Source organism: Ammospiza nelsoni, chromosome Z (genome assembly GCF_027579445.1).
Source record: "Ammospiza nelsoni isolate bAmmNel1 chromosome Z, bAmmNel1.pri, whole genome shotgun sequence".
Classification (NCBI taxonomy): Eukaryota; Metazoa; Chordata; class Aves; order Passeriformes; family Passerellidae; genus Ammospiza; species Ammospiza nelsoni.
In genome coordinates, this window is record NC_080669.1 from 35,602,405 (window position 1) to 35,722,095 (window position 119,691).

At 38.0% G+C, this 119,691-nt stretch overlaps 1 protein-coding gene across 1 annotated transcript; it reads left to right on the plus strand.

The window, feature by feature from the left end:
• The first annotated feature begins 4,669 nt into the window (after window positions 1-4,669).
• On the plus strand, window positions 4,670-117,614 carry PIP5K1B (phosphatidylinositol-4-phosphate 5-kinase type 1 beta). The gene is made up of 20 exons (XM_059491873.1): window positions 4,670-4,902; window positions 8,723-8,857; window positions 9,360-9,455; window positions 40,324-40,405; window positions 41,103-41,171; window positions 52,785-52,915; window positions 62,836-62,953; window positions 66,407-66,559; window positions 68,390-68,689; window positions 76,887-77,098; window positions 78,733-78,816; window positions 78,929-78,977; window positions 79,442-79,526; window positions 83,792-83,947; window positions 84,694-84,838; window positions 91,689-91,806; window positions 106,642-106,724; window positions 108,105-108,225; window positions 111,604-111,701; window positions 114,480-117,614. Exons 5-20 carry the CDS (start codon window positions 41,103-41,105, stop codon window positions 114,631-114,633), a joined length of 2,076 nt encoding a protein of 691 aa, XP_059347856.1. The 5' UTR covers window positions 4,670-4,902; window positions 8,723-8,857; window positions 9,360-9,455; window positions 40,324-40,405; the 3' UTR covers window positions 114,634-117,614.
• The last annotated feature ends 2,077 nt before the right edge of the window (window positions 117,615-119,691 follow it).

The window sequence follows — 119,691 nt, forward strand, 5'->3', positions numbered from 1 at the left end:
ATCAAATAAGGTGTGTTCTCTTAAAAGCGTTATGGACCATTTTAAAAGGCTTTGTGCCCTGCTTTGTTTTCAGCAAACAAAAAAATGCAGGCTTAGTGCTGACATTCTGATATGACATATAGTATGCAATAATATAAATTTGCAATTTCTAGACAGAAAGGAGAAAATGTCCTTGGATTTTCCTTGTCCTTGGAAATGTCCAGACAAATATAAGAAACTAATACTATTAATCCCCTCTAAAGTGTATCCTTAATGAGCATGCTCAACATTATTTTAATATATATAATTTTATTGTATTCATAAGCTGATCAAATCAGTTTCAGAAGGGGAAAACTATATGGTTCTGGTTTTTAATATATCTTGCTTGTTTGTGGTGAGAGAGAAACACAGTAAAGAAAATTGCTTATTTTAATTAAGAGAAGAAATAGAAGTCTTTATAGTTTGTTACATTTATAGGGAAAAATAATCTCACCAAATTAACACATTACTTTCTGTCTTGAAACAGCATGCCTAGTTTTACTTCCTGCATAAGTCATATTCTGGAGAGAGACTTTTGAAGCAAAAGGTTTCATTACCCACTGCTACTCAGAAGACTCTAAGCAGCAGCTCTTACTGCATTTGCAGATTTCTAGAAATTGTTTCTGAATTTTATTTTTTTTAAGTCTGAAAAAAGTAGATTTTCCTAAGTGCAATTTTATAACTTTCCTTCAAACATTGGTTCATGCTTACCAGACATGTAAAATCAAAGGAAACTAAAAATGACATTACTAATGTGGGCCTAAAATATTATCTGTGTGTATGCTGGACTCTGTACTCTGAACTTCCGCAGTTAGTAGCTCAGATCAGCACTGGTTCAAGGATGGTAAGACAAAAAAATTACTTGGATTATCTGATCTCACTGCTCTGGTGGAGATAACTAGAACTTTAGTATCCTGCAGTGACTGAGCACTCTGTACTGCCATCCTTATGCAAAAGTTTTGACAAAGTGAAGATGTAAGAAAAATCTTAAATATTCTGCATTGGCAAAATGATCCAGCTGCAACTACTGATGGTTTTATCAAAATTCATCCAGTGGAGCTGTGCACCTCTGGCTCTCCTGGTAGCATAAACTTGTTCTGGCTTAGGCATGACATACAATTATACTTCTCCCTACACCAACAAGAATGTAAGTTGTAAAGTAAAAACTAATCAGCATAAAACTAATTCCTATGAATTGTCTGAAAGAGACTCAACCAGAAAAACATGTTTATACCAGATCATCACTCTGCCACAGCGTTTTTGATTTAGAACTATGAGTCTTAAAACTGACTTCAGTATATTGTTAATATGTCTTCAATCACACTTATATAAAAGTAAATAATAGTAGTTTTCCCATCTCAGATATTTTGTGAATAAATACATTGGTATGGAATGTCATAAATGTCCTCTATATAAACATCATCATCAATCCCATTGAACAGTGATTATACAAAGAAGAAAAATGTGTTTGACTATCCCTGAAGCTCCAGATTTTCTGCAGTTACCTCACTACTTTGTATGCTTTAAGCAGCATTACATGGAATTCGGTACGGAATTTTGTCTGGGGAAGGGATAATGTTCTTTACAGTAGTTACATTTGTGCTGGAAACAAGTGTTGATAACTCAGGGATGTTTTTGTTACCATGGAGCAGCATTTAGACAGCAAAAGACCTTTATTGCTCCTCAAGGGACCCCACCAACAGGGTGCACAAGAAGCTAGGAGGGGGACACAGTTGGGACCACTGACCCAAGAGAATTAAAAATATACCATGGTGTCACACTTGGCTTATAAAGCTGGGGGAAGAAGGGCGAAGGACCTGGGATATTGGGTGTGATGGTGTTTGTCTTCCCAAATCAATGTTACACCTGACTAAGCCCTGCTTTTCTGGGATGGTTTAACACTTGTCTGCCTATGGGAAATGAGTGCATTTCTTGTCTTGCTTTGCTTCCATGCATGGCTTTTGCTTTACCTATTAAACTGTCCTTATCTCACCTCAAAGTGTTCTTACTTTTACTTTTCTGATTCTGTCCCCCCTCCTACCCCAAGGGACAGTGAGTGAGTTGCACTTGGTTGCCAGCTGGACATAAACCATGATGAGGGCAATCTACTAAAATGATAATTGTAGAAAATTAGATTGTAACAACTGTTGTATTCATATTTCTCAGGTCCCATACTGTACCAAGCTGTTCTTCTCTTTGTGTGTCTTCTCAGCAGCTTGTCCTGGGCTCTTGACCCACCCCTATTTATTCCAGTTACCTTCACAAGCTACAGCTGCTGCCCAGCTAAGGACTTTGCAGCTGTAGCTCGTTTGGAGTAACTCGGACCCACACAGATCTTACAATATATAGATCTTAACAGGGACTCTCTCCATAACAATACATATATTCAGGCCCCCACAAACAAGCAATCTAGTACCACAACTAGCAGCAACTCCTGCCCCATCTGTCTCATATTTGTACACCTGCATGTAGCTGGCAGACCTCAGAGCACTCTGAGGAAACCCTGGGAGTGTGAGAAGAAAAACATGGTAAATGAGATACATAACTTGTCATTTGCTGAGAGTTTACTTATATCATATAGCACCATTAGAGAGTATATGCAGGCATGGAAAAAAAAGTTTGGGTACTTGTTTGGTTCAGCACAAAGAAGAAAGAAGAAACTTTCTCTTGCTTTAGGATGCTTTTTCAAAAGTAGAGTAGTCAGGGGTTCTGCTCACTCTTGGAACAGGGCCTGGGACTTGGTATTCCCTGTTCGTCATATATAACCAGCGTCACCACTATCTGCAGTTCTTAAAACTTCCTCTGCAAGAGTTCTGTAAGACAGTTTAATCCTGCCCACTGAAGTGAAATATAATATGTATAATATGAAGCAGTTCACTTTAAAAATCTGAAAGGAAATTTTGAGAAGACCTGATAGTATTAGATTATTCTCATCTTCCATTTTTTTATTTGAAACTAGTTAAACCTGCAGATTCTGAATACATTAAACAAAATGCCAACCACTCTAAAGATTCAGAGCTGAGCCAGATGGCACATCTGACTGCAGTGTATATGAGCCACTGTACTCCTACTGCTGTGAAAAGCACAAACTGAAGCATCAGTGGATGAAGCTAGTTTACCAGGAATCTCTCTTGCGGCTCTGACCTAGGGCAGCCACAGCCTCTAAGTGGTGCGGCTATTGCACATAGGTTTGGGTAAACATGTGACAAAGTTGTTTTACAAATATCATGGAAGATAAAAACCGGAGTGAAGTAAGGACCTTAAACAAAATGGAAGAAAAATAAAAGCAGAACATTGAAATGCTATGTTATTTCTTCTTTTAACACACACCAGCACACAATAGTTCCTTCTGCACTTGGAATTCAATGTGCATGAGTCAGCCTGTCCGATATCAGCAATTACGGCTATAAATGCAGAGCTATTATGCACTCATGTTGTGTAGCTTGGGAGTAGTCTATTCTACCAGGAACAAAAAGGTCTTGAGCAGCTTACGGTTCTTAACTATTCTCAAGCAGCAGTCAACTGTGCAGTCTTGCTTCACACAGCAGCAATTCAGCTCCAGCACTATGCTCCCTGAGAAGGGCCCAGAGCCCTGTAGGAGTGACATTTTCTTGCATGCAGCAGTGTTGCAGATGAAGCCCCAGTAACCTCCCATTTTCATCAGCAGGAAATCTTTGCACATTTTTTCTCACAGCTTTCTTTCCACAGTCATTCATTTACACTGATTTATATCCTTCCTCACTGTCCTCCTCCTCAATTCTTCCCCCTCAATTTTTTCCTGAGGCCTGAAAAACTTAACATGGAAAGTACATGTTGGGGGAATTAATAATCTGTAATTTTTGCCTTCTCAGCATGGATAGGAATGACCAGGTGGATGATGCCAGTGGTCCTCATCAGGCTGCATGTCTGCTAGTGGCTGGCCCAGAAAGCAGTTTTATATGAGAAACAGAATTCGCAGCTCAAATGTGACAAATGAGGAGAAATAAAATGAGAGGCAAGGAGGGTGACCTGCTCCTCTGATCCTGACCTCTGGTCCAGGCCGAAAGGCTCAGCCCTGAACAGGGGTTGAGAACAGGGGCGAAGACATGCTGAGAAAGCTGGAGCAGCTCAGCCTGCAGAAGAGAAGGTTGCATGGAGATCCCATAGCAACCTTCCAGTATTTGAAGGGGGCCTTCAGGGAAGCTGAACCCTTGGTCATGAAGAGAGAGCTAAGACGAAGACTAATGGGTACAAATTGAAAGAGAGGAAATTTAGTCGGGGAGAAATTTCTTAGTGTGAGCAGTGGAGCTAGAGCCCCCGGTCACAAAGGCGCCAACAGGTGCCGTCACTCTCGGCGCAGCACCGCGGCCTCGCACGGCCTCAGAGCGGCGCGCAGCCCTCACAGCGCCTCCAGACGCGTCTCCCGCGGACCTGGGACCACCGAGGCCAGCTGCTCACCCGGGCCGTGCCGCACGGAGCTCCCAGAGCGCCCTCATCTGCAGGGCGAGGGGAAGCGGCCGAGGCCCGGGCGGGGAGGCCTGGCCGGACGCCCACCGAGCGGTCCCGCCGCCGGGCCCCGGCACGGGCGGGAGGGAGGAGCTGCTGGCGGGAGGAGCCGTGCCGCGGCACCGCCTCCCGCCGTCATCTGCGCTGGAGGTGAGCGAGCGCGGCAGTGCCGGCCGGCAGCGCCGGGGGCGGCAGTTCGGTCCCCTCTCCGGCCTCGGGGCGCTCGGCGGGGCGCCGGCGGCGAGGGGCCGCCCCGCAGGAGCGGTGCCGGTGCCGGTCCGGCCGCGCGCAGCGCGGAGCTTGCTCTGCCCTGCCCTGCCCCGCCCTGCCCCGCCGTGTGTCCCCGGCTGCGGACGGGCGGGCGCGGCGTGCCCGGGGACTGCGGTGCGGGCTCTCCGGGTTAGTCTGATTATGTTTTTATTGCTGTCCAGTTCTGCCTCAGGGAGAAGGGCTGGGGGGGAAGGCGTGCGGCGCGGGGCGGAGGCTGGCGGGGCCCCCGAGCCGGGCTGGGGCAAGTGCTGAGGCGCGCCGGGGGCGGCGGGTCCCTGTCCCCGCCGGGAGCCCCGCCGGCGCCCGGGGCCTGAGGGACTGGCGGAAAGCGTGTCTCGTTCCTGTGCTGTGTACTTATGTGTGTGTCTGTCGGTCTGTCTGTCTTCGTTTCGGGAGGGGGGAGATTGTCTAAACTTCCACGGACTTTTAAGTCTCTTAATTGTGGGGTTGCAGCACTTTAAGAAAAAGGAGCACCCAGCAGCATGGGGGGGAATGGTGGGAGGTGGGTTCCTGCGTGCCTGAGGCGCTGGCCATTTAGGGACTGGACTCTGCTGCAGCTGAACGGGCTTTTCCAGGTGCACGCAGCGATCCCCGTGGAGGTCCGGCTGGCGCTGCAGGGAGAGCGGGGCTGAACTGGGACTCTTTGCCCAAGAGGCTGGTTTTGCCGAATAGAGCCCGATAGCAGGAAAGTCCTTAAATAGTAAACTTACGTGTTAGTACCATAAAGTGTCTTCTGTAAAGTAGCAATCTCTCCAATACCCTGCTTAGGTGATCAGAGGTTTTTGGGTTATCCTCTGCCTCTCTCTTTTCTCTTTAGTGCTGCCTCTTAAAAGCTAAGCTATGGTACATACTATTGCTTTAGGGAAACTTGGTGTTGGTGTTGTTATCTCTCCCTAAGGAAATGTAAATAGACTTGCTTCATATTACTTCTGAAAGGATATTGCTTAAGGTGAAGAAACAGAGAGTTTGTTCCTTTTATTTTGTTAGAGAGTCGTGTATTTATGTAGATGATTTGACGCTAACATTTGGATAATGTAACGTGAAGAGGGCTTAGGTCAATGTTAAAACCACAGAAATTCTTCTTAAAATGAACCTAAGGAGCACTGACAGTTCTGAAATTTATGAATGTGTATTGTAGCACCCACTGGACTTTTTTATGTAGCAATGTAAATTTATAGGATATTTATCTCATGGTTTATTAGTGTGGAGATGCTCATAATGAAGTTCATTAAATTGTGTCTCAAAATTCTTCCATCTTCAAAGTGGAGAATACATGTTCTGATGAATGCCTAATGTAGTTGTTACTCTGACTCTTCCAAAACCTATAATAGTACTTAATTTGTCACCTCTTTCTCCACCCAAATATTTTTTCCTATCCATAATCTATTGGGTTTTTTGCTTACAGCCATTTCAAAACTGATTCAGAAAAACCAAAATTTAACACAATTATTCAAACCTCTTTTGCTTTTAAAGATCAGTGTCTAATATGTAATTTATTGGGAGAAAATAAAACAGGACTGTAAATATGTTCCTCTTAATTATTTTTATTTTACTGCATTACATTCTTTCCTTGATTCTTCCCTTCCTGCAATTAGATAAAACAGGGAGTTGAAAATAATTCTAAGTCTGGGAATCGATCCTTTAGCCATTCAAAGCAGCAGGAAGTTTCTTTCTCCAAATTCATTGGGCGGTAGTTAAAGGGTGTCTTCAGTTATATGTTTGGATATTCTTGATATTGGAAGAATTGAAACCTGTGCCTAAGAATAAGCATTTGGTCACATATTTTACTGTAATAGGGTGTGTTTGTGGAATGGTGTTGATTTCTCTCTTTCTTGTCTAGCTTGTAGGGAGCTAAAGGGTTTTTTCTTTTACTTTTGACACCAGTAGAATGGGCTAGAAACTATAAAAACTGCTTTCTCTCGAGTCATGTAATGTGCTCCATGTGCTGTTGAAAATGTGCTAACTGATTCTTCCAGTCCTGAACATACTGTACCTAATCAGTGTGTTTATATTCTGTGTAACCAAGGCACGTTAGGTGTGTTGGCATTCTTGGCTACTTTAGAGTAGAAACTGGCAACAACCTTTCCTTGGGCAGCTGGTTACAGGGCACTGCCTCCCCCTTTCCCCCCAGCTCACATTTGGTTTAAGGGTAGATAAGGGCTGGCACAGCTTCTATGCCCTTTTCAGCACCCTGCACAATACAATGCTGTGCTAGCAATTGCTGAGAGCCCGCCTAAAGGTTTGTCCTACACAGTGATTGAAGAATGTGTACTTGTTGGTGTTGCAGTGTGATTGCTTTTGTTACAGACCACCTCCTGTGAGGAGGTAACCTGCTTAGTGGATGAGGGAAAGGCTATGGATGTAGGCTGCCTGGACTTTACTGAAGCCTTCGGTGCTGTCTCCCACAGCATTCTCCTGGAGAAGCTGGCTACCCATGGCTTTTCCAGCTGCCCTCTCTGCTGGTTAAAACTACTGGCTTGATGTCCAGGCTCAGGCAGTGGTGTTAAATGGAACTACATCCAGCTGGTGGTTGGTCACAAGAGATGTTTCCCAGAGCTCAGTCAATTTTTAAAGTTTTTATTGGTGATCTGGATGAGAGGATTGAGTATACCCTCAGTAAGTTTGCAGGCAACACCAAGTGGGGCAGGAGTTTTGATCTGCTTGAGGGTAGGAAGGCTCTGCAGAGGGATCTGGACAGACTGGATTGGTGGGCAAGGCAGGGGTATGAGGTTCAATGTGCCATACCAGGTCCTGCACTTGGGTCACAACAGCTCCATTGAGGGCTACAGGCTGGTGCAGAGTGGCTGGAAAGGGGCCCAATGGAAAAGGCCTGGAGATGCTGGTCAACAGCAGCTGAACATGAGCCAGTGTGTGTCTGGGAGGCCAAGAAGGCTCCTGGCATCCTGGCCTGTACCATCAATAGTATGGCCAGCAAGACCGGGGCAGGGATTGTCCCCCTCTACTCAGCACTGGTGAGGCCACACTTCAAATCCTATGCTCAGTTCTGGGCCCCTCACTGCAGGACAGACATTGAGATGCTGGAGGGTGTCTGCAGAAGGGCAACGGAGCTGGGCAAGGGTCTGGAGCACAAGCCCTGTGAGAAGTGGCTGAGGGAGCTGAGGTTGTTCAGTCTGGAGAAAACGAGGATCAGGGGAGTGCAAGGGATGCTGAAAGTAGGGTGTAGCTAAGTAGGGGTCGTTCTATTCTCCCAGTAACAATTGGGAAAGAGGAAAAGGCCGTAAGCTGCACTAAGGAAGGTTTAGATAAGCTATTAGGAAAAATTTCTTCACGGGAAGGGTGGTCAGACGTTGGAGAGGAGTGCCCAGGGGAGTAGCTGAATCCTCATGCCTGGACGCGTTCAAAAGCTGGGTAGACATGGATCAGTGGTGGACCTGGCACAGTCAGGCTAATAGCTGTGACCCTAAGTGTCTTTTCCAACCTAAATGATTCTATGATTCTACTGCTTGTAGTTATGTGATGCCATATTTGAAATTTATGTATTGTAGAAGGTGAAAAGCAAACTTCAATGATCAAGCAAAATAAAATGTGCATTTAGGAGTATATTGATGAGCAGTTGGATATGTGTTTTATTGATTAAAACCCCATATTAGATAATAGCAAGCTTTACACAAGTTAACTGCAATGGAATGCTTTTTCAAGTTGTCTTCCCCGGCCGTAGCAAGTGGGAATTGGGATCATGGTCTTCACATCTTCTTTGCTGGGCATCCTGCCATTTGGTTCTAGGTACAGTTTTGACCATTCCTTCTCTAAGTGTAATTTGTATTTGAATCAGTTTTGTACTGTCATTATTTGCTGTAGTGACACCACTGATACTCTGAATTTTATTTTCTCTAAATTATGTAATTTAGAGAAAATGTAATTTGTCACTGCAGATTCCTGTTGTGGTTATGTGGTCACATGTATTGTCCTATTCTTCACATTTTTACAGTTCCAAAAGACCTTTTCTCCTCATATGTGAGCAAGAAACTTGAAGTCCTCCTTCAGTGAACTGGAAATTCCATTTTTTTACGTTCCTTCTTCATTCTCCAGTAGTGACTGGAAAACCATATCAACCTGTTGCAAGGTACAATTTACAACTATTTATTATTTCCTCCTTTCAGTAAAGCTGGTCTGTTTTATTGTCATCAGTGAAGTAGGAGGAAGTTGCAAGTGTTGCAAGTGCATGGTTTATTTTCACTGCTGTCCAGATGTGCTTGTGTTTTGTACTTTGAAATATGAAATTTTTAAGTAAGAGTAAGCTCACAATAGTTTCTTCAGAGTGTCACAGCTATGATCTGCATCATAATAAAAAAAACTAAGTTACTTGGAAATTTTTTTGTGATGCTGTGCATTTGCATAGTCATAGGATGCTTCTGTCTAGTAAAGCAGGTGCTGGATGATGGCCATTTTATTAACTGTGCTCATTTTTATGCTAGCTGTTTTATCTCAAGATTCATGTATTTTGCAATTGCGTGCCACCTGGCCTATCTCCTGCTTGGTACCCTCTGTTTTTTTATGTGATGCTTGTAACTGCAATATTTTAAATTCTATAGATAGTGATGTACCTTTTAAAATGTCTCTTTAAGATCGGAGAACAGACCCTGGAGCTGAGACACAGAAGCTGAAAGATTCATTCAGTGCTATATAAGAAATGTGTGACTGCAGATCAAGACCCAGTGTTGGTAGGATGATTTTTATTCTCTTCTAAAGGAGACCATTTAGCTGTGAATCATGAAACTTATCCTATGAAAAAAACCGAAACTATCAGGCTTCTGGAATCAGGTTCCACTTGGCACCTTTTATCTTTGTGCAAACTTAGAATTTGGCAGTATTTTGGCAAGGGAAAATATAAATTGAAAAGTCTATCTTGATGTCCTTTTGTGGAGCTTTTAGTTTATGACCACAATTATATTATGCATTATGAACACAAATACAAAATCCTTTGATTGCACAAATACTTAAAATCAATGTCCTTCTACAGTAGAAATCTTGGTGCAATTTGCAGTAGTTGACAGTTATTAAGCCTTGTTAACAGCTTCAGAAACTTAGTTAACTGTGCCACTTGAGCTGAAGAAAACTGCTGCCATTTAAGATTACAGCTTGGTGAGCAGTGCAGTTTAATGAGATGTTGCCTTCAGCACCAAACAAAGCTGACTAAAAATGCTACAACTGTTATGGCAGTTTGCCACTTTTTTGGCTGTGGTTGCACAGCTGTTGATAAGGCTTTGTGATAATATCGGATCACTGAACGGATCTGAATTAAAAATAGCTTTGCAAGAACAAAAGACACTAGTGTGACGGGCAGCTGTCTTTCAACTGGCTCTTTAGCTGGGGCAATTTGCATGTTCTACCTGCACTTGTGGGGCTGTGTGGTGGGGGGTGGGGCAGTGTAAATGGCAGGGGACAGGCCTAGGAGAAGTGGAATTGATAAACTGAGACCTGATAGTTTCTCTTGCTCTTGAGAAGATGATTGAGTGTGTGAAATTGCTGTTAGTGTTCATTTGACTTAGTCAAGAGAGAGGAACTTGTTGCTTGGTTTTAACAGCTTGGTGTGGCCTTGTCCCCAGCCTGAAATCTCACTTTCTGTGCCCGCTGGGCCTCTAGTTGCTGCTACTTTGTAGCAAAATTAGCTATTTTTACTACTCTGTAGCAAAGCCCATGGTCAGATTAGTGCATGCCGAGGGAGTGAATGGACTGGATTCTCCTTGCCCTGTGTGCAGAGATTCCCATTCTTTGCTATCTGGGAAAGTAATTTGCTTTCTTTCTCCTGGTGAGTTTGTCTTCACAAGAAGTTCTTGGCTTGAGTACCAGTGTGAATCAGCTAAATGGCAGAGGATACATCCATGCAGCTAGATGGTGGTTTAACTATAGGGGAGCTACAGGCCAATCATGTGCCTAGCAAAATCAGGGCATAGATCCTCCTGGAAATGTGCTCTGGTGCATAGAAAATAAAGATATGTTTGGTGCCAGCCAACATGGCTTCTCTAAGGGCAAACTGTGCCTGAAAATTTTGATGACTTTCTCTAACAGGGTTATAGAGTTGGTAGTTAGGAGCAGTTGACACCACCTACCTGGACTTATACAAAATATTGGCACTGTTCCTTGTCTCTAAACTGAAAGACATGGGTTTGGCAGGGGGACCACTTGTTGGATAAGGAATTGGCTGGATGATCACACTCAAAGAGTTGGGGTCAAGGCTCAATGTCCAAGTGCAGGGCAGTGGTGAGTGGTGTCCTCGGGGGCTGGTATTGGGAGCAGAGCTGTTTAACAGCTTTGTTGGTGTCAGACACCATGGGATGGAGTGCACCCTCAGCAGCTGTGCTGAAAATGCCAAAGTGTGTGGTGTCAATGTGCTGGAGGGCAGGGATGGCATCCAGTGGGACTGTGACAGGCTTGAGAGTCTTATGTAGATCTCATGTAGGTCCTGCATAGAGGTTGTGGCAATTCCAAGCACAGATACAGGTTGGGAGAAGAATGGATTAAGAGCAGGCATGGGTAGAAGACTTGGGGTTGCTGGTTGATGAGAGGCTGGACATGACTGGGCAATGTGCACGTGCAGCCTGGAGACCCAGCCACATCCTGGGCTGCATCCAGAGCAGCGTGGGCAGCAGGGCAATGGAGGGGGTACTGCCCCTCTGTCTGCTCTGGTGAGACCCCACCTGCAGGGCTGCATCAGCTCTGGTCCCAGCACAGGAAGGACATGGACCTGTCAGAGAGAGTCGTAAGGAGGGCCCTGAAGATGATGTGGAGTAACTGGAACAATTCTCCTGTGAAGACAGGCTGAACAAGCTGGGGATGTTCAGCCTGAAAAAGAGGAGATTCTGGGGAGACCTTAGACCAGCCTTCCAATACCTAAAGGGGGTAAGAGAGTTGGTGAGGGACTCTTGACAAGGTCATTTAGTGATACGACAATGACCAATGGCTTTAAACTGAAAGAGGGTAGGTTTAGATTAGATATTACAAATAAATTCTGTACTTTGAGAGTGATGAGACTCGGGAACAGGATGTTCAGAGAAACAGTGGAAACTTTGTTCCTGAAAGTATTCAAGGCCAGCTTGGATGGGGCATTGAGCAACCTGATCTGGTGGAAGGTATACCTGGTCTGCCTGCGGCTAGTGGGGCTATAGCTTGATAATGTTTAAGAATACTTTCAATCCAAACCATTCTACGGTTCTGCGATTAATTGTTGGAGGGGTGTGCCCATCACTCTCCAGGTCTCAGTGTAGCTATTCCCAACAGCAGCAGCTGGGGGAGCAGGGACATACCAGCAGCAGCAATCTGCTGGTAGTCCCGGGTCTGTACTGAGACTGGCAGCCTGTGCTGGCCTCTGGTCTGTGTCAGCAGCTCTTGCTGACTGGCATGTGTAGAAAAGTTTCCCAGTGCTGGAATGTCATTGCCATTTAGTTACGGAAAATCTTGTGAAGTCTCCTGCCATTAGCCACTGGACCATGAAAGCCAGTAAATATTTGCTCTTGGATTCATTACAAACTGTTGTTTCTTCCTCAAATCTTTTTTTTTTTTCAGTTCATGAAGAGGCATAACTGAATGAGATAGCGGATGTCAAACTGTGGTTTTCTCATTACTAATGGCAGTAATTGGGCCATGGGCTGTATGTCAAATGGCATTTAGTTGGTTTTCTGAAGATTTCTGCTGATCTCTGAGTGATTTGGAGGGAAGTTTGTAATCTGCTGGCTTACAAAATTTGGGAAATGTGGGCTTTTGTTTGTCTTTTTTTTACCCAAGTGAACTCAGTTGCTGGTAAAACATTTTAAACACTTGTGAGCCAGAAAATTTGGAAGAAGCCAGGTTTTTATTTGAGTAGTGTAAAAATCCCTTGCAGCTACCAGTTCTGTCTATCTCCAATTAGAAGATAATTGAAAATATTTATTTTGGGTCAAAAGAACAGTCTTCATGACTATGAGGGTTACCTTCTCTAACCCAAGCTGTAAAGCTGCATTATTAAAAGGGAGTTGAGAAATTTGTGGGGCTCCTGTTAGAGCTATACTGGAAATCTTCAAAGGATGATTGAGCTAAATGGTAAGATTCTGGGATATCCTGGTTACTGCTAAGGTAACTTTCTAGTGTCTGCAGATGCTCTCCCTTTTTATACCTAATTTAAATCTTGGTCTTAATGTGTTGTAAGAGCTTTTTGACAGGAGTAATGCAGTGGCCATCGAGCCCATGGCCATGTTGAGTCTGGCAGGGAGCACTACACAGAATCAAAACTATCTCAGATAAGAACACTGAACTTCATTTTCATTAATGCTGTCTAAGTTTTTTTGATCATTGTGTTACTTAGTTACTTCAGTGTCAAATTTGACGTTCAAAACTCTGTCAAGGGATGAGTCAGCTGTGTTGTAATCCTTTGTCTTTGGTGTCTCCTCCTCTAGGGTTTTACAAATTTGAGAAGACTTGTTACTGATTTGTGTGAATAGACAAATATTTCTGTATGCATAATTCTTACAAAACATTGCTAAGAAAATATATAGTCCTATTCAGCCTTTTCTCTCCAGTATGTTGACTGACCATATTGGGAGAGATTTATCTGAGGATGGAGGGTGAAAATTGCCTTCTAGGCTGTAAGAGAGATTGCCATGCAGTGTAGTCTTTTGGAGTATGAGTCAAGGTAAAGATCACTATACTTTTACTGTCTTCATTGTGCAATGCATTATCAGCAGATCCACACCTGCGGGAGCTGATTGGGATGTCTGTATTTCTTTGTGGTGTGTTTAATGTGAGATTCTTCACTGAGCAGAAGGGATGGTCTGGTGTGGAGATTGCCTCGTACTCAGCTGACCCAGATCCTGGTCACTGGGCTGCAGAGAGATTCAGTTGTGTTTCTATGGTTAAACAAATTGCCTGCAAAGAAGAAGGCTCATGTGTCTTATCTTGCATGAAGGAGCGCACCCTATGACAAAATTGCGTTCACGGCTTCTGCCAAAACTCGTGTCTTTGCTTGAGTTTGAGTGATGTGGAAGTCAGTGTGGTAACTGTATAAGGTACGTGATAGTCTTACATGTCTGCATGAAGGCTGGCACACAGAGTAGCCTTTGAGGGACTGGTACTTTAGCTCTTTACATCTCACTCAACTTTGAGGAAAAGAAACTTTCACATTCCAAGTGGTAATGGAAGCTCCTGAGAGGGAACAGATTTCCACCAAGTTTAGTCACTTTGTTCATGAAAACAAAGGAAGTATTGTGAAGAGCTTTCTGGCTAGAAAACAGTAAATCTTCTCATGGGAGTCCACAGTTTCTGGTTTTGTTTTTAGTACAAACATGATGATGTAACAAAGTCATCTTGTTAAATAATGATACTTGTATGTTTAATGTTATCAGTTTTTGTTTACACTACAAACTTTTTTGCCAGCTATTCATAGATTGCTGTAGGATTCTTAAATACAGCAATGGAAAGAGCATTATTGTTTGTTTCTCAAGGGCAATAGAAATCTGAATTGGAAACTTACTTTGCTTAGAGGCTTTGCTGGTCTTTCCACTAGAAATAGTTTTGAAGTACTGGGGAATGTGGATGAGGAAGAGTCATAGTCTTTCTGATCACATTTTCTGTGATTGTTAGACTTCTGCTGAAATTCATGGTGCTGCTAGCATATAAGCAGATATGGTGCTTCTGAGACTACTTTAATCTTCAGGCCTGTCGTGTGATGATTCTTAGTGCATGCAGAAGGCAGAGGTGGCATTCTTAAAGATGTGTCTTTCTAGGCAGAAGAACACACAAAATGTTACTATATGGGGTGCAAATAATGGATTCTAAGATATTAAAGTACCTAAAATTGAAGCACAAATACCTGTGTAATTTTAAGAGATCATCTAAAATTCTGATATTACTAGACAAAACAATGCAAAATTTTAGTGTTGATAATGAGAAGGAGTTTGAGACCTCTTCAATAAAACAATCCATCCAATCAGAAGATGGTCTTAATTGACCATGTGAATACAAAATTTCTTTTGTATCAATTATGTAGGAACACCTGCTAAAATGTTCACTGTTGAACAAATAAAAAAAAAATTTCAGAGCCAGATCTAAGGAATGAGTAGTATATAACCACAAATATTTAGGTTAAGATGGCTCACATAATGCTTTTCATTCGAAATATATTTCTTATTCAAAGTCTTATGCTTAAGTTTCTGAAGAAAAAAAAATTCCAACAGTAGGAGGAGTGTCCTACTTGTTAGCCTGCAAAGCTTTTAATTAAGTCTTGGAGTGTTATAAACTGTCATCTCTGCGCAGTCCCAAGCTCTCTGTCGGGAGTTATGTAGAACACGGGCAACTAATTTTGACCTGTCCGTGGAGAAATATTTTAATTGTCCGTATATGAAAGAGCAGATTCAGCGTACTGTGGTGTTCTCATGCAAAATAGCCAAGAAGCATATGAGTCTCTAGCAGAACTAGGTGTTTTGTATGGCTGCCCCAGGCCTACATTTAGTGTTTGCAAGGTTGCTTCTCTTTCTCTAGGTTTCTATCATGCCAGAGAACATACTGGGTTTTGTTGTGTGTTGGTGTCTATCTAGGTGTGATTTTTGTTGTGTTTTTCATACATTTATGTTGGAGTCTGAAGTATTACTACTAACAGACAGTCCCCATCTAGGACCGTCTTTGTAATTTGACTGCCTTTCTATAGCAGAGTAGCAAAACTGGAAGCTCTGAGCAGCAGATAAATACTTTGAGTCATCTACAGCACATACAGGCTGCAATGAGGGCAGTGTTTCCTTCATTTTTTCCTTCTTACTTCAACAGACCAGGTTGTTATTATTGTTATAATTATGTGAGCAGAGGCCTTCCTGTTGTGCTGTTATTAACAAAAGTGAGCACACAAAGCTTCGGGATAAAAGAGGAAACGTATTTGAAACTATTTGTCAGAGTTACTGATTCCCAGCTTGAGATCATTGCATTCTGCTAACAGCTGAACTGATCAATTCACTTCCTCTTTTCAGATGCAACCCAGTAAGTCACTAAATTATTGCTTTGCTGATTAGTATTCTGACTTTTCTTTACAGGCTTGTTTCTAAAGGGGAATCTGTGACATGCACTTGTCTGACTCCTAATTTTAATAGATACTCTGCTTGCTATGGGAGGCTGGTAGTATTGTAAGACAAATGCACAGTGCAACACCAAGAAAGGAGATTGCTATCTTTGTGTTTCAGCAATGTACATTAGCAGTATTTTCCTACTATATAAATGATTAAAATTGTTGTTTGAAATGGAAAAAAGAGCCATAATATGCTCGATCTCTGGGAGTTTCAGCATCTAGATTTAGCTGTATTTCTTTGGGATCTGAAGTCTGTCATACTGAAGCCCAAAGAGAATGTGTGTTGTGTGTTACTAACTTCTGAGTTTGTAAGTGTTTTCCTAATTTTTGGTTTGAACCTATCCAGCTTCCATTTTTTATGCTTTATGTCACAGAAGTGACAGAAGCTCTACATGATGGAGGATTGACATATCAAACTGATCATCTGAGAGCAGTACCCTCTTTACCATAGTTTCTCTAGAGGAAATGTTGTATAAGGATTCTGATAGTAATTGAGTTCTGAGGAACTCTTCTTTGAGCTTGCACAAGAAAGATTGCTGTAGTTTAAGTGCACCTGTGATCAAAATGTAACTTTGGTGCAGCCCGAAAGCAGTTGTGCATCATAGGAAAATCCTACCTCATATTTTTTGATGCTTGAATTTATTTACCTGTGATGTAAAAATGATAATTTGTAAACAGATGTGTGACCATATGTGGAGGCCAATTATTAACTAGTAAGCAGCCATGAACATATGTATGATTACTAAGTGCAGTTACCTTCATCACTCATCTTGACTCCTTATACTTTGTGCACATACACTGTACAAACTGTCTGTAATTCAAAATTGTCCTTTGCATCTTACCACTGGTGCCAAAAAGATTTTTGCTTTTTATACATTTTCCATATATTCATAGCTCTGTAGACTACTATTACAAAGTTATATAGGTCCTTAACTAACTGTCCTACCCTTTCACTTAGATTTTAGAACAATAAGCTAATTTTCCTGGAATGTTTAATCTTGCTTCTGTGGTGAACCAATGAGATTATTATTATTTTCTCTATGTATCATAAACACAATATATGTGTGGTTACCAGCTGGGGGAGGTGGAGGGGGCTTAAGTAGGGGCAGAACCAAAAGTGTGGTTAATTAATTAACTGAATTAATATTCCTCTAATGGGATTATTTCTGTTAAGTATGCTAATTTTTTCAAATTTATAAAATTGTCAGGGTCCCGTATTATGTGTGCATTTCACCATATTTGCACTATGAAGGGCGTTCATTTAAGGTAAATGCAAGTTATCATCTTAATATTGTTCGGCTTGTGATTTTAGGTGTCACCACTTGGATCATGGCTCCAATGGTGGAATTCCTCGGTTCCACTTCACTTGGTATGAAGTGACAATCTGTGTCAACAGAAGTTTGAAACCTGATGAAGACCCTTTTGTGTGATCCTACTGTTGGTGTTCCCTTTGTTAGTTTGCTGTTTAGGCTTATTCTCATCCCCTCTCTGTCCCTCTGAGAAGTGTAGGAGCTGAAGTGGTGAGATCTGAATCTAGGTGTTCCTTGGACAAACAAGGGGAGCCCTGCTAGGTGTAGGTGTGTGCCCTGATACAAAGGTTGCAATGGATCTTCTAGCTGGTCATGGCTTTTCCATACGTGCCTGCATTTCTGTTATGTGGGCAAGGACCCCCTCTGGCCCTCGCTATCATTTTACCCGATGGCAGTGTTGCCAGTGCCCTAAATGAGCCTTGTGCACAGTGGTGTGGCAGGTGTGTCCCAGGCACAGCTGGCAGAAGGCAGGCATCACTGCAGCGTTGATGCTGGTGACTGATGCTGAGGAGTTTGGTGTCTGGGGACATGTAATGTAGTACCATAGAGAACTGATGCACATCCATAGTCTATGCCTGGTTTGAATCTATCTTAAACTTAAAAAAGAACTGTGAAAGTCACCTGTGATTGAAGGACTGTCTGATCTCTTTGGTTGTGATGTGACACTGGAAAAACCAGTGTGGCTTTGTATGTTTCATTCTTCTCACATCAGGTTATATTTGAGTAATTAGAAGTTCTCTTTGAACAAAAAAATTACTGGGAAACAAACATATTTTTTATTAAATTATGACAGTGTGAATTGTGGGACAGACTCCCCCATCTGTACTAATTGGGATTGGTAGCTAATTTGCTTCACTTAATTTTTAAAAATAATAGCATATATTGCCAAATCATAATCCAGTTTAGACTGTACATTCCTTTTAAAAGGAAGATGCTCATGTTTTGTTTGGTTTTGTGAGTTTTTTTACCTCACTCTGATAGAGGCTAAAAAATTGAGTGATTTATTTCAGAAATATATAAGCCACAGTAATTAAGAGAAGACATCTTTTAAACTTTTTCCATGCATGCCATTATTGCAGCTCTTACTGGAGCTGAATTTTACCTGTTTATAATTGTATCCCTATGCCAGGCTGATTCTGTGGTCAGAAGGATCTTGGAAGTCCCAAGGATACAGCAGTACCTAGCTGCTTATATTTTTTTCCAAAACTCAGGGGGATTTTCTTGTGGTTGTTTGGGGTTCGAGGAAGAGCTTAAATCTAAAATAATCATATTTAGTTAGTTTTCATCTGAAATTATCTGGTCTATTCAAATATTGTTCGCACATGTATTATTGAACTTTGAGTTGAATTTATGTAGTTAATGAATACGATCTGAAATTTCCTCAGCCTTGATGTTCAGTATATTTCTGACTTAATGTGGTGTAACAGGATAACACCATACTATGGCCAGTATGAAAGCATACAAGTACGTAGTTTGTTTAGTATGGTTAAACTGGAGGTTAAAATGCAAGTGTTAATTTTAGATTAAGTTAGATGTATAATATCAGACTGTGTTAGGAAGTAAATTACAAGTTTTTTGCTTGGCTTTGAATTGTTGGTTTTTTGCGGGGTTTTGTGTTTTTTTTGGCTGTGAGTTTTTTGTTCTATTTTGTTTAGGGGACTTTTGGTTTTTTAATTGGTTAGTTTGTTTGTTTGGGGGCTTTTTGGTGGGTTGTTTTCTGGGGTATTTTTTAATTGGCTGGTTTTCTTTTTCTTTTTTTTTTTCTTGTCACAGTATTACATTAATAGAAGATTGTAGTTTACCTGCAAATAAATGGTGGTATGGACGAAAAGTGTGGTTCATACATGTTGAGTTAAAAAGCAAAAGATGCTTTATTATATTTTTGTTGGAACAAATCTTTGATTATTTAATATATCTTCAAAGCAGAAAGAGTTTAGCTTCAAACTTGAGATATAATTACAGGGATATAAGCTTCTTTCAGGGATTTAACTTGTTCGTCAAAAAGTAAATATTTTCCTCAGTGTTCTCAACACTATAATATTGTGCTAAAGCATCACAAATGACATTAAATCTGCTAGAAATATGTATTTTTATGAAGTACTTTGACAGAGTAAGCAACTAAGTTTAGTAAAAAATTATTCTTAATTTTTGCATTTGCAATAATCTCTAGGTATCCTAGTGACAAATGTCTGGCTGGGATTTAGCAATTGCTTGGATTTAAACTTTGTTTTAGTAGCAGTCACATTAAATGCTTGGAGGTTTGCTTGCAGTGCTCTTAATATTGTTCATCCTTTTATGCAGAGTGCATTTGACACAGTGGGGATTATTGCAATTAAAAGCAGCAAAAGTTTGGCTGAAAAGGCTGGAAGTAAAACGAGTTTGACTTAGGTGTTTTGGCTAATTAAAAGGAACTACAAATGTTGATAAAGGAAGATGGATGTTCAGAGTCTTTCTGTGGGACCTCAGAAATTGACTCTGTGAATTTGTTACTTTCACCATCAGCTGTAAGTGATATTTAGAATGGGTTTTGCAAACTCTGAGAAATACTGTGCAGTATGAATTAACAAAGTGAAAATGACAGTATGTCTTTAATATACTAAAGGCTGGGATTTGCAGGAGGACCCCGAAACTTGGAAGGATCAGGAATAAAATCTTCAGTGGTTTTCTTAAAGCTTTTATGAGGTTTGCTGGACACAGTGTCTTCACCACTAAAATTGAATGTAAATTTTCAAACACAATTTTTACAGAGCACAAAATTCATCTTTGCATTTTTTTAATGAATTGAAGCTAGCTGTTACATGGAAATGAGTAGTTCAGGAAGATGCAGCTGGTTCTTTTAGCCTCAGTTCTGGTTGTGTAGATTTGTTGTATAAGGCACTGGAGGTAAAAGCATTTCATGAAGTGCAATACATATACCTGGGCTATATAAGTTTTTGCTTTTTAAAAGCTTGCACTTAGTTTGTCAATCCTCTGCAACAGGCTGTCCCTTAAAACCTGGGATATGAGGAGAAAACCAAGGCTGTCCTCATAAGACCCACTGAGTTGCTGCATCTCCTTCTGGCAGAAGTGAGGATTCCAAAGGTCCAGCCTTTTCTGTGAGAGACTCTTAAGGACTAAATAAGCAAGTTGTAAGAACAGTACCTTTAAGGGCAAACTGAAGAACAGAAACACAATATAGTGGGTACAGGGAAGGGTAAGATCCCATGGTTGAGGCCCATTTCCACCTATGTGTTTTCTGTGGTTTGTCTCTGTGTTGCAGGAGAGCATGTTGCCTGTCTCTGTGCAGGGTAAGCAAATGCAGGCTGTGAACCTAATTGAGCTGTAGGGTTTCTCAGAGACTCCAGCAGCACACAGAATCAGATTTCACTTGAAAAATATCTGTTATCTACTGGGCCTTGACCATGTATTTCCTGCCATATAGTCTATTAGGTAACTTTTTATTTGTACCTATGAAATATTGGAATATATTCTGTTCCATCATACACGTTCTCTTGACACACAACCCTGTGTGCATGTAAGTGAGAATTAGACCTGGTATTCAGGGAATAATTGGCAAAGCCAGCAGTGATGTTGGGAAGTTACATGTTCATTTGTGATACTTTGATCTGTTCATTTACCTTATCTTCAAGAGCATAAGGTTCTCTGTAGGGAAAGCAAATGTTTTAATGCTCAGACAGTGAATCATCATGCTAGGTGTGTGCAATGGGTATTAAACGTAGAGCAAGTAAAAGAATACTATTTGTTCCAGTTTTAACTTTGTTGCACTGATAGCAGCTAGCAAAGGTGAGTGACAACTATAGCAAAAGCCAACTTTAAAGAAATGTTACTCCTAGGTATCCTGGGAATTGGATGTATGAAATAATCTCAATTGTGTTGTGTTCTGCTGAATTAACACCAAAAATCCTAGTGATATCATCTTTAAAAATCAGTCTACAATGGCAAAATATATCCCTATACATCTGGGTTCACCGGGAAGAGGAATTCTCATTCCTGCTCAGCAGAATTGGATTTATTTGGGTGTGGCCCATGAAACATGGTTCTGTAGCTCCTGTACCTCCTATTGACAAGAAATTTTTTCTTTTCATCTAGCAATGCAACTTAAGAATGCCAGTAATTAACAGAAATTTTGGCTAATCAAAGTCTTACAAAAATGCAATGGGAAGTAGTTTGTATGTTTAGTTGGTATGATAAAGAGACTTGAAAGTCAGGAGTCAGTCAGATCTAACACTGTTGCAGTGCCACACAATAAAATTCTAATTTATTTGAATACAGCATAAAACTAAGTTAAGATAAATTTTTCTTAATGAAAATTCACAAGCTTCCAACGTCAACTCTGCATTGAAGAGGCTGTTACTCATTGATTCATTATTTGTATCATGCCATAATTTAAAAAATACAGTATTAGATTTGCTTTGATATGTTTTGCATTTCAAATATTCTAAGAACATATATGTAAGAATATGCCATTATAATGCATTATTATTATTATTATTGTTTTATAGTGTCCTATTGCTTTTGATACTATTCTTCAGCAAAAATGTGTCCTTTTTAATTGTAAATTATGTGGGAACAAATTCCTTCTCCATTTGACAGTTCTGATGTCATGTTCAGTTGAGAATATTTTTCATTTTAACACTGCATGTTAGCAACAAATTGTATTTTATAAGCTTTATCTCTGTGTGCGTATACATGCCCAGTATATGTATGTGTGCCATCAGTCTAGTGGAAGGTTTTTCTGACCTTGACAGGGAATTAGAAATAGCTGAACATAAAGGTCTCTTCCAACCCAAACAATTCTATGATCATCATAATATAGCTAAAGGGTGTAGTAGGTAACATGTAATTTTTGACAAAATATGTAATATACGTATATACAAATTGTGTACGCATGTATAAAAGCATTCTTTAGCTTACTTATGAAGGGCTTTTCTGAACTCAAGTAAGATTTACATTTTTTGTATTTCCTTTCATTACAATATGCCTGCCTAATGGCTTAAAAATGTGCTTTTACAGAGATGAAAAGCATATGCTGTTTTCAAAAGTCTACTCTGAACAGTGGTATTTTTAAATTCCTGTTTGTTTCTAGTAAAATTGAGGTAATTGACCACCAGTTTGTGAGTACTTAGAGAATAGCTTTTTCTGTATTGAATGATTTGGGGGAGTGGGGGGGAATGGCTGTTAAGGAGGTAATTTCAAGCAATATTTCAATGGAAAATGTGTGAATTAGGGTGAGTTTCCTCTCACCCCAGTTTTATTTAGATCCTGTAAGAACTCTAACATGTCTTGCATGATTCTGTAGTATTGAATGTATAAACTTTACAGGTTGTTTGGCCTATAATTGTCTGTGCTTCAACTACATGAATGATTCTGTCTTTTGTTACTTGTCCCACTGCTACAAGGAAATCTAGATGTTTTTGGTAAGAAGCGTAGTCCTTCCTTGAAGTTGTAAGAAGAAAGCTTCTTGTAAGCAAGTTAAAATACCTAATGCACTTTTTGTGCAACTCAGATATTGAAATTGGAATATACTCTTTCAGTTGCACTGTTGAAGCATTAATAGAGCTTTGCTGTGCAGGCATGAAACCAATAAGCACTCCCTTTTCAGATTTCCTTAGTTATCAAGAGAGGTGGGCAAAGCTGTACTCCAGATCTTTGCAAGCACTGATGGTTAAGCCTGACCACCAAAATAAAAAAAATACTCTTGTCTGTCATGGTGCTTCAAGAAGCATGATCAGGTCCTAAAGCAATTGTAATAAGTGCAGTTAAAACTTCCCCATTAAGTGCACTTGAAATAACCCATTTTCATATGGGATTGTAAGAAACTGGGCTGCTTTTGTGAGTTTTTAAAATATGTCTTCTCTGTGGTTATTGCTGGCCTCTCAAAAAAAATTGTCTAGATAGTACTGTCTTGAGCTATGGCATATTGCAGATACAGCCTCTGGGGCCTTCTCTTGTTTCAAATCCATAATTTCTTAAATCCAGGACTCTGTTTTGAGTCTGTGCTAAACACAGCTTCAAAAACTACTATTTCAAGACAAAATAGTTTTAAAAAAGTTTCATACAAAATAGCTCTAGCTTTCTTTTTCAGGGAATTTCCTTAAATACCATTCAGAGACAAAGTGCCTGTTGTTGGGTTGCACACTGCTGGTAACTCATGCATGTCATTTGACAATAAAAAGTTTTAGCAGTAGAAAGTCTTAGAGGGGAGAGAGAATATCAGGCTGAGGATGGTGGGTGAAAAGCCTTTCATTTTCTAGTCTGTTGCAGAATCACACTTTTCTCCCCTGGCTTTTCTGCACTGCATAAAGGTGCATCAATAACTCACTTGCCTGTACTTTATCTACCAAGGCAATTTTTACTGGAGTGGTCAACTTACCTGTCCTACTTCTTGTGTTTATCTTTGTTTTTTCCTTATTCTCCTGAGATTTGGATAATATACTTGTTTGGGGTGACATTTACAGAGATTTATGTAGCCTGGCTCCTGTGTGAGATGTGAAATACTTTGGGCTTTCACTATTTATCCTCTAAAATGGGAAATGGGAATAAGAGAGGATATATTCTCGTCTTATATATGAGAATAAATACTGTTTTTATTTAAGTAAATGTAAATATATAATAAAATTATATTTTACAAATAATAATGAGGGCTGAATTTTTGCAGACTAAGAGACACTGGACTTGTACTACTTTATTGTGTTCTTAATAAGTAATGCATCAAAATTAAGATGTGCATTTATTAACAAAATGATATGCTATTGTTTCCTTAGGATTAGTTTTACTATTCCTATTCTATGAGATTATTTCTGAAGCTACTGCCATAGAGGTGGGGGGTTTGTGACACAAGTACTTTTGCTTTTTTTTTAAGTTAAAACAAAAAAAACCCAAAAAACAGGACCAGATTCTGCAAGCAGCCAAGTTTCAAAGCAATTTCACTAAGGCCATAGTAATGCAGGAAGTAAGGGAAACACATTTCTTCAGAAACAACTTGCTTCTCTTATTTTTGAACCACTTCTTGTGATACTGAAAGTTGTTCCCAGTGGAAATAACGGTGCATGGTGCCAAGTGATATCAGGAAGCTATATGGGGAGAAGTGTGCAGTGACAAAGTTAGAGTGCAAGAAGGTAGTGGTGAAACTTTCTCATATAGGAGCACACATACTGCAGCATACTGTCAAAATAGCATTGATTTAATGAGCTGCAAAGGCAGCTTTTGGACTTGTATCTCAAATTTAGCACTGATAAAATGGTATGTTCTGCAAAAAGCCTACTTGGAAGGTATTTATGGAAGGTCTTCATGTTGAAAAATATTAATAAATTTCTTTTGACACAGGGTGTTGGCAGGGAGGGAAAATCATGCTGTTTTTTTCCCTATTATTAAATATGTAAAATCCTGGTAAGAATTATATAACAAGCTGCAAAAGGGGAAAAACAAATGTGTTTCAAGTTATCCTGAGAACATTAGTATAGTTAATGGTGAAATGTGGAATCTAGCAGGACTGTAGGGCATTTGAAATCACAAAGATAGTCCAGATATTAAAAAAAAATTGTTTACAAATTACACTGAGGTCACAAAGGAACAAACCTGATGAATGACATATTTGTAGCTAGAAATTGTCATCATGTCCAGGATGAAGCAATGTGAGAAAAATTCAGGCTTCTGTATGGTGTCTCCTCTTCTGTGGGATAAGAAAAAAAGACCTCAGGCAGTGCATGCTGATTGTGGTGCTTCATGTTTATACCGTGTAAAGATGGTGTGAAACTTGAGGTCTGTGCAAAAAACCAATAGTGGACTCCTTCTCTGCTTCAGTAAGGCATACACAGATTAGTTCTGCTAGTGTAGAATGAATATAAGAGTGAGAGAGTGCAAAGCTGTTTCAGTCATAGAAATACTTTCATATAAAATACATTGTTTGTCTACAAATAGCAACTTCTCTCACTGCAGAAGTAGGAGGAAAACAATTTCCCTTTTCAGACTGCTATGAATACATCCAGTGCAAAATATGTAGAAAAATGATCAGAGGTCTGACAGACTGAGAGATGGAATTTTTCAGCCTCCAGGAAGACCTTATTGTGTCTTACAGTACCTAAAAGGGGCCTACAAGAAAGCTGGCAATGGACTTTTGACAAGGCCATGTAGTGACAAGGGCAAGGCTAATGGTCTTAAACTGGGAGAAGATGGATTAGCTATTAGGAAGAAATTCTTTACTATGTGGTAATGGGACGCTGGAACTAGTTGCCCACAGAAGGTCAGGTTGGATGGGGCTCTGAGCAACCTGGCCTACTGAGAGGTGCTATGCCAGTGGAGTTGGAACGACATGATCTTTAAGACCTCCAGCCCAAGCCATTCTATGATCCTATAAACTGCTATACTAAAATTCACACATGAATGCTTTTTGCTGGAATGGTGGCCATGAGATGTAAATAGTGATAGCCTGTGTTTATGTCTCAGGGCCTAAAGTTAAGCTTCTATATGACTTGGAAGAAAAACCTTTGCATACAATATTTGCTGTTTTGTTTAATCTGTGATCTCTTTTTTGTGATATAATTGATAGAGGAAAAGAAAGGGTGCCTGAGCAGTAGGTGCCCATTGTAAAGGCTCTCTGTTTTAAAAATAAAAAAATGTATTGCAGAGGTAGCTTCACTCACTCAAACCTTTTCTCCTTTATTGTGATTGGGCTTCTCATCCCCATGAGGCTAATTTAGGACCCTGGTAACAGAGGTTGGAAAGAAATTGAAACTTATGCCTTTGTCCAATTTGCAAGAACAGTGTAACACAGAACTTTTGCGAAGTGGAGGTTCACATCTTGCTCCTTTGACTGTGTCCCTTAGTTCAGAGGTTCCTTTTGTAACCATCAAATTATCCAAACAGAGGATATGCAAATGTAACTTTTTGCTATAGATCAGTGTACATCTAGACTTCCAGATGTGTCTGTTTTGCTTGGAAAAACACCATTTGGAGGATCATCACAAATGTGAACAGTAATTCAATCTTACTTGCCTGACTGGGTTTTAAAATATGCTTTACCTGCATTTCTGCTAAATATCAATGTATTTGAAATAACCATTCAGGAGGATGTTTCCCAATATTGACAGCATGTACTGCAGTAAAAGCAGGGTTTAATATCTTGCTGAATTTTTCAATATGTGTTGTTGTTTTTGTTTTAGACAAAGCTATGCATAAATTTAATACCTCAGATTGATCCACCTGAAAATATTGCTGTACTTGATATATTCCTCACAGAGATGCATTGAAATATGCCTGTGGATTTTTTGCCTTTTATTTTTTTCCTTAATTAAGGAAAGGGGAAAAAATTGTTTTCTTTGCTCTCTTTCTTACAATAGAACTATCAGCTCTTCATTGACTTTTTAAATGTATTTTCCCCTTCCCCTCAGTACCCTTTTGACCATTCAAATTTAATGGCACTGAAGGCCTGTTTTAGCAGACCAAAGCAGAAATAATTTCCTATGTGCGTGTTTCCGATTAGTGTGTATGTTCCTTCTACTTTGGTTCTCTTGCTATTCATCCACTACAGCTTCCCATTTCTCCTTTCCTCCCAGTTCACTTGTGCACAATGTCTTGTTGGGTGTCCCCCTTCCTTTCTTGCCTTTTTTGCTCTTTATTTTTACTTTGTTTCCCATCCCAACTTGCTCCCTGTACCCATTTGCACCCTTCCTGTCTATTTTATGCATAAAAGTCTTCAAAGTGAAAGAAATAATGCTTTTTAGCTAGATTTAGTTTTCTTCTTGCTCTGAGGACATAAACAGTGCAAAGGAAATGGACAAAGTGAGAGACACTTCCAGGAGCCTTGGCTGATTTCTGAGCAAAGAAGGGTACGCACCCTCACAGGGATGCATGCCATGCAGGTATGAAATGCCCCTGGAGATCCCTCTTCTGTCCCTCCAGCCTCATACACGTCAGTTCTTGGGAGCTATATTTGTTATGCAGAGTTCCTGCTGTGCTACCTGTAACTCAATGGTATGGAAGGAGATCCCTCCAAACCCAAGTTTGTGACCTGCTGGGCCCATTGATGCAAGAGGTTTTTCAGAGGCTGGTGTACAAAAACAGGCACCTACTATAAACTTCTACCAACATTTTTTGATAGAACAAGATATCAAGGATTAGTTATAAAATTATTTTTTCTAATTAGTTATGTTAATTAGAAAACCACATCATCTTTACTATGATTTGGAGAAATTCCTGACAGAAGCATCTACCAAAAAAAATTGTTTGACCAGTGCCTTACTGCTGTAAGGGGAGATGGATTTGCCATCCACTGCTGTGTTAAGTCTGCGTGTTTTCTTTCTGTCATAGCCTGACTTCACCATCACCTAGCACCTCCTCTATTTTCTTGAAAAAAACTGCAAGCTCAGACTTGTATCTCCAAACCAGTACTTTTTACTGAAAACCTTTTGCTTTGAAGGGAGATGTGGATAATGTAGTTTTTTCAGCTTTTATACCAGACTAGTGTTAGTCACTGCATGTTGACAGCAGCTTTTAAAATGTGATTACACCTTCAGACTGGCCTTGTGAGGCATCTTAGTGACTAGCCTTCCTCTCTCACTTTTCTGTGTGCACGCACTGACTCACACACAGACACACAAACACACCAGCCACAGCTGGTAAAACTCAGTAAAGGTTTTTAGCTGATCTAAACCTAAAGGTTTTTTTAAGCTAATGGCTACCTTTTACAAGCATCTGAGTAATGCTGTGCTCTGCAAGAAAATTGTTCATGCCACCATTACCATTTTTGTGACAACCTGCTGCACCTGTTTCTGCAGTGAAGGTGACCATCTGTCTGTTCCCTGGCCATCCTTGCTTCTAGAATGATGATGAAGGGTAAGCAGACAGGCTTGTCTGGCTGGCTCTTGTCTCGCAGTACTCTTGTCCTTTATTTGGCAGTCCTTGGTTGCTAATGCTGGGCTACAACTCATTGCTCTTATAATGCTGCCATAGTGCAAGCAAAACTGAACATCAGTTTATTTCTATAAAGTAAAAGTATAGCCAGCTAGAATGAAATTTTAATGAATATCACTTTTCTTTTACATAGCTAATCATCAGACTCCCTATTTCCAGGAACAAGACAGAAAACAGAAAGGTTCAGGGGCTACACACTGTTAGCAACAACTTGTCAAAGGCAATTTTCTATAAATGCATTTAAAATATGTGCTGTTGAATATACTGATCTTTGTCATCTCAGACTAAAAACCCCCTATCCAGTAGCCAGTAAAATTGTAGGCTGGAAAAGGTATTTAATTTATTTAATCAGATGTTCCAGCAGATTAATGCTGGGTAAGGAATATAATAAAATAGGCTATTGCATTGTACACCTTAAATTGTAAGAACACTCTGTTCCTGGGATAATGTATTGGCTGAATTCTTGGGGTTTTTCCACTTTAGTCTATGGAGTCTTTATAATATTCATAGCCATGTTTCATCTTGTCAGAATCTTGTTCTTTTTCTAGTTAATAATTCATAAAACAGTATACATTGAGCAAAAACTGTGATTAGTTGTGTGGGTTTTTTCTTTCTAAATGCTGAAAGCTGTATTTTTACCTTCTGAAAACTGCAGTGTGGGCTGTTAACTGACTTACAGATAATACTGGGTGCCTTTTCTAACCTACTTATAATGGCGCTTGCAACCCAGTTATAATGATGCAGTGTGCGGTGGAGATATTGTTTCAAAGGGCTTTTGTGTGAAGGAAGGAGATTCTTATTTAAGCCTCTCAAGAATTCAGAGACTTTTTAATTTGTGGGAAAACTCACACTAATTTTCTTGGAAGAGTTCACAGGTTCTGGTGTCAGGTTGTGTATGGGTCTTCTACAAAGCTACCACCCACTGCTTACTCTTGTTGCTGGTGGTAAACTGTCTTCTTTTTTTTTTTTTAAGTCCTCCTCATGTGTACGTGGACACTTTTAAATTGAAAGGGCCAATTTATGTGCAGATGTGTTCTTTACTTACAGTGGTAGCTTAAGATTTTGAATTTTCCTATAATATTTCCAGCTAGGTTATTTAAATCCAGCTAGTTGTTTGCAAAGAAGTTTGAGGGGAGGGAGACTGTGATGGTGCTTCTATATTGTTTGTTAACTTGCATTTTTTTTAATACAAAAATGTTCAAGGTGGTGCAACTATATGTGGAGTATAAACAATTTCAGAAGAATAATAGAGTGTTTCAGAACTGGCAAAAACATCTAGTAATGACTTCATCTTACTTTCTTGCTGCCAAAACTGTTCAGGGACAGGTTTTTCAATTCGGTTTGGCAAGTGAAAGACTATTGGAGACAATTTGTTTATGTCATTTGGCTGGAAATAACTACTTTTAAAGGTTTATTTGAAAACATTTGTATTGCCATTTAAAAATTCTGGACTGTGTCCATGCCTTTAAACAGTTGTATGTGTTTCCTACCACAATATATCTCATGTTACTTGATGTCAGTAGAGTAGATATGCATGTTGATATGGCTTGGATTTGTATATTCCAGTGCAGATATGCTTGTAATTCATCTAAGTGCCAAAGCATTGGGGAAAAAAAGTAGTCATTTGCCCATTCTAATCTGTTCATTCAAGACATGGCTTGGAGAACAATGATGCTTTTACTGGTCTTAAAAATCTGAGAGCCAGACGCAGTTAAGGGATACGGGGTTTTTACCTCGGTATTTTAATAAGGATCCTTATTGGTGCACCACTTCACCAAGGTGGGATGCGCCGCAATGTGCGCACATGACAAATCACGCGTACAATTTATGGACCATACAAATTAGCATATCTAACAAGGGCACCCCAATGGGAGGCCTGGATGAATGGTGTGATATTTCCTCATGCATGGAATTTCACCTGGGATGGGCCAAATCTGATTTACAGGATATGTTCTAGAGAGGACATTGGTTTCCCAAGATAGTGTAGGGTTTTCTGGCCTAAAGGCCTCCTACTATGAGGCCTTTAGGATATTTGGTCTCCTGGCCTATGCTAAATTATCATACTTAAGGAATTACAAATATGCATGCTAAGAGTACTGAGGATACATGAAATTTATGTAAAATGTACACAAAAGAAAAGGCAAAAAAATAATCTTAGCATGGACAGAAATATATGGTTCCTTATAAGGGAAGTAGTAACCTTTACATTTAAGCAGCCACATTTCAGTCAGAGAATGGAATAACTTTATGAAAATTGTCACAGTTCTTTTGGTTCCCACATTGCAGTTCCATCCTGGTGGCTGCAAAATATCTGTCCTGGTTTGATGACAGGAGCTCTGACAAATATCGCTATTTCCTTGCATGCTGAGCAGTTCTTTACTGAATTGGTTTCAGAAATTCATGTTATTGTATTAATCATGTTTTTGGAGTTTTTTTTTTTTTTGTCCTATGTAGCTTCTGAAATGATTTTTTTTCTCCCTTGAAGCTTTCTCTGTGGTTTAAAAAGAAATATGTTAGAGAGCTCCTTTAAACCAAGAAGACTCCAGCTTTTATACTTTATAGGGCATGTCATAAAATGGGATAATACTTTCCTTTTCTATAGCTTTTTGCGTGATTTCAGAAATGTATCTGAGGAACTTCTGCTCTATAGGAAACTGAGAGCTCTTAATTTAATCAAAGGAATTCTAGTGAAATAGGATTTGTTCTCTGTTGAGACTGGTACAAGACAGTTTTTTCAAATCCTTTTCAAGAGTAAAGTAAGCTTTCTATTAAATGCTAACGAAAATTATGTTGTAGCTGTCCATGGGAAGCATCTAGTAATTGCAGTTTTAGCTTTCCTGAAAAAAAGAGTATGTGGGGAGGTTAATTGGTTACAATAGATATTCTTACTCAATAGGGTAACTTAGAGTATCTTTTATCTTGAATTTATACACAACTTTTGAATTTGGTGCTTACATCATTCTTCTATACCCATTCTTGAGTGACCTTATTTTTCATACAAGCTAGACTGAAAAACAAGTTGCTGTATGAATGTACATTTGGGAACCTAATCTTACCCATGCATTTCCATTTTCTCTGAAGCTAATGTTGAACTCAGTTTGGTTGCTGTTGCCTGGCCCATCGAGCACTACTGCTAATGCTTCTTTCCATCTGTCTCTCAGTCTTGTTTCCTGGTATTATCACTAGTGGACTGGTGACTCTGAGCTTATGCAAAATTATGTGAGTGATTGAAACAGCTGAGGCAATTGGTCTCTCCTCCATTGTGGATCAAGGGTCCAACAGTATTCATTACCTTCCTCATTCCCTCCCAAGTTTCTTTTTGATCTTAGGGATGACCATAACAAAGCTGTTGTAATGGGTTCCATTATGGTTGCTATTCTTTGGTAGATTACTTTTTTTGTTAGTTCATTTGTCTAGGTGAGTTGTCCTGGGGCAGGAGTAGCACTGGTGCATAATAATGATGCTACCCAATGCATGTTTGGAAGGCAGGACTGCAGTAGCATCAGCCTGGACCAGCTGAAATTGTTGCAGATATCCCATCTGAGTGATACATAGTGATTCAATGGAAACCAGGAGGAGTCATGGCAGTAACCAGATCTTTTCCTTCCTTCAAGACATTATCAACTACTTTTTAAAAAGTAGCCTAATCTATCAAAAGAATCTCAGATATTACCTGTCATATCCTCCAGGGTAATCTCTTCCAGTCTTCAACTGTCTTTTTGCAGCTGTATGGAATGGCCCTCAATTGGAGACAAAAAGGGGATTTTAAAATACTTGAATTTCTTAGATAGTCTTACTGCTGAACAGTTTAACTTAGCTAGGCATCCATGAACAGCTACATGTGCAAAAGTTATACTCAGAGGTCCTGGGGAAGAAAGCACAGAGAACTTGAAGATCATAATAATCCACACATGCACTGAGTTCAGCGTTTCCATGACACATCCTTCTGCAAACATTGTTGTGAATAATTACATGCTAATATGAAAATAGCCTAAATAATTCCCAGTAGTGCATAATTTATGAGTTACCTGTGTAGAACTGATGCACAAATTATGCCATCTGTTTTAGTGCATGCAAATTATTTAACCACAGCATTTTTGTGTTGTCCACCCAAAACTCTCAATGTTCTTTAAGCAAAGAATTATTATTAACATTTTTGATTCTTGCCTCTGTTGTAAAGTTATGTTTGCATAAAAGTTTTGAGTATGGTTGACCTCCTTTTGAGATGGAAAAAAGTGGATGAGTAAAAAGATAAAGGTTTCAAACTAGAGCAATACAGTTATTGTGAAGCTCTTGTTATTACAAATGTATTTCTTATCAAAGTAACTTGTCCTGTGCTTTTGTGCTTTTTATCTTGCATGTTCAATCTATTTGTTTTATACTTAATCTTCTCCAAGTCCATTTGACCTATTTTTCTTTTCTCAAATGACTATTTCTAGAGTTTCAGATTACTGAAGCTTCTGGGTTGACCAAATTATTTTTATATGTATTCCCCACCCAGCAAGGTGGGATTGTTTGCTTCTCTGTTTGTATCATTCCTTTAGAAATGGACACTTCCGATGATCTCCTTTTTGCCATACATGAGATTTCATTTCCCACGAATCTTACCTGCTGCTTATATGAGTGAAGCAGTTTGTCGTGCTTTCCTTTCAAGAAATCATGACCACAGTGTTGCATGATCCCTGTCACTCTATTTTGCACATACCAAAGACAAATGTAGAAGAATTTTCCCTCTCCTTGTGCTTTTTCCTTATCAACCATTTGTCTCAGTGTGCTGCATTATTATTATTGGACAGGATGCATCACGTGGTGGCTTTATCTCAAAGTGCAGTGTCTGGTATGTGTTAGTAACAGTAGTCCATTGCCATACCAAAACTGCCAAAGTAAAGGAGCAGAACTCTAATTCTAGGCTCTGACAAGTCTTCTACCTGTGCCCTTCACTGTGATACTACCCTAACTTATATTGCATACTGTTGTATATAGCATGCAGATGTTTTCTTCTTTCAGTGGTTTCAAAGACAAACCCTATCTTGACACTTTTATTAATTTGTAATTCCAGATGTCTTTAGAGAAATCTTGCTAGTCTTCTTCTTCTAGTGCTGTTATTGTGCTGTTATTGTAAAAGTGCACATGAAATCAGAATAGTGAAAACATAAGTAGCAATTGGCAAGTCTTCTTTGGCTATGTAAAAATATGCCTTTCTGCTTTGTATGCTTTCAGACTGTTACTAAATAATGAGAAGTTAATGGGGCCATTTCACTTTGCAAAAGGAGGGCCTGTTAACAGTTTCTGCAAGATACACAATTTGACGTCAGTTATGTCAGATCAAATGTTTGTTCTTTCTGATTGCTGATCTGAGCTGCCTGATTTGGAAAAGTCCCAAGGTTATTAAGACATCAACACCATCTAGTACACAGTAGAACATTTGCTCTGTCTTTACAAATGGTGTTTGGCAAGATGTAAGAGATCCTCAGGTGCTTCTGGGGAAAGCAGAAGACACAGTAGTTGACAGAAAATGCTAAGTAGGCTAATAGGGAATAGAGGAGTGAGGTAGATTTAAGGCCCTTGGAATGAAGCCTTGAATTTGGAAATTCATGGAGGAGGAACAAAGTCCAACCTGTCTCTTCTGTGCAGCTTATCTGTCACATGCAGAATTGACAAAATACAGAAGTTAGAAATTAAAATCTATGTGCTTTGTTGCATGAGCACAGTATGCCGTGTTTCCAAGGACTTCTACCCTTTGATTCCTTCAATGAATTTTCAGTTTTATTTGCGTTGTTGTAAAATCATTTCCATCTGAAAGAATGTCAGCAGACTATTTTTGAAATGAAGGATATGATTTGTAGCTACAGTTTGTGAAGCTGCTCTGGTGACCCTGGATATTACAATGGTAGCGTGTTTCACCTTGAAGAACAAGTTATTGCACAAGGACTACTTTAAATGGAAGAGGAAGGGACTCTTCTAGGTTGTCAAATCTTCTGGGTAATCAGATGTATTCTGAGTATTTGATGAAAGTAGTATTTTCTGAAGTTCCACATTTTCATTTTTTTTCCCATCTGAAAGCTAGAGGAGGAAGATAGATGATCTGACATTTCTTGCAGTAAATCAAAACATTGCAATATGAACATATGTTTTTTATAGTATGAATAGTATGATAAGTTACTTTTCAAATCCAGCCAGCAAACTAAGAAAAAAATCCTACTCCTATAATGACATTTTTAAAAGCCAGCCAAGTACTGTGCTGTATTCCTGAAACTGGGGGGAGGAAGGAGGGGAGGGCAACTGTAGAAATCAAACAGTATCAGAATCTTAGCATTGTGCTCAGATTAGTTGCTGAGAGACTAAAAGATCTGTCAGGCACTGAAACGAATGTGTGTTATTAAAGCTAGGTAAATAAAGGTGGTGTGAACAGCTGACATGACTTAGAGTATATGTACAGTCTAAATGGCAGTTTTGTGTTAGTTTTTCCTTGCTGCTTTCACTGTAACATTTGTGGTGGGCTGATGGTACTACAAAGACCAGGAGAAAGAAGAGGTTTTCCCCCCTTTTATTTTATTTGTGAATTTCATCATTTTGTGTATGACTTCTGATTTTCATCTTATTATTTTTGAGGCAAAATAAAAACCAAATCAGATAGACTAATCAGGGCTTTTTTTGTTTTGGTTTGTTTTTGTTGTTTGGTTGGCTTTCCTTGTTAGGCATCACAGGCTACACAGTTTCTGATTTGCTTTTTTTAGCTGTTCTCTGTACTCTGAAATTGTTCATTCTAGCATTAATTAGCAAGAACAGCATTTTCCAATTTTCACAAGTACTATCACAAATTTTACACGGAATATTTTACTTTCAGTCACCCTTAAAACCGCTGTAATCAGTTGTGGGCTGGGAGATCTTGACGAGGTTTCAGACCTAATTGTTTGGGGTTTTTCTTTACTTTTCCCCTCCTTCTTTAAATTCATATGACACTTCTTTTTTTTCCTGCCAGACAGACAGAAAAGATAGATTTTTTTTTTTAAATTACTTCTTTAGTGACATAAATGAATAGTGTTTAAGATGCAGTAAAAAGTTTGCTCTACTTCTTTTGCAGTATTAGACATAAGAGATCTCTCAGTACTTCTGTGAAGAGTGGAAGTCACAGCACTTGACAGTAGAGATTTATTAGGCTGACAGGCATTACAGGGATTGGGTGGATTAAATGCTCTCAGAGTGAAAATCCAATTTTTTTTAGATTTGAGGCTTTTAATGACTTTTAAGTGATTGTTGAGTCCAATGCAACATGTAAACATTTACTTCATTATCAGGATAATGATAATGAAGGATAGCTTAAAAATATGTATGTTATCTTTTACTCCTCAGATGTTTCAGATATGGGAGCATATAAGTTTGATCTTAGATGTCTACGTGTCCTTCTGATACAAAGTGAATCTATTCCACAAACTAGTGTTTGGGATATTATGAAAAAAAAAAAAAAATAGAGAGCTGGATTGTGTGTATATATATTTTTTTTTCTTGTAAATGAGTGGCTATATACATTACCTAAATTTTTATTTGGAGGCTATATAACTGCCTGAGCACTCATGTATGAAAAATGTTCTCTGACATTAAAAGACATAGGGTTTTTGGACAGGGGGTTAACTTGTGATGACTGTTGAGAAAGCTGTCGGATCTTTGATGTGTTGTTCCTTTCACCACCCCGTGCATTAAATTATGCTTCCTTTGACTTCTTTAGATCTGTGTATTGGCACTCTGCCTAGCAGTGCTTGCAGGTTCCTAAATACCACTCTTTATTGTTTGATAAACTAAGAAGGAAGGCAATTAAACCATGAAAATTATAGTGAGCATTATTTTAAAGAGTGGAGAAAATCTTCTTTAAGGAGCTAAAATGCAATAAAACCAATATAAGTCCTACTATTCACCTGAAGCTAACAAGTCATTTGCCTCTTGAGCCTTCTGAAAATAGTGCTGATAGTATGCTGATACCTGTGGATGGATTTTGATGGAAACATGATGTGTGTAGGCAATTCTTATGTATGTCAGAGGATTTTTTGTGTCCCAAATTCCTTAATTTACAAATAATCTAATAAATAATCCTACTGTTCAAGTTCTGCTGGAGAGGGTAGGGAAAAAACGATTGACAGTTTTGAATGACCTAAGTTTGTCAACTAAATTTGACAAGGGTCCAGAGTACCAGCAAGTTTCATGGAATAATAAGCAAGATAAGATGAGATCTAATTTGGAAATCCAGTGCTGTTGTGTATATTGTATTAGTTGGCAGAGAATCCAGACAGGAGGGAGACTTTATAAATGCATCATCTGTAAGAGAAGTTTGTTCAGTATGAAGTATGTTCAGTAAGAAAGTATGAACTCAAATCTTTAGCATCTCAAAGAAGGAGGGGAGTTAGCTTTAATAGTGCCTTTTGATCTTGGAGCTGCCTTCAGGTAGCTCCAAGAATACCATGAATGGTTTTTGGGTGCTGGAGCTTGGGGTAGGGGAAACACAAGAGAACAAGTATGAAAGTAGTAACTTTTCATTAATGAATATGCATTCATGGATTTCTTCCACTATAGAGCATTTTTGGCTTAGAAGACTTGCCTCTTCTGACAAAATTTTGTGTAACCAAGGTCTCCAGCTTCACATCAGAGCTGAAATCTAGCAGTCTATAACTGCTCCCAGTGTGGTTTGGTGGAAGAATGCTGTCTTACAGATCTGCAGGTCCTTTTAGTGAGTTGAAGAACTGACTTTAAATGCTACTCTCACAGCTTCCACGAGGAAAATATGTCTGAACAAATCTCATCAGTAAGAGTTTTGCAATAATGGAATGACTATGATTTTCATACTTGTCTTAGAAGCTGCTGCTTCAAAGTAGTAACAGAAGGTAGACAGGAGTTACAAAGGAATTTGACCTGATGATTCTTTTTAATGGAATTCATTATAAATGCTATTTGTAGGACTAGAAATTCTTGTTGGCATCCTTACATGTTGTACTGACAAACTGCTGTGATCAAGAAAGAATGCAGTCTTGGTGTGTAAAGTCCCACTTACTTAGGACAGATACAATTACTATTCTGATAATCTTTTTTTGTCTGGTTCTGTTAGTACCATTCGTATGAATTTAATGTAAGAGTCTTTGTGCTTTTCTGAGAAGTTTCCTGCCACATTCTGAGGATTTAGTGTCCTCCTGGCAAAAGAGAACTATTCAAGGGTTAAGAAACAGTTAAATAAATAGGTAATCTGACATGCCCAGAATTATGAGAATGAAGTTTCTGGATTGAGTCCAAAATTGTGTATTCCGTCTCAATACATTCACTTGCCAGAAGAAAACCAAAACCAATCCAAAGTGGTCCTGAAAATATATTTGTGTGTTTGAGACTGAAAAATCTGCACTGTATCATCTATTTTATTTGTATATTATTAATTTTAAACATACATAATTGTTTCTTGAATTCTTTAATTTCTAGTATTTTCCCTCTGCCCAATGGATAATTTAAAGTTTCATTTAATCTTGTTTTGCCTTGGCTTTTTTTCCTCCTCATATTTAAAATTAAAGATTAGACCTGTGAGAAGTTATAAATCTGTTTTCTTTTGTGTGAGGTTTCTAACTCACTGCAGAGACCTGACAGCAGTACATCCAGGGATATGTCTGCATTAAAAGCTATGAAGACTATTTCTATTTTAACTATCAGTCAGAACAAGAACATGTAATTACAATTGCAAGAACATGTCATGAAAAGTTACATGGCTTTTATTTGGAGTGTGATTCCTCAACAGCATTTTTTATGAATGCTTTTTAAAAATTATTTGTTTAAGAAAATGGTCTAAATATACTAAGAAATGTATTCTCCAAAAAAACCCAAAAAGTTTTCATGGTAATGGAAGAAAGCAGACCTGATTTTTGCTTGAATGAACTAATACATGGGCCTGTAGGAATCTAGCACTAGCTTTTTTCATGCATGTTGGCTTTCACTGAAGTTGTTGGAAGTTCTAAAGTTAACTTAAATTTGAGCTGAGGGGCCATTTGGATATAAGGTACAAATACCTGCTCATGTAAGCTGGGCTTCAGCAACTCAGGTTGTGTGAAAACAGCTGGTTATTTACAGTCTGGAAAAATGAGTACCTTATGCTGTTAGTAAAAGATAAATTTTGACTATATAAGGAACATGGAATTAAAAATTCAGGAAAATATATCGAAGCTGGGTAGGAAGCTCACATTTGCTGTCTGTCATCTCTGTTCCAAAATGCCAGCTATGTGGTGGGCAGGATGGTGTTGACATTGTGGGCTTCTGGCTGATTAGAGAAATTAAAAAGGTGTCCCTGTAGCTCTAAAGGAAAACGCATATGGCACCTTTCCTCCAGAGTGATGGAAATTGCAGTTTGTGTTAGTTAAGAAGCATGTGGTTCTATGATTCTAGTGTGAGAAACTAAACTGTGAAACGTTATGGTTTTTTTTCCTGAAGCATACATTGAATAGATGTGATTTTTTTCAAAGTCTGCATTTAGGAGTAGGAGGTGTTTGGAGCAGAAGGCTGGAGCTGAAGGCTGTAATCTTGTGTTTCAAGAAGACAGTAGTTTTTGTTGCATGTAAGATTTGTGACCAAAAAGTTGACTCTTCAAGAGTACTGGGGAAAAAAACTTTAAATTCCTTCTGTACTTTAATGTTTCTCTTTCTTTGTTATCAGGTAGGATAGCATCTAAGGAGCTAAAGACAAGATCTTTATAGCCATCTTTCACTCATGGTTTAAGCCCAGCCAGCCACTGAGCCCCACATGCTGGCTCACTCACTACCCCCTGATGGAATCTGGGAGAGAATCAATAGAGTAAAAGTGAGAAAACTCAGGGGCAGAGTTTTTATACTTGGTAGTTACTGAACTTGGTCTCTCGTCTGTTTCCTGTTGTTGTCAGCATTGCAGGGGTATATTTTCACATAAGTGAAGTGTTCTTGAATAATTTGTCTGTGCTGGGAAAAAACCAGGCTTTTCTCCCACATCTAGTATGAGTGCTTTCTTCAGCTAACTTACTGCATGAAAGCTCCCATGTTGCATTTATGTAAGGCTTTTGCCGAATCTGTGTGCTCATAATTTAGGAAGTTTTGTGTGTAGTGGAACATCATATTGTATCAATAGTCTTGGGAGGTATGTGAAGAACAACAGCTTGGGTAGGGATTGGTGTTTTAACCCAGTGATCAGTTATTTAAAAGGTCTTCTACTAGTAATTAAAATGACATTTCTTTTCCTGCAAAAGCTGTTTTAGCAAGTTCTTGATGCCTTTGTATACTGAGAGGGTTGTAAGCATGGCTGAATATTAATATTAAATGTGTGAATATAGGTGAGTGAGGTGAACTACATACTATTTAAAAAGCTATAAAAACTAAGTTGTTGCCTTTAAATAGGAGTTCAGTGCACAGGAGACTGCTAATGCATATCCAGATGAAGGAATTACTCATTAACACACATTACTTAAATGGAGGCTACAATGAAGAGTGCAGTTAGCTGCAGAGGAAAGGACTGGTATGCAACTAAGAGGTGTCTTTTTCTAAGGAGGCATTGTTTTCTTCTCAGAAACTCCAAGTTTCTATTTGTTGTGTCACCCCAACTTTTTCTTTTTTGGCTCAGACGCTTCTCTGAAGAAAAGGACAGGAAAATAGTGACTTTGACTCCTTGTATTAAAAGGTTCCTTGGTAGTGCTAAGTATACCCTTTAGATTAAGGGAAAATTAAAATCAGGGAATGAGGCCCTAGAATACTTTCTTAAATCAATTTTTTATTATGTACAAGATGCTATTTGAACTGCTTAAAGACAAAGTGAGATTTTCTTCTCATTTGAGGTATCATTAGATTTTTTTTAATTTGTAATCTGCAACTTTTCAATGTGCTGTCTTCCAAACCATCACAGCTATTTCTTATAAGTGATTGGAGATTATAAGGCTATAAGATTAATAACACATGTAATTACACAACACTCCAGAGCATGTATGTGTACTGCTCTACATAAATGTTTTATTGTAGAGGTGCTTGTGCCACATGGATGAAATATCTAGGGCAAAAAGGAATTACTCTGTACTGATTCCTTCCTGTGTAATACTGCCAGTTTCTAAGTATATTAACCAAGTTATATTTTTTATGTATACCAAGTTCTAATTATAGTAACCAAGTTATTTGACATGATTCTTAAAAAGCCTCACTTGTAGCTGAATGCTTGCTTGGGCTGAAGAATAGTAATGAAAGGAAATCTACAGCTATTCTGTGAGATGAAAGTTTGTTAAGGCATAATGATGACAGATATTTCTTATAGGCTGCAAGAAACATTACTACCACCAATGAATGGCTTGATCTTCACACTCAGCTCTAGATGACCTGTTCTGTTGTTCACAAGGGTAAGTATAATTCCCCTGTTAAAGTATTGGTAAAATTTGGAATTATTTTAACCCATGTCATTGTGCCTTTTTATTTTGTTTACTTTGGCAAACGCACTCAGAGCGTCTTACCAAGGTGATCTCTATCTTAGTGGTTTATTCTTGGTCTAGAATGGTCTTAGAGCTGTGATAGGATACAATGTCAAATAGTTAGAGCATGATGCTAATAATACCAAGGGTGTAGCTTTGATCCCTATATGGGCAGTTCCCTTAAGGATTGGACTTGGTGAACATTGTGGGTCCCTTCAACTCAGAATATTCTGCAACTCTGTGGTAGTCTATTATTTCCTTGCTACTTTAAAAAGATACAGCATATTGATGCAGCCAAAGACCTTAGACTACTGAGACATGCCACTGAATATCTGAGTCATGAGCTTCATGGTTTTGCCCTTTCAAGAACATCTCATGCAGTAGGCTGAGGAGCAAGACTTCACTGCACACTGATGTGGGGAAAAGAAGCAGAGTCATGTAGAATCAGTCATATGCTGGACATATTGCTGGGCTAGTGCTGTCCTTTTAGTTTGTGTGGAAAATACCCTAGGAATATCTCTGAAAAGTTTGAATTTAGCAAAAATGGATAATAAATTATAGGATTTTTCTGAACAATTAACCTTTGTAAAGCAGATACTGTCTTTGTAACTCAAACTTCTGTTATTAGATGTCGTCTGTTACTGAAAATGGAGACATTATTGCTGGAAAGCCAAATGAAGAGAAAACGTATAAAAAGGTAAATAAAAGCTTCAACCTTTTTATTGTATGTTTTTCCCTTCATGTCAGTAATTCAGACCTGCTGTATGTGAATATATTTCAGAACTTATTAAAACCAAGAACAAATAAAACATGTTCCATGGGGTTTTTGAAATTACTTTATCCCTTCTGTGAAATCATAAAATATTTCTATCCACCACAGAACTGAGTATTTAAAACTTGTTTAGTCCAGCTTTAAAGTATACTATATTGCTAGATTGATAGAAATTCTTTGCTCTTAGCAACAGACACATCTCTGGCCTTAAATGCTGTTGTAAGAAATTTACTAAGTTTCCAAATGCTTTGAGTATTTATGTAATGTGTCTAGACTACAAACCCAAAAAGCAAAGCATCTTTCCAGCACTTTGCCAAGCAGACCACTATTTGTTTGATAAGTATTTTTTTAAAAAGAGGTGTATAAGGGAGGACATATTTAATGTAGGAGCATGCATCAATAGTCCATTTAGATATTGCTGATAGTGGTTTGGGGTTTGTTTTTCTGATACAGATTGTCTGTGACCAGCATTATTTAAGTCCACTAGCAATTTTGATGACTAAGCTGAGCTATAAAAGCAAATTTTTCTTTACATATTTACACAACCAAATTGTTAGCTACTGAATTTGATCATTACTTTGACAGATCATCTCAAAGAAATGGTGATTGTTTTAAAATTAATTCTGTAATCTAGTCCAGAAGTCCACATGCTTCTATAGTACATACAGTGATTAGGGTTTTAATTTCTGGGTGTTGCATACAGAACCCAGCAACTGCTGGTAAAGTCAAGGAGATCAATAAGGTATTTCTTTTACCTTGGTTACATTGGTGGCCTTAGCATTCCAGATAATTTTCTCAGAAATGAAAGGAAATAATGTTTGTTTTAAATACAGATTAGTTCAAATTTCCCAACGGACAACTTTAAAATATAGAAGTCAGAATTTGTCTTGACAATGAGTATGAGAAAGGAAGAAATGTTTGGTGCCTGAACTTCTCCAGGTTTATGTTGCTAGATTAGACTAGTAATAGCTGTAGACAAGCTTCCATTCCCCCTGGTCATCCCACATAGTCTTCTCTGTTCCTCTTCAACTATAAATTCACAGCCTTTCAGAGGAAGCTGTAGAAAGGCTTCTCGCTATGGTGCAAATTCTACTGTGTATCTACTGGAAGTACCTCTGACAAGACCTGTGATTCACAGCTGCATCACACTCACATATCACAGTGACTGTCACCTCCAAGTTCTGTCCCTGCACTGTCAGTTGTTGTATCTTATGCCAATTTATTTCCTTTTCATGTAATTACACCTTCAGTTGTTCTGTGCTCAAAATCCTGTGCTACGTATGCCCCTAATAGTTTAGTATTATTACCTAATAGTGTCATCATACTTCTCCTTTTTGTGGTAATTTTAATAAAATATTAATAAATTTTGATCTCAAAATTTGTCCATGCAGAGCTAGCTGCTAACATATATTTGCCTGATCCCTCACTTTTAACAATGTCTCTTTTCTAAAGTCAAATTCCTTAGAAACCCTCTGTTAAATATTGAAGACTGCTTGAGCAGGGAGGTTGGTCCAGATGACCCCACTGGTGGTCCCTTCCAACCTAAACCACTCTGTGAGTCTGTGATCCTCACCTCCTTCAGATATTCCATATACATTATTTCTGTTTTTAAATGGATATTCAGAGGTATCAGTAGTATATGTTGGAAGTATAGCATAAGTCTGGTTGGACTTCTGTTCATCAGAGGCATTTCATATAATTTCTCATTTAACTCCATGGTTTTAGGTAAGTTACACAGGTAGAAGGCTTGTTTGCAGCCAAAAGCTGCCCGTCTTAAATTGCCCACAGATGTTCCATTTACAGTTCTCCAGTCATGTATTGTTACACTTGTTAGATTGAAAAATACTTAGAGTCCTTCCTGTGACTTCCTGTGCCACTTTCTCCAGAAGTCTGAGCTGGGGAAGAGCTTGTTTCCTCAGCTGGTGCTTTTTCAGCTTTTTCGGTTTGTTTCAGGTAGTTATAACTGCTATCCATGTATTACAAACTTCTGTAGTAATGACTGTATTTCACTGCTTTAAGTTAACCTGAGTTAGGTGAAAACAAGCTATCTGCAGAAAGAGCACCTCTGACTTCATCCATAATAAAACTTTCCAGAATAAAAAGCAGTCTGTAAGGCTATCAGATTTTTCTCTGGAATTTTAGATTATTGCAATATTTTGTTTTTTGTTTTGTTAATCTCAGCTGAAATAGATGTAGGTAACAGCTTTATCTGAATTAATATAATAATCTGAATCTCCAGCTCTTCAATTTCCTATGGTAGTCAGCTGACTTGCCATCGGCATGAATGTAAACCTCTTGAAGTTCCAAGAAATTTCTTAATTACTATAACCTTGTGAAAGAGCTTGCATGAACATTGCTACACTATCCTTTCAGACTCTGAAATGCATAACTGGACCAAGACAGAGCATGATTTTTATTATGAATCATGCTCCTTCTTTCCACTGTTTTCTTTTCAGCTGTCAGTTTTTCTGGGGATGAATCTTGACATAAATGCTCCTCTAGCTTTTAATTGTCTGTTGTTATGTAGTCAAAGTCTTGAGAGAAGAGGGAGCACAACTTTCTTCTTATTTGTTTTGAGTTTTTTTAGATTTTTAGTTTGGTTTTTGTTTGTTTGTTTTTGTTTGGGTTTTTTGTTGGTTCTGGTTTTTTCCTCCCTTTTGAAAACCAGGGTGTTTTTCTCTCTTTTAAATTGTGATTTTTAAGGTGGGGCTGCTAAGCTGTTCAGCTGCATGCATTTTTTACAAACTAATCTGAAACTACTTATGGATTTTCTGTCTATTTGTAAATTTTGAGAAGTTGTTAAGTCTACAGTGAGAATATGAATAATAAAGTGTTTCAGTCACCCAGATCAAAGAACTTAGTTAATGAAAGAGACACTTCACAGATACATGTTCCATGCAGCTTTTAAGGTAGAGAATTAAAATAACTTTGAGATCAAAGAAATTGTAAATTGTGCAGACTGTGGCCAGTTCTTTCAGGGTGGAGGTTTTTTTGTTGGTTAGCTTTGTTTCTTTTGATTTTGGTTTGGGGTTTTGGTTTGAGTTTTTTGTTTGTTTGGGTTTGTGGGCTTTTTTTGTTGTGAGATTTTTCTCAGAGAAACAAGGTAAAGGATATAAGAGAGACTGGTTATTTGTTCCATTGCATGCTTGCAAAAATCAGGTCACCAGACTATAGTTTCTCTTGGATATTTGTATTCAGTCACAGACATCTGGAGTATGCAGTTGCTGCTTTTTTAATTTCCTCTCTATTTTGCAGACTTTCTTGTGAGAATTTGCTGACACACATGCAGTTTCTGCATTGCAATGCCATCAATCACACAAGCCCTGAGTCTGTTGCCTGTCAAATCAGATTTCAGTAGTATCCTAATGCTTAATAATAGGATGGTGGCAAGAATGAGGCTCAGAGAGGTCTGTCAAAGCACATTAGAAGTGTAGAAGAGAATCACACCAGAAAATAGCTGTAAATGTGCACTTGTGAAAATCTGTTTTGGATTGCCACAATCTCTGTTTAGTCTGAAGGCTGCCACACAAGTATATAATTAGAATTTGTTTCTTGCCATTACATATCTTGCAGCTCTTCTGTTTAGTGTATTACAAGCACTTTATGTAACCTGTTCAAAACTGTATATCGTGAGTCACTTTCCCAGGAGCAAAGGAAATTTGCCTGGATAAAGGAAGCCAGCTACCTATTGTTAGCAATAGCTAGCTTGCTTGTAAACATGTGCAAGCAGCATTTTTTCCATCTCTTTTAGCATTGACTTATTCTCTGCATCTAATGCTTGTAGGTAAGGTACTTTTTCTTGTAGACACTGCAGTTTCATCACTGAAAGTTGCTTTACTGGGACCTCAGTGGCAAATTTTATGCAACTATAAAGATACTAAAATGACTGCAACTTTGCCTGGAGCTATGGCTACTTCCAAGCTCAGAGGTCTCAAATTCTCTTCCTCAAAATAGAACAACCAGAGTAGTTGGGTCCATGGCTACTACTGAAGCTTAAGCATAAATGTTTTGATATGGAGGAAAAATTAATTGACAACCATGGAGTCACCTGAATCCAATTTTGGAAAATAAAGGGAGAGCAGATTCAGCTTGAAAAAGAAAATCATTCTGATTGCAGTTGAACTGATTCTGATTGTGAACAGACGCACACGCGATGTGCAGGAGTTCGCCTTCATGAAGTGTGACCTGCAGAAGGTGGACAAACATTTGCTAGAGAGAAGTGTGAACTGAAGAAAGACTGGGGGGGTACTATGGCAGTATTGACCCATAGTCACAAGTTGTGGAAAAACAGTTAAGATTAGTTATTTTAATGGGATTTTCTGGTAACGCTCTTTTCATGTCCCTATTTGTGATTTATTATGGGTCAGCTGCAGAAAGCATGCTGAGATGGGGTAGCCACCTCCATCCAGAAGTTTCAATGGAAACAGTGTCAAGAAGTGTTGTTTCAGTGAGACTGTAAGCACAGCAGGCACTCAAAGACAAGACAGATCAAGTGCAGGAGCAATGGACTAGGCAATAACCACATGTACATCTTGAATCTAATTGAAATTTCCTAATATCCTAAGAGAGCTATTTTTAAATATTGCTTGAGGAAAATGTATTGTTTTTCACAGGCATTCTCCTCAGATGGTTTGGCTTAAGAGTTTATACAATTTATGGCAGGTTCTATCTTCTCAGAAGTCTGGAAAAGATAAACTGTGTTTGCAGGGAAGTGATAACATGGGTGGATTCCTAGTACTTTTGTTAACTAGTAAAACTGAAGAGCAAATGCTTACTTGTAGTAGAAAATTCAGATCTGGCATAAGCCATGTAGCTTCAACAATTTTGATCAAGTGAGACCTATGAATATTTTTCTTCCTTTTTTAAAGAATTTATTTATTTCACTGAGACTTTTGCCTGAAGGCAGGTAACTGTTCTACCCCAGTCCAATTCATTCTCCAGCTGAGGAGAAGGGTAGGATAGTGAGGAAGATGAAAGCAGATTTGTCTACATACAGTAGCAGAGAGAAATGAACCAGTGACAACTACTTTGTGGGATGCATGGTTGCAAAGCAGTGTCAACAAGTGAAGACTTCTGTTCAGATATCTCTTTCTCCCCATCTCTTATGAAGAGCTGTGGTAGCTAGGTGTCTGTGCCATTTCATTTGGCAGATTTAAAAACCTGTATGAATGACAGTAGTAAAGAAGGTAAAATAAAGCAATCATAGTTTTGCCTTTCATGGTGAGAATGAGGAAGAATTTCCAAGGCAGAGTTAATTTCTCTGCATCACTTTATGGCACCTGCAATAAACCAGCTGTCTTCTGGAAAAATCACCATCTTTGCTATAGAAAGTTCATAGGTCAAACTTCAGTTGCAATAAAATGTTATAAAAGGGGAGAACACAAGAAAACAAGGACAAAGTTCACATGATGTCTTAAAGGGTTTCCCTAGGATCTACACTTGAAGAAGCCCAGAATGTTAGAGCTACATTTCATGAACATATAGGAAATGCATATAGATTTGGCAAAGAGCAATTGAGACTTGAAAGATGAACAGAAAAATAACTGAATGACATTAGAGAGGAACTTCTATTAAATTAGATTAAGCCTGTGCCCTCCTGCTCAGCTCCAATCTGCTCATGGTTTGTTAAATGATTTATGCCATTAATTACCAGTAATTTATAACCTTCACGTGCTAACAGAAACAATTATTGGCCAATTTATAGAATACATTCTGAAATTGCAGTATCCATATTTTTGCCATCCTTGAAATTTTTTATCAGTTACTATAAAGTAACTGAAAAAGGATTTTTCAATCCTTTCAGTAGCCTTGTCCCTAACTGTACAGTTGTTAGATAGTTTCAGTTAGTTGATTTTTTTGTTGTTGTTGTTTTTGGTTGGGTTTTTTTTGTTTTTTGGGGATTTTTTGCTACCTGGTTATGAACTGTCTTTATATGCATTATGAATGTTGGAGTAACACCAACATTATTTTGTTTAAATAACAAATTTAAGTTTTAGAAGGCTACCTGAAAGTGATTATTTGTAGGAAAAACAATGTCTAAATCCTGGTTAGTTTATTTGTGGGATCGTGTGCAAACTTAAGACCTGATTTGAGAGGATTTAATTTCTCATTTATTTTGCTACTCTGAAAAAAGGATTTTAGTTTACAGTAATGTAGAGCAAATGGAAGACTGATCTGCAGAGAAAGTAATTTAAGAGAACAGTGCATTGAGTGCTAGAATATTTATCAGTGATGCTAATATTCCATATACCTGTATTCTATATTATATGCTGCTGTTATGCTTTATGAGTCTGCATATAATTTTTTGTATCTACAGGCCCTTTTAGCAGGCCCCCATATGACAAATGCAGAAAAAGTATATGGTTACATTTGACAAAAATAGGCAAAGGTATGTTTCATCATAATGAGATCAGTTTTGGTTTTTTATGCAGGGATAAAAGCATCAAAGTACCTGTGCAGTTGAACAGTAATATCCTAAACAGCAGAAGGAGAATAGGAGAAGTTTTACTTTGTGCCCCTTTATGTAACAAAGACAGCTGTCATAGTGTACAGCATTTGCTGCAAATTCAATCACTTTCATAACCTAAAATTCATCAACATTTTTATCCTGCTGGTTATTGTCATCCCTTAATATTTCTTGATCTTCAGAAGGTTGATAACAGGTTAAATTATCTGGGACTCACTGTACTGTCCCTGTGCACTGTCAGCCTTACAGTTACAGTTAATAAATAATCCCAGCGCCATTTTCTGAACTTCTGCATGAGACTAATAGCAAGAAAAATTTATTTCAGTCTCTGAAAGACTGAAAAAAACCCCATGGTGCAGAAGGCTGAATTTTATTTTTTGCTTTGCAGCAGGAGACTATTCAAGAAAAATTAAAATAAATAAGGGGCTTAGGTTTGAAACTAGATTTTGCTGCCTTTTGCTGTCTTAATGCCTTTTAATGGGCTTTAAAAGACGTGCTCAAGTAAGGAAAAAATCACAAGAGACTTCAGTTTTTCCAGTTGCATTTGCAGTTTCCTATAAATACATTTTTGTAATAATAAAATGGATGTTTCAAGAACATTTCCTCTAAGGTTTAAGAAGGAACTTCTTTATATTTTCCTTGGATCTAATGATGATAATAATATTATTAATAGTAATATAAAAAAATAAGATAAGTGCTGTCTTAAAAGATTAATTCCAAGGCTTGTTCTGTTTTTATTTTATGGACTGTGGAAACAAATACTTGTCAGTTGCTAAGGGCACACTGAGTTACCAGACTTTGGTCATAGTGGTGATTGACAAAAAGTGGACTTTGGACCAGCAGTTGCCTTCAGCATACTATAGCAGCTCTCAATTTGTTTCAAAGCCGTTGTTAAAGCATTCTGAATGATTTCATAACATTACTTTTCTGCTAAACCAACTTCTGTGGTTGCTGCAGAAATGATGGGTGATTACTAATGACGTTCTTGAATATGACTGGAAATTAACAAGAAGGTAACCTTGTAGGAAAGGTCTGTGTCGTTGCATTAGAAGGTCTTACATTCTGCCTTCTGGAGACTACAAGTCTGTGGGTCTTTTAAATTTGAAAAAAAAAATTCTACAAATATTTGTATGAGCTTGAAAGATGATCAGCTGGAACCCTGGATGCTGAGAATTTTAAACTTTCTGTGCTTAAAGGCACAGACTCACAAGAAAACATGGCAATTTACATGAGGCTGTGGAGAAGACTTCAAAGATTGATTGATAGCACTGGGATTACAGGTGTGTCGTTGGTTAGAGTTGTGTAATATCACAGGGTGGAAAACTTAGAGTTTGGGGTTTGAGAACATAGAAATTAATATGAAGCAAAATGGAGGTTTTAGGGTGGAGGCAGGTTGTTCTTCTTTACCTTCTAATCCCTTTCTTTTTCATGGGTTTGGGTGATGTTTTATAATTGGACAAAAAAGTCCACCTTGTGGGCTTTGAGAGATGAGTTACTGAGTTAAAAGGGAAAATAATCTAGGTGTCCTCTCTTAATTGGATAGTTTAGTCTTAAAAAACCTTGTAACAAGAGATAGTTAGCCATTTTGTGCCTTGCTAATGAAAGGCTGCCGAACTCGTGGTTGTGAGACTGTTTCACTGATAAGAAATAATAAACACCTGAGTCCAAACATGAACTACCCTCTCAAGTGCCTTCAGTCCGGACCTCAAGAAATTGATAATGATCCAGAGGTTTCTTTTGGAAGTCATATTGCCAGTTTACTTGTCTTGGGTTTTTTTGAAGTTTGGTGGGTTTTGTCAGGGTTTATTTGGAATGACATGTCCTCTGTTGTACTGTACTATCTGCTATTCTTTCAAACATAGTTGCTTGCTCTGGCAGTGAACAAGATGGGCATCCAGCAATGAAGCAGAAACTATTTGTATGTGTATTGGTTTGATCAAAGTTACATAATTACAGCTTTTGTTGGGCATTAATCACTCATGAATAGAAGCTTTTCAAGGAAAGAAAAATGTGACTCTTCTTATGACACAAAGCCAAATCTTTTTACTAGTCAAAGTCGCACTTTCAGAATGGACTGTTGTTTGTTCCCACCAAATCTCTGGTTCTAAACTGTTATGCAAGTTCTGTTTGGTGTGCAGTCTTAATTATTTAAGAACTACACATCTCTGTCTTTTCAAAAAATAAGCAGCCACTCTAGTATATGATGTTCCAAGAACTAGAACAAGATTAGCTTTGTGTACTTGAACCACTTCTTATGTATTTTTTACTCCTGAAATGGTTCCATTCAAGGGCTGAAATGGTTCTGATCATGAAACTTCTGGTGTTTTCTGCTAGTCTCTTGCTTGTTTAGTAGGTAGGAGGTAAAACCTAAAAACAGGGACCAAACATGTTGTCTTCAAACTGGTGATCGTGCAAGGGAAAATACTCCCTTCCTCATAGCATTATTTCCCTGCCCAATGGTTTTCTTTATTCACTCCTTCCATGTTTCATTAAAAATTCATTTATTAACTAGTTTCTGATTTTAACTCACTTCTGCTTTTTTTTCAAATTCATGCAGCATGACTGTCTATTCAGCATGGGAAAGTTTCAGATACGGTCTCAATTTACAAATACATAGTATCACAATTTCATTGTGATTTGAAGCCTTCACTGTTGTTTTGAAGCCCTCTGTGTTCTGCAAGCTCAGGCCATTGAATTTAGTCATTGCACTTTATAGGGGTAGATTTTTACAGAGAGATTTTGCTTTCCCCATTTCATTTTCCTCTGGACTCCCCACAGTCAATGGATCTCTTGCACTGAATTTTAGGCAGAAGGTAATAAATACATTTATTTGCATCTAGAATCAGCATTTAAGCCATAAGCTTGCATTGTGATGCCTCGGCATGCATGTACAATCACCTGGAATTTGTGACTGTTTTTTTCCAGAATATAATTCATGCTTCACAATCCTGAAGCAATTTGAATATCCTGTTAGATTGCAACTATTTTTTAGAGGATCACAAAGGATGGTTATAGGCTTTGTCAAGACAGGCAGGAAAGTAGAGGAGGAGGAGTTGTGCTCTGGGTTAAAAGTGAATCATGAACATATAGAGGTCAACTACAGTGACTGTGGAAGCCATATCAAATGCCTCTGGATCAAGATCAGAAGGGACATCTCCAAGGGGCATCTTAGACTAGGCATCTGCTACTGACCTCCAAACCAAGATGAAAAGGGCAAAGAAGCATTTAATCAGGGTCACTTAGCAACTTTTGGATAACAGATCATGGATCTTTTCGGTGACTTCAACTATCCAGACATTCTTGGTAGAGCAATGTAACAGGTCACAACATCCATCAAGTTCATACAGGATTGCTTCCTCATACAAGTGTTAGATGTGCTAACCAGGAATGAGGCATGGCTGGACTGGCTGCTCACTAACCAAGGAAACCAGCTTTGTAATATCTCACTTAGTGATGGCTTTGGCTGCAGTGATCACAATATTGTGGAGTTTGGGGTCTGGCTCTCTATTCTGAAGGTTAATACTAAGGCAAAGGAAAGTGTTATGGAAAGAATCCTCCTAGGAGCCATCACAAGTCAGATGAACGAGCTGATTGGGAAATGCCAGCACAGGTTCACCAAGGCCAAACTGTGCTTGACAAACCTGACTGCCTTCCAGGGCAAAGTAACCTGCTTGGTTGATGGGGGAAAGCAGTGGACGTGGTCTGCCTGTGTTTCTCTAAGGCTTTCTCCAAGGTCTCCCACAGCTTTCTGGTGAAGTTGTGTAACAAGTCTGCTGGACAACTTCCTGTGCAGCTGTTGTGTAACAGTCTGCACAAGCTGCCCATGCAGTGGGTGGGGAACAGACCCACAGGCAGCACCCAGAGTGGGGGTAAATGGCTCCTTCCCCAGCTGGGAACTGGCACAAGTGGGGTCCCCCAGGGATTGGTGTTGGGCCCAGTGCTGTTTGGTGTCTTCATATGTGGTCATCCAGAGCACTTAAAATCACTCAGGGATCAAGTGAGCGCTTTGCAAGGGAGAGCCATGCTGCAGGAAAACCTGGAAGGTTTAGGCTGGAGAGTGGGCAAAGAAGAACCTTTTGAAGTTTAGCAAGGACAGGTGAAAGGTCTTTCACCTGAGAAAACAAATCCAGGAGGGCAGCACAGGCTGGGAGCTCAAGGCTGAGGAGCAATTCTGTGGGAAGGGACCAGGGAGTCCCAGTGAGCAAAAAGTTCAATAAGAGTGAGGAGTTGCTGCTGGAGCAAAGGAGTCCAGTGAGGTCTTGGGCTGCATCAACAGGGGCATCAGCAGCAGAGATTATCCCATTCTTGTCAGTGTTTGTCAGGCCACACCTGGAACACTGTTGTCTGTTTTGCTTTCTGCTGTACAAAAAAGATACCGACGGGCTGGGGAGGGTGGAGAGGAGGTCCACAGAGACAATCAGAGTGCTGAGAAGCCTGACACATTTGGAGAGGCTGAGAGAGTTGGGTTTGTTCAACCTTGAGAAATGACGGTTGAGGGGAAACATCGTCATGTTACAGTACCTGAAGGGTGGTTACAAAGAAGGTAGAGGCCCTATTTTTACATGGAAAATATGAGGCATAATGGGTAAAGTTACTCCTGGGGATATTCTACTTGAACGCAAGTGGAAATATTTCACAGTGAAAACAGTGAAATAAACTCCCAGTGGAGTGGAATAAACTCCCCAGGATTGGTGGATTCCCATTTTTGAGATTTGGCTTGACTGGGTGCTTGGCTGTCTTGTCTAGATCATGCTTTTGTCAAGAAAGGTTGAACATAATGGGATAATGATTGAACCTTTTGAGGTCCCTTCCAACCGGCTGTTCTGTGATTCCATGCTGCGTTACAACTCCACATCTAAATTATTCGGGTAATTTGAAAAGTTTCGCTTTATATGTAGTGATTCTTTAAAATATTTTATTTTAAAATTTAAATAAAAATCACTGAGGTCTAGGATGTGAAGATGACAGGGTGTTGTTATTATGAAAATGATCAAAATGTTTAGCTATCATATTATCGATAAAGAACAGAAATCTGCTTTTTGCAAACTCATGCTTGAATTCTTTTTCCACAGACTGCATCCTCCGCTATTAAAGGTGCTATCCAGTTGGGAATAGGATACACAGTAGGAAATCTTACATCAAAACCAGACAGAGATGTTCTTATGCAAGACTTCTATGTAGTGGAAAGTGTCTTTCTACCAAGGTAAGAACAAGCGCACTGGATTTTTCCTCAATAAAATTTCATAATTAAACTCTTAATTAAGTATTTTGAACCAGTTTTGTTTTCTAGTTCTAACAAAATCATGTTAGAGTAAGTATAATGTATGAAACGTGAAAACTTTCTGGTCTTCATGCTGTCATTGGAAAGGAAGGTAGAGAGAGAGTTGGAAAGGTCATACTTCATCTGAAGATTTGAGACTTAGCATTTATAGCAAGGGAAAGTAATTTTGACACTTTCAATTAAAGGAGTTGTCAATTTGAATTGGAAGTGGTTTGTGCATCTGACATTCACATTTGATTAGTTGCATATTAGTTTCTTGATAGTAATACTTGATATTTTGTTGAGGGATTTTTAAAATTTATGAAAATTCAAGTCCTGCCATATAAAGTATAATATAAAAATTTATACTACAACGTTCCTTTATATTTACACTATAAAATTCTATTCAGGACTCCAGTCTGTGGCAACACTCAACTCCTACAAGATATGCTGATTACAGGTTGTGCACCTCTACTGCTTTGCCACCTCAACTTTTATCACTGCCAAGCTGATGGTATAGAAATAGTAGCAATACAGTTATGCTGATAGGGAAATCAAGGTCGTACTGATTTTTTTGGTGCTCAGAAGGTGAAGTACAGTGCCTTTCCAAGTTAGATATGCTAGCAAGTGATGAATGTTTTCTGGGTTTTCAGAAGTGCTAAATACAGTCATTTAAGTAAGAACATGCTATCTATGTAATCTTTCCTGGATTCAGGATTGATTTCTATCAGTTTTTCACAGTTGTGTTTATGTGCAGTTTGAATGCTAATTCATAAGATGTTTCAAATAATTTATAATCCTTAGTATTTACTTGTGTCGCTAAACAAAGTTGAATTAACAATGTACAAAATAATTGCATACACTTTAAATTTTGGTATTTCCTCATGTAAATTTCCTTGATTTTTGTTGAAGTGAGATATCCTTAAGGAAAAAAAATTGTTATGTGAAATGAAGCTTTTGCATTAGTTCCTAGTAATTGAGGGTATTCATATCCTTGTTTCAGTGTTAATGATAGGCTTTGTGCACAGGTTACTAATATTTTTTTTTGTAGATTAGGGAGATATAGAGAAGTTAACTATATGAATGTGTTTTCATACACTATAATCACAAAATTTTGTTTAAAAAATCCAACTTACAGGTAAGAAATTTGCATATCATGTGACAAAGCTTTTATTAGTGTGAAAAATGTCCGCCTATGACAGTGATAGAGGCTTCCATGGTGTGTTTGCTATATAAGATCTGTTCATGAAAACTAAATGCAACCTACATGCTAAAACTGTTTTATTATATAGCATGGTTTGAGAGAGAAAATTTATTTTCTTTCTTTTTAAACATAATTTTAAAGGAACAAGTAAAATAAAATGGTTTGTAGTCTATAGCATTGCATGTGCCTTCTTTCCTTTGAGATTCACATGCCTGTACACACAGAAATGAGATTTACTTGTTTTGTATTGGTAATAAGGAAGAATAGGGAGACATCCCTTCTGGTTTGAAAAAAACCCCAAAAGGCAGAAGGAAGAGACTGATTGCACTAATGTAAAATTGAATAGAAAAGCTTTGGTAGTGCCTTTCTGGACAGTTCTTATAAAAAAAATATTTTGAGGAAAATTAGACAAATGAAAATAATGGCCAAAGCAGTGTAATTTTGGTTTTGGGTTTGTTTGTTTTTTTTTTTTACATTGCTAGGTAGTAAGTAGTATACAGCATAGTGAGCCATCTTAACTGCAACAAAGAACTTCTCCATAAAGAGCACTTGTTGACAACAGTGTCTATGGAATTAAAAGTTGGCTATCTATAGCAATCTCTTCAAATGACTCAATTTCTTATGCTGATGCACAGAAATATCCAATTTCAAATCCTTGCTTATGTCTTAATGTAATATCCACTTTTATTTATCTAAATTATGTTCAGCCAGAAGTGTATTACTGTGCATGAATTGTTATACATTAGGATTGCACAAAATTAATACAGGATTGTTTCTTGCTGGTTCAGAGTATTGGAATGTTGTTTCATAACGGCATTATGTGGATTGGTCCTGAGTTGTGTCAATAGGTAACTTCATTACTCAGGTTTGAAGCAAAAAGCAAAGGCTGCACATTCTTTACAGCTGTAACTGCACTCCCAAGGTGCACCTCAGGTGCTCTTTGCTTTTTCCAAGGGGGGGTACCTACTTGTGATGGCAGCATTGTTAAAAGTAATTACTGTAATGACCTTTTTTTTGGTCCCATTTGGATTGGTCTGGATTGAAAGCAATTAGTGGAAATTAGTTACACCAGCAGGTGAATGGGTTGACCTCTACCTGGAAGTACCCTGGAGCTTGCTGATATTGAGTAAACTTTTTGCAGAAGTTTGCAGCAGAAGGAGAACCGTACAGTGCAGCAAGAGTGGTGCTGAAACACCACTGCAAGTAGCAGTATTTTTCCAGTTGCTTTGGGTACAATTAATGTCTGCAACTTCAAACAGCTGTCAGGTGAACTTCCCCTTCATTTTGGCAATTTCACAGCAACCTGACCCTTTGCACAATGTCCTGCTCCACCTTTCTCCCATGTTTTCTCTGCCTTACCTGTGTCTGGCAGTGAGGGGAGAAGGCTGTTTTTCAGTCATAGGCACACCTGCTTCTTTGACAGCAACAGGGGCACTGTTAAGGTAACAGTGGTAAGACAGACTTAAGCTAGTAGAAACGCAATGCAATGCAGCCTATGCACCAGTGAGCAGAAGAGTTTTATATCTGCCCTTTTATAGTTGGGGGAAAATAGTTAACACTTGTTTATTAATTTAATAGGTTGAAGAGGATAGTTTCTGCACACCCCTCAAGACCCTGAAATAGCCTTCAACCTGTATCTCTGCTTCAGTAGTCATACTGAAGCATTCAGGATTCATTAAGAAGGGAGAAAAATGTCAGGGAAAAAAGTGGTTAGGTCAGATCTGAACATAACTGCTCTGCGTATTTTGGGAGCTACTGATGTAAATCAGAAGTAACTCCCTGGATTTCAGGTTATTCCTGGTCCGGAGTTACTCTGTAACTGTGTTAAATTAGTCAGAGTTTAGCCCAGTTAATTTACGTGTTTATTTCTGGAAGTGACTTTGAGTGAAGTACAGATGTCTGTACTTCTACTGTGTCTGTTCACTACTGTGGATTTGAATTGCAAAGGTACTTGCCTTCATTTGCACATCGTAGTGGTGGAGGGCCTTTCATCCCATTCTCTTCAAGCTCCCCAGGAGTCTGTATAACTTGTTGTTTTTGGAAAATTGGAAGCTGCTATAATGGTGTTCATTGAGAACAACCATCCAGATAGAGTTAAAATAGTACTATGCACATTTGCTCCTTGGATGGAGAAACAAAATGCACGCAGCACTGACCTACTTGATTCTGAAGAGACAGTGCCTGAAGTCTCCACCCTACTACCCACTGAACAGAGTGAAACCACAAGGGAAACCACTCCGAGTAACCTCTGTTCTGGCTTTTCAAGTCTGCTTTGGAAATCTAGCAACAGAGGTGCTTGTGCTTACCTGGGGTTGGTAGTACTGCAACAGCAGCTGGAGGGTTTTGGTGGGAAGGTTGTTCATCCTGCATGTGCTCTCTCTGCTCGGTCCTGAGACTAGCTGTGTCAAGCATATTTGTGCCCATCCTCCTTGGCTGGAAGCAGTTCCTGGTAGCACAGTTTGCTTCCAGTTAGTCGTTTGTGCAATGTGGCTTCAGCAATATTTTGTCAGCCTTTTGTCTTGGCGGTGGTGCTGGCTCCAAGTGAGATGGCCTTGGTTAGAATGGCTCGTTGCTCTCCTGTGAGCCTAGCTCTGATAGGCCATGGTGCCTCAGACTGGTTGCTGGGCCATGGGGCTGTGGAGCTGCTTTTGAGTTGGCAGTGTAGGCAGTTTATTAAACTCTTCAGTAGACACAGAAGGAGGTGCATTTTCTGTGGTGACTGAGAAGCCAAATAGAAGCTGCTACATGATATCAGCTAATTTTGATATTAGACACATATTAGAAATGCGGAACGTTTCAAGACAGACAGTATGTTTCGGCCTGCATTTGTGTTTTTAGATGCAGGCTGCTTCTAAGCACAGCTGTTTGACCGTTTTTGCAGCAAGTTGTTAGTCAATCTTATGCAATTCCCTTGCTAATAAGCTTTTATTGCGGGGTCTAAACCCTGCATGTTGAGAACAGTTGCTATGGTTTTTAATTGAGCTGGGAAGTGTGTTCCATGCCCAATGACCTGTACGCCCTCTGCAGCTACAGTCTGTACACTGAACTGGTTCATTTACAAATTGCTTTCTTGTGATGCTAATGAAAGATTATTCAATACTTTCTGCTCTTTAATGTCAGAAGCTTACCATTGTATTGTGATAGCATTTGAATAACAGCCAAAAAAAGTAGTCAAAGTACTAAGGTAAAAACTTTACTTGGCCAGGCTGGATTCTACCCTACATATACAACTGAAGTGTACTGCTTTCTAGTATGTTTTTGAGGACTGATTGAGAAAACTGATACTTACCCTCGGAAATATCTTTGTATCAAACCTGTATCATAGGTTAGCTGATGAACTAAGTAGTGTATTTATAGTATAGAATGCTCTACAGGTTTAGTGTGACTAGTATTTAAATGTTCAGACTAATGATGCGTTGTTGTGTAACTTATACCATGACACGTTTCCTGTGGGCAGTTTCACAAGAAAGATAAAGTGACCTGAATATTCTGATGAAGTGCTGCTGCTCTTCCTTGGTGCTTTGGTTGCAGAGAGGCACAGAATTACTCAAGTTCTGACAAGGTTTTTATGGTTTGTGAGTGGAGTGATAGCACAGAGGGGAGGATGCAAAACAAAGATTAGAAATGGGGATACTTTGGTGACAAAAGCAAAGTCTGATATGAATTACTGGACTCAGCTACTTCTGTTACCAACAAATGATTGGTAAACCTGATAATCTGGATAGTTGTATAATTATGTAGTCTCTTAAACTACATTTCAAGTACTCTGAGATCCTGTATTTTAATAGCATTTCCAGTTGGTTATAAAATAATATCTCCATCAATGTAAGTAAATGCTTCAGCTGTTATGTAGATATGATTGACTTGACCTGTTTTTAAGTTACTGACTATTCCTAATTATATTTCAAAGCTGACTGGCAGGGAACTGCTTAGGACAGCATTTGCTAACTGGAAGTTTAGGAAAATGGAAGTGAGAAAAGACAATACCACTGGGCTTTAGCTCACAGTATGAGGAAAACACAGACACACCTATTTGTACAGATAAATATGATACCTACTTCCAGCATGTGGGAAATCATGCTTTCCTGAAATTACATACTGGAAAGGAACATACCAAAGTACTACCTGACCTGCAGCATGTGTTTGTTTGATACAGTTTTTAGAGCTGAAAAGCATTGTGATGAATTTTTTAAAAGCAGCTGTATTCAAGAGCAATGAAACTGAAATTGGATAATATTAGTTTTTAAGGTTGAGAGCATTTAAGTTTAGACATTTTATTTTGATTTTACAATCTAAAGAATAATTGCTTTCACGGCAAGAACTGATGTGTTCCTCCTCTTCAGTTTTTTTACCATACACACAGGAAAGTTATATACCGGGTCACAACTACAGACTAATTCTTTTGATAACAGCTCCATGATGAAGGTAACCTCAGTGATGAAGGCTTGTTACCAAGATATGCAGCTGGCTTTCTCTGCCCCTTCAGATAGGTGTGGTATCTCCTGAGTACATCCTACCAGGGCGAGGCCATAGTAAAGAAAAGCTGCCAAGAAATGTATCTGGGTGTCTTGTTTAGCACATTTTTACAGCCATGGGGTTAGTCGTTAAAAATGTTATTCGTTTTACTTCACTTTTAGTTTGATATTGCACCACCCAGGCTTTAAATCCACTCTCAGCATTTACAAAGGGGCAGGCTTAGATGCACATACTGTCATTTCTAGGTGTACTTGATTTTAAAAAAATAAAAATTACAATATAAGTGTTAAACCAAACTTGTATTTTAAGCTTAGTCTCTCTCCTTTAGTCTGCCTATGAATCTTTTTCTATTGTGGGGTATAACATCTAAAGTTATTAAAATACCTTATAAATTACAATTGCTGCCTAATCATTCCAAACCCTGTATTTTGTTGTCATAGCTCATACAGAAAGACTTGAATTGCTCAAGATTGCCAGAATGAGAGCTAATTTTAAAGTCTTTATCTTTGTTTTTCTGGTAGACCTGTGCTTAAACTAGCTGAGAGGGAACTTACATGGTTACCCCCTTTCTTATTATGTCCAAAGCACCATTTCACAAATTTAACTTTTTGTCAATGGATCATGGGCTTTTTTTTTTTGTTACATTTCAAATATGTAATCATCCCCTTTCATCCCTTCATTGAAATTCCCTAGACTGATTAAAAATCATTATATGTAGTGCTTTGCACATACACTTTAATCCCATGAGAGTGAAACTGTAAAATGCGTCAAGAAAATGTGAAGAGAAACCATAGAATACATTCTTTCCATAGCTAATAGAGTGGAATAATTCTAAATAGGATAGGGATGTACTTAGATCAAGCCTGCTGTACAGTGGAGTTTGTCTTTTTCCAGAAAGAGCAAGGCTGAACTCAATCCATACTTGTCATACAATCTTCAAATTGATAAGAAATTTGAAAGGTTTCCATTACTGTAAGAAATTACTGGAAGTGAGGGTGCTTTTTCTGTTGGAAGTACAATCAGGAAAACCTTAAAACTATTTTTTAGAGTACTAGCAAGAAATCTTAAATTTGTGTCAAGCTTGCTTCATGAATTACAGAAGAGCTTACTTTTGGGATCAGTAAACTATTTTGTTAGGTAGTGAAGCTGAAACTAATTAATATGATTAACAGAAACAGAATATGGTAAAATACTCTGTAGACTTAAAACAGAAGGTGTTTTTAAACATGGTTTTATAAATAATAAGGAAAGCTGTCTGTATAGCGAAATTGACTGTTATATCTGTAATATAGTATCTATTGTCTTCCAAATACATGGAATTGCCCTCTATGTAGAAGCTGTTCCAAAATAATTGCTCTGTTTAGCAATAAATCTCCACTTGCTATGCGTTACTGTGCACCTGCGGACCCAGCATTGGTCATTTTGCTCCATATGCATTTATGAAATGGCTCAGAACTGTCCCATTGTCATAGCAAACCTCCTACCTTCATCTCACCTTAGTGAAGTGACAGAACATATTCTGGTATAGTAAGGATGTGTAATCTACTTGCTGACGTGCTTTCTTGTCTTTTCACAGGAGAAGCTTTTGAGTTACAGCTGCTGGAAACAGATTTAGAAAAGTGTTTAGTACCGAAATGTAAAACTTAATAAAAAAGTTTAGATGCTTTATATTCCCTGACAATTATGTGATATTTCAGTAGAGAGTACTCTGTTCTATTATTTTCTTCATCTTATGACAATTAAATGCATTTACAAGTATGACCCCAGGTTTCCAGTGTAACTATATGACCACTGGGGCATCCTCATATTGTACAAAAATTCAGTGAGTCACAACCAGCTATATAAAACTTAATGTCAGACTAATCTAGGAGTGTTCTGAGCAGTAAAAAGGCCTTATGAAAGACCATTAGTCTACCTTAACTGTAAAGAAACACTATCTTTAGCTTGTATCCTACTGATTTCCATTTTTAACTCTATAATGGAACAATAAAGCATATGTGGACTTGATTTTGATATCTTGGAGTTGTACTGCAGTAAATATAGAGTGATCAGAGGAGTTCTTTAGAACTAAGCAGCCTTTACTATTACCTTTAGGGTTTAGCACTCCAAGAAGCAGCACTATATACATATCTGGAGACTGAGAAAGCTTGTTCACCTGCTTGCTGTCACTGAAACAGTTCAGTTGTGTGGGGTTTGGCAGCACAGGGGCAGCTAGGTAGGTTGAGTAGACTTCTGTCATCAAACTGTTAATGAAAAGTGGCAAGTTCATATGACAAATATTAATTGTACAGGATGAAAGCTCTTAAATTCTTTCATTATATTTAATTTTTATTCATTATCTTTTTCAGGAATTTTGCTTAACATTTATTGCTTTTCATACCTGTGTGAATTTGTAGCCCTTTTTTCTTTTTGGTGTCCTTTGGATATTCTTTTTGCCAAGCATAATGGTACATTCTGCATTACTGAATAATTTAGTTTCAGTAAATGAATAAAGAAGTGCTGGAAAAGCTAATTTCAGCAACTGTGTCAAGTCTTGGATTTGTATTTCTCTATTTATCAAACCGTTCAGACTCTGACCAAAATGATAAGAACAGTAAAACAGAGCAGCACTTTACTGTTATCGAGGAAAGTGGAACACAACAGCACAGTTGTGTTTATTTCTTGGAGAAATAAATAAAGGCAAACAGAAGTAATGCAAAACACAAGCAGGATGCCAGCTCAGCTCTGGCTGGCAAGGTAGAAGTTGTGCAAAACAATGATATTGCACTTACTCAGAAGCAAAAGTCAAGGAACAGCCACATAGAAAGCACACTGGACATTGAATACAGATCCCAAAGAATCAGATGAAGACTTCTGACAAGGGGTGTAATTATGTCAAAGAAAGTCAAGTAAGTGGGGATAGCTAATGAATATATAATCAGTGTGTATCATAAAAACTCTGCATGACTCTCAGGGTCCTTGATTAGAGGAAAGATCCCCAGAGCGACCAGCATGCTGTAATAAAGACCTACTTTCTAATATTCTAATAAAAATATGTTAGAAAGTTTCTATCTGGCTGATTTCAGTGCCAAAACTTTGTCTTAAAGGTGTTCTTGTTTGTTTTGAAATCACAGTGTAGAACTTTATTCTTCTGTTTAAAAGGCCTCTCTCATTTTCTGCCCATAAATGAATCCATGGGCATAGAGTTGTTTTTTTTTTAATCTAACAACATTTTGCTGCTGACTTTTATATCTAGTATTCATCTCAAGAGTTTTGTAACTCAGGCTAAAAATACAGTGAGGTGATAAATATAAAACAAGGAAAAGAGCTAAGGTAGTATAGGTAACAAACAGGACGAGCTGGAAGCCATAAAGTAGCAGGAAAGCCATGACATAGTTGCTACCAAAGGAGCATGGTGGGGTGAGCAGAGTGCTGCACTGGATGGCTACAAGCTCTTCAGAAGGGACAAGGAAGGAGAGCTATGGGGTGGCTCTGTACAGAAGGAAGTGTTTTGAGTGTACAGAGAGCCTGTGGGTGACAACTGGGGGAAGGCTGAAAAGGGAGATATCCTGGTGGGAATCTGTTCTAGACCACCCAACCAGGATCAGGAGATGGATGAACCATTCTATGATGTGATGCTGATGTTTCATGATTATCAGCCCTTGCTCTTGTGGATGATTTTAACCTGCCAGATGTCTGCTAGAATTCAACACCAGAGAGGAGGCAGTCTAGGAGATTCCTGGAGTATGTGAAGATAACTTCTCAATACAGCTGGGAAGTGAGTCTACCAGGGGAGCTACCCTGCTGGATCTGCTGCTTACAAACAGAGATGGGCTGGTGGGAGATGCTGTGGTTGGAGCCATCTTGAGCACAGAAACCACGACACAAGAGTTTTCAGTACTCGGTGAAGTCAGTCTCTACCCTAGACTTCTGAAATGCAGACTTTGTCCTGTTCATGTCTAAACATGATCTTTATCCAAATGCATACAGGTGGTGAAAATAGTTATTTTCTTTAAGGTGAGGAAAAAGAATTTGCTGGCAGTGTCTCTCATGGACATTTCTATTAGTGGTTAATGATAATAGAGAGGTTTATCTGCATTTATGCTCTTTTTTCAGCAGGGGAACAGTCAACTTAGGCAGCTTAGTGGTGAAACTAGTGCTAATAATTACTCAGTAATTTGGTTTGGTTTGTTTCTGTTTTCAGTGAAGGGAGCAATCTTACCCCTGCTCATCATTACCCTGACTTCAGATTTAAGACATATGCACCTCTTGCCTTCCGCTATTTCAGAGAACTTTTTGGTATCAAGCCTGATGATTATTTGGTAAGAGCCTGCAGTTTTCCTTTGAGTTACAAACTATTATAAAGCATGCTAGTTTTATTGTGGCAGAAAGGGATTCTTAAAGGGTGCCCATATCAGTAAGAAATTTTGTGTGTGGAGGGGTATATAACTAGTGCATATTTTTACTGGTGACAAAAATTTTAATTCTTTTACATGATTCGTATTAAAAAACCTGCTTTGTTAATTGACTAGAGCAACATCCATGTCATTCAGATAATTTTTTCTAGATAAGTTATGATCAGTACTTTATGACTTTTATCAATTCAGTTCTAATTAAGTACTTTTGTGTGATTTGTGTTATGCACATCATTACGAAGTGAAGTCTGCAAATGTTCCTGTCTACCTTTGAGGCTCATGGATGACTGACTGAAAATGAAGCATTTTAGAATGCATCCTTTGTTCTCTCTATTTTATAAATTGAAGACTTATTCTTTCACAGTGTTCAGTTTGCACTAGGAAAAAAGTTACAAATTTGGTAATATTGTAAAAGCAGGCTTTACTTGGTGGAACCACTTTATATACTGCTAGAACAAGTATTCGCTATTTTATTTCTCCTCTAGCTCTGCTTTTGGAAGGGTAGGGTGAATGCAGAGATGGATTTTCTTCTAGATGTTTGCCCAATGTTTGGTTTGTTTCATGGTAGGTCACGCAAGAAATCAGAGTCCTAGTAAAAATTAGCAACTTTATATGTAATTTTTTGAATGAGCTTTAAAATGCTGAATGAGCTTTTGTTCTATTATTGATAATGGCTTCTTTAAGACCAAAAGAATTTGAAAGGGCTTGAGTGAATAAAAAAGAAAAATTGATTAAATGTTTCTGAAATATTAATATGCTACTAAATAAATTGTTTCTGTTGTGTTCAACTGTGCTATAAAGGGGTTTTCTTCCTAGATGAACAATAAGCCTGGTTTTGCTTTTATTTAGGTTGAATATGGGTGTCTTAATGTGGGTGTCTTATTTTAATTCTTTAGTGCCATGTATGAATTTTGTGTTTGTCCTCATGACCATAGTTACATATAAAAAAAGATAATTATTTTGAATTATAAATGGTAGTAGCAAGGAAATTAAGTTTTTTGGGAATTTTATAAATCATAGTCATAGAGTGGTTTTGATTGGAAGGGGCTCAAACATGATTTATTTCCAACTTCACTGCCATGGGCAGCGACATCTTCCCCTACACTGGGTTGCTCAAATCCAGCCAGGTATTGAACACTTCTGGAGATGGGGCATTCACAACTTCTCTAGACCATACATTCCGGCTCCTCACCATCCTTAGAGTGGAGAATTTCTTTCTTCCACTGACCACAACTCTTAGAGTATGACTGATTCCTTATCCTCTGAGTTATCCATCTATCAAATCTATGCCTCTCCAGATTAGAGACAAGGACATCATGGGTGACAGTTGTGTCATTATGTAATGTGCTTTTTATTTTATCTCTTTTTATGGTCTTGGTAAAAGATGAAATATGTGGGCTGTGTTGCCAGCTGCTAAAAGGACTGTGCTTCCTAGAGCAAAGTTATTACCACCTGTAACTTCTTTTCCATCTAAGGAAGCTTTTGCAGTAGCAGAAATAAAAGTCTATACAAAGACTGCATGCTGTGAATAAGATTTGTGACAGTCATTTTAACTACAAAAAGACTATTCCCTGAGGGAAGTTACCAGTAAAGACAACTTGTTGCAGATTCTTTTTTCTCTTGGCACAGGAAAACACATAAGTATGTATGTAAGTATGTAGTAAATGATTGTCTAGCTGTGGCTGAAGGGCATGTGAAGTAAAATAAGAAGAGCAGAAAGCACATGTGAGTTTACACTGTTAATTTGAAGTGACAAAGCTCAAGATTTAAAGCTTCACCTTTTCAAGGAGGATGAGCAGTAACGTACTGTAGGAGTCAGACAGGATAACAAATGTAAATACATTTGAACAGCTGGTAGAATTAAATTGTCACTGTAAATCTCATGGATTTACAAGAAGTTTCCGCATTTTGCAGGGAAACTTCTTGATCATAAATACTCACTTGTCAGGCTCTTGGGGATTTTCTTGCCTTTTGGTTTTGATTTGCCTTTCAGTGGTGTCCAGTTAAAACTAGCTGGGCCCTTTCTATAGCAGCATTTGGTGGGTGGACTTTTTTACAGAAATGCATACCACTGGAAAATTACCAATGCAGAGTGTAGGACAATGTTTTTTGCTTATGTTATACTGTTCTATTGAGCTTTAATATTTGGGATAATCATATTCAAATGTTTTTCACAGTGACAGTTACTCATTAAGATTTAAATATTTTGTCAAGAAAAATGTAATTGCTGCAGTTCAACTGCTGAATTGGTCTAAAGGTTTGTAGTGTTACAGATTGGTATGACCATTCTGTCTGTAGAAAATTGCAGCTATAGGATTAATAAGAAAGGTATTCTGCATTAATTGGAATTGAGTATAAGCAGGGAGAAGAAATATTTATATATCATGCAAAATTCTCTTCAAAATTATAAGCCTTAGCTGGAGTTAGGATAAGAAGATGCATTAAGGCAATGGCATGAGCCCATAGGAAACATGCTTCTTTAGTTCAAGTGCTCACAAAAGAACATATTTAATAGATTTTCTAGTATCACTGCTTTCAATTTTAATATAGATACGTTTTTCTATGGTTTTAAGCTGAATGTCAGCTCTCCATATCATTTGAATGAAGTTTGGAATAGTGAACACTTAGTAAATGTACATTTGTCTCTGTATCAGAGTATGGTTCTACTAATAAAGCACAGTCTTTTCGCTCCTTAATGCAATTGTAATTCTTAATGTGTCCTGTGGAAAAGGAAGCCTGGCTAAATATGCAATATAATGGTCCTTCAAATTCCATGTTTTCTTGCTTACTGGTATTAAATTTTTTTCTGATTCAGGTGGTTTTCAATCATAAAACTACTAAAAGATTTGAAGAATTTGTAACTATACTAAAATTAGTAGCTATAGCTAAATCAATTTTATCAGTCTAATAGTTTCAATCCCAGTTGCACAGAACAGGATTTGCCTATTTGTCTATAATGAGAAACCTCACTCCCAGTTTATTTTTCTACCATCCTGTACCTGTTTCTTTCAAAAAAAAATGGATGTGAAAACAAACAGCTCCAGTCAAAATGTCTTCTCAAAGCTTTTGTCTCAGAATGTGCTGTGCTGACAGCATGGAGATCAACTCCTTCCACACAAACCACTGGCTTCACTCCAAAGGAACCTGTTGCTTTGGAACACGAAGAGGGATATATGCTCAGCTGCCAGCTCTCTTCTATGGCTGAGCAGCATGGCCCAGGCAGAGTGGCCTGCCAAACCTCAGCCAGCAGCAGTAGTGCTGCTACGTGGTTCTCTTGTGACTGCTTGAACCTGCAGTTCTTCATATTAAACTTGTGTTTGGGTAATGCACGCAGTGAAAAGCAATTTTTGTCTCTTCCAGTACTCAATCTGCAGCGAACCTTTAATTGAATTATCCAACCCAGGTGCCAGTGGGTCTTTATTTTTTGTAACTAGTGGCGACGAATTCATCATCAAAACAGTTCAACACAAAGAGGCTGAGTTTCTTCAGAAGCTCTTGCCAGGTTATTACATGGTAAGTAATTGAAGACTTTATTTTACTTCTATTTCTCCTGCTTCATGTCACTTCTGAATATTCAGTTTCACTTGTCTTGAAATATTCCACTGGGTTAATCTGTATTTTTTGTAATATTTATAACATTTTTACCTGCCTTTCTACATGTACACGCTGTACATACCCAACAGAAAGAATAGGTATAAACCTAGAATATATTTAAGATAAGAATTGGTGCTCTTTTAGCATTCAAGATGAAGCTGAATGTCATAAGCTATTTTGATACCAAACTTTGCTTTTAATAAGCTAGTAACAAAATAAAGTTTCTAAATTTCTAATTCAGTTTTCTTTCTCCATTTTGTGTTTGTCTACCCTCTGCATTTCACTCAGAGTGGACAAAGAAACTAGACCGGTCAGTTTCCCTTTTGTTTCCAACTACTTCTGATTTCCATTTCTCATGTATTAAAGCAATGATGTAAAAGATATTTTTATCCATGCAATTTGTTCAAAACTTAATTTTTAAATGTAGCCTTTTGAGGGCTAATTCTAAGTCCATTGTATTGGGTTTAATGTGTCATCTAAAAGGAAAACCATTGATTAAAAAGCGAGTAGAATTTAATTTTTTTTTTTTTTTTTTTTTTTTTTTTTTTTTTGTAACGAAAGCCACCCATACATATGAACAGACATTCTTCTGGGTGGTATGTATTTGTATTATTAGACCTGTGACTGACTTTCTTTTTTTGCTTTGTTTCCTGATGTAAATACTTGAAAAATTACCCTCTCACTTATACTAAAAATGAGGAATGTTGTCATTATTGCACTAAAGTAACATGGATTCACTGTGTGTGTAAGAAAAAAAAATATGTGTACTGACACATCAAAAAGGACAATGGTGACAGGTTTTGTTGTTCCTAATCATGATAATCCACTCAGCACAAGTCTGAGTTATTACAAGTACATATAAGGCCAGTTTGTATTATTTCTGGGAACTTTATTCTCACTGCTATGCAATTGCTTCCAAAATATAAAACTTCAATTACTGTGATTATTTCTGTGACAATACTTTCTTCTGATAGTTGTATATTGTGACTTAGTAATCATCTAAGACCTGAAGCAGTTTTTCCCCTTCTTTCTTTTTCATGCTGAAGATTGAGAACAGTTGTATTCAGGAGGAAGATTTTCTCTCTCACCTCTGTTATCCTCTCCTACCTAATTTATTTTACCTGTTGTGGAATTTGGAGTATTTAAATTTATTTTACCTGTTGTGGAATTTGAAGTATTTAAATTTATTTTACCTGTTGTGGAATTTGGAGTATTTCACACTTTTCTGTTCTGATGGTCAGTTGTGATTCTATTATGCCCTCACATGCCTTTGGAAATAATTTAGTGATTTGGCACTAACCCTGATTGTGTTCAAAGCCTCATGGAGAGAGGGGTTCTGTTTTTCAGAATCCAAGTCAAGATAATGAGAACTACATTTAACCCAGACTCCTTCCAGCAGGTAAAACACAAAGGTTGTTCAGGTCAGGAAAAAAAAAATGAAGTCTTTGGGATGCTTATAGGTTTGACCTAGTCTGCTCTTTTCTGTGAGAAAGAGAAACCTGGCATAAATGTAGTTACTGCTCTGCTGTTGCCCTTTGTAAGTCCCTGGCAAAAAGGCAGTGCCTATGCTAGCTTTCTGGAATAAAAACCCACAAAGATAATCAACTGGTTGAAGAAACTGTGCTGAATAAGAAAACATTCATAATTTTCTTCATGTTTGTTAATGTCTTTTGTGTTAAAGAAAACCCTTTCTTAAGCATGGAAGTTCATTGAAAATAGACATATTTAAAAATATCTCTTTTGTTTTAGAATCTGAACCAGAATCCAAGGACTCTTCTTCCCAAATTCTATGGGCTGTACTGCGTTCAGTCAGGAGGCATTAATATTAGAATTGTTGTCATGAACAATGTTTTGCCACGAGCCTTGAAAATGCATTTCACATACGACTTGAAAGGCTCCACATACAAACGCAGAGCATCAAGAAAAGAGAGGGAGAAGTCCAACCCTACATTCAAAGACTTGGATTTCCTGCAAGATATGCATGAAGGGTTATATTTTGACTCTGAAACACACAGTGCACTCATGAAAACACTACAGCGGGATTGTCGAGTGAGTATAAATTTAAACCTCTGTATTCACCTCTGCTCTAAATTTACTCAGTACAGATTATTGAACCTCCATTTGTTTTCCATGCTATTTAAGGAGGGATAACTATGGATGTCAGAGCACTGATGAAGCCTGTATTTTAGTTAAGCTGTTGTGATCTGAGATCATAGTCATAGATAGAATGTCCATATCCTTTTTGAATACCTAGACTGGGGACCATGAGCACTTCCCTCACTGTGGAACTGGTTCCAATGCTAAACCACCATCTCACTGAAGAACTTTTTCGTCTATCCACTCTGAACTTTCCCAATGCAGCTTGAAGCTGCTGTCTTGCATCCTATCACCAGGCACCAGAGATCAGCACCACCCTTTCTGCCACCCTCAAACCTTATATCCTCCTCTGGTCCCCACGAATCATGCCCTGTAGTCCTTTTACTATCTATATTGCCTTTCTTTGAACACATTCTTATATTTAATATCCTCCTTACACTGTGGAGCCCAAAACATGCTTGCAGTTCTTGAGGTGAGGCTGCTCCAATGCTGAGTGTGGTGGGACAATCCCCTTTCTCAAACCAGGTGGCTGTACTGTGCTTAGTGTACCCCAGAATACAGGTGGACATTCTAGCCACCAGGGCACATTGCTGACTCGTTAAGTTTATAATCTAGCACAACCCTAAGTTCCAGGGCTATCCCTCTGTTTCTATGTACATCTAGGATTACACTGATCCATCTGTGGCAATACTGATTAATACAGGAATGAAGTCCAGTAGATTTGATGATGATGATGATTTCCATCAATTTGGAGATTTTAATTACTTTTTTCTTGAGACATAATAAGCCCTGTGGAACTTTATTATGCATGATAAACTGTATGTAGAGCTGCTGTGAATATGTCTCTTGGTTACCTAGGAATGGGAAGGCAGGCCTAGTGGCAGCAGTCTTACTTCTTGAGCTAGGTAATTTCTTCCTCAGCTGAAAAGTCCACATAAAAGCTGTCCACAAAATATTTTCAAGGCAGAAGAGGGATACCTGTCATTACTCTTTGAGAGGACCTTGATGAAGGGAATCAGTTCCTATTATGGGAGAGAGAATTGCTATTAAACGGTTTTTTTCTCCTGTGGCATGGGTAACAAAATGTAAAGCAGGAAAAGGGAGACTCCAGATCTCTCAGAACTTCCCAGGATTCATGGCATTTTGGAAATAATAAAATTGCTTTTTCTGAGGGAAATAGTAAGAATTTCATAATAATAAAGCAAAATTGATAGTCTGAACTCACCACATAGAGAAGGCACTCTCAATATCAGAGTTTGTTGTTCACTGCCACCTGTGGTACAAGATGGAAAGCATTGTTTTTGCACATGAATAGAATTTTTTGTTTATCACAGAAGTCTGCAATGCCTTGTGATTGGTTTGTAAAGCTGTGTGACCTAATGTTCAGCTGTGTATTCAGCAAGAGACATTTATCTAACACGACACATTGTTCTTTCTGTAGCCTCTTGCAGTGAGTATTTCCTGAGCTCCTACCATGTGTGATGACACAGAATGCATCAGTATGTCACATCTGGGGATGTGGATGCCTTTCTGTGCACCTCCCACTTGTCCAAGGTTACTTATCCAGTTAGAGCTTGGGGAAATCTCTTGTATTGGAAATAATAGAGGGTATCTAAAAGATGGAACTGGACTGAAAAGTAAAAACAAGAATCAATAATTTAATTGTTACATATAAAGGGACTGTTAATGATTCTTTGCAAGTCTGGGAAAATTCCTGATACATATTATTTGAGTGCTAATATAATCTTTTTCAATGTATATCTTAAATTAACAACTCTAAAGTTAGTCTAGAGTTCTTAAAGGCCTGGCTAAATTTTAAAAGTATTAAAAGTAAAGAAGAAAATTATCCTATAGTAATCAGTGCATTTACATAAATACACATATACACAATAAAATATATGTCTGTGTGTAACTGTAGATATATAAACACAGTGAAAGTTATATGTATATTGAAAATTAGCTGCCTTTTTTTTCTATTCAAACAAGTCTTACTCTGCGTTGTAAAACAGAGGGAGCAGACACTCTTATCTTTCATATCGCTGAATTTGCTCAGCTAATAAGGTTGGATCTGACTACCTGCCTTTTATTTCTGCCTTTAAAAAGACCAGAAATATTCCATACATTTTGTGAAAAGCACATCAGTGTTGCCTCTGCTTTTTTCTGCCCATGAGGTATTTGATTGGGTATAGTGACAACTGACCATCTTTTTAGGACTCGAAAACTTGTCATCTCTTTTTACTGCTACTTCAAAGTGAAGAAGTTAGTGTAGGCACTTGAAATTAAGAATTCATTTAAGAAATGAAATTTTTGATCTTTCCAGTATTTCAGGACTAAGAAGTTCTCTTCTGTGTTGCTTAAATTTGGATTGTGTTTCCATTGCTCATATTTGCAATCAGAATCAGGAAGTAATGGACTTTTCTCCTAGTTCTTAAATATAAACATCCCTGTCTGCTAGCCCCTCTCCTCCTTAAGATCAATTGCTGAGTTCAGAGGCCTGGCAGAATTTCCTGGTAATGAAAGATAGTGGTGGTGGGGACCTGCTATGGTCTGTGACTGCTGCCATTAAATCTCCTGCCCTATTCACCAATGGACTCATGTTTTCCTTGGTCAGCTTTTCTCTGTGTCTTGATATTCCTTGCTAGTCTCTACTCCATCTGGCCTTTGACTTCCTTGGTCACAGCTGCCATCCCTAGATGCCCAGACAATGTTTCTCTATTCCTCCTTTCTAGCCTGTCTGTCCTTTCCTGTCCTGCATGCTGGCTCTTCATGTTCAAGCTGCGCTGTGGCTTCCTTGCTTAGCTGAATTTGCCTCCTGATACATCTGCTCAGCCAGCACAGACAATGTTGACAACTGAAACAGAGCTTCTTCCCTGGGGAATGCAGTACTGCGATGGTAGACCACTGCTGGAGTAGTTCTGGCCTTTCACACCTCCCGGCAGTGCTGGTGAGGAGATGCACGGCCTGCCCAATTAGAGAATGGAGCTGAGTTGTTTGTGGTGATCCCTCATGGGCTGGTGCCTCCAGATTATCCATGCTGGGACAAGTACAGGTTGATAGCATTGTTCAGCTCCTGCATTCCCTGCTTGTTTTGTTCATACTTGAGGTGGCAGGGTCTGAAAACTTGTCTCACAGTTTATTTTGCATCATTTGCACCTTAACTGAACCAAGGAGTGTAATATTACAGTGTTCCTAAAGAGGGAATATTAATGAATTTATCATATATACAATGTACACAATTGAAAATTTGAACTAGCTTTCAAATTCCAGACTATTGCTGAGACTTTCTGTAGCTGGCAAGTATCCTTGCCTGTTTGGAGAAGCAGTAACAATTAATCAAATTGTGGTCATGTCATTTTTAAGAGCAAAAAAAAAATTTGAAGATGTTTTTACTATTGAGAAATGAATGGTTTTTGAGAGTCTGCGTTTTATCTTTATGGCAAAAAACCACTGGACTTTTCTGAGGAAATTGCATTTTAAAAGTGACTAATGAGGAAACCTGTAAAGACCAGGAAATTTAAAGAGGACCATATCTCCTAAATTTGAGACTTGGGTATTATTTTCATCACTGCTGTTTTAGCCAGTTGCTACAAAAGTTTGATGGTGTGATTGCACATCTGTTTTGTGCTCTAGTGAATGTGATGGAGACCCTGTATGACCAAATTTATCCACAGAATTTTTCAAATCCCTTAGTAGCATATGTGGTGTTTTGCAGGTTTTTGCCTTTTTTCTACCTCAAAGAATTGACACAAATCTTTAAGCCAAATAACTTCAGTGACCTATTGTATAGCATATCCTTACAAACAGTAGTGTTGGCATAACTTAATGAAATATTAAACTGCAGCATAGGACAGAAATAAAAGGTGTCATGATGCGACATGGAGATGGAGAACATATTAATCTTAGATGAAGGGCCTCTTTGTCAGAAATGGTAGTTTGAGGGAAACAACTGTAGCACAATGCTGTAGGTCTCTTGTATCTTTATATATTATCACTCCTGTCATATCAGTTGACATTAGGAATTTCTCGTTACTTCTACGTTTAAAATCAGAATCCAGATTGTTAGTTTTGGAGTGTTAATTAACAATATATTTTGAGAATTCTGTTGAAATGGGAAGTGATTCCACATATGTTTAGGCAGGAATGTGATGATTCATTTTCTTAGGATAGATTTTTTTCTAAACCAGACCCATTTTTTTGGCATTGACATTTGTGAACTTGTTCCTAAGACATGGTTTTTTTGTGAGACAGTCCTTTAATTTGTGTTAATTTCATATAGTTCATTATGTTGAATAATAATTATTGATATGTTGTAAAATCAGTCTTCTTTCTACTGTGTTCATTGCTATGTCACTTTTCCAGAATGCTTGTAGAAGAGGAAAATTTCCTTGCATGGTTATCCATTTCGTACTTTTATTAAATAAGCTTCTAATTTTTTTCTTTTGAGTTGTATTTTTCTTGACTCTTTTATGAAAATGATCTGATGACTTTTTTGCATGCTGTTTTGCATGGATAGCAAATGTAAATGCAGATTTCTCTGTCAGATAGTGTGTAGTTTGGGCTGGCTGCATATAAAATAAAAATGACATTTCATGGCAGAAATACTTGTTTTGCTCAGTTAGTCAGTGGCTGAGATACTGGAGTGTAACCGTGTCTAAGATGATTCACAGAATAGTTTAACATCTGATTAGCTCTGAGAAAAGGAAATCTGATTCAGAGAGTTAATTTTTTATGTTCTGAAACGACATATTTTGTGATGCCATTTTACTGTGGGTTTTTATGTGGTATGAAACAAAAGAGTGCTTAAGGTTACAAGGGGTGAGTGTCACTTGCCATCTGGAAGTTTTCAGAGCAGCTGAAGTCAGCCTTGACAGCAGTACTTGGTGACCAAGTGACAACACTGTGTTGGCAGATTCTGTGTAGCTAGTTTATTAATATATATAAGTACTACCAAGATGAACAATTTAATGTTAAGTTAATGAACTGAAGGTTTATTTGTTATCAAATCCACCACTTGTTAGTACACAGCATGATTAAGATCATTCTTGCTGAAACTTCACAATGCCATTTTTCTAGCAAGGAACATGTCAGAATGGTTACATGAGCAAAGATTGGGATCCCTTTACCTATATAAGTAGTGTATTTCTAGGAGTTTATGTCAATTTCTAGTGATCTCACATGGACAGAATCAGGTGTTTTGCAGGGTTTTCTCCTCTTGCTATGAATATAACCATGTAATATTATCATTTATTTGAGTGGGTTTTTTTTCCTTAGATTAGGTTATAGTTTTTGTGCCTCTGTAGCAAAAACTCGCTGCTGCATCTCAAAAGCAGTCCTAAAATTATCAAAAGTATCTGTAAGCAAACCTCAGCACAGGAAATGTCTTGATGTTCTGCATTTTGTAACTTGTCCTTGTTGAAATAGATTATTTTGTACAACTGTGTGTGCAAAATGTTACTTACATATTTTAAAATTGTCACGATTTGGTATTTTAAATATTAATGAAAATTCATATGTGAGAACACCTCAGATACTTTCATCTGTAAATCCAACTGATTTACTGTCCTAATAGAGACTGAGGAGTTTCACACAAAGTTTTGTTGAGTGCTGATCTACGAGGTTCTTCCTTGTTATTCTGGTTAGTTATTTCTTACCAGAGCTTTCATTAGAAACAAGTGGGGAGAGAAACGTGTTTAGATATGGCCAAAAAGGTTAATTTGCCTAAGGAGTGGTTTGTTTTGGTTATCACGTTTCTAAGGGGAAGTAATCAGAACTATACATCAAAGCTGTGGGCAGACAGGGCCAGTTCATGTCATGATATCCTGAAGACGCTTTGTGGACAGTGTAATGTCACCTCTGAGTAGGGCCATGAACAGAGTGTCTGGGAGACAAGGGTTCTTATGCTGTGTGCTGTGTACAAGAATTTGTACTGCACTTAATCCATTGGATATGAAGGTGTTTCAGTCTGTTAATGAACTGTAATAATGAAATTTGTTTTTATGATTTTTTTGTAATCCTACACCAAAATCATAAATTGTCGAGGTATGATCTGTTGTACTGTACAAGTAGTATGGGTTTAAGTGGCAGTGATGAATTGATGTAGTCAGAAGGATTAATTTTATCACATAAGAGGTCTCTGTGGAAGAAGGAGTAGCGCATTACAGCACAGCCTCCCATGAGACTACATTCAATCGTAAATGTAGGTTATGTGATTAGTGCAGTAAAATCATGTGTCTAATATGACCTAATTCAAAATGCAGTAAAGAATATGCTGAAGGTAGAACTGTCAGCAGTAATTTATAACTGTAAAATAAATGTGGCAATGCTTTTACCAAGCCTGACTAGCTCCTGTTCTGGTTTTGCATGAACAGTGTTGCTTACTAAGGTGTTATTTTTCAATCTATCCTGAACTTAGTTTTAGCATTTGATGGCTATTCATTGATTACATATTTTTTAATGAATACATGATCTTGTAATTTCTTTCTGAGAAAGTTGGAGTAAAGTTTAGCAATAAATAAGCAGAAAATAGAATTTTAGACATTTTTGGAACCAAGTGCTTTGCACCTGTTAGCCATGCTATTTTTGCAATTTATGTTTGTAAATGACCAACATGTCCACACAATGCCCAATGAAATTTTGGAATCTTGTGGTTAGAATATGGCTTTTGTTGTGTATGAAATGCTTTGTGTGTTCTGTCATTAGAAGATGCTGTGGACTACTAAGGCCATACATTAGCAGCCTTTTTCTTGTTCCATTTGAACTAAGGCATCACTGAATAGAATCTCTTAGCACAAGAGCAAACACATGGTGTCTTAAAGTCATTCTCTGAGTCTGAAAATCAGGTCTGATTGTGCCTTTCTACATTATGCTTTGTTTCATCACTGCTGTGGTTATCTGAGCAATGAGTATTTTTCCAACAATTAGGTAAATCGTATAAAAACCTTATGATTAGACATACAGATCCATACTAAATTACTGATTTACTGCCATATAGTTTTTAAACCTATTGCTCTTTTTTCCCCATTAAGAGAAAGGATGTTTCTGCTTAACCAAAAATACTTGTGCTTGGATAATCTTCATCAAAATTACATAACTGGAATCTGCTCTCATCTCTGTAAAATCACTTTTTTTCCTGTTCACATAAAAAGACACTACTATTGCCTCTTGATTCTGTGACAAAAATTACACCATTATCTTCAGGCACTGTGCCAAAACACATGAATCACTGCTGAGCTGCATGAGGTAAAGGAGAGGTGAACACGCAGCATATCCCTCCTGGCTATTACTGGTGTTTCTCCCTCCACTTAGCAGTGTCATGTAAGGCATTAAACACAGTTGCTGTCTGACATTAAACTGTTGCTGTGAACAGTTTGATTATATTACTAGATGTGATTGCAGCTTGCTTTAGTTCAGGTTTGGGTGTTGACTTGACCTGTATTGCCTTTCAGTGACAGCATACCAGACTTCGTAATGCTGTAGCTGACTAAAAACAAATGAAACTATTTGTGTATCAGAGAAGACATGCTGCCAGAGACAGAAATGGTTGGTAGAGCTAGAAGAAAAGGATGGTTGGTTAAGTCATGCTTCAGAAGTAAAACCTATCTTTTGAGTTTAGATAGGCTCTATTTAGCCTAGTAGAGAGGTGCATGATTTTTGTACTCCAATCCCATCAGCTGCTAATAAGGGGATGACAGCAAATACTGCTGTTGACATTTGAAAATTCTTCAAGAGTACTGTCTCTTTTACAAATAGGAGGTGGAGGGGAGATAAGAGTACAGGCAAAAATGCTCAGGGAGGTCTAGAATGTGGATTGGAGATAATTTTAAAAATGTGATGTTCATAAGTATATGATGGAACCATTAATTATTTGCTATAATGGAAAAGGTGCTGTCTGGAATTATCTTCCTTGACTACAAAATAACATCAGGCTACATTTCAGCTGTGCATCTTTCTTTCTCGCTTGTTACAAGAGCATTCAGCTAATTAGAGCATTTGGCTTGTATGAATAGTAAAAAGTTTTTGTTTAACTGTAATTTCACACACTTCCTGATAAGAGAAGCTTGTGCCTGGAGAGCTTGTTTTCACTCAGGTTTACAAAATACTGCTGTGTAATTCTTTTGTGGTTTCAGTATAGTCATTCCTTCTTTGGTAGGTTCTGGAAAGTTTTAAGATCATGGATTACAGTCTGCTTCTGGGGATCCACATATTGAACAGTAACACAAAGGAAAGAGAAGAAGAGTGTTCCCAGAGTGCCTCAGATGCAAAACGCCATGGAGGGCAGAAAGTTCTCTATTCCACAGCCATGGAGTCTATACAGGGCCCTGGGAAGTCTGGAGACTCCCTCACCACAGAGAAAACAAACACGTAAGTGCTGTAACCTGCTCTTAAGATTGCTTTTAAAAGTATTGACAGGCAAAACTTTCATGAGTACACTGCATTCCAGAAATTGAAAGATTTAGCCTTCTTTTTTTCCCCCCCTTGCATCATTGAGATTTGCCTCAGAGCATGAAACTGGAATGTTGGTCAGTAGATTGACAGTCTTTAAATACATGATAGTTCAGAGCGACTTACGTATGCACACATGCATTCTTTTATATAAGAAATACTATCAGACAACTATTACAAGAGTCCCAGCTACAATCTAATTTTAATTGAAAGCAGCCTGGTGAGACCAAAGCAAAAACTATAAATTAATATTGAAAAGGATATTCCTATGGGGGTTGTTTTCATCTTGAAGTAGTATACTCAATGTACATAGGATGGTATCATCAACCACTAAAGTGCAGTCATATATTCCATTTCCTGAGATTAAGAACCAATGTTTTTCTCCTATTTTTCTGTCCAGCAAAAACTTTAATAGAAATTTGAATATATAAACAATCATTATTCTGTTGTTTCTTTCATAATATATTAAGTGCTATGAGAGTATTATCGCCACCATTCAGCATTGCATATAATCAGTCTTTTATTTAAATTAGAATTTAATCTAAAATTAAGGATTTACTTTTCTTCCTGGTTCTCAAGAGAGCTAGGTAGCTAAATACAACTAATATACAGAAGTCTGTGCTTAAACCTACAGCAAGTAAGTGAGAGAATTATGATATTCAGCATTCACAGAGCGCTTCCAGACACTGAGAACTCTAGACTATAATTAGACAGAGCTTTATTTCACTTGGTTTTTACAACTCATTCACATTCACACAGAAGATGGCCAGTGCTGTTGTATGATGGCAGAGGTGTTGCACTAGCTGGGCTCCCACATCACTTGAGCTAAAATAGTCCTACTCAAATCCTGTCAAATGTAGTCCTTCCTTGTTCCTTGCACTATCTCACTTATATTGGCATAATGGCTAGTGGAGCAAAAAACAATGCTGAGGTTCTAAAATGGACCATTTTTCTAGGTGTTGGAGTAGGAACAGAGGGTTTTAGAATGACTGTTCATGGCTGAGTACGGACCTGGGACCAATTGGAAGCCCACACAGTCAGAATTCTCAGCCTCATACTTTTGCTGTATCTCTCACTTATCTGTCTGTAAAGAAATTTTGGAGAAGCACAGCAATACATAATTTTTAGTGAAAAATATATGAAACAACCTTTTAGACTTTGATTAATTTGCAGACTCTTTGTGATTTGTTACCTATGATCAATAAAGTGAGAAAATTCTCCCTTATCTAAAGTTACTTATTTTCCTTAGCAATAAACTGATGTATACTTTCTTCCACTTTTCAGATCATCTGAATATTTCCAAATCTGTCTAAAACATGTCCTAAAGTATTTATTCTTTTTTTTAATTATGGATATTTGCCACTGAATCCCAGATACTTTAAATTTTCTATTCAAAATCCATTGCATGCTAGGTGACTCACATTTGACTGACTTTGCACTGTGGTATCTGCCTTGAATATTGTCTACTCCTTTGGGCTTACAAGTGGGTACAGTTCAGCTGGTAACTCGTGATCAGAGATGTCTTAAAAAATATTCTATGTTGTTTCTCTTAGAATGGGAGGTATTCCAGCAAAAAGCCATAAAGGTGAAAAGCTACTTTTATTTATGGGTATTATTGATATTCTCCAGTCTTACAGGTAAGTTGAACTTCAACTTTCAATGAATTTTCAATTAGCAAAATGTTCTGAAATTACTTTTAAAAGTGTAAGGTTTATAAAGCAGTTCTGATGTAGTTTTTTACATACTTAGGTTAATGAAGAAGCTGGAACATTCTTGGAAAGCTCTTGTTTATGATGGGGTAAGTAGATTTTATTAATTTTTTAAACGGCTGATATTTTAGCTGGTGGACCTTTGACTCATGTTGACCAGGAAGAAATTTGTTCTGGTGCATTTGTAGTCTAACCTCACCGTGTGGTTTGAGCTGCTGCTGAAATTTTCCCAATACCTGCTCTGGTTTAATTTATTGAGCTTTCAAATAACAACTAATAATATTAGTTTGTCCTTATAACTTACACAAGTCTAGCCACCCAGCAAAACATTGATGAATCTATAACTGAAAAATATACATAATTTGAAAAAAAAAAATTCAAATGCTTGGAAGATTTTGCAGAATATCCTGTATAATTCATAACTCATAAATGGTAATGATTTGCTAATTTTGACTATGCCCAAAATGTATAATATAGTTCACCTGAGGTGTCCAGCTTCTTCTTGACACCTTACTTGTGGAAAATGTGACTGATATATTTTTTAATCTTGTAGGATACTGTTTCTGTTCACCGACCAAGTTTTTATGCAGACAGATTTTTAAAGTTTATGAATGCAAGAGTTTTCAAAAAAGTTCAAGGTAAGCGAGTAGTGACTTCTACTTTTTTAGATATCTTTTATAACCATAATCTTATAATGCTCCTGTCGTTGCAATGAAACAAGCCTGTCTTCAACATCATGTAGCACTTTTGTAGCTCCAGTCAAGAAAATAAATTGCTGACAATTGGGATTTTACTCTATTAGTAAAATTACAGAGAATTATGTAGTATGTATTTTTGTCACATCAAGGCTGTCTAAAGTTGGCCTCAGGTGACCACCTAGACACTGTATCGCTCCCCCTCTTCAACTAGATGAGGGGAAAAGTATAACAAAAGGTGGGTGAGTTCAAATAAGGACCCGGAGAGATCACTCACCAATTACTATCCCCAGCAAAACTAACTCAAAACAGGGAAATTAATTTAGCATCTTACTAATTTAAAAAAAAAAAAAAACCAAAACCAAAGAAACATCCCCAAAACCACCAAAAAACCCCCCACCTTTAGAGAAACCTTCATACAGGCTTTTTCCATCAAAAGTTCAGATCAGGTTTTATTTTCACTACCTTTTCTACCACTGGCAGAAAGTCATACTGGCCTTTGTTGCTCTGCATGTTGTCTAAAGATGGTACACTTTTCTAAAGATAATTGAGCCTGTGAACTCTGAGCCTGCCCATGAAAACCAGTGTTAAAGGCCTGGCAGATCAGAACAACAAACAAATGATTATGTGTATGAAAGGCATATGAAAAAGAGGGAAAACTGATACTGCAACAAGGAGGCAGAAATGTGTAGGATAAGTATTTTGTGAAATTCTAAATTAGAAAAAGAATAGGATAGGTAGATGAAAGGAAAAGGCTAAGACTAACTACATTAAAACAATTATTATATTTTAAGTAGAATGAAGGAATCTTTAAAAGAAAAAGAGAAAATTTGAATTAACCCCACGTAGTGATTCCCTGTATGCATGATATGTTATGGCAGCTTTTCAGGAAAATAAAACTTTTTGGGAGTCTTATAAATATTAATGAATTCATGGATAATTTCTCTATAAATTGACCATGCTATTGAAAGGAAATTCAATGTGAGGTGTTGCAAGTGCAGAGAAGGATGGTGATGGGGGACAAAAGAGACCTGGACAAGCTTGAGAAGTGGACCCATGTGAACCTGATCAGGTTCAACAAAGTCAAGTGCAAAGTGCTGCACCTGGGTTGGACCAACCCCTGGTTCTAACACAGGCTGGGGGATGAGAGCAGCCCTGGGGAGAAGGACTTGGGGGAGCTGGGGGAGGAGAGGCTGGACATGACCCAGCCATGGGCACTCCCAGCCCAGAGAGCCAAACGTGTCCTGGGCTGCATCCAGAGCAGCGTGGGCAGCAGGGCCAGGGAGGGGATTCTGCCCCTCTGCTCTGCTCTGCTGAGACCCCACCTGCAGGGCTGCATCAGCTCTGGGCTCCCAGCACAGCAAGGACATGGAACTGATGGAGAGAGTCCAGAGGTGGGTCCACAACATGACTAGAGGGATGGAGCCCCTCTCCTATGAGGTCAAACCAGGCAAGCTGGGGATGTTCAGCCCAAAGAAGAGAAGTCTATGGGGAAATTTTGTAGCAGTCTTCTAGTACCTAAAGGAGTCTTACAAGAAGGCTGGAGATGGACTTTTTAAAAAGGGTATATAATGACAGGACAAGAGGCAATGGCTTTAAGCTGAAGAAGAGTAGATTTAGGTTAGATGTTAGGAAGAAGCTCTTTACAAGTGAGGTTGATTAGACACAGGAAAGGTTGCCCAGAGAAATGGTAGATGCCCCATCCTGGGAGTGTTCAAGGCCAGTTTGGTGGGGATGCGAGCAACCTGCTCTAGTGGTAGGTGTCAATGGGCTCAGCAGGATTTGGAACTAAATGATTTTTGATATTGCTTCGAACACATGCCATTCTGTGACAACTGCTGAGATATGTTCAATGTGTGCACAGTAAGAAAGTCTCTAATAAATATACTGGCAAGGCAAAGATGAATGCTTGAGGTTTGATGAGGTCCAGGCAGTTGTTTGGGGAAAAGCTCTTTGGATTATTGGGAGCAATGAGGTTTCTTTGCAACAATTATCACAAGTGGTATAAAACCTTACAGTAAGACATACAGATTAGGTGTTTTGAATAGTGTGCACACATAGTAACTTGCTGCTTTACTACCAGATTATTTTTTAAACATGTGGAGGTGATGCTGAAATGGCACCTTTTTTTTACCTTTCTTTTTAGTAAGACAATGGCTGGGTTTGATTACCCTGTAGGACAGAGTGTTTTCTGAGTTGAGGGTTTATTTATAAAGCAGTGTTCTTGACAAATAAGTATTTATTAACTGATGAACTAGAATTATCTAGTTTGTAGAGGAACTTGTACTTTAAGATGGATTTGAGTTAGCAGTTTCATTAACCTGCTCATGGAAGTGTATTTGCTTTGGAGTTTGAGTGTTAAAATGTGGAATGATCACTCGGCTCAAATACTACAGGAGAAGTGTTGAACATATGGCATTGTCTTAAACTGATAGAAGGTGTTTTGCAAAAACTTTTTGACCAGTGTTATGCTGGTCTCCTAACATTTTCATTAGTTATCTGAAGTGAAAAACAACTCTGTGTGGACAGAGAGAGAACAAAACACAAACAAGTGCTAGAACAAAATAAGATTTAAGTAAACCAAAAATGACTACAAATACTAGAATAAACTAGCCATTTAAAGTGTTCAAAGTTAAGTCCTTTGTAAAAGATTGATTAATAAGAAAATAGAAGCAACTGATGTAATGTGACAAAATGTGAAGCAAAATTCAGCTTAAAGGAGAAAGCAGCCTCCTGATACCCAGTTCTCTTTAAATCTTAGAATAATTTTACCAAAGAACTGGTGGGAGTTCTGCTGTCTGAGACAATATTCAAAGGAACTTCTCTGCACTGATAAAGAATAAAGAGTGTCTGCTCCTTACTACTTGACACTCCCTCCTGTTAGACAAAATAAATACCATATATCTTACATCAACATCTGCGTCTTTTTTTCCCCAATTCTTTCTAATTCTGACTGCTTGATTTGTTCCAGGACAAGACACAACCTGTTCGTATTTCAAGCTGCAATGTACAATTAAAGTATATAATGCCTAATTTTCTCTCTGATCTTAATTAATCTGTCTCATTTTCCCAGGCAATTAACCTGTCTAAGTATCCTACTCTTATTGATTTCCTCTGTATACAGGGCTGTTAATGCACTTTTATACAGATTAATTGTTCAAATGCATTATTACTCTTTCATAAAAAATTAAGAGTCTTCCTGCCTTCAGGAATATTATTTCTAAGCTTTGAGTCAGACATTTCAGTTTAAACACTTTAACCCTGTTCTGAATCTGTTTTTTCCCCTAGTGCACAGAGCAACCTTGCATAATTAACAACAAAAACTTAATAAGTGGATTTAGCCTTGGGAAGAGGCTAGCTCAGCAACTCTCTTCTATGTTCTTTTTTAAAAATACCCTGGAATTATGTATCTGATTCTTTCCTTCAGTGTTCAGCCAAGTGACTTGATGTGTTTAATTTGAACTTTGTAGTAAAGCAATGAAAGAAGTGTTATAGTGCATCTGAAGTAACTTTGCAGCCAATGCATGGAGATCAGCAGCCAGCAGCTGAAAAACACTAAATTAAATACTGGCATCCTTCTGGAGAAGAACTACAGATGGGGGTCACAGTTCAGTAGTAGTGCCAATGATCAGTTGTAGAATTTGATTCAAAATGCTGTTTAAATAGGCAGGCCCTGCTAAGACTTATAAAAGAGGCGCTGATACCTGAGTGTGTAGGCCATCAAGACTTTGGAAGTGTTTATTGTATCTGAAAATAAATGTTTGATGAGTCTGAAGTGGAAATTCTTCAGTAGCATTACATAGAAGTAGTTAACAGCTCAAAAAAGAGATCATAATCTCTCAGAATACTCCAAATGTCTTTTCCATTTTTGTATTTTCTGAGGTTTTTTTCTGTATCATTCTGTCTCTGATTACATGAGTTGGTACTCCATAGGAGCTTTTTAAATCAGTGGTGCCTGTGACTTGCCTTATTGTCCTATAATAAGCAGTAAGAAACTGAAAAAGACAAAAATACATCTCTTGTGGATGAAATAACAATACCTTTCCCTCTAGTTTTAATGTAATGTTTGTTAAGTAGGTTTTTGGATATGTTCTTCATCTGTATTCAAACCTTTATTTTCTATACCACTTACTTTTTTGTTTGCTGTTAAAGATGTGTAGGGAGATAAGATGACATCATTCAACATCTATGTTCATTTGGTAATGCAGCTTTAAAGCCTTCACCTTCAAAGAAACGGTGTAATTCCATCACAGCCCTGAAGGCAGCATCACAAGAAATAGTGTGTGCAGTTAGCCAGGAGTGGAAGGATGAAAAGCATGGCATTCTTGCTGAAGGACAAAGTTTTGCCAGCCTTGATGAAGAAGGTACGGTCTTTCAAATGAACAACCTGAATTATGTTATTAAAAATTTTGTATAAGCTCTAGAAGTCCTGTAACTAGAACATTACTAGTATGGCTGAACTCTCAAAATAAGAGTCAGGTTATTCTTAGGGAGAGAGTAATTAGTAATATTTGTCAAAATGGACCTTCAGAAGCAAGACAAAGTCAGAATCAAAGTTCATAGTATGATGTTAAACTTTCAGTTTTCAGGACATCCTGAAAAAAGATATTCAGGCCAGGTAGAAAATTTTGGCCAGAGCCAATGTTATCCTTTTCACTGGCCTCTAAAGAAGCATGTCACACTAAATGTTTTGAAGCTCATTTCATGTTCCCAGAGGTTTTTTTGAGATACAGCTTTGCCCCTTTCAGAACTTGCCTGCAGCCATGATGAAAGCAGAGCCAATTACCTAATCCAATCTGATAAATGAGCCCTGGTAGCATGAGAATAGTCCTCAGACTGAGAAGAATTCATAACTCATACCTCTGTTTAATATTTGACTTTGGAGTTACTCTGTATTCTGAATGTACTTGTTAGCAGCTGAAATTCACTCTGTAATATGAAAGAGTGTGGGTATGGGCATATGAATAATACCATCTCATCAATTCAAACATTAGGAAACTTCAAGAAGCTTATGAAGGGCACTATGGGACTTGATATACTTACATGAAGATTCTTGGGCTAAATTTAAAACTAAGTTTGTTAACATTGTTCTTTATTTCTGCATATGCAGTACTAGGTTCACACCACCGGCCGGATCTAGTGCCAAGCACTCCATCTCTGTTTGAAGCAGCTTCCTTGGCAACAACACTTTCTTCTTCTTCCTTGAATGCAGATGATCACTGTCAACGTGATCAACCTACACTCTATTCTAGCAGGTAAAGACCGTATATGTTAGAGGATTTTCCTCTGTTCTGCTAGAAGTTTAACATTGTGCTCAACAAAAGGGGGCTCTGCAAAGTAAGAAACAGAAGGGGCAAGTGTCTCTGTAACTCAGTCTTTAACCTGTTGAAGTGAGGGGGAGAACGACCATCCTATAATGCATCGAACTCCGACTTTATTGATCGATCCGTCACCTTAAATAATAGTGTTAACGAACTTCATGCATATTCCAAAATACAGCTTTATGATAGGCTAACAGAGAAAACTCTAACCACTCCTTTTGTTTTACAATACCGTTGATTGTTTACATCAAACAAAATCAGTGTTCTCACTGTGATACGAACGGTTCCCAAAACTTCCATAACTGTTCCCAGGGTGCCATCTTTTCCCAGAGAGGATGTTACCTTTGTTATGGGAAGACTGCCTGAGAACTTTGTTGTTTATGCAAGGATGCCTGAGAGAGACTAATTGTTTATAGAAGTCAGGCTGGAAACTGCTTTGAAACTGCTTCACAGCTACCTGTTACTTTTCTCTCAGCAGCATGGCTTCGTGGCCTTTTTCTTTAAGCCATGCTTGAACTAAACTCCCGACATTAACCTTTCCAGTGAAGGAGGGGTGCCAAAAGCTTATAGGATTTATAAATGTATTTGTTTGTAATTATACATATTGTAATTGGGGATCATGAAATAGAAAGCATAAATATGGTGAAAAATGTTATATGAATTTTTCTTCACGTTCCAAAACTAAATTGATTATCTAAACTTTGCTTGGGCCTTAGTCTGTACCATAAGGTCAGGGTAGGAAGTACTCCTTGTAACTTGGCTGTAGACTGAAACAGCTGCAGAAAGTGGTGATGTGCTAGGAAAAGAAAAAATTGTTCTTTATTGTGAATGTACACTGATTGGTCTGCTTTAAATTCTTCCCTAACAACCATTTTCTGAAGTAAATTTCTGTGAAACTTCATCCATGGGTGTGCTTAGAGCCCATTTGATTTTAATCCGGAAGTATAAAAACAGGAATGTCTTAAGAAAACTTGTGCAGATGCTAGTGAGCTAGGTTAAATGTGATTTGAGTTGTATTTGAATATATTTCAGCTGTGTCAGTCCAATACCATGCTTAAGTGAGTACTTCTTACTGGGAGATTGCATGTGCCTGTGTGCTCCCTTGTGAACCTGAAGTGTGCTCTGTTGTGTCACCTTGCCTGCTTGCAGATCTCTTTACTGTGTATTGAGCCATTTCTTTGCCTGTTTTCACCAAGAAGGGTAGCCATTCAAGCATCTTGAATATTGTTTGGAAAAATTTGGACTGAACTCCTCAATGTATAAATTTGACAAATGCACTAATGTGCCAAGGTGTAGTTCTTTCCTGTAAACTGCATGTTGCCCAAAAAATCAAGTTATTTTAAAAGCAATCTTGATGAGGCAGTAGTTTTTTACATCCTGTTAAATATTGGACAACTGTATTTACATAAAAAGTAAAATGACTTGCAGCATTAATTGATGGTAGTGATATTTACAGCTTCCAATTCCATTATGTTGAAAAAAATTTCACTGATTTGGCATCTTCCAAATGTCTGATGATTTGCTATAAAAATTGGAATGAAGCATGTTTTGGGGTGTAATGAAGATGAAGTTTTTATTGCAGAACAGAAATTTTTCTGCACAAGTTTTAGGAAATAAAACTACTGATGAATAAACATTAGTAGAAATAGATCTCATTCACTTCAACTTGTGTTACCTATAGGACTTCAATATTCATGATCTTTCACAAAGTTTTTTCTTTGATAGAAATAAAGTTATAGAGTACTTTAAGCATCAAATAAAAATACAGAACTGCTTTGTATTAGCATCAGTCAGGAAAAGCAAACGATGAAGTTGTCTGAATAGAGTTCAGATTTAAAGTGTTTCAAATATTCTTTACTCTCTAAAAAATTAACTGTAAAGAAAACCTATAAGTAATTCTACTATATTGTACTGTAAACATACTCCAAAATAGCAGGATTACACTATGTTTGCACATCTAGACACATTTACTTCCCAGTAGTGATGTAGTCAATTAAATAACCTCTAATGCAAGGCAGCTATGTGATTAGCATGGGTATCTTTAAAAATCAGTATGTTAGTGTCTGCAGTCCAGGTATGGACTTCATCATCATAAGAGGGCACATTCTCTGACAAAACAGACCAGCATTCACAGATGTGTGGTTCCCTCCATATCTTCTGCCAAAACATCTGCACTGTAGCCAAGAGAGCTGCCATAGGGGCTTAGCAAATAACACTTTTGCTGGTCTAGGTATGCCCTCTTCAGCTAGGGCCTGGAGGCAGTTTTTAATTCTCATTATTAGTTGTGGGTGTCACAATTTCAGTATGTACAATTCATGAGGATTAGCTTCCTTGTCATAGCTAGGAGCTAAGAAAGCTGCAAAGCATACTCAGTAATGAACTAATTTCCATAAGATTCTGGACACCTGCTGTTTTGTGCCCACTTCTTTTGGCATCAGTTCAGGGAGGTCATTCCTTCTTCTTGGCACTAAAAAATATATACATCAAAAGTTTTACTTATGTTTTTATGGTTCACTCAAGGAACTTCAGTCCTCTCATAAAAAAAGCTAGCAGGGAAATAAACCCACAAAAAACCCCCATGCTACAATGATGCAGTGAATTGTAGATTCAGATCTGAGGCTTTTCTTGCCAGAGTTCTTCTTCTGAATATTAGAAAATTATGTGATGTAGGACTTATCATTTTACCATTTGTCTCTGATAAAACAGAAAGCTTGGAGCAGTCTTTGAAACAATGTCTGAATTAAAGATTTGTTTACAAATGTGAGCCTGCCTTCAATCTTTAAATATATAGTTGACTATGACATTCTGCTTTGTTATTTATTAGAATTACAGTTTGGCATCTTCTTCATCAGGCTTTTTTATTGTTATTCAAAGTAACATAGCACAAAGTAGAGAGTACATTCATTTGCTTGTAACCTGTCAGAAATTTCTGGTTTAAGGTAATAAAGGATGAGAGTCCTATGTGCTTAGTAATAATGTGATATTTGTACATCTCCTTGACTCCTACTAATGAGCAGTATGTGCCCATACTACTTAGAAAACAGATGGTATTATTTTCCTCATTAAAAAGAGAGTAATAATACTTTTCGATACCTTGAAGCACACACCGTATTTCCTATTTGGGTTTTTTCTTCAGAATTACCCTCTGTTATCCAATGCGATGCTTCCCCAAGGAGAGGCAAATGGCTTATAACATAAGAAAGGTGATCAACACCCTCTGTCCTTGACAGCGCTCAGCATCTGTGGGTAGAAAGGGAGAAACTGCTGATGCTGAGGTTAAGCAGACAGAGGTGACTTGCTGAGATGGAGCCAGCTCTTGATGCTGTGTCTTGTGAGGAGGGCTTTTGTAAAGCTGTCTTGGTGGAGGCTAAAACTAGCATAACTAATTGGTATATAGTGCAAAGAAGTGTTTAGGGACTTATGATTAAAGTGAAAAAGAGAGTAGTCATAAACATAAACTTACTAGGAGTGTTTTTCCAGGCTGCAAGCTGATTATTTTCACCAAGTTATTCCTCAGTTGCTGAAAAAGGAAACCAAAGGTGCTATCCAGACAGTGTGAGCAGGAATTAGTAAAAATGGAAGATTCATGGAGAGAGGGAAAAGGCTGTATTTTTCAGCACAAAAAGGACTGGATCTAAAAATAGAAGGAAAAAGAAAAGAAAGACAATCATGACATATGCTATTCAGTAAATGTAGGCCTTCTTGTATGTCAGAAGACAGGTGTTTTCTTTTCCATGAAGCTGTTTCTCAGTCAAGTGGTTTTATCATAAGTAATCACAAGTATTCCTTTTGTAAAAGAAAAGAATTGACAATTTATTGCTTCTATTAAAATTTTCAAATATTTTCTATTCCTCAAGTAGGTTTATATTTGGTGCAGAGATATTTTAGTACCTAAAGGGTCTGTTTTTCACTAGAAAATGTAATTATTAGTCCAAAACTATTTCTTTATCTGTTTTATCTTAGGAAATGTAATACTTGCATATTATATTAGGGATTATTTTTATAGCAGAAGTGATAACAGATATTTTCCCCTTCCAGGAAAAGTTTTCCCAATTAGTACTAATGAATTAAATTAAAGATGACAAATCTGAATGCCCTAAGCACTATGACTCTTGTCTCACTTGACATGGCTTTTAGAATTGAAAAGAGCTGAAGAAGGTCAATGGTGCTTCTGGAAATGTTTGAAACTTGCTTTAAAATATTTCAAAATGTTTCAAACTGTAGATGTTTTACAATTCTTGTTTAAATAGCCCAAGATTATAGAAAGTATTCTTTCAATATATTTTTCAGCAGGTGTCATGGGACTCTCCAGTGCCAAACCCAAACAAAATCCCATGATGCATAAAGGGGTGCTTCACCTCCCTCTTAAGAGCAATGCCAAGATGCTGTGATCTATATAAGGAGGATTGCTTAATTCTTCTCATACATCTGAGCCTAAGGGAAAAAAATCTACATGAAATCTAATTCTTCTTTCTCTTTATGCATTCTGTACCTCATTTCTGGAAGATGTATATGTAGTCTGGACTTCTGCCTTCTCCTTCTTTCTTTTATCTATGTATTTTGCAATTTCTTGTCTTACCTTTGTATTGCTGTTTCTTGATGGAGACCACTTGGAATTTTGGAAGGCTTTGAGGGACTGTGAGTTTGTTCTCTTACACAGTCAAGCTTCCTGAAGCATCCGGACTTTGAAATGCTGTTCTGCTAATTTTTTCCAGTGACAGAGATTATAGGGTTTTTTCTGTTGTAAGGAACATTAAGCACCCCTTTTGCCAGTTGGTGTTCTACATAAGCAAACTTTTGTGTGTTAAATTTCAATGTTCTCTCTGTCCACTCACTACTGTTAGCTTCTGAAGCTTAGACAACTTTGTTTGAATTTGATTCAAAGTGGACTAAATTCACACATGCTTCATGATAATAAGCAGTTGGATGGAAGAAAAAGACTTGAATGCTCAAACACTATGAACAGATGCACTGAGTCACTGGGGGTATCCCCATGGGAAAGAAAATTTGACTATGATTGAAACAATTGTGTAATTGTGGCTTAAAGTAAAACAAAGCTTTCCCAGTTCTCTAATGATGGAATTATTTTTGCTTCTTTTTTTCTTTCTTAATTAAGAACCAAGATCAAATAGAGTGTTTTAGCCAAAGAAGGGCAACTGTGTAGTTGAGCATGCTCCTTATGGCTGGTCATTACCGAATACGAGAAAATACCTGTAAAGGTGTTTGGTTTCTTTTGGGTTTTTTGGGGTTGTTTTTGCTTGGTTTTTCTTATTCAACCTAAGAATTAAGGATGAGAACTCAGTGCACTGTAGAAACTATTAAAACTCTGTTCCTCTAAACCACTCTTTCTGAAACACTGTGCATGAGGGGATATCACTTCTTCTTTCCTGTGCCATCCCCAATATGGTTTTGCCTTATCAACCTCATTAAAATCAGGCTGCATTAAAAATGGCAATAAATGCAGCTGTTGAAGCTGTTGATAATGCTGTTGAAGAAATCTGAACTTCAGTTACCAACTGCTGACAGCATGTGTATTGCTGTTAAGAGATTAATGACAAGATTTTTGGTTTTACTCTTTTACACTACTCAGTACAATTCAAGTTACACATATGAGAATAATGCTAAGTCAATGGGACCTAGGTCATCCAAATACAAGAGAAATAGTCTTGCTTTTAAAAAAAATGTCAAGTGCATTATATGATAAAAGAACATTGTAATGTGGTGAATGTAAAGATCTGTTCCAGTATGACATTGATTCATTATTTTGTTGAGCATTTGAATTTCAACTTTACATGCTAGTTTCTGCATGTAAAGTTTAATTGTGCATGCTAGTTTTGCCCTTTCTGAAGTTCTATCCTATCTAAAATATACTTAAAATAGTACAAAGAGAGGGGAAAATTAGTCATATCTGGACTGATGGCTGTAACCATGTTTCCATACCATGTTATAATTCAGAATTTTTGCTTTTCACATTGTCTGTAAACAGGTAAGAATTTCTAAAATATGTCACTGCAGAACTAACAGTTGAGTTTTCAAGGCAGCCTGGAGCCTAATTTCTGGCAGCCAGTAAGATATGCGATAAGGGACATCTGAGTCCATTAAAACACCTTTGAGTTTCAGCTTTGTTGACCAAGTGTGTTACAAAATGAGATTTGTGTGGAGATGCATTTGCAGTTTCACATTATTTCTGTAAGGCAGAGAACAAAAAAATCAATCAATGAATAAAGTAATAGAATGCACCTGCTCTGTAAACATCACTCCCTTACATAGGTGTACTAATTACAATACACTCTTATTCTCCCGCCTTTCCTTCTGAACTTATGGCTGCTAGTAAACTGTGTCTGCATGGAAAAGTCCAATGTTGCTAATGTTACAATGTGCCTAATTGCTAACTCTTTTTTTCCCCATTTTGAATTACAAAATGCTGCCAAAATTTACACCATGTGTAATGTGGAAATAATGCATTTTGAGATTAATGTAATTATGTGACATTTACTGTGACATAGTTTAATTCATTAAATAAATATTGAAACTCAGTAATAGCATTACTATCTGATAAAATTTTAGTAAATAAAATAAAAATGAATTGTGCAATTAGTCAAATGTGAGCTTCCTGTTATCTAGCCATTGCCAGCATATCTATATTTGTTTATTTGCATTCCTTTTTTCCAAGTATTTGGGAGATTTTCATGTTTAATAGAGAAACTTATTTTAAAATTTTCAGTTATGACTAAGCTTTGTAACTTGGGGTTTTGGTTGACTGTACTCTCCCTTCTCTTTGCAGTAAAGGGTTACCTTCAAGTTCAACATTCACTTTGGGAGACAGTGCCATCTATTTGACTTCAGAACAGAGCACATTGGAAATGGAAAATGATAATGCTTCAGTTTTGGATGTCTACTTAGTAAGTTGTCAAACTGTTTCTAATGGGCTTTGTTTGCCTGTAATTGCTCTGACTCAGGCTCAGTAAATTATTAAAATACCTGCTCAACTTCAATCCAGAGGTTTATTGAGGTTTTTTTTGTATGAAACATGCATAAGTTTGCATAAGTATGATTTGCCAAAGCAAGTCCCTGAAGAATTTATATGCATATTAACTATTGCATTATAATGAAGTATGCCAAAACACCTTTCAGTTTTTCTCTCATGATAGGTGTTTTCTGTTGTTTCTGTTGGAGGGAAAAAAAACCAAAACCCAAACCAACAAAAACAACAACAAAATCTTTCCTCTTCATGTAGAATACTTCACAGTATAGAAATAAAAATTTCCCAGGTTGGAAAGTTCTGTGTTTATGCCACTGATTTTGAAGCCAGTAGAGCTCAATGTGAAATACTTTAATGGCCCCCTCTTCTGATTTGAAGGGTTGTCCAATTGTGACAGCTGATTTAAAATGTATCTTTTCTTCACTGTTTCAGTTCCTAGTAAGCAATTTATCTGACTGCTGAAAGCTAAGGCCAAGTTTATATTTTGTTGTCTTCATATCACTGGTGTTTCAAATGTTCTCTAGCTCACATTCCACAGACATAAAGGCGGTAGGCACCCAAATTCAAATCCCAACTGAATGAAGTTTTTTGCATCTAATTTTTTTAAGCTATTCTGAAATTGTCAGTATAAATGTAGGGGGCAGGTATGTTAAGCTTGGCCTTTTTTCCCAAAGGCTTATTTTCATAAATCATAAACGATTCTGACATTATTCTAGTAATATTTCCCCTTGACTGTCATGGCAAGAATTGTACCAGAGATGAAGAATCAAAAGAGGAAAGTTGGCTAATGTTTCTAATAAATGTTTAACAGATACATGGTTGTTTCCTTTCTAGATAAAATTTGTTGCATTTTTTTATTTTTCTTATCTCTAGAGTTACCTGATCGTTGTCTTAAGAAATCCATACTATCTTAGAATCATAAAACAGCTCAGGTGGATGGAGCTTCAAGAGATCATCCAGTCCAACTTCTTGCAGAAAAGAGAGCCTAGATAAGATTATCTAACACCCTTTTGCACCGCAGCTTAAAAACCTCCAGCAATTGGAACTCTGCCACATTCCTGCAGAAGTTGTTTCAGTAATTATTGTCCAGAAAAAAAATTTCATGTGTTCAGATGAAACATGTTTGTGTCTGATCTTACATCAAGATGAAATACGTTTGTCACATTCTCTTTTTCTGTAGGCTGTGCCACTGATGTTTTTTTCCTTCTTCTTTAGACAGTAATGTTGGAGTGCGCATAGTACTCAGTTAATAGTTACTAATTTAATAGCCCAGCACACTTAGGGGAGTTGTTGTCTGTCCTGCCTCCACTGACACAAAACAGTATCAAGTACCAGTGGCCAATTAGATGTAGAATGCTTGGTTCCTCCCCCTGGGCACAGCATCTCACAGTGGGATGATGTAATTTTATCAGTCATGCAGTGAGGCTTGATGGCCCATCAGCAGAAGATATCCACCTCTTCCCCCGCCCCGAGGAAGTTATCAGGGATGAGTCATGGAAGAGATAAAGAACACTGCACCACTTGGTTTTAACAGATGGTGATAGAATACATACTTTTGGTTACATCTTGCATTGCAACCTAAGGCAGCAGTTAAGCAGAACCCAGGGAAGACAATAGCCCTTTATTAGACCAGGCAGGGGAAAAAGTTACAGATAATGCTGGCAAGACAGAGGTTCTCAGTACCTTCTTTCCTCCTTGGTCAGCGGAGTGGCCAGAACTAGACCATAGCTCCCAGGATCAAGCAGCTATAACAACAGACATTGACCTATCAGTAGTGCCCTGCAAAGTGCTCAACCCACATAAATGCAAGGCCCAGGAGGGAATATACCCAAGAGTATCAACAGAAGTGGCTGATATTATTGCAGGGCCACTGTCCTATCATTTTTGAAAATTCATAGAGATCAGGGGGCATCCCTGATGACTGGAAGAGGGCAGATCTCATACCTGTCTGTAAGAATGGCCCAAAAGAGGACCTAGCATCCTTACTGCAGTCCCTGGCAAAGTGGCAGAACAAGCCTCCTAAGAACTATTACCAACGAAATGAAGCAAGTGACTGGGAATATCCAGCACAGATTTATCAGAAACAAATCATGCCAGGTTAACCGGATCGCCTTTCTGAAACAAATTACCATATTCAGTCAATAATGAAAAAGCAGTGGATGTTGCTTGCCTGCACTTCAGTAAAGCATTTGACATATGTCCCACAGCTAGACAAATGTCAAATATAGATTGGATGGGGCTGATCCGTGAGATAAGCAGGAATCATCTCATAGGTGATCAGCTTGTTGTACTGAGACTGGCAGCCTGTCCCAAGGGGGGTGCCCTAAGGATCAGTACCGGGCTCCAAGTTGTAACATCTCCATGAATGATCTGGATGATGGGAGCAAAAGCACCCTCGCCAGTTTGCTGTGTCACTAAACTGGGTGTTGAGGGGGACTCATCAGCAGGGAGAGTCACCTTGCAGAGATATGAACAGGCTGGAAGATGGGGCCACAGGAACTGTGTAAAGTTCAACCAAGGAAGTGCAGAGTCCTGCATCTGGGAGCCCCAAACCGAAGAGCCTGGCCAGGCCAGGTCCCGTGAGCTGTGGGACAGCCTTGCCAAGAGGAGCCCGCGGCTCCCAGCGGACAACACGCAGGGACCAGGTCAGCAGTGACTGCTGCAGCTACTGAGGCAAAGTGGATCCTGAGATGCATCCGTGGGGGCACTGCTCACAGAGAGGGATGTGACCATCCCACCTCACCAGCGCTTGTCAGACTGCACATGGAGCAGTGTGCCCAGTTCTGGCCCCCACAGTTCCAAAGCAGATGTGGATGGACTGAAGATGGGTCAAAGGAGTGCCATAAAGGTGGTCAAGGATAGGGAGAACTTGACATTTGAAGAAAGAGTGTAAAAGTTAGCTTGTTTCAGTCCACAGAATTTTCAGGGGGGACCTCAACAAAGTTTTCCAAAACTTAAAGGCATGACTGAAGATAGTATTGAGACCCTCCTTTTCTCTAGAGGCAGTGGATACAAGTTGTAGTGAGGGAGGTTTCCTCGCTATGTAAGAAATAACTGGTTTTACAATGAGAATGATTTAAGGAGAATGATTTACAATGAGCGTTTGTTTATAATGATGAATGATTCACTGGAACAACTTCCCCAGGGATATGTGGTAAAGTCCCCATCACAGGAGGTTTTCAAGATGCAGCAGAGTGATGCTTGTTAATCTCATCCATGCTGCCTTTCCACAAAAGGTTAGGAGGAATTAGATAGCCTCTTGTGGTCCCTTTAGCCTGGGCCAATCTGTTGTTCTTTTGGCCCCCTTTAAACACGGAAACAATTTATTCCTGATAGCTTTTGAATTTAGTTTATAAAGCAACAGTCTTCTTTAACAATAATATTGCTTTGCACTGTGAAGCATTTCTTTATATGTTTGAAGTCATAGGGTAGAGTGTGGAATGCTCTGAAAATCTAGTGACAGGTAACGCCTTTTGTAAAGCTGTCTGTATGAGTTTGAGGTGTGAAAATAATCTCTTCAGTTAGTTTTCAGCTTGTAGAACATTCATTACTATTATGTCTTGGAGATTGCAGTAAGTAGGTGGGTATTCCACTGATGAATATCAACAGAAAAATAATTAAACCCCAACTTTGGATGTCATACAAATACCCAGTGCTTATTCCCCTGCGCAAAGGTCTGGAAGAATAAATAGGTCTTAAGTGGAGAGAATCACAGATGCTTTTTGGAACTAGCAGCACCCTTTCTCTGCATTCTGAAGAAAAACAAATTCAAAATTCAATAATCAAGGTAATGGCACAGACCTGAGCTCCCTAGGTATGCTGTCTTCAAGGAAATTGGATACTATAGCTAAGCACATATTACTTCTTAAGCAAACTCATTTTGAGAAGTTACTTACCCCTGCTTTCTGTCTCATGTCCCCACACTGTGTATTGATGCCTACTTGTTTTGAGATTGTTGTGGAAGTGAGCTTTAATTTATTCACATATACCCTGTATGCGTACTGAGGTGTTTGTGGAAGAAACAGGAACAGTATGCTGTCCATCTACTAATCTGTTACTTCCTGATGCCCCATAATATCCTTCAGTGGACCTAGAAACAACAATTAGCCTGTGGCTGGGAAAACCTGATAGTACTAAAGTATAAGTGCTGACAGGAAGGCAATTTTGCTTTTATAGGAGGATGATTAAATGCATGTTAGAAGGAAAATATGCATGTTTTTGAGAACACTAGAAACAGACTAGTCATTTCTAATGTACATCTCAAAAATAAAACAAATCAATGAAAGGTTACAAGATGTACTTTTAAAAGAGGAAAATGCAAAGAGAAAAATGTAGTTTTAAATGGCATTCTCAGATTTTCCTTTAAGCCTGTGATTAATAATCTTTGTGTTTCTACCACGAGGCAAGCTGCTGTAGTCTTACCCACTATATATTTTCATGAAAAATACCTTAACTTGCTTAATTTTGGGCTTCATTAATTCTGTGATGTCTTTGCCTCCTGTTTTGAAATGCCAAAATGCTAAATCTTTTGGACAAATTTTAGTCCACTAGTAAATTAAGAAGTATGAATTTTTGGTCCCACGTATAGAAAAAAAAATTTTGTCGTAAAATGACATTATGTTAATCTACGATAAAGAGTAAATTTAAAATGGCATTTTCTGAGCAGTTTTGCATGGAAATTCTGATAGTCAAGTAAGGTGAGGGGGAACAGAAAAAAAAGTTGTAAAAAAAAAAGAATTCCTCTTACAGGCAATAGTATTGGATTTGAGGTGTTACATTAAGAGAACTCCAAGCAAACTCACACTGTGCTGCTGATGTCAAAACTGAGAATGTACCTGGTAAAAGCAGGTTACAAGAATTCTTGTTCCAGGACACCACAACTGAATGCTGGTCGGGGCCCATAATTCCTTAATTCTGATAAAAGACCAAGTTCAAACTAGCATTTTGTTAACTTGCTACTCTAAGAAGCACCATTACGTACATTCTCAAATCAAGTTTACTTTTAAGTTACGTTGGTTTATTTTCTCATAAACCTTTTAACCCAGATAATAGCTTAAGAAATCTAGCTTTTATGACTAGAATATGACTAAGCAATGAGCAATAAGTATGATTTCTAAATCTAAATGATTTCCAATTATTCTAGTAACATAGTTACAATACTGATTAATTAATACAAATAATTTTAACTATCAATTAAATAGAAGGAATAAATAATAAAAAGAATAATTATAAATAATAAATAGAAGATCGGTGATGTAGAAAATACTTCTAAATTTGAGATGTTTCTCTGCCTAACTTCAAACATTAAAGGCTTCTTGCTTTTATGAATATGTAATACAATGATAGGTCAGACAGATGGAAACAAATTATTCTGTCTGAAATAAACAGGTTTCTTGTATATAAACCAGAAACAGAGAAGGTAACACACTTCCATTTAGCACTTTGATGTAGAAATCTACAAAGCGGGATTTCCTTCTTACTCTTTAAAAAAAATTTGACCTCTTTTTAAAATTCCCTTGAAGCCCTATATACTGGTTTCAGTTCAGGCATTGAGAGCAAATGCTGTTGTCAGTGTCTCAGTGTCCTATGGCATTTGATTAGTAAAAGACAGAAGTCCAGTCTTGCAAAAGTTCCTTAACAATGCAACCAATCCTGAAGACCTTAGTCCAGCATCGCCATGGAGTGCCTTAAAAGTGATAATTCCACTTAAAAATTAAGGAATAAAAATCACCTTACTCCTTCTGTTTTGCAGTGAAGTATCAAATTTTTGATTGAGTTTTCTCCAGCTTAAAAAACAACACATGCTATTATAAACTATTTTACTGTGTTTTCTTTGCCTTCCCGTGACATTATTTATAAAGATAGCTGATATACTGTACTACGATATCAGTAAAGTCAGTAAGTAAGAAGTAAGGCTTAGGTAGTAGTAAGTAAGTAAGTAAGTGGTAAGGCTTAGGTATTTAATTGATTTACTTCAAGTAAGCTTGATTTCCCTTATACTTCCAACAGAAAAAGGAAATGCATGTAAATAGCAGTGAAAAACTTCTAAGTTTCTTCCATTATGATGCTGTATATGTTAAGTCATCTGGTGGTAAATATAGGATTTAAATAAAGAAATGTGTGTCCAGTGTATAGGGTCTTAAATAAATGTATGTCCCGCGTATAGGATTTCATTAATGAATTATTTTTTGGTTACAGAATACTTCTGTATATTTAACTACAATGCAAAATTCTTGGGTAGTACAGAAGTTTTCACATGAAAATACAGCATTGCCTCTTGTTATTAAAGGAAAGGCTCATAAAATTTATATTTAAATGTCACTGCTACTGAAGATATGGGTTGCTAAGGGCTTCAGTAAAATAAAATCATGGAATAACTGTAGTGATGAGCAAACCCAGTATATTTAGAGCCTGGTTTAGTGTAGCTATGATTTGTGTCAGAAGAATTGCATAGATTATATTATTACATTTAAAATTACTTATGGTGCAGCTTATTTCCAAATGCAAATTTTATTATAGGATTTTGAAGTCTTAAAATAATATTGAAGATTAATTATGTATTTCAAAACTGCTGTAGATGCATAGGTAAGCAGATTAACAATTATTGGTCTATAAAATGCTTGCTTAGAAGCTGTCAAAACTTTGACTCTTCAGTATTCCTTTTCTTCTATACTCTTCCTCATAATTTCAATTAAATTTTAATCACAGTGTAGTTATCTTCAAGGTGCTGTTGTGGAATAATTAAAAGTGCAGCTGAAATTAAAGCAATTCCCAGGCAGAATACATGTAAAAACATGCTAGAAGTTGTGCCGTCACACTGCACAGCATACCTCAAATTTTGATATGTTGCTCTTTTTACGGAAACTTCAGTTTCTCTGCCTCACCATTTCTTCTGAAGATACTGGTGGAAAAACTCAGTAGACTGAACCTGAACACTGAGAGTATGAGAAAGGAATTATGACCTCCTCACTTACAGGCATCCTTTCTTTCCCCTGAGAGCATAAGAACCCTTAAAATGTTATGTGCGCATGGTAGAGCCAATCAAGCACTCCCCTCAAAACAGAACTTGTTTCAGGCTGAAAGGGGCAAACCAACTTGTTTTATGCAGCACAGTTAACTGCTCCTTTCCTCTGTTGTGATCTGTGTTTTCCCTGTATCCATCCATGCATGATCCCAAAAAAGGAGAGAGAAAAACGAGGCCTATATGTCCCATGAAACTGAAACCAGGTTGGAGGTGAAAAACAAATGAGCAGTCAAACGTTGTTTGGCAGAGGTGCTCTTGCAGAAGAAACATTATGTAAGAAGGAACATTTTAGTCACCCTTGCATGAAAATCAGACACAGGAATTAGGTGCTTGATTAGATTAAAAAGGTACCAATTCAGATCACAAGCAATATGCTGCCTGAGGAAGCCGTGCTAAAATGCCAGCACGTATTTTCATATGTTCTCATGCCTGGGGCTTTTAAAACACCATAAGAGGAAATCAATCAGCTCAAAAACATATCCATGGAAAGAGAACTGGAGCACAAATATGCTCCAAGACAGCCTCAAGTAGGCACAAACATTGTAAACCCATTATATACACAGTGTGAGACATCTCAGGCAGTGATTACAGGAATGATTCCTGTAGTGTCATTTGTGCATTATTTATCATTTTGGACCAAACTGCTACAGACAAACTCAGTTTTTATTTAAAAAAAAAAGAAGTTTCCTTTACCTGTAATCAGTGAAATCCAAAAGTTGTGTAGTAGATACAGTGTTGCCTAGAGGATCATGTCCTGAGCCTTGAAATAGATGGATTTCTTTCTAGAATAATACAGTACTGGACTGTACCTGCCATAAATATGAACATCTGAAAATCCCATCTTCTTAAAAGAGCATTAGAACCATCAAGAGTATTTCTGTGATTGACTCATACAGCTGGTAGTTGCTACAAGTTATTGTCAGGTCTCTTTTCTCCAACTCTGTCATGCATCTTTTATTGAAATTTTTCATTGAAATGCTTTGGAAGGGTCAGAGGAAAGGAAACAAGAACAAGAATAAACTAGTCATAATTCCATTGCATAATTAGTGGAATACCATAAAACCAGCATCAGCAATACCAATAGTCACCTTTGTGAAAAGCAGTAAAATTAATTGAAAGTCCTTGTTAGCTTTACATCACATTGATTTTAGAATACCGCTTTCTTTAATTTTACTCACTTGTCCAACAGTTTCGCTTCATGTATGAAATTGTTCTGTACTTTCTAAGTACTTTACTGCTTTAGGACATTCAAGTGCTAATATATGTCCATCAACTCCACTTGCCAGACCACAGTTCCTGAGAGAGAGAGAGAACAGCACCTGAGAGACTGGTGCTATGCTCACTAGCATCGGTGATTATGAACACCCTAACACTGGTGCACAATACAGTAGGAAGTTTAAAGTTTTCATAGAATAATATTGAAATATCATTCCTCAAGGTTCAAGGGTTGTGCTAGAAATCATAATAAAAATATTGATTTAAATTTACTGGTTACATTTCTCTGAGATAAGCTTAAGAAATGCCTTCAGAGATTTTTTTGTTCATAATCAAGATTAAACTGTTGTCAAACTATTTAAAGGTTAGTTAAGTGCCTGTATCAAAAAGCATAAGGTAAAGGTGACCTTAAAAATCTGTTTAATAAATGGAACCTTACATCTTTGTAATGTTTTTTAATAAGGTTTTAGAGTAAGGTCATTGCAGATCCCTTTGTTTTGATTTTGTGTCTTGCTTCATTTTGGGTATATCAGCTGAGATGCATCCAGTTTAGTGAAATATATTCTTCGTCTGCCACTTTATCCTTAGTTTGATTTGTCATAATAAAATGTTCAGCAAGGAAGAGTTTCTTTTCAGTTCATCTCTAACTCCACAGGGATGCCAAGAAGTGACCAACTATTTCTATGACATGAGGGTAGTTTAGAAAACTGTGATCCATTATTAAATATTTTTAAATTTTTTTTTGTGAAATCAAATGATTGCCACATTGACTTGAACATTAATAGTGCCTGAAAGTTTTTTTTTGATAGGTATGATTTTTCACTTGGGGAAAGACACCATGCTTCTGCTGAGAGCACTAATATTTGTGATATATGAAGACTGCTACTTTTAAGTAATAAATACCACAGTTCTGCAAGATAAAAATAACCTGTTGTGAATTGCTGAGTGGTCTCAGATTGTTCTGTCTTCTCCGATATCGAGTGTTCAGCATTTTGGAGCAGCAAGTTCTAGTTCACATAATACAAGTGTACTGCAATGCCTGCAAAACCCATAGGAGTTAGATGTTGTACAAGAGACCCAGTGCTTTTGATCAGGGCCCAAGGTCATAAGAGAATCACTGCCAAATTGTACTGCAGCCTGTTTGGGGGAAGAAAGGTGTTACCTATGTATAATTCTGTAAGAAAACAAGTAAACACAACTCTTAACTTGTCATTTCTGTATTTCCAGTAACAAAGAATATATGAAGAGTAAAACTAAGGGAAGTGACCATGGTTAATGAAGAGCACTTTCTGCACTCCTTGTTTAAGAAGAAGGAATTTGCTGAGCCTAATAGACAAAGAGTAATAATCAACAGAACTAATTCTAAGAAGTGCCAGGATCTTTGAACCATAGAAAGAATTGATGGACTTGACAAAAATTATATGAAACATTCCACACTCTGCTATCATCTGTTGTTGCTTGCTCAACTGTGAAGAACTGTGTATTCAGGCTGCTTTCTACAATATTGCCAATCAACTTTTTTGGACTCTGAAGTGATATTTTCTTATCAGCTCTCTAGTAGTTTCATTTGCATGCATTCTGTAACTACGCACAAGCAAAATCTATTACCTATTTTACCTATTTAAAAATAAGCACAGTGGTGAATAAAATAAATTTCATTTTTCTGACCCACTCCATTCTAATTGCTTAGGTCCACACCAGTGGAAACTGGAACTGATGTTGTATGAGGCTTAGGGCAAATATCTGCTCATACCATATGAAAATGAGCTTCTAAAGATACTTTCACTGTTGGTAAAAAGGAGATAAAAATGTTATTTATAACAAGGCCTTATGTTGTGTACATATATTGTCCTTGAAATATTTTTGATTTTACTTTATTTCTTGTAAAAGAGAAATTCTATAATTTATTTAGAAAATACTACTGTAAACTATAGTTTTATTGACGAATAAACGATTTTTTTCTGAAGACTATCATAGCTGTCATCCTGCTGTTGATCTATACTAGACATAATTGTTCTTGCATTTCTCTACCTTTGTGGGACAGTCTTAAGAGGCCTCTTGAGATATGACAAACATGGAATCTGTCCTTACCAGCTCTATAATGATAAGGGCAATCCTGAAATTAGAGCAGGAAAGCCAAAGGAACATACTCAATGGGCACTGCTTTATAAAACCATTTCAGGTTTTTTCAGTATGGGAAGTTATTTTAGGGTAACTACAGAAACTGCTTTGGTTCCCTAATTTCCCAAGTAACACGGAGATAATCACAAATGCCAATGATCATCATTCCAAGATTTCATGCTTCAATGCAGTGATGTATTTAAAAATTTGCACAGATGTCACTTAGAAAGCTACTGAAATTATTGGTAATAACATGTCTTCTAGGAGTAAGCTTAGTAAACCTGCTAATTTGACAAAACCTGAACTTGGCATTTAAAGTCCTATAATTATTCTTTGTACCTGTATAGAATTCTTTTAAGAATTTGGTGTGGTGTATTTTTTTATTTTGGCTTGGTGGGGGATGGTGTTTTTTATTTTACTTTGATGTAATCCTGATGAGTAAGAAGAATAATTCCTTAATTATGCACAGTATAGAGAAATTTAAAGGGGTTTGGGTTTTTTACTTTCTAAGTATGCAGTGCCGAAGGCTTCCTTTGCTTGGAGCCTGTATCTCATGATTTCCACTTTTCTAGGCTTTAAAATTGGACTCTTAATCTCAGCAAGAAAATTATTCTGCAGCTCTGAGAAAAGTAAAACCAATCTTCATGTCCTATGAGTAAAACATTTTGTACATCTCTGCCAAGTGTCTGTTCCTTTATGCACAGTGTACAGAATATTTAGAATGTGTCTCTGTGCAGATACTTGTCATTAGTCTCATTTGGGGAAAAACATTTAAGCACCCAATTAACCTTCATAAAGAGCACACATGACAATTTTTCCCCAATTATCAAGTAACTATAGCATCTGAATCACTTGTTCTTAGGAAGAACCCAAAGGATTCACAACTTAACTGCAACAATTCTGTCCAAAACCAGAATGTCTGTACCAAACTATTCAGAGACTGAGACACCTTTTGTACACAATCTCTTTGTCATGGGCAATTTAATTTCATATAACTCAACAGTATTTTCCCAAACCCTTCCACTAGACAATGATACAAGAACAATCAGTAGCACACTCCCCCTGTTCTTCATAGAAGACATTTGCTGAAACATTTAATATTTGCTTTAAGTAAAAAAAATCTATCAGCTCTTTTCAGACTGAATGTGTGGGGCATGACCCTACAGGGCTTCTGCATCTGCAACTCCTTCACAAGTGTTTTACACCAGCATAAAAAGGTACTGATGCCAGTATTGTGATATGAACAACATCAATTGTTGTTCCTGTTGCTCCTAAGGGACAGGAATCAAGATTAAAAACACTTAAAAACTATTGTTAAAATTGCTAATCCCTAATTAGAGCCCTTTAGCAGTTGTGTTACTGATCCTTGCTTGGTAGTAACATCCTGTAAAATTCACAAAGAAACACACAGGAGTCTGTTGAAAACAGACAAGAAGCCGCTGAGTTAGGTACCAGTTTGATACAAACAGCTTTTAGGTAAAACAGTCTTCATAATTTCAGTTGAAATTTGCGCAAGGGGCTTGTTTGAGCTTTTTTGCCTTGTGTAGAGTAAAATAATTAATTTTGGCTTATAGAAAAGTATTATAAAATTACAGATCTTGGTGAGAAACTTGATAACTAATTCCCTAATGTGGTGGAAGATCACAGAATCCATAGAACAGTTTGGATTGGAAGGGACCTTTCAAGACCACCTCATCCAACCCCTCTGCCATGAACAGGGACATCTTCAACTAGATCATGGCTCAGAGCAACTAACTGCTTACTTTAATTAAGAGTTTTTGAAATATAAAAATGCATCACCCAGTAACCAGCGGTAGGCTTCTGAAGCTTTTGGTCCTGTCCAGTGGAAGGCTCTGAAGTGAAAGCTGTCAGTGTTCCTACAGAAACTGTGTAGGTTTTTGAAGAAACCTTTTAATAGAAATTATTTCTTACCTCTCATCTATTTGGCAAACCCAGTTTATTTATTTCATTTAAAGCAACAATACGACATGTCTGGCTGAGACTCTACATCTTCACATACTGTTGATAGTATGGCATCATCAGCATTTATGTAACTTAGTGGAAAATGTCAGGTGTGATAAATTATGTGCTTTATTTTCCCTTCAGCGGCTCAGCGAGACATTTTGCCTGCAGGATGTAGAACAGAGTACTTCCTTGTCACAGAAAATAGTCCTCGAACGGGTCCCTGAGTGAATGCTTGTGCGTAGTGTGGCTTCTAATTGCTATTTTACCCCAGGGGCCAGCTCCTTGTAAATCTCCCCAGCGCGGCCGCTGTGCGTGAGCAGATGCCCGCAGACACTGGCTCAGAGCGCTCACTGCCGGCTCTGAGAGCAGCGGCGAGCTGGAGGCGCTCAGCGGGGGCAGGCTGCTCCTTGTCTCTGACATGTCGGGGCCCAGATCTCGCCGAGGGGAGCCTGAGCACACTGGGCCCGGCACCCGTTTCCTATGGACAGCGGTGCCAGGCCGTGCTAGAGACGAGGGAAAGACAGCGGTATAAGGCTGGCGGGGAAACCCCCGCCGCCTCGAAAGCCTTGCCGGGCGGACAGACAGTGTTCGGCTCCGATTCACCTGTGCTGTCTCGGCAGCGAAAGCACTTGGCTTTGATTTATGCTGGCGCTGCTGAGGCTGGAGGCAGCAGTGGCTGGGAGGAAGGGAAAACCCGCACACTCTCCCTCTGCTCGGCTCTGCCGCGCGGCCGAACGAGCCCTCAGGGCCCGGCCCCCCGCTCCCTTCGCGCCGCCGCGGGGAGGCGGTGGCGGGCGGCGGCCGGCCCGGTCCCGCCCCGCCTCTTCCGCAGCGGCCCGGGCGCTATGTGGCGGGCGGGGGCGGCGGGCGCTGTGCGCGCCGCGGGACGGGCGGCGGCGGCGGCGGCCGGGGCGCGGCAGCGCGGCGGCACCGGGGACGCCCCGAGGGCGGGCACAGCCGCCGTCGGCAGCGGCCGCACGGTGAGCGAGGGGCGGGCGGACGGCGGGGGCGAGGCGCGGCCTGCGCGGCGCCGGGCGGAGCGGCCGTGGCCGAGCCCCGGCTGGGGCGGGCGGGCAGGGAGGGAAGGGCTACAGGCGGGTATTCGCTAGGCGGCAGCCGGCTCCGGGCAGGTCTGTGTCAGCCCGCGGCAGCCAGGCAGGCGCCGCCACCGGGCCGCCTCCTCGCAGGCCGGCAGCGGGGCGCGTCTTCTCCTGCCCACTCTCCCGCCTGCCTTCTGCTTTCTCGTTCTCTCCGTGCCTCGGGAGCTGGCGCACACCGGAGCTGGTGCGTTCCTCTGCTGCCCCTCTCCAGGCGCAGAAGGCGGTGCTGGCCGCCCTCAGCCGGGTGTGGTACGTGGAGGCAGGTGCCGGCTGTGTGCCGACACCGCTGTTGGCAGCCTCCAGTCGCAAACCGAATATAGGAGCACACTGATGGAATTAATGCCTCTCAGCCTCGACAGAGCTTGAACGTGCTCGTGGTCTTGTAGGTTTTGATTCTGAGCGTGTATAAAATGCTGTAGGGTAAGGGTGCAGTCAAGCATATAAGCAGTGTGGTGTATTTTGTCGGCCGGTATCTTTGTGTCGCCCTTCTGTCCTTTCTGCCTGTGTCGTGGTTTTGGACTGACAGGCAGCTCATTGCTAATACATGCGGATAGGCGGTGCGCCGCATGGAGAGAGATCGGCCGTGCTTGAAGAGAGGCTGACATAGCTCCTTTGCAAATGTCACTTGCTTTTCAACTCCGTCTGAAGTTTTCAGAACCTTGCATGAGTACACAGAAAGTAATCATGAGTGCTGTTCTACCATTAAACCGAACGGTCAGCGCCAGTTAGGAAGAAAATGCAAATCATGCCGTCTTCCTTTCCTGCTGGATAAGATAAATACTTCTGGTACTGTGTCTGGCCTGGGGATACAGCTTTTCCATAATTTGGAAATCTGGGATCTGAAGTGGTTTTGGCTCTTTGTACATAAAGATGATCCAAGGTTTGTGTTCGTTTCAGCTTAATACGTTCCTGACTTCCATCAGAGGGACGCATGTTGTTGGTAGTACAGCATTTGAGTAGCCGATACTTAGGAAAATCTGAGCCTAAGCTATTTAATAGACCCAAGTTGCTCAGTAATTCTGTGGTAGAGCAATAGAAAAGTTAGAATAGTTCTCTTTTCTTAGTTCATTCTTCTATGAATGAGAGGGTGTGGGGCTTTATTCCATTAGCTTGCATAATGAAGACAGGGATAATTCTAGATTGCTGCAATTATCTGACGACTAAAGATGCATAATTCCTTCCATATTAGCCCTGCAATATAGAATATGAACATTTTACTTGAGGATGGAAAAGACTTAAAGGAGCTGTTTAATTTATATGATAAATACATTATTTATAATTCATTACATTTTAGCTTTAATTCCATTTTGTTTCTGCTTACTTTAAACAGCAATTACAATATTATTCAGATGTGAAGAGCAGGACTGCTTGGTTCATGAATTTGAGAAATGCAAGAACTCTGAGTGACACAAGGTAAAAATACATTTTGAGATACTCATATGAAAATATTGGTTATGTATTTTAGAATAACTTATATATGTACTAATACTACCAAACTAATGTAATGTTGACGTGATGTAAAGGACAACTACAGTTTCAGCTAAAAGCATTTTGTGTGTATTTGCGAAGTCACTTAGCAAATACACAAATTACAAAATTGTGTACCTAAACACAGGTGTCTGGCACCATTTCTCATGTGCCAGAGGATGAGAAATTTCTGCTTGTTCTGAGAGAACGTGACACAGCATCTCTTGGAGACTGCTCCCTTCTGATGCAGCAGTTGGAGACACAGTAAAGGATTATGTAGATGTCTGAAATGGGTCTTGCCTTCAAGTGCCTAAAGTGGACCCTGAACCTGTACATGAATCCTGCCCGATCCAAAGGCTTTCTGTTCCCCATGCCTCAAAGCATTTTGTGGTGTCCTTCACATCAGTGGCATAGAGCATATTTCAGTAACTGGATAAGAAACTTTTCTAAAAGTTTCTATTACTAACTGATATATATTATATATTCAGCCCATAGCAGCTGTTTCATTGCCATAAGTATTAGCAAAAATTGAGATTATTTTCCTGAAGTGTTTGCTGGCAGGAAGACACCTTTACACACTCAACTGAAAGCTGACATTGATAGAGGTGGAACAGCTTACGCGATTTTAATTACATTTGGTTAATTAAACTGTTCTGCTCTTGGTTCCACTAAAGACTGAAAGAGAATTGGTCTCACAGGTGCTTTAAGCCTTACGTAATGGCCACAAGGGTGCTTTGAGACTCTCTGGAGTAGTCTGTAATTCATAAGTGTTAGTCCATAAGCACAGTTTAAATAACATCTAATTACCAGGTTGCATGGGTAATTCCAGTTGAGGAGGCAAATGCTAAGCATAAACATGACATGTGATACTGACATTTCTAAACTGTGTATAGCTACAGCAAGTTTTGTAGAGCCTAATGACATATTTCGAAATGGGAGATGCTTTTGTCTCTATTTGTAGAGTTAAACAAACTCCTATTAAACTTAATTAACTTAACTCCTGTAAACTTAAACAAAGTCCTATTATGAAAATTCCTTACTTTAAAATCTGATGCTGTTTACTAAATGGGGTTAGTATATCTAAGGAAGCAAGTATCTTTTCCTCAGTTAAGAGATCTCTAATACCAGCTAATTTCAAAATTTCACTTCCATTGATAAGGTGGATTGTCAGTTACATCGCCTTAAGAAAAATGACTACTTGTTTTATAAGATCATTTCATGGTTACAGTTTCATCCAAAGTTGTGGTCTTGATATGTTTTTATTATAGGGAGAATGCTGTCTTCCATGCTTTTCCTCCTAATTGTGGACTTCTATGTCATTTGTAGCTCTTTAGATGAGACAATCTATGAGAAACTGGCCGAAGAAACACTGGACTCCTTAGCAGATTTCTTTGAGGACCTGGCAGATAAACCTTTTACCCCAGAAGATTATGATGTCTCTCTAGAGGTATGTTTTTAACATTATATTACCACTGTAATTATTGTAGGGGTTTTTTTCCTATTATTTGAAGGAGAATTTTAAATTAGTCACCTTAGTGCTGATACTGAAAATACAATGAATTTTTACACATTTATTGTATACTGACTGGGGCAACAATTCTGGTGAGAAGCAGCACATACCATTGTGTGATTTAGGGATTCAAAATTTTTCATGTTTAGAGAAAGACATAATATAGAATAATAAATGAGCACAGTGGAGATGGAAACTGTTCTCTTATTTCACATTGATCTATAAATTTTCCTAAACAGGCACAGTCAGTTCCCCTCTGGTGTACTACATAGCACAGTACATCACATGTAACTGTTAGAGCAGTTTCTTTGGTTGCCCTGAATACAGACAAGCAGCAATTGTATTGACCGGGTAGTGTATGTTTGTCCTGGCTTTAATGATGACAGCCTGTGGTGGAGAGAAGCCACAGGAGGGTGCAGTGTTGGATAGGTTGTTGCAGAAGTGAGACCAGGGCGAACATGGGGAAGAGGCTACTGTCACAGGAGACATTGCATGGCTGGAGCCTTCAGTAGTCAGTTACTCAAATACAGGAGTGACAGACTCAGAACAAAAATGTTTGTGTTATTTGTATAGGGGATTTATTAGTTTTTATATAAATTCAGTTCCTGAAGTGATCTATGTCTTACAGCCCTCCACATGACTTGGAGAAGAGTGCCGTTTCTCCCTACAATACTGTCTGCTACACAGGTTTTTCAATACTGCAGTTTTTTGAGGTCACATAACTATTGCTCCCTCTTCATGTCTTAACCACAACGAGATTGCTTTGTACTGGCACTGTCAGTTATGTTTTTGTGCTCCAGAATGTTGAATCGGGTGGTTTGGGTTTCACTGTGCAAAATACAAACCAAAACAAAAGTCTGTAGTTTTTGGACTTCTTGTGTAGCTTTGTCATCATAATTTTCATTCTGTATTTCTGATAGCTAGGATATAAAATAACATATTGCCAGTAGCTTTATGTTTAGCAAATACTACTTGTTGCTTTAATTAAGTATATAGATAATGTTACAGCTAATTGCTTTTCTGGTAAAAAGCATTTTAAAAGGTTACTCTTCAATATGTTTTAGGAGATCAATATACCTATTAGCCTGATGTAACTATCCTAGGACAAAAATAAGCAATAGTTGAAATTTACCTTTTTAGTATTATAAAACACTTCATTATGCTAAGCAGATGAGTCATGTCATAATTTTTTTCTCCATCTGCTGTATGGTGGATTATGTTTGACATTGGCTTGTGAAGCTCAAGAGCTAATACTTTTACATCTTAATTTTTATCAGTGGTCCTTTACTATATAGACAGGATGATGACAATTCATAATAGGCTGTCATTTCTGTTGAAAGGAGAGGGTTAAATAGCCCGGGTTTTAATTCTAAACAAACAGGGTCAGTGCTGCAAGAAACCACAAGGTGGCAAATGTGATAAAGGTCTGCTGTGCCTGTTGTAACTGTGAGTGCTTTGAGCAATTTATATCTTCAGGATATTTATATTCAGCAATTTATATGTTCAGGAAAAAAAAAAATCTCTTTAGAAGAATATTTTTGTTACCAGGAAGTAGCAAACATTCATCCAGTAGTACAAAACGCATACAGCAGTGTTTCTTAAAATATGGTAAAAGTATCTTGCAATTTAAATTATTTAAAAAATTCAAGTAATACCTTCTTGAATTTTGAGTAGTATTTGAGAAGTACTGTAAAATATATGAGAAAATGTTTTCAACATATCAGTAAAGGTTAACCTCTTTACCTTGCAAGGATGGAGGAACAATACTTTCTAACAGCTGATACACGGTATAAACAATAGTATAATTTTTTGTTGACTCTTTGAAAACCTATTTACTTATAATGTGTCTGTAGAAACATGTAGCACGCTGAATACTTAGTATGGCATTACAAACCCCATAGAAGAATGCTATATACAGAACCTGTATATCATTATGCAGGCCTAATCCTCCATCCTGTTCTTATTCTGCTGTATCTCTACAATTCTAAGACCATGAGGTGTAGAAAACTTGAAATTCTGACAACCAGAGAAGTAGCTTGTTTTTGCCCTTCTGTGCACTGTACTAATGTCCAATAGAAATAAGTGGCAGGACAAACCTGATGGGACTTGTAACCAGAAGACACTTTTATTTTTATAGCTTTTATCACAGATTTATCTATTCTGTGCCTTAAGCACAGAAAGAGCAGGGAAACTAAGGTAAAAAATCAGATCCTGAGAGTATTATTTTAAGCCTAGTGCTACTTGAGATATGTTCCTCTGAGTTACTTTGTAAGGGAAGGAAGCTTCAAGTTGCTACTTGTGCTACAGAGGATGTTGGCAGGCAGTAGATACTCATGCCTGAAAGTATTTTTCCCCATAATGAGTGTTTATACATAGCAAATAGCCAGGCAATGATACTACTAGATGCACTACTAGTAGTATCTTCTGACTAAAGCATGAAAGGTATGATACCCTTAAAGAAGCTTTGTTGTGCCATAGGCCTTGAAGTATTTGAGATACTGTGAACTAAATAAATTATTATCTGAATCGTCACATTGCATTCTGTAGAAATATTTCCCTTTTTAATTAATATCATTCAGATCACCTTTAGATCAACTCCAGTCCAAATATTGTTGTTTTTTCACTCTTAAAATCAGAACAGAAAATATTTTTGTCAGTTACTAGAAACATGAATTATGTTGTCAGTAAGAAATATGAGCAAGAAAGAGAAAATAAATGTTCACCAGGATAATTGTCTAAAGGTGACATAACCACAGCAAAATGAGACTCATGGAAAACCAGAATCATGGGATTTAGAACTGGAGGATTTTTTCAGGAATGAATCAGAATTATCAAGAAAAATGTGTTTGTTCCCTGTAAAACTGTTACCATTACTGAAGAAAAGTAAGGTAGAGTTGCATGGCTCAGAAATCTGGCAATGACGCATAAAGCTTCTTGACTTTGGACCACACCAGTTCTGCATTGTTCATTAATATAAAAAAGTTGTTATTGGATGATGTTTTAATCATTGCAAAATGAATTGCAATGGTCTGGTCTTTTCAGGATGCCAGGTCCAAGCTCAAGAATATTATTTAAGTAGTAATATTGTGAATGGTACAAACACACTAAAATCAAACTCTGACCAGAATGTCTGAAGTCTAGATCAGACTCAAAGATATGCTAGGTTTAATGATCATTCTCCTTAGCTATTATTGTTTGGGAAGATGGTTGAGAATCCGATACAGGTGTGTAAGTTTCTGCCAGTGCAGGTGAAGTAATTGTTGTCAAAGTAGCGGGATACAAATTTTTTATTTCTTACTTTCTTTGTCTTTTAAGAATGGAGTACTAACAATTAAATTGGGTGGAGACATGGGAACATACGTAATCAATAAGCAAACACCAAACCGGCAGATTTGGCTGTCCTCACCCACTAGGTAAGTTAGTTACATAATATCTGCAGACTGGGTGGAAATGTATTTCCTCTTATTTATAGCATGGCATGATCATGTAATATCCTTTTCATAAATAACCCTTCTACTAGGCATAGTCTTAAAATGTGATATAATCTAAATATTCAATAATGGTTTGGTACAGGGTTTCGGGCACACTGCAGTATTACTGGCATACCTAAATTAATTGTTACAGGAAATGTGTAACAAAGAATTTTCATACGCTGTTTCAGCCCAAAACCACTGCCTACAGAAATACAGCTTACTCATAGGAAATATAACCAGCAATGATTAAAAAGAAACAAACAAAGCTTCTGTTGGAAAAAGAGTGATGATGATGTCATCATCTAAACCTCTCTTTGTGTTTTAAACAGGGTGGCTCCTTCCCTTTTAAGCTTGTGGGATTTCCTGCTTTATATGTTTATGTATGCCACACTGGTTGTTTTTGTCCAGCCTCTGCACTTCACAGGAGACTTAGCTAGCTGCTTCCTCTGCCTTTCCTAATGATGTGTTTTGATCCATTTCAGGTTTTATGCTTGGTTTCAGCAAGGAGGGCAGCCATATAAGTGGGAAAATGCTGTAGCTGTCCCCCCTCAAAATCTGTATTCTTTGCCATGATCCCTTGAAAAGAACCCAGGGAGCTGATAAGTGTTAATGGTGAAGTAACAAGCTTATAATATTTTTGTGTAACTGACACACGAGCTTCATCTCTTTATAAAAACCAAAATTCAGATAATTCCTGTCTGTTTAGCTCCAGGCGAGCTAAGACATATGTGCTCCAGAAAACGGAGTTTGAGGAAAAAAGTTAAATTTTTCCTTTTTGTACTCCCTTAACTGGTGTTAGATAAACAGTGGTATTTCCTGGAACATGATGCTATGTGTTCACTTATTTCCTAACTTCTGAAAGGCAACTCCAGCAAATACTGTATGACCTGAACTGTCATCTTCTTAACTGCAATATGCTGGGAATTGAAAAAAGGAAATGTCACTGCCAGTAATTGCTTGCATTGAATGTTTTGGAGAATTTTTTACACTAAATGTTGACGTTTAGTCTTATATTCCAGGGGAGATTAATTTGTCAAGTTGTGAGATATTTTTCTTGGAATTTTATTTTGCCATCTGTTTGCTATTGAGTATCTTTACACCTGAGTGAAAACTTTACTTAGTTGACAGTTACAAAAAAGGGGCATCAGAGGATGTGTGCAACCTGCCAGCAGTGTGATTGCAGTAATTTAATGTAGCTCCTGACTGAAAAGACTTTTCAGCCTTACAGAATGTTAGCAATAGCTTAATATGATATTATAATTTTTTTTCTCTTATGGTTGAAACATATATGCAGACTTTCCATGAGCAATACATTTAGTCTGGTATTAACTTGGTACGCATTTTTGCTTAAACCGTTAATTTGAAAGTCACATTTGTACAGTCTTTTGGAGATTCATAGAACTAGGAAGGTGTTTCGAGTGGTAACCTTCTCACTGATATTTACTGCATAACATTTAAAACCAGTTCAGATAATATACATATTTCACTGTCATTTATTAAATGACAGATCTTAACCTGATTTTTATGAATGACAGGATCATATTCCATCGTTCTCTGGGTGCAGGAGAGTATAAACATAAGCCTGTGCTGCAGAGGTGAAGTGAGAAATACTTAGTAAAATAACTGGAGCACATAACCCTGATTAAAACAGTTACTACTTAAATAAATGCTTAAATAAATGCTTACATAAATGCTACTGCTATTTATGCAAACAGAAGTTACTACTTCTGATGCAGACAGTGAGACTTCAGTGAAAGTGACTTGGATTTATGCTTGCCTTTGTAACTTCTCATACATTGAGCAGTGATTGCAAAGTTCTTCATTGACTATTGTGAGTAGCTCAGGATAGTCAAGGTTCAGATCAGTGCTTATGCTTGTAGAGAGAGAACGTGCAGATTTTTCTTATGTATGTACAGGTTAGTCTGTTTTTTAGCAGACTTGGCATGTTGACTGAGTTCCAAGGTATGTTTCCTACAAAATCAAGGGTTTCTCCATTTATCCCAGATAATAATTTCATTCCTTTCTGTTTTCTTTGCTTATCTGATGTTATCAGCATTGAGTACCTTTGAGTCATTCTCCCACTTGACGTTTGGAAAATGAGGTGGATAGCAAGGTCTGGAGTAGAACCCAGGTGTTCAAGTTTCTTTCTTGATACTTAATGTAAGCCTGGAAAAACCAATTCAATTACAATATAATAGCACAGAGAAAAATAGCATTTAGTTATAAATCTCTCACATGCCAATATATTTGCTTTCAGGGGCTAAATTATTTTGTTGCATCTAAAAGGAAATTATTTGTGCTTTGCTGTGCTTAGAATATTTGCAAGAACTAATCAGTGGCATTAATTCATCATTATACAAATATCTGTAGTGATATTTGTGTGCAAGAAAATTATATCTGTGAGGGGAGATTGGGATAAAGGGAGGAGTTTTGGGGAAATCAGTGTCAAAAGCAGGAAGGGAAAGTGCTTGTCTCCCCTTGGACTGACTGATATATCTTGTCACCTTTCAGATATATCTATTTGATGGCTTAGTAGTTCCTGACATATCAGGCCTTTTCTGCTCCACTTCCTCAGACTGCCCACCAGCCGTTCCCCATGCTGTCTGTTCCTTTTCCTGCGCACTCTGTTGCATACATTATGCATACAGGCTTCCAGCAGGTCTCCTGAAATAATATGTACTTACACAGTGTGTGATGTTCTGTTGTGTTTTTTTCTAGTGGGCCCAAGCGCTATGACTGGACTGGACGGAATTGGGTGTATTCTCATGACAGAGTATCTCTTCATGAACTACTATCAAAAGAGTTTTCAACAGCTTTAAAAACTAAATTGGATTTGTCCTGCTTAATATATTCTGGGAAAGAAGATACTTGATTTTATTCTACTTCATGGAAGTTTAAAGACTTTAACCTCAAGCCAAGCTCTTTCTTAGGCTGAAGTACCTGAGCTTAATTCTGTTGGTTTTCTTGGCATCAATATATTGTGCAACAAAAATGAAAATAACATATTTTTTTCTCTAGTGCTCAGTCTTTGGATTTCCGTGGGCTTTTTGAATCTATGCAGTACACATGGTTGAGGTCGCCCATTCTGTCACTTCATTTCTTGCTTTCTTCCTGCAGAAGTCATGAATTTTTAGTTTCTATAGACGTATTCGCATGTAAGGACTGACTGCCTGGTGACTTCTGACCAGCACACAAACACTGAACTTTCCTTGGTGAAACATTCACCCAAAACAATGTAATGTCAGTTACATTGACATAAATTGCGGTACTGTGAATGTACTGCCTCAAAATTTGTGGCTATTGTAATACATCATAGTCACATTTAACATGTCATAGTGCATGTAAAGACAGTTTTTTTCTTAGTATTGCAGAACTTGCTATTCTCCAAATTCTAAATTGTAGTGTGTTTCACCTCAGGATTTTGGTTTTTTGAGCTAAACTTTAAATTACTTAGACATTTTTGTGGTTCTGAGCATGATATGGAACTGGAACACCTCAGGATTTTGTTTTTTTGAGCTAAACTTTAAATTACTTAGACATTTTTGTGGTTCTGAGCATGATATGGAACTGATAAGCTAGTATGTGAAGTTTACGCTGTATAGCAATACCTCTGCAAACATTTAATTCTGTTACTGTACATTTCTCTTTCTTTACCCTTTTGTTTTTCAAAGAGTGAAAATACTTTTTTTTTGAGCCAAGCAAAATTAAGTTCATGAAAATTTGCAGTAGTTTTATTCTACTGCATTTCTTCAATAGTTTAAGATTATCTTCTTACCACCATGATGCAGCAAGTCTCCCCCTGGTACCATGCTGATGGCGAAATTTCTTAGAATCAAGTATTGTTCTTAGGCTGATGAAGCTGTCTTCATTAGGCTATTAAATATGTGAAGGGAATAAACTATATACTCCAGATCTTGCAATAAAAAACAGTTAAAGAAGTAATGAACAGCAATACTTCAGCAATTGCACTGTTGTAATATTACAGCTTGCAGATTTTAACTGTCTATAAAATGGAAGGACCAAATTATTGACTAATGCATGAGGGAAAAATTATACCGTGCTCTTGCAGATTGTATGAAAAGATGTTCAGTGCACAGTATATTTCTTTTCAGTTTCTCTGATGCTGTGGTTATTTTGGCATGATTTTCTAGCTAGCTTGACAGGGAAGGATTGATTTTGTCCTTGAAAAACAATAACTGTAAAGTGTTCTTGCCCAGTATTTGCATTTAGAGATTTAGAGTATAAGCATTGTTACCTGCTATTTCTCACTACTAAACAGAGAAATGTTTCAATGGAAGTAACTCTTGGTTAATGGTTCATGCTCTGTGCATGTTTTACAATCAATATGAATTTCAGCACTACTGGATGAGGTAAATACAATGACTCCCAGACCTGATAAGAGTAAAGCATGTTTTTTCAAAACAGTACAGGGAGGTAAAAATAGAATATGTTTTTGCAGTTCTGAATTTAGAACACTGAAGATAATTTATAGCATATGGAAATATGTATTTTTATGTAGTTACTTTTATGATATTTAGCTCAGTCTCCTACAATTTCAGATAGTCATTTAAACAAATTTGTGTGGAAGTTAATGACATGATATCTGAGTCAAGGATACCTGGTTATTCCTTTGCCTGACCATGTGAAATTATTTTTTCCAATTGACTTCTCCAAAAATTATTTTCCTAAGTATTTGCATGCAATATGACCACTCATATGCATCTGATTCATATTTGGAAGTTAATTTTCCATTCCCTTACATCTGGTAGAAATGTTTATAGTTAAATAAAATTGCATGTGAAATTCTTAATTCATTATGTAAAGGTCAGATTCAAGAGTTTGATGATAAGGGTGAAGGCCACAGACGTGCATACTTTTGAATTCTTTCTGTTTCGTAAAACACATACTGGAAAGATTCTGTGCAAGTGTGGCCAGTTGATGTGAATTTTGTAAGAGCAGTTCAGCTTTCACAGTTTACATGCCTTGCCCTTAATCTGTAATGCTACTGCTATTTATGCAAACAATTTCCTGGGTTTAGGTATCTGAGTAACAAATGCATTTAATCTTACCTGAAGATAAATAGTGTCAGCAAGTTAGAATGAGTTATATCTCAATGTACAAAATGAATCATAGGACATGACTCATTTTTTGCTTTAATACTTGCATCCAGTTTTAAGTAGGGGGCAAGGACTCCCATGAGCCATCACACTTGTACAATGGAGGCACAGAACAAGCTCTGATCCTAATATCAGACTGCTTATTGCCCCAAGACAAGTAACACTTCTGTACTGTTTTTTACTTCCATAACTTACAGAATAAAAAGACTGTTGAATAGTTCCCCACCTGACATCATGTCAATAGTTTCTTGCTTCACGTCTCCCAAAAGAAATAGCTGAAGGACAATCATTAAATATAAATCATTAAATCATATAAATATATGCACAGACAGTATTAATGAGAACCACTGTGCTATGGTCATTACTTTTTTCCATAATCCAGTGCTCCACTGTTGGTGAAGGAGAACATGCAGAATATTTTGGAAGGATGAGTTGCCATTTCATAGCTTTACTGGCTGCCTTAGCTCAGCACGTAAATTGGGGTGTGTTGGGCTTTTTTTAGTTACACCAGAATTTTCATCAGCTGCTAATCTGACCTAAGTTCTTGTCTGATGTTTGCTCATTTTCTTTTCCACTTGTGGGTAATTCGTAAGAAAACATTACTACTTTGTAGGATTGTTCCATGTGATAAAATCATTACATCTTATTTCCTTAAAATATTGCAACTTCAATAAATGGGATAAAGGCCTGTCCTGAAGAGGAGGTACTGGAATAAAAGAAAGGGGGTTTACAGGAAGGTTTGTGTTTGATTATTTTTAGCTTCTGGTTAATGGTTGAATTCCGCGATTGTGCTAACCAGCTCTGTAATATGTGGAAGTCCTGGGAAGGAAGGCAGAGGCTTGCCAGAAAACCTGAAAGAACATTCAAAATAGTAAAGGAAGCATGGGAGGGGCAGAAGCAAAGTCTATCCGGAAGAAATTAGCTTTGTCCAACAGCAGATGTCGTTGGCAGGGCAAGGAGAGATGTGGGGCAGACTGCTTCATGTTGCCCTTTAGGGAATGGTGTTTTAAATTTATTCCACTATATATAATTTTAACCAATCAAACATGTTCCAGTCCATTTTGCTATTGAGATTTTTTTTTCAATTCCTATATGAAGATAAGAAAAAATTGTGTGGAGTTATGTCCATCTCTCTCCCAAATTGTCTTTTATGTAAATTGTACTGCTGGCGGTTGTAGAACAAAGACAGTATTCATGCTTTTTACTGAGGGAGGTGACGAGTGGAGGTTGCTTTGCTGCTGATAGGATAAACAGAGCCATGAACAATTAAAGTATTCTAAACAGTTCCTTACTGCAAACTTTTTGAAATTCAGGTTAAGGAAAGACAGACAAGTTTAGATTAGAAAACAATATATATTTAAAATAAGGCATATAATATTGATGCCCTCTCCAGTTTGCTGAATTGATTTTAAAATTCTTTGTATTGTGATAATTATGCAAAGTGATCAGTAACACAGTGAATAAGTTTGCAAGCATTGTTATTTTCCAGATGAAGGCTCTTCTGCTAGCCATCAATGTTCTCTGCTGTTGTACTAAAAGAAATCAGTAACATATTTAATGTGTCCATAGTCTTACTCCTCTTAACAACATTTTAGGAGCATTAACCAGACATCCTAAGGCCACTGTTACAAAAGATTTTGAGAACTAACAGATGAAGTTTTAAAACATTCATTAAAGAAAAAGGCACCTACCACAGTGTAAACCAAGTAATCTGACACATACCTGGAAGTAAAACTAAATTTCCATTTCTTGTGCCTTGATTCTGCCTAAAAGCAATATTGCATTACGTGCTGATCATAGAATTAGTGAATTAGTCTGTAGGTGACTGAAAGCACCAAGTTTATAAATTAGCCCTGATTTAGTCTTTTTTTTTTCCCTCTGATTTTTGCTGTTGAGGCTTTTAGACTGAAATAGGTACTTGAAGGCTAGTGTATGCACTTGCATGTTAATTATTAACAATAGCTAGAAGCAGGCCTTTCCATACAATATCTGAATGCAGTTTCATATTTGCTCTAATAAAACGGGTTCTTTCAGGGCCTCCTTCCAAAGTCCAACCCCTTCACGAAGAATACTGTTTGCCTTTCTTATCTTACTTTCTGTATGAGATACAGTGCATGAACTGTACCTATTGAGGAAGAAATTTATCTGAATTAGAAGTGCAGTGGGAATCTAGTATATTTCTCACCTGCAACTAGCAACAAACCATAAAACTTTAAGTAGACTTTGTTCCGCAGGCCTGATCCGGGTGGGAGTGTGCTGTTTAATTTTAGAGGGGCTTGCAAGGGGTTTAACTGTCCACCAGATAAGACAGCAGATAAGGAATTCCTGGTGACATTTAGTGCTTTACAATGCAAAAGAAATACGACTCCAAAGAATCCTGCCAGGGCTGTTTGGCCTTGCCTTTCTCATCTCAGCTGCAGGACAGCAGTGATGCTGAAAGCTGATACCTGTGGAATGCCAGCCTGGAGAGTATTTCTCTCATGGTATGTTGCAGTTTCGGGAACGGTATTGGTGGACTTGCAGAGTGACACGGGGTGTTCCGGCCTGGAAATGGAGCTACTCTGCCTTCTGCTAATCCTGGATATTTCAGCTGAGAGTGATGATGTGAACAGAGCTCTCCTGAGCTGTCAGTAAAGAGGCCGCAGCTATTCTGTGATAAAGAGCAGGGAAAAGCAGATTGAGAGGCGTACGTGGAACACTGCGCTGTGGTGTTAAAGGCTGTCTCAGAGGTCTTCCCGTTAGAAAGGTTCAGATGGGCAATGATCCCAAAGTTCCAAACACACTGATGTAAACGGAAAACACACCCAAGCGCT

Bases quoted from the DNA above. Each gene is read 5' to 3' on its own strand.
- PIP5K1B (XM_059491873.1), top strand. From the start codon at position 41,103: ATGTCGTCTGTTACTGAAAATGGAGACATTATTGCTGGAAAGCCAAAT. The intron at 62,954-66,406 runs GTAAGAGCCTGC...TGTCTCTTCCAG, and splicing joins TCAAGCCTGATGATTATTTG to TACTCAATCTGCAGCGAACC. The intron at 78,817-78,928 runs GTAAGTTGAACT...TTACATACTTAG, and splicing joins GATATTCTCCAGTCTTACAG to GTTAATGAAGAAGCTGGAAC.